General features: G+C 40.6%; 3 protein-coding genes across 5 annotated transcripts; 2 read left to right on the forward strand and 1 right to left on the reverse strand.

Moving 5' to 3' along the window:
- Positions 1 to 3,075: 3,075 nt before the first annotated feature.
- Ptdss1 (phosphatidylserine synthase 1) lies at positions 3,076 to 63,315 on the reverse strand. The gene is made up of 13 exons (XM_026383114.2): positions 63,027 to 63,315; positions 50,767 to 50,858; positions 40,220 to 40,264; positions 37,026 to 37,150; positions 29,877 to 30,035; positions 26,390 to 26,541; positions 23,251 to 23,392; positions 20,987 to 21,099; positions 18,073 to 18,138; positions 13,791 to 13,890; positions 6,846 to 6,914; positions 5,979 to 6,048; positions 3,076 to 4,151 (listed from the first exon to the last, which is right to left on the reverse strand). The coding sequence occupies exons 1-13, from the start codon at positions 63,203 to 63,205 to the stop codon at positions 4,042 to 4,044; spliced, it is 1,422 nt and encodes a 473-aa protein (XP_026238899.1). The 5' UTR covers positions 63,206 to 63,315; the 3' UTR covers positions 3,076 to 4,041.
- Positions 63,316 to 63,629: 314 nt separating this feature from the next.
- On the forward strand, positions 63,630 to 84,546 carry Mterf3 (mitochondrial transcription termination factor 3). 2 transcript variants are annotated; one of them, XM_026383093.2, is made up of 8 exons: positions 63,630 to 63,875; positions 66,368 to 66,716; positions 68,136 to 68,288; positions 73,475 to 73,664; positions 78,636 to 78,783; positions 79,141 to 79,212; positions 80,845 to 81,006; positions 84,281 to 84,546. In XM_026383093.2, the coding sequence occupies exons 2-8, from the start codon at positions 66,383 to 66,385 to the stop codon at positions 84,473 to 84,475; spliced, it is 1,254 nt and encodes a 417-aa protein (XP_026238878.2). In that variant the 5' UTR covers positions 63,630 to 63,875; positions 66,368 to 66,382; the 3' UTR covers positions 84,476 to 84,546. The 2 variants fall into 2 exon arrangements, with proteins under 2 accessions (XP_026238878.2, XP_026238886.1); XM_026383101.2 differs by lacking the exon at positions 63,630 to 63,875 and having other exon boundaries at positions 66,630 to 66,716; positions 68,015 to 68,288.
- A 4,099-nt stretch (positions 84,547 to 88,645) lies between these two features.
- On the forward strand, positions 88,646 to 93,153 carry Uqcrb (ubiquinol-cytochrome c reductase binding protein). Of its 2 annotated transcripts, none has more exons than XM_026384118.2 (4): positions 88,646 to 88,748; positions 90,836 to 90,907; positions 92,037 to 92,203; positions 92,944 to 93,153. In XM_026384118.2, the coding sequence occupies exons 1-4, from the start codon at positions 88,730 to 88,732 to the stop codon at positions 93,019 to 93,021; spliced, it is 336 nt and encodes a 111-aa protein (XP_026239903.1). In that variant the 5' UTR covers positions 88,646 to 88,729; the 3' UTR covers positions 93,022 to 93,153. The 2 variants fall into 2 exon arrangements, with proteins under 2 accessions (XP_026239903.1, XP_026239907.1); XM_026384122.2 differs by having other exon boundaries at positions 88,650 to 88,748; positions 90,795 to 90,907.
- The last annotated feature ends 51,026 nt before the right edge of the window (positions 93,154 to 144,179 follow it).

The following is a 144,179-nucleotide window of genomic DNA, read 5'->3' on the forward strand; positions in this document are numbered from 1 at the left end:
TATTGTCCTGAGCTTTGTGAGAGAGAAATGGATTCACCCACATCCTTCTCTTTACTCTAAGGACAAATAATACTGGGGGCTTAAGAGTTCCTTTCACCAGGACTGTGACAGAAGCTTGCCTGTCTTTGGCCAGCCAGGTGTGCTGAAAATAGAAACTGGTTTTTATCCAGAGAACTAGAGTACCACAGCATCACCAGGTGAAGATCAAGTTTAGCCACGGGAGGCCTCAAAAGAGGGACCTGGACTTGTTGAAAACTTTCGAACAGTGTTAGATGATGGCAACAAATATCATCTCAGAGGATGGGGGCAGCTTCAAAATTCCACCCAAGTTGCAAGAAAGGGTATATCAGGGTAAACAAAGTCATCAATGAAATTTCTGAAGTGGATTAAAGGCATTTTTAGTGAATATCAGAGACAAGATTTTTATGATTCAGCATGCCCATACCCTAAACAAATCATATCCAACTACTTCTCCTCCTTTTGTAGGCAATATTCCTTTAAACTCACAGAAGATAGCAAAATGCATCAAATTCCCATATTGCACACTTTGCCTGTGTTCATCCTATCATAGATTTAGAATAAAATGTGAGGGTAAATGTTTAAAAGTCTAAGAATTATGTGTTAGCAATAAGACTGTAGCCCACTGGTCTGAGCCCTTTCAAAGAACCAGATCTCAAATAAAGCAAATGTGCATGACATACAGATAGAGGTGTTCCCTTAAGTAATGGAATGTGGATAAACAGGGTTCTGGCCCACCATCCATCCTGAGGCCCATCATACAAATGGGAAATATACTGAACACTGCAAGTCACCCTGGGAGATTGCTAGTTATCATAACAATAAAAATGATATAAACAACATCCACCTGGTAAATACTGTGGTAGGCCCAGAATTTCCTAGCAGCCACTGAGCATGATCCAAAGAGCATGGATGTTGTCCCCCCAACACACACATCCCATGTTTAAAGGGCTCACTTGAGTCTGGCTTCTAATGGTTACATTTTTGTCTTTCCCATCTTGTTAAGCCTTCCCCTTTGTGTCCAACATACCTCCTTTCTGGTGACTCTGTGAGGGCCAAAATACTCCAGGAGTCCAATTCCAAAGGGTGAGTCTTGACAAAAACAGTTATCACTCTGGGATGCTACAGAGAGTGGCTTCTGTAGGAAGATCAGTAGGGCTGAACCTGGAGTATTTTGTCACAGGTTTTCTTTCCCCTGGGTGAGATTGGGTTCATGAGCTTACTCTAGAAGCAGTCCTGGGAAATCAGCCTGGCATTTACAGGAGGCCTCATATCGTGAGTTCTTAATGGGGCAATGGAACATCCTAGTGTGGCCATGAGAGCAGTTCAGGCAAGTCTTCTACAAATGGTGCAGAGAGACAGAAGGAAAGCAGGGAGAGGCCCTGGAAAGACCAAGAATGACAAAGGGGGAATGCATCTAACACTCAATATAATGTGACTTACCAAGAAAAGTACATAAAACATTCTTCGTGCTTTCTGCCCTAAGCAAAGGTGTCTTTAAAGACAGCAATTTGCATATAGGGAACATCAGGTCATTTACAATCAATCATTTCTGGCAATGAAGTTAAGGCTTTGAGAAATGTGTTCTCTTTCCATCAATGTGAGATCCATTTCCATAGAGCTGGGTGGAAAAGTAGGCCAAGCCCAGCAGTATGGTTTGGAGGAAGAATGGCAGCCACAGTATTTAGCCTGCCATGGCAAGTACTGGATTTGCAACCACTATGATCAAGAGCTTTTACTTAAAGGTAAAAAAGAAAGTTTGAACTGAGAGAGAGAGAGAGAGAGTGAGAGAGAGAGAGAGAGAGAGAGAGAGAGAGAGAGAAAATAAGGAGAGTATCTGAGACCTTCCCTGCAGAAAATCCGGACTTTTCTCCTTGCATATGCCAAGTCACATTCACCTCATGCTCCACAGGTTCCTCCTCCATGCCAGCTCTAGAGAGGGACACATGCCTCTCAGTGGAACTGGACTATCGGAGGAGTGCTACAGGCCAGGCCCAGATCTCCTGGAAAATTGAACCTAAAAATCCTTGGTGATGAGCCACAGGCACAAGGAAGGAGGGAGAGACACACTAGGTGCACAAGCCTTCCGAGCTCTGAAAAGGAAAATGTAGACAGTGAAATAAAACAAGCTCTCTTATTTGCAAATCAATGTTTACAAAATTGTGCCTATGTTAAAAAAAAAAAAAAAAGACCCTTTGATGGGTTACAAGAGTGCAGGCAGGCTGTGGATGTGGCTCAATGACAGAGCACTTGCCTAGCATGTGCAAAGCCCTGCAAATGTGCATGACATACAGATAGAGGTGTTCCCTTTAGTTGTAAACTGAAAAAGAAAAATACAGGCAGGTTTTATATCTCTTCCCCTCTCTTCATTGCTTCTACGGGCAGGCTGCGGATGCTGCTCAGACAGCGTGGGAAAGCTCAAAGCTGTGGCTACTCCAGCAGGTTCCCTTACTCATCATGTGGGCCAGAGGCTGCTGATGTTCCTCTCCATGTCACATGTGGCTGTGGGAGCAAGTCTGTGGGTGGCTCTGAACCAAGTAGTCGCCCAGAGCATAGGATGTGACCCTGGCTTTGCATGATTCATTTAACCCCTTCACCTTGGAATTCTTTTGCAGACAAAGAAAAACACAACACTCTGGTGGTTGAAAGATTTCCTTAAAGGGAAAAAAGATATTGAAACCCTTGTGCTCTGTGAAATGAGGAAAAGATTGCTTTCAGCGAGTTTATATCTGTAAGCTAATCAACTGGGTACAGGCCACTTATTAGAGGGGAAAAAAAATCCAACTCAGTAACCATGACCATAGTGAAAAACAATGACTGTGCTGTTCATTCCCTAAGGATCACTTAGGAAGGGTAAGAAATAAGACACGTATATCTATAAGCCCTTTAAAGTACACACTTTTTGTCTTTTCTTCTCGCCATATAAAACACACACACACACACGCGCATGCACGATCCTAAAGTCAGCTGAAAAATACAGAGAGTGCTTACAAATGATGAAAATACTAATAAGATGCAAAGAAATGAGCATTCTGCAGAGACAGACCTTTGAGGGGCTTTAATGTGAACTGTTTTATTTCAAACAGGGAACCATCAGAGGTGGTGAACTATGAGGAGAATGTTCTAGAGCATGGCACAGATGAAAGGTAATACTCACCAGCACCTCACTTGGGACTAAAAGACAATGTGGGCAACACACGGTGGAAGGAAACCAAGCACATGTAAAAGGCACCTGGGGGTTGGAGCTTCGGCGTTCACTGCCCCTCTAGCAGGGTCGCTGTTGTGTGCTGTGGATAAGTCTGGACAAAGGACATTTGGAATGGAACAAAAAAGGTTCTGATCTTTACCCAGGTTCCCACTCAGGCAGCTGACCCCTCCTCAGCCTGTAGCTCACCCTCCATGTGGCTGATGGTCTTATAAAGGGGGCTGAGGTTGCTAAACAGGAACACAAAACCCTCCCCCAATTTCAATTTCAGCAGTGGATTCTGAAGGCTTTTAAGCATCCTAACTTGAAAACAACAACAACAACAACAACAAAATAAAAGATGGAGAAGTGACTGAACTTACACAAATCAATCAAATGGAAAGGCAAATTCATGAAAATAAAAATTGGTGACCAGTCCATTAACAGTTCAGTTAAAACCATGTCTGAACAGAGATGTTCATGCTGCATCCACAAAACACACCAGCACAGAGCTGCTCTTGACTGTGGCAAATAGCTACTTTTTCCTTCCAACACACTGTACTGCTACTGGTGACCGCATGCCAAGTGATGAAGTTAGGAGAGACCCCAAGTTGGCAAAGGATCCAGGCAATGGTCTGCCTGGTGTGGGAAAGTCTATGGGAAACAAGACTTACACTCTCAAATGATGACCCCCACCCCAAGTTCCCTCTCCTCTTCCTGTTTGCTCTGTACATTTTGATCTCCTAACAGGGAGGTCCAAATGAGGGAGGTCCAAAGGAGTTCTGTTTCCCTCTCAGTTCTAGGCACTCTCTGAAGCATCTTTGATTAAACAGGGTCTTTCATTTCTTCCCAACTCCGTTGGTGACTTTTGACTTGGAATGCCGGTTCCTTCTCCTGGAAGAATGGCTTTCGCTGTTGCCTGAATGCTTGGGTGGGCTGTCTTCAGAACCTGGCCAAAGGAATCGGAATACACTGTCACCTTGGGCTGTGGAGCTGCCAGGGCTTTACTCCTGTGATTTATAGCTCTGCCTTTCAAGTCCGCCCTGGACCACCAGCTAAGAACAGGCTCTTTCCTGATACTTGCTCTCCCTCTAGTGGCCACAATTTATAAACTAAAGCCAGGCACTGAGACTGGGCACTGAATGAGTTCAGCTGGTGCTTCAGGTGTGTCAGGAAACAGCCCCACAAAATCAGGATGGTTCCTGAGGAATTTTACACCTGTAAGGTAGATTGTGTGATGGGGACCATAAGTGAGACTACAAATGAAATCAAAGCACAAATGAGGGACAATTAAAACTTAAACCACAATCTGTTAAAAATGGCTAAAGGCTAAAGCCTTGCAAAAGGACGGATTTACCTGTTCTATATCCTGAGGGGCTACATTCCAAGGTCTCCAAATGTTAAATTGCAAGGATTTGTGATAATATAAAATGAAAGTTTTCTCTTTTTTTTGACACAGGATCTTATTACATTGGCAACAGGCTGGCCTTGAACTTGTAATCCTCCTGCCTCAGCCTTCCCAGTAGCTGGGATTACAGGTGTACGCCATCACACATGGCTAAATTAAAGCTGATATTGAGATTGACACCTTTATGAGCCAGGTCCCTGCTGCCCATGATGTACAGCCCTGGGATCACAATCATATTGGCTGGTTCTGTCTTCTGATGGCATCTGCAGCCAACCCCTGACCTAGCAGTCAAGCCAAAGGGTTCTCTGTTCCTGGATTCCTGGGTTTGGATCCAACCTTGTGGGAAATCTCTAAGATAGTCATTTAAAAAAAAAAAATGTTCTGAGTTCTGTCTTCAAAGTATCATTGGTCTTAGTCTAAAAGATTATTTTACCATTCTGAAGACTTTGACTGTTTCATTTTTCACTATTCCATGTAATAAATATATTTATCACTGCTCAGTTCTTCCAATGAAGACCAGAAGTTCCCAGGATTATCTGTAGGGGGATGGCTCTTGAGAAGGCAGGTTGGGGAACCCTCTGCCCGCTGACATCAGCATTCCAAGGGGCTGCTGAATGACTCCTTGATCTGGGAGAAATTGTCCTTAAGAGGGTGGCCACCAACTCAGGATGCACACTAGTGTCTGCCCAGGGTCATCTCTAATGAGCTTAATGGCCCTGGAAGGACTTGGGAGGGCAATTGCTCAGGAGAATTGCCTTATTCTCAGGCCCCAATTTCTCTGGGCAATTCTGGGAGCTGTTTTTAGCATTCATAACTCTCTCCCCTTGGCCCTTCCTCCCCATCAGCTCATAACAATGGAACAATGGGACCTCTTTAGTGTCACTATTCCATAAATCTAATTCTTTCACATGTCAAGTGGCCCCATTCTTTCCAAAATGTGCTCTTGAAAGAGGCTAATGGAGGTCCCTAACTACTGAAATCCCTCTTGCTTTCTTGGCTCCTGGAAAAATGTGATTAAACTGATCCACCTCTTCCGAAAGTCCTTTCCTCCCAGCACACAATTCTTCCTAACTCCACTCTTGGGAAAGCCAAGAGGGAGAACATTCCCATTGGGGTGCTGGAGATGGTGTGGGCCTTGTTCCATCTCTTGCCTCAGGAAAGGCTGAGCCACACAAGCCTCTTAAAAGCAAGCATCTCTGCAGATTCTGTGAACGCTTAACAAGCGACAGGTGGTACTCAATGAGCAGGTCTGAGAACCTTTGAGGCCTATGCCACCAACACTCAGGGGATGCCTACTGATCCCAAATCTACTGAGCCTTGCAGGGGCAGAGGACCCATTGTTTTAAACAATGAAAGAAGCAACAATACCTTTTGTACCTTTCCTGTGATGCCAGGAGATGTCTGGACTGTAGGTGCCATCTTCACACTCTGAATAGGTCTAGAGAGAGACACAGTTTAGTGAGGGGGTTCAGGTATGTCTGGGAGGAGCTCAGGGATCCTAGGCTGAGATCACCAGGGAGTCACAAAAACCTCATGACTGTTTCTAGGCTGGAATATCAAGGCTTTTCTGCTAGGACATACAGAATCACCTTCTAGAATGTGCCTTTAGCTCCTGAGACTAAAGATATGAGTAAAGGGTGAAAGCATGATTTTTTTACTTTACAAAAACATTATTAAACCCATTCACACCTGTTCCCTACTTTAATCCTCCTATCTACTAAGAGGAGGACAGGGCAGATGTTTTGCAGATGGGAAGCCTGGGCTGGGACACAGAAGGTCTGCTCAAAGTAGAAGATTCAGGAATAAACCCAGCCTTCCCAGATTGGTCCAGGCCTCTCCCACTTTTTCCTTTTGTTTTTTTTTTTTTTTAAACACATAGTTAAAGGGCTGGGGAAATAGCTCAGTTGGTAGAGTGTTTGCCTCACAGGCACAAGGCCCTGGGTTCAAGCCTCAGCACTACAAAAACAAACAAAAAACAAAAAAGCATATAGTTAAGATTTAAATTCTTTACAAAAGGAAGATTAAAAAAATACTGACCTACTAACAGAGGCCAGCCTCAGCAGGGCCAGCACTGACAAGGCATGAACCCTGACCTAGTCAGGTCCCTACAGGGGTGAGAAGGGGAGAGCTCCCAGGGGGCCACCTAGCCACTTTCTTCCATCAGTAGCTGGGAGGCAACCCTCCAAGAACAGACGGCTATTTCAAACCAAGGCCATCTCTGCTCTCCTTCTGTACCTTTTCTCGGTGTCCGTAGTGCTCCGCGTACCAAACCATGCCGTACAGGCAGAGGAATGTAGTGAAGGCCTGGAAGACAAAACAGCAGGCATGAAGCTGCTCATAAATGATGATGCACAGAAGTTCCCCATTTTCTAGAACTTCAGGGTTTCGGTGCAAATTTACAGAAATTGGCTCAGTGCATTTCTGCCACCCATCTACGGATGCTGCTTACAAAATTGCTGGATATGGCAGAGATGGGATCCCAGGGGATGAGCAGGGCTTGGGAGAGCGGTGAACACTCATAGCTTTTGATAGGAAAGATGATGAGGAGGCCGCAGTAACCCCGTGTGAGGCTGCTCTCAGAACAAGAGGCCACTTCAGACGTGAAAGAGGGTGGAATGTGTTTCCTAGCAGCTCTGCAAGTTCCAAAGAGAGGACCTGTGGCTCTGGGCTTCTGATTTTCATGGCCCATCCTCTTCACCCTTCCCTATCACTGGGGAGAGTGAGAGGGGCTCAGCGTGGGGAAGAGGATCTGTGAATGAAAAGAAAGTTTTACTCAGCCAGGTCACGATGGTGCTTGAGGACATGGAGGACAAACACCCTTGTGTCCTGGCAGAGCTCAGCAGGACAACGCTGCCCTTGCTTTTTATGGCTTTTCTGTGTCAGAGGCCTCACCTTGACCCTGGTTCTTTTGTTTTCTTTTTTTAAGTAGATAGGAAACATAAAGAGGAAACAAATGCTCTGTAAGGCCCTGAGCGTAATGAGAAAGGCTGGTCAGTGGGCACTCAGAGGCAGGGCCAGCCTCCAGCCCTGTTTTGCCTGGCCATTCAACTGGCACCACACCCAAGATGGCGAGGGCCTCGTTCCATCTCCTGCCTCAGGAAAGGCTGAGCCACATAAGCCTCTCAAAAGCAAGCATCTCCGAAGATTCTATGCAAAAGGACACTCCGAGTTAAGCAAAAAAAAAAAAAAGTACATACTCTTAGCCCTTCACATCCATAGGTTCTGCATCTTGGATTCTACCAACCATGGACCAAAAATATTTTTTTAAAAAATTATGTTTGTATTGGACACATGCAGACTTATTTTTCTCATCATCATTCCCTAAATAACTATTTGCATAGCCTTTACGTTGTGTTAGGGATTGTATGTCATCTAGAGATGATTTAAAGAACACAGAAGGAGGAGCCATTGGTTAGGTGTAAATATTACTCCATTTTACATGAGGGACCCAAGCACCAGTAGATTTTGGTTTCTATGGGGTCTCCTGGAACCAGTTTCCCATGGACACCGAGGGATGACTGTACAAGAATCCGAAATTTTAAAATATGTCAAGAAACTGAAAGGAAAGTCTCTGGCTCCCTAGAGCCAGAGGAGAGAAGAAGGGCAGAGAGAGGACCAGCCTTACCTTCCAGGCTGCAAGTGAGGCAACCAAAACAAAGTGACAGCCCGTCCTTCAGAACCCAAGCTTCGGGAGCCACTTACACCAAACCATCCCATTAATCAGCCTCATCTCTCCTGCTGGGTTCCCTGCAGATGCCTGTATACCTGTCATTACCTGTCAGCTCACCCCAACTATGGGAACAACTGTGAAATCATGGTGGGACCCTCTCTTCTTAGGAGAATACTTTAAGTTATTTCCAAGAATCAATCACAGGTTCAGATCTAGAAGGTCACCTCAGAGACCATTAGTTATTCCCCTACATTTTACAGAAGAGGAATTAAGCCTTCAAGAGGTGAATGGGCTCCTAAGAATGCACATCTAGTGCATGGGAAAACATGATCTCTCAATACCCCTGGGTCCAAGTTTTAGAGATGGCTATTGATATAAACAAATATTGATTTTATGTCTACATATCTTTATATCTCTATCCATTCACATAACTTATCCATTACCCAAGAAATAAAAGCATCATGAGAAAATTAAATGCCAACCATATCTGCTCTGCAACCTGTGGTCTGGTGGGTGGAGCCAAGACAGGTAGGGGAGGCCTGGGCTGTGATCTCTCGACCCTGCAGCTTGGAGTCTGGTTCAGCCCAGTTCCTTTAAATGTCAGCAATAATTGCTGAGTGTTTGCTGAGTGCACAGTGTCCTCTTAAGTTCCAAAACAGAAAGGAGGCCCAGTGCTTAGCTGGTGTGCCCCTCCACATCAACAAAGTGGGAATAGTGATGGTGGCAAGAGTGACATGGTGGCAAGAGAACATAAAACACAAGAGCCACTAATTCATTTTATATCAAACCCACTGAGTCTCAAGTTTTCAATTCTGTAAATATTTCAATGAAAATGATAAAGGTGCACTAAAGTGGGTTGGAAATCATAATAAAGAGCTTATATGTCCTTTTTATATATTTTCATGCTTTCTTATATATTCACATATACATATCTTATGTTTTCTTATATATACATACAAATACACACACACAAACACTAATCATTTACCTACTGCTTTTTAAAATAAGAGACCTCTACAAATATAACAATTATTTCAAAGTTACCATAAGTGGTATATTTGTGGCTCAACTTAAGTTTTTCTAGGTATTTCACATCTAGAACAAAATGGGTTAAATCCATATGCAAGCTGGCACACTTCTATAGATTAAAAGAAGCTCATATTCTCCCATCAGAGAGTTGGGCAGTGAGTGACTATATTAAAATTATAAAATGAAAATGACTTCTAACTTCTAGTATATTCTAATACTTGCCAAGATTTCTTACACATGCCAACTTTAAATGTACTGTTTTCATCGCATGAGATGAATGGCAAAGAATAGACTACGTGTGTGATAGGTCCTTTACAAAGAACAAACAGGTCATCCTGGGCTTCATACAGGGGAGAGAGATTAGGTTCCCCATCCAGGCACTGGCTGTGGGGTGGGGTTGGGAGTGGGGTGGCATATCACACCACTAGACTGTCATTGCAAGTTCTGGCCACCAGAGGGCAGGAGCTCAGGGCTCATCCCTTCCTCAGTGCCAGACTTGGGAGGGCAGGTGGCAGCAGTAGGAGCTCTCTCCACCACCAAGCAGCAGACAGAGCTGGGTTTACAGAGGAGCCAGGCAAACACTGACAGGTGGCAGTGGCAGGTGCTTATCATTCATGATGGCCACACAAAGGGCAAGCCATGGCTGCCAGATCTACAACATCACCTGAGTACAAGAAGCCCATTTTATACTTATCCCAGGAGACAAAAGCTTATAATTTATAGGTCTGCAGTCACACCTCTGGAAATCTAGGCATGCACCCACTTAAAATGTCAAGGCCCAGGTTTAAAATAGTAACTGTACAGATTTTGTTTAAAGAGGGGTGAAAATGGGAGGGAGAAAAGAAAACTTTGCAGGGTGAGAGCTGGGCGTTTGACCTTGGGTGTTGGAGGCTATGAGGGTCAAAACTCAGCTTGGCCTCCATGGTGTGGGAATGAGCATGACAATTTATGATGATTGATTGGACAACCGTATCAGCCAGCATACAAGATCTTTGCTTCCTCATTCATCTCAAGCTCTGTGTAGGTTCTTTTGCCAAGCAAGGGGAATGATTGGGGGCTTTTGTTTCTCTGAGTAGTGGGGGAGGGCAGAGTGTAACTTAATGCTCTCTTGTTGAATTATGATGCCCTCACTCCTATGTTAGACATCAATCTTGCTCTTTAACAGAGGCTGTGGATATGAAAAAAAAGCCAGGACCTTGTTTCCATGCTTCTTCAATCAGTAAATGTGCAAGGCAGTGGGGACCTGCTATAGTCTGGACTTTGAATCCCCCCTAAAGACTCATGTGTTAAAGGCTTGATCCCCAGCTTGGGCTACTGGGAGCTGGAGGAAACCTTCAAGTGGTGGGACCTAGTGGGAAGTCTTATGTCACTGCAGGGCTGTCCTTGGAGGGACCCTAGGCCCTCCCTCTTTCCTTTCTTTTATTTCTTGGCCATGAAGTTGCTCCATACGTGTTCCCACCATGACGTGTTGCCTCTCCACAGGCCCAAAAGCAATGGAGCTAGATGATCATGGGTTGAAACCTCCAAAATTGTGAGCCAAATAAACTTTTTCCTTCTTTAAGCTTATTATCTATTTGTTATAATAGTAGAAATAATAAAGGACCCCTGGTCATCTCATCTAGAAGCCTCTTTTTGAGCCACATCCTTCTCCATGTCTCTCATCAAAGATCATGCCAATCTGTTTGTCTTCAAAGGATTCTGCTTGTCTCCAAAGTCCTGCTGTCCTGTGGTTACTCCTTATGTGCCTTCTCACTTCTTAAATGTGTCTGCTCCCTGGAATCTCGTGCTCAGTCAGTTTCTCCTTTTGAGATATGTCTTGTACTTCTTCACCTAATCCCACCCCACAGCCAGTGCCTAGATGGGGATTCTAATCTCTGTAACCCTACACATGGACAGGGCTCCTGAGCCTTCCCAGTGTTACTGGACAGACAGAATTGCCAAAGAAACAGATGCCTTTACCTGTAAATGTGAAAGGTCTCTCCAACCCCAACTCTAAACCAAGTGTGCTCCCCCTTTCATGGCTTCTCCCACATCCCCCAGTCTGTTATTAGCACAAACTGGAAAGCCTGGAGCTGCCCTCAAGTCCCTTCCCAGCTATCACAAGAAAAGCATCCTGTTGACCTTTGACCAACTCTTAAGCCAGACCTTTCTCTGCACTTCAACATCTCTGCCTGGGTCCCATCTCAACTACTCCTTATCTACTTCCCCGTAACACCCTCTGACTGCACCCCCAGGCCCCACCCATCTTCCCTCTAGACCCCCAAACCTGAAAGGTGTTCCTCTGGGACACAAATCAGACCACACTGTTTTCTCAAAAATTTCTGGGGTTCCACCTACAGCCAGCAAAGCCCTTCCTTAGCAGGGGGTCCTCTCCATCTCTTCCTCCAACTCACCCCCTTCACTCTTGCTCCTCCACAGACCACCATCCTCCTAAGCCACTGGCCGCTCTCACTGCCTCTGTCTGAATGTCTCAGTCCACCTGTATGACTGTGTGTTTGTCTCTCCACTCATTCTTCCTTCTCCACCCATTTGCAAAGTGTTACCTACACATCAGCCCCTGTGCTCAAGACAGTGGGGTCACTGGGATTTAAGCAATTAAAACTTATTCTTCGTAATCAAGAAGTGCAAGGTTGAGGAGACAGGTGTGACTAAAATAAACTCCATCACACTGGGGATTTAAGGGGTCAGGACTTAAGGGTTATGTATGACATGCACCTGGGAGGCCCAGGAGGCACTGTGGTGAGAATGACCCTCTACCACTTCCCAGGGACCCTGCAGGCATCACCCTTTCTGTGGATCTTGTGGCTCTCTGGTTCCAGGCAAGGGTAGCAGCCACCTCTGTCCAGGCAGCCAGGCCACATTCCAATCCAAACCTGAGGAGCCTTTGCTGGAGAGAAATCTAAGAACAGCAGAAAATCTCCATGTACATCTGACACACACCCTGATTCCCTACTCTGGTCTCACTAGACAGAAAAATACTTTTGAGCATTAATTCTTTTAAGTAGAAAAGAGATATTGTTCTGTTCCCTGATATTGTTCAAGATGAAACAGGATGCAACAGGTTCAAGTTGCCCAGGCACTGTTAGGACTCATAACAAGTAACTCTAAAAATAGACTCCACAAAAAAAGGCCTGAATCATGATTCAGTCTCTAGATCCAACTGCTGAATAATAGAAAATACAGAGGACAAAAAATTATGTCAAATTACAGGACAAGATGAAATCAGTAAAATTCAGACTGTGGGAAAATCTAAAGGACAAAAGAGCTGGTTTCTTCAACAAGTACGCTGTGAGGAAGAGAGAGACCAAAGGGAAACTTCCTGAACGAGACTGGAGAGGCATGTCAACTACTTGGGAAGGGTGGATACTGGTTCAGAGAAATTGTAAAAAACATGAAATTTAAGTCAAAATTAGTAACTTGAACATGGATCAGATATTTGATAATATTCAAGAAATACTGTTAGTTCTTTTTCAGATGTGACAATACAATGGTGGTTATAAAAAGTGAAAACAAAAAAGGCATTTTTCATTAGGATATATCCTGGAATGTTAAAGTTGGATCTGCTTCAAAAATAGTTTGGGCTGGGGAGAGTGGAAAGGGTACAAACGGACAAAGACTGGCCGTGAGTTTGTTACTGCTGACACTAGATGATAGACACCCAAGGGGACATCTATTCTCTTTACTTGCAAGTATCTCTAAAATATTCTTAAAAAACAAAACAAAACATTTTTTTAGAGCTCAAATGAATTTTATAGAGCAAAGAATAACCCTTAAGCTCAAATGTAAAATGAGAACTCCTCTCTAAAATAATAACTTCAAGCAAACGAAGAAGTGCAGTGACAGAATGTCCAAGCTAGGAAGAACTTATTTCAAGTTTAGAGGAAAGCGTGGGGACAATGGAGCTGGAGCCCTGGGCCAGGTGACAGGCCCTCTGGCCAACTCCCTTTCGGGCAGAGGTTCCTCTCACACAGACTGGTGTCCTCAAGTTGGTCCACAGGGCAGAAATCCCATGATCTGATCACCTTCAAAAGCTCTTATACTGTCTACCAACCATGTCACTTTCATATATGCACATGTATAAAGTGACATAGAGTGACATGCATGTTAAAATGTATAAGCCATGATGATGAGATGAAGGAAGAGGCAGTCATTGTCCTTGTCCCTTCATGGCAGTACTTAAATGCTTAGCATGTGCGGGTAAAGTCCTGTCCATAAAATAAGTGCATGGGTGCTGCCCCAGCTGAGGACACTTATCTGGAACCTGCCAAGGCAAGGTGTCCCAGTTCAGATGCTGGGTGGTCATCGGTGTTTTATTCTTGAACTTCAGATTGATGGTCAATCTGGGGTTATTATAAGAATATCCTCCTCTGAATTTCTAAGGAAACCTGATGCACAAGAGAACTTTATTCCTCTTGCTAACTTCCAAGACACCAGGGAGCTCAGCTAATACACCACCCTCAGGTAAAAACGCAGTGACTTACCACACAGAGAAGCCAAAGCACAACATAAAGTATCTGGGTCTTAGAGAAGAGATCTTGTCCAAATTTTATGCAAACAATAGCTTCCAGGAAACCAATGACCCTAATTAGATAGAAAACAAGAGGTTAAATATTAATTTAATTCAACTTTTCTTTCTTATTTACTTACTTTCGTGGTACTGGGAATTAAATCCAGGAGTGCTCTACCACTGAGCTACATCCCCAGCCCTTTTTATTTTGGGATAGGGTGACACTAAGTTGCCTGGGTGGGCCTTGAACTTGTGATCCTCCTGCCTCAGCCTGAGTTGCTAGGATTATAGACGTGACTTCCTAATTCATCTTACTAGCCACATACATTACCAGAAATGTGTACAATTGAATCAAAATGTTAAGTGTTCACAAGTTTTCTGCCCCAGATGAAGGTGGCAGGTACCCTACCAAATGATACTGTTTTAGCCCACTGTACTTTCTTTAGAATAATATTTTTCATCTTTTTCTTCCTCCCAAACCAAAATCTTGACCCACAGATATGAACAGCTACAGGCACCCAGGATCATGTAATTCAGAGCCTCTCTTACCATCTAGGGTGGCCTCCTGTCTCGATGCCCCTGGGTGCCTTCTCAGGCACAGCGTATCTCGCACCTCTGTAAGGCAGCTCACTATGCAGGGTGAGAGTCTTCTAGCAGAGTCTCTCAATAACTTGAAAGCATTCATCACCTTCACTCCCAGCCTTCTAAGGATTTCCAGATCAAAATCCTTTGTGTTTACTGGTGATACAAACCCTTTAATCTCTCAATTTGGAAATGTTTCTAAATACAAAAGTGGTAAAATACACCCCCCTCCCCCACAACTAAACACTCACACCTCTCTTTGTTTTCCCTTACTTAAAACACTGAAGAACAACAGTAGACCTTTATAAAGACTCAAGAGGTAGAAGGCAGGAACAGAGAAGGTGAGGATAGAGGAATGGCCAGAAGGACATGATTTTCAGGACTCCATTTTTTTTCTTTTCTTTTTAAAAAAACTTTTTGTGTTCCTTGCTTAAGCCAGAATCTGGACATGCAGGAATTGACACACTCACATGGGTATTCCCTAAAAAGGCAAGAGGGAACCAGATGGCCTTGGTCCCTGTTTACTGGCAGACACAAAGGTCACATGTGGCATGCCCTAAACAATGGAATGCCTGGAATCAGAACCACTTTGGTAAAGCACAGAGATTGACATTATTTTTAGAGAGCTGGGGACTGTCTTTTCCCCTAACCCCAAACAGACAAGATTTAAGGAGAGCTGCTTTGGATCTATAAAGACCACTTGACCACTGCCCCCTCTCCCCAATAAAGCAGCCTATGTGTGAGAAAGCCTAATTCTGGTTGAGGAATACACACAGAAGGCTTTTTGCTGTCATCCTGAAGTCTAGTCAGTGATCATTTTAATGCCAGATGGAAGTTAAGACTCCTCTTGCTTCAGCCTGCACTGTGGTAGGAAGTCCGTCTTTGACTGAGACTTCCTGAAGGACTCCTACATTGGGGATTTGGTCTAGGATACGGTGTGACTGTCTACCCTTAAGGCAGAAAGAATGTCCGGGGTTTATTATGCAAGGTATCTGGATATTCAACCAGACTTTTCTAAAACGTGGTGACAGATGACTAGAAAGGGCAGGAAACACATCTTCCACTGTGACCCCTCTGCTCTCGACCCAGGTCAGACCACTAAAACATAAGTTTCTCAAAGTTTTTTGCTTCCTTTGTCAAACAGAAATTTTAGGAAGCCATTGTTTTCAACTAAGCTCCTGCTGAAGGTCCCAACAGCCCAGGCTAAAAATCAAAGTGGAGTCACTCATGCTCGAGTCCCAGGAGAGAGAAAAACCAACCTTCCCCAACAGTCAGTTTTAACTGGCATGATAATGAAGCTCCTTCTGCCTTAATCCTTACACACACAAAAAGAGGCAAATGGAAATAATCTGATGTTAACCAATCAGTTCTTTTCCTATTGCTGTCCTCTTGTCCCCCATTATAAGGAGAGGAACTTTGAAATGACCAATCCACTTTTTCCTCTGTTTCTGCTTTCTTCAGCTCTTTTCTGTCCGTAAAATCAACTTCTACTTTGCTCTTTGAAACACCTGCTCTATTTTATAGAACAAAGTATTACCTGACTCTAAAATAGAAAATAAAGTCAATTAAGAGCTTTAACTGAATTGTTGTTCTTTCCTTTGGCATCTTACTCTGGCATTTTTCTATTCCATTTCTTTTTCTTTCTTTCTTTTTTGGTACTGGGGATTGAACTCAGGGGCACTCCACCACTGAGCCACATCCCAGCCCTATTTTGTATTTTATTTGGAGACAAGGTCTCACTGAGCTGTTTAGCACCTCACTTCTGTTGAGGTTGGCTTTGAACTGGTGATCCTCCTGTCTCAGCCTCCCAAGCTGCTGGGATTACAGGTGTGCACCACTGCACCAGGCTCTATTATTTCATTTTAAAATGCTGGTCAGGACCCACTCAACTGACTTCATAGCCAACTCAAGTGTTTTTAAAGCCCAGTGCTTCCAAGTCCACCACTGCAGGTCTGATCTGCTCCTGGGTGTAGAGGAGTCTTAGCTAAACAGTTCTGTGCTTGTGGACACATCTCTGTGAGGAGGTGACAGCTGAGCCAAAACTAGAAGGAAATGAGAGGCCAGCTATGGGATTATCTGTAGCTGAGGCCCGGGCTATAGGCACAGGCAGGGCTGAGAAGCAGGGGAAGGGGGTCAAAATAGGCTCAGGTAATGTGGGTTTTGAGGGCCACCCTCATGTTTGGCTTTTAGTCTGGGGGGCCCTAAAGGGTTTGGGGCACAGGGTGTAACCCAATAAGATTTACATTTGAATATGACCTTCTGGTGGCAGTTAGGAAAAGGCAAGAGCGGATAGGGAGGCTCTAGTACTAGCCCAAATGAGAGGCCAGGGCAGGATCTGCACAGTGGTAAGAAGTGATGGGAACAAAGATGCACTAAACCCAATAGCACAGGGACTCCCTTAACCACTAGCCACTGCCCCCCATCCACTAGGGGGAGTCCTGATCAACACAACCTTCTGGAAGGTTAACATTTTTTTCATACCAAGACTCAAATGGCAGTTAGTCTGGGCTGAGGCCAGAGGTCCAGGCACAGGGAGCCTGTGTTTAGCCTGCCAGCTGGGATACCACCTACCTTCACCCCCTCCTGCCCTAGGGTGGAGCCTCCCTCTGCACAGCTCTGCCCCTTTACTCAGTTCAAATGTAAATATCTGATTTTTCCAGGACTGAGCAAGGGGGCCAAGTTGTAGGTCCTTGGAATTCAGAGCCCTCCCCTGTCTGGTGCATGCTTGGATCCTTATCTTGGTTTTGCAAGGTTAAAAGGCAAATAAACATGTGGGCTTCCTGAGGAGCAGGCACTAGGGATCCCAACTTGGTACTGGTCTGCTGACCCTCAGCTCAGCCTGGCTTTGGCACCAGCAACACTGAGTGGGGGGAGGGGGGGAAGTGCTGTAACTGGCAAGCCAAGGGTCAGGAGATCCCCCGTGAACAGAGCAGTGCTGGAAGCAGGGTTACCACCGACAATTGGGACACAAAAGCTTCAGGCATGTGAAGTCTGGATCTTGGGAACTCTGGTTGCTAAATGAGATGGTAAATGATTAATGTTTCAGTAGAGAATGACTTTCCTGAAACACTAAAAAGGGGCTCAGTTTAATGGGAGGGGGGCTCAAAATAGATAAGCCACAGTCTCCTTCATACTAAATAACAGCGAATTAAGATAAAGCATTTGTGTATGCAATAAAACAATAAATTACAGCCAAGTGGCTGTGTGAATTCTTTGACTAATACAATTAGAGTTTGGTATATAGCAAGCAGCTGTCTCCAGGGGTCCTCTGCTGTCAAGATAACATGAAGTGTAGGTCGGCCCACATCAGGAGGAGGCCCCAAACTCAAGAGGAAATTCTCTGAGGAAATTCTACTGGTCCATTCTTTTTGAAGTTTATTTCATAAGACAAGGTCTGAGTTCTATGTGGCAAATATTCTCTGACTTCCTAATATTTTTTTTCTAAAAGAGAGCAATTTCTACACCATCTTTTCGATAATTTGCCAAGTAAATCAGGGAAGGAAATGTCAAAAATGAAAGACACATAAGAAACAAAACAAAAAAGAAAATAGCAAACCTTGTTCACCTGGCTTCAAGAGAAATGCACGGGGAGGCACTGAACACAGGCCAAGAAATACCACCTGAAATATAGGGGCTGACAAGGTTTTGACAATTCCTCAATGACAGATACTCACCCAAACACCCAGCACTGCGTTCCTACGCGCTTGCACTGTGTGTCCGTGAGGTAAGCATAGTACTGTCTGAAAGAACAAAGTTGGAATTCATTGAGAGCTTCTGGAAATTCCTAATTAAAATCATTTTGACAGTGAATGTAAAGAAGGTCCCACACCTTACCCCCGTGCTCCACCTGCTTGGTCTAGTTCTTTCTGCCTGGCTAGAACACATTCTTACAGGAGACTGAGAATTCAGAGGAGGGGAGCAGAGTTTAAGAACCATCCTGCTGGCCATGGTGGTCTTGACTCAGCAAGATTTCCTTGGCCCTGAGCCAGAGCAGCCCAAGCAGCCACTTGAGCCTCCCTCTGTGGAGGTGATTCCAGAGGGTCAGCTCCATGGTTCATTTGTCACCTCCTCTGGCACTCCTAGGACAAAGGTTGCTTTGATAACCTTTTGATATTTTGATGATAATCGAGCAAGAAACATTCACATTTTGGGCTCTCAGAAACTTATGGGATCCCAGCTGCATCTGTCACTGAATGCCAGTGACTTTCAATACTGCTGATGAGATCAGAAAAAGGAATTGAAATACTCAGAGCAGCATGGTAACACAACTAGAATATGAGCCACTAATGACATTTTAAATTTGCCAGTTGCCATGTTAAAAAGAGTAAAGAGGACAGATAAAATTCATTTAAATTATGTCACTGAAACCAATATATAAACTGATATTAAAATATTATAATGAGGTGTTTTATATTGCTTTTGTATTAACTCTGAAATCTGGTGTGTAGTTTATGTACGTGGCACAATTCACTGGGGAATTTCTAGCCACATTTCTAGTGCTCAACAGGCACACGTGTTGAGTGGCTGGCTGTCAAATAGCACAGTGCGGCTTGGATTCTCCTAAGTATCCCCAAATCATCCACCCCTTCAGAGGTAGCATCTGAACCACAAGCTCATAATCTTTTTGGGGTAACACGCTTTTGAAGATTTGATGAAAGCTTCATAATAAGTGCACATAAACATGCACATAACCTTCTGCATTACACTGTGGGCTAATGCCTCTTTACCCCAAAGACCCAAGGGAAGGATCCTTGTCATGAAGAATGCAGATTATCTTCTTACTTGACACGTTTTCATTACCTAATTTCCATTTTGGGGTTCAGCTGATTGTTCTGATTGTACCCTTATATTGCACCTTATGTTATCAAATAAAATAATGTTCACTCAGTATCTTCTCAGAGCATATTTGTGTGACAGTTTAATCAAAAAGGAAGAAAATGGTGTATATGATTTATCCTGAATCTGTAAGCTCTCTTTCCTGTGAGGGTCTGGCATTTGCTAAATAGGTTCTGGGTTAAAATTCATTAGACATTGTTCAAGGAACTCATCAAAGCATTTAGTTCCATGAGAACTACCTTAAACAGAAAGTGGCTCATTTTTAGGCAAAAAAAGAACTATATAGAAATTCATAGGATCTGGCAAAAAATTAGAGGGAACTCTTAACAAGTTCAAAGCATTGAATTTTTAGATTCTAGATTTTCTTATAGAATATTTAACAATACTGAGATTTCATAGTAACACAGTTGCAACTTGCTATTTTGTTAAGAGATTTCCATCCCCTCTTATTGACTTTGCTGATTGTTCCAAATTTTATATAATAATTGCTCTAAATCTTTCCTGAAAAGAATTGAGAAGCCTCAAATTAAATTACATTTAAATGAGGAAGGAAGACTCCAAACCATCCAGGGAAAACAACATCTATGAGATAAGGGCTTCAATAGCCACTGGCCTATAAGGTTTCCAAGGGCTGCTGGCTTACCAACTGTCACTTTGCTATCTGTTTCGTTAACAAAAGAGAGAGAGATGGAATTTTTGGTTTTAATTATACAAGACTCAGAAGTGTCTTATTTGGTTTGTTAGGTCCAGGATTTTTTTTTTTTTTTTTTTTAAGATAATGAAGAGGTACTGGCTGGGGGTCTCTTTGACCAAAGTGAAAATCTATTCTTCTTGGCAAGTAAACCCCTCTACTTATGTGGTTTACCCATACATAAAAACGATAAACTAAGCAATTCTACACTTTCTGCTATGCTGGTTTTTTTTTTTTTTTTTTTTTGGTGCTGAGGATTGAATCCAGGACCTTCTGCATGTTAGGCAAGCACTCTACCAACTGAGCTATATCCTAGCCCTCTGGATCTTTTAACTGCTTAATTTATAGCTGTATCTCTGGAAGATCTTTGGTGCTGCTACTGATCAAGGCCTATACTCCATATTGGTTACAAAACCCAAATGCCATTTCTAAGTAGGAAAAATAAAACAAAAATGAAAATGTTTTGCTTTGAACTTTGCTGAGTCAGCATCAGGAAAGAACAGTCTCTGAATAATACCTCTCTTTCCAGGGCCCTACATGAAGGCAGGAGAATAACAGCATGCCCACAGCTGTCCTGGATGACGATAAAAAGCCCATTTTCCAAAAGGAATTTAGTTTAACAGAGCCTAAAAAAGCTAATAAAGTCTCATTATAAAAATAATGTCATTTCTGACTTCTATCATAAAAAATTTTATACTTTCCATTAATTTCATTTTAAGAAACCCGTCACTACTACCAATTTTTGAAAAATAGGTCATGAAAGGATAAAAGAAGAGTATCAGTGAAAGATAGTAAAGGGATTTAAAAATAATGAATAGAACTACTAGTGTGGCATGGATTATTCACTATTTTTTTTTTGTTTTTTTTTTTTTAAATCCCCAATAACATGCTGAGATTTGAGAACAAAACATTTTCTTCATATTCTGGATTCTGGATGTGTAAGTCATCTGAACAGTATTTTCATGGGGAATCTGCTAGTTGGTGTGACTTCCCTGATGCCAGACAGGAGAACTTAAAGCAGGTTAATGTCCTCAAATGACAGTCGGGCTAAACACAATTACCTCACTGTGGGAGCCGTGATGCAGCCGATGAAGAGAATTCTACACCAACTTAATGGATGGCTGGCTTGGAACACAAAGATGTGCTTCAAGAAAAAGGTATTCAACTCAGTCAGCTGAAAAAAAGGAGGTGAGATTTGTCACCCTGGTATGTCATGCTAAGTTATAAGCATATATTCCTTAAACAGACATTCTACAGATAAAAATAAGTGGTATATTCAAAGCATTTTCAGAAAATGTGTGGGGTCTCCCTGGGGTTGCTGTTCAAACCAGAAACCACCAGGACAACAGGACCACTGACCAACTGGGGGCCTGAGGGTGGGGGTGGGGCACATGAGGGCTCAAGGCAATAGCTCTTTGTCGTGTTTCCTACTTTGCATGGTTGTCACTTGGTTCATGTGTGTGACCTATTGGAACAGTAGGAGAAAAATGCTTTAAACACAGCAGAAAACATGATACAGGTGTGTGGAATACTTGCATGGCCTTACAGAAACCAGGCCAAGTCTAAAGCAAGTCCAGCTGTAGATAAGAAAGCTTGTACGGAGAGACAACTGTGTGCTCAGGGAGCACATGCCTGGGATGGGGGAAATCCTTGACCACAGGGTGTGGCAGGTCGTCCAAGTTTCACCCGGGGCAGGGGTACTTTTCCTAGGGTCAGCATCTTAGTGCAGTGCACCATGATGAGCGCTTGGCAGCAGCTCAGAAGATTGTGGCTGAGATGTGGTTATTCTCCTTCCAGAGCTGAGTTCCAGATCTCAAACAAAGGGCAGAGACCACAGAAAGGTCACTGTGCTTTGTGGTCACATCATATGGACTGGCAGGTGCTTTTCAATTACATAAAACACATGCTGTTTTCCCATAGCACTGACTTTGAGGATATAAACTAAAAATAGCATAATAAATCACATCATATATGGGGAACTGATGGTAACACAGGGCTCACAGCCCTGGGGAAGGTGTGCCCCATGGAATGCTGCCAGGGTACTCCATTCTAGAACTACACTCTCTCTCTCTCTCCCTCACAAATCCAATCGCCCTTTTTTAAATTCAACCTTCTGTTACATTTTCCCTGATAAAGCAAAGCTTAATCCCTATGCATCTTACAGTCACATTTTTTATAGAGGTATCCCTCCGTATCCATGGGGGATTGGTTCTGGACACCCATGAATATGGAAACCTGCTATTTAACATATAAGGTATGCTCATCCTCCCATATACTTTAAATCATCTCTAGGTTACTTAAAATAACTCATACAGTGTAAATGCAATATAAATCATTATTGTTTAGGGAACAGTGACAAGAAAAAACTTCTGTACATGTTCAGTATAAACATGTTTTTTTTCCCAAATATTTTCCCTCTGCAGTTGGTTGGATCTACAGATGCGGAACCTACGAATACGGAGGGCTCTCTATATTGACTTCTCCAAACCATGGTGGTTATTAAACCATTCATTATACTTCTGTGCACATAAACTCCATATATTGAGATGGGCACTGCTATTTCCTAGGTATGAAGAAGGAAGATTGCCTTAAAAGTGATTCTACAATAGTTTCTTTTCATTGGGAGTATGTTGTGCTTATATGTCCAAAATATAATTTCTGCTGATGCTGAAAGGTCTTTCAGGCAAAAGCATTCCCTTGATGAGTCTCCAAAAGTTGAGAAACCACCTAGGGACAGGAGGCTCAATAAAGAGGCTATCCCTAGAAATCAGAGATGTCTGAGAATCCTTTGTCAAGATCTCTGGTTATCTGGATTACTTCCATTATATTAATAACAATGCACTGGGAACAATAGTTTCTCACCACTGGGGACATTACTCTGGAAGACTTACCATTAAAAGAGCCCCCACAGGCAGCAGAAAGCTAATTCAGCTCCCTACACATTGTCCAAAGTGGGAACAACCAAGGAACAATTTTGAATATCACTCATGAATTAGGGATGTGAGAAGAGCCTTCTCATTTGTTCCTTTGATACTGAAAATTATCGTATTCTAAAAAGCAATCTGATACCTAATTCATTGGGTGATGGATGCCAAATGTGACCTTTTTCAGGGAATTAATCTGTTTCAAAGACTTTAAAATGTCTTCAGAACCAAGCAAGACTTTAGAAATGACGACATCATGCTGGTTAATTATTCTACATGCTAGCTGCGAACATCATCTTTTTTAAATTTTCTAGCTCATATGCAATGTAAATTAATATCACTTCTAAATTCCTAGAAGGTTAATCTTTGTTCCCTAGTTACGGGCATCTAAAAAAAAATACCTGCCAGATGATCATGAAAAGGTATATTCCAGCCACTCTCTGAAAAGAAGATTTGGGGTCAAACCATCTGACGTAGGTCCAGCTAGCAGGGGTGAACTGCAGCACAGCTCGTTTGATCTTCCCGGTGGTGGTATGGATGTCCCTGTAAAAAGAGAAAATTCAAGTGAAAATTCAAAGAGGAAAGAAAAGGGGGCGGGGCAGGGAGAGGACAAACACCAAGAGAAAAACTGCATTGATGATTTTATAGCAAATGCCAGAATTGAAAGACTCCTTTCTACTTGAATAGCCTCAGACAAAGGTCTGTCTGTTCACAGGTGGGGCAGGTGACCAAAGCACACTGGATGGGGAATTTCAGCAATGACAGGAAGGGCATGGCACGGCAACTGTGGCTGTGGTCAGGGTACTGTGGAGTTAGGAGAGGTCTTAATTCATAAAGTGTGACCAAAGAAGCAAAGAGTTGTTAAAGACAATAATCTGGAACCAGCCCAGGGAGAACTGGGATGCTGGCAAGGACACCATTCCTGCCACCGTTTTGTCTCCCTGGGGTATGTTTTGATACAATGACATATATGACTCTCATAGTCTTGAGACCGCCCACATCATTTCTTTACCCTATTTCTTCTCAAGAGATGTGAACTGTTTGGGTTGTTGAACAGGGTACTTAACGTTTCTTAGTTTTAACTCTAGAAGTCATTCAATTAAAAGTTGCACAGGCCCACGATAAAAATAGTCCCCACATTTTACAAATAAGAACATTTAGGCTGCCAGAGAGAGATAGAGAAGCTGGCTGATGTAAGTTGACCTTATAAACATCAGAATGATGTAGATTCCAGACTAGTACAGGAGAGCCAAAATCCAAGGCAAATATCATCTAATGCCTGGAAGAGAACCTTTAGTTCAACAAATATTGACATCAAGGACCTTTCTGACTCAGACACTGTGCTAAGTGCAAAAGGCACAAGTATCAACAACTCAGGTCTTTTTTCCTGGGGGGAAGGGGACAGGGGAAAGTGGAGGACACCAAGTCTGTCCCTTTACCCATCCACTTATCATCAAGGTCATACTGGGAAAAATATCACAGCATAAGGTTCGCAGCACAAAAGCAACAAAAACAGAGACTGCCTCCAAACTAACAAGAACTGTGGAGGATGTATATTTTAAAAAGGGTGAGAGTGCATGGAAAAACCTAAAAGAAAGGACAGAGATACTGCAGAATCCAGAAGCAGAATATTTAATGTAGTGAAGAGGTTCATTCAATTTAAATTAACCTACATTCATTTATACATTAAATGTTTTATAAGAAAACTCTGAATTTTCTTTTTTTTAATAGTTGGATTTATAAATTTTGGCTTCTTGGCAAAATAATTCTAGAGTTGAATTTGAAGCATAAATGTATAAAAACAGGAAAGCCAGGTGGCTGTGTTTAAAGAATCTGTCTGATACAAATCCAGACTCCACTGTTTCTAGCTGTGTGTCCTTTAGCAAATCACTAAATACCAGCCACAGTATCGCCCCCTCTAAAATGAAGAGAATAACAGTGACTACCCTGATGGAAGGCTCAGCAGAGACACTGCTTATACAGTTTGCCTACAGCAACATCTAGCCCAGCAACTATGTTGTCACATTATTTACTGCCTTCCAACCTTAAAATGTCCAGTCAAAATCAGTGGCCAAAGAGAGAACGATTACTAAAAGAGACAGGAAAACTGGTTAGTCCAAGGCTAAAACATGAAATAAATATGAAATGAGATTTTGTAATGAGATTTTGTAAATTCCTTATAATAAGAAAAAGACAACCATTAAGAAACTAGAAGAAAATAAGGGTTAACATTACATGAACAAAAAGATGAAAAAATTTTTTGACATTAAATAAAAAATCCATGATACACTAGATCATAAAGGGGATAACAAAATGGAAAATAAAGTCACAGTTACAACACAGTGTTAATATCCTTCAACCATAAGAAGCACCAATAAAAGAGAAAACAAAAAAACCTGGAAATCCATTATCCTACAATTTTATGGGGGGCAAAATTGGCATAGGTTTAAAATAAATTTGAAGAAAACAGTGAATATATGTGTGTGTGTTTGTGTGTATATAATATACACATACACAATAGGTGACAGTATGAATTGATTCATATAAGAAAATCAGAGATACACACAAAAATATGCCTAAGAATGTTCACTCTTGCCTTTATGAAAGCAAAAACCTTGAAACAACTAAGGGACTAGGAAAGGGAACTGGCTAATACTTTATGATTATTCTGTCTGACAGGATATGAAGAATCCCTTTAAAATCATGCTTTGAAGAATACTGAATGATATGAAAATAAACAAAATTCTAAACACAATGAAAACAACTACTTTCCTTATCACCACCACAGTTCTTTCTTCCTCATCAATGGCATGGTGCCTGCCATAAACTGAGAAGCCAGTTGCACTAAGCAGAATAAAGTAAGGGTGGTGGCATGCCCTGCCCTCCCCGGAAGCACAGAAGAGGGGCATACAGCTTAACACTAGAATCAGGGACAGCTTCCGGAAGGGGTGGCAAGTGAGCTGAGTCACCAAAGAAAAGGACACAAGCAGCCTGGACCTAGGGAATATGGGTCAAAGGTACAGAGGAAGGAATGTGTTTTGGCCACAGAGCAATCAGGTGCTGGAGAAGGCATAGAGAAGGGTCCTCCCCTCCCAGCCCATGAGGCACAATTTGTCCTTAAAGATCATGAGAAGTCACCATAGGGTCCCGACCCAATAAACCTGACATTCTGAAGTAGTCCACTCAAGCAATGGTGTGAGCAGGGTTTTCGTCAGGGACAGGGGACCAACTAAGGTAGGGATGGGAATCAGACTACAGGCTGAGGCAGTAGGGATCTGCAGGAAGAGATGGATTTAAGAAGCACTTTGAATCTAGAGGCTGCTAGGACCCTCTAAATACAGAAAGTGAAAAAGAGAAAATTGTAAATGATACCATTTTCTGGACAGATGCTTGAAATCAGGTTTATAATCATTTTGAGTTTTAATTGCTGATATGAAATTTTATTCCTTGGCATCAAGGATGACACTAAACATGACTCCTTGTAAAGCAATTAAACACAGATTACAACACTGTGACTAACATCCAAAAAGAAGGACTCACTTGAAGCTTGCCCAGTGGTAAGTCCTCATCTCTAAAAACCGGCAAACCACCATGCCCAGCCAGATGCCGCCTCCATTGCACAACAGGATGTCCAGAATGACTTGGTCCCACCAGCACTCGGCAAAATTGGGCAGAAGATGCATGAAGAAAAGCTGAGGAACACAAGAGATGAAGGTTGGGAAAAAAGCCAAAACTGGGGTGCCATGCAGAATGATACATTTCCTCTTAACAATGCATCGTTTCAGAAAATGTCATTGCATTTTTTCTTAACAATGAGAAAACCACCATAACCAGTCTGTAATCTGGTTCTTGCTTTTTATATTGCACATGGTTTACAAACAACATTTATCAAATAGCTCTCTTTTTTAAAACATTGGGCTTTAAAAGACACAATGGCACCTCTTTAAAAATAGATTACCAATGAATTACCTTGGCTGATGACAACACAACGAGGATCTGAGAAGGGAAGAAGACAGTTTTCATATCTGACAACAAAGTGCTGGTACAGTTCTCAAAATTAGCAGCTTTAGAATTCAAGCTGTGAATTTCAGAAATATTCCATAGGTGTATAGATAAATCAGAGGGAAAAATTACAAATGCTAAAAGATGAGATCTCGACGACATAATGCAGGGAACTGACAGCTCTCCAGACCATCCCACACTGACCAACTCCCAGTGATGACAGTCCTTTTTAGGCACCCATCATGTGCACAGTGGCGAGACAAAGTAAGCCACAGCATCTGCTCTCAGGGGAGGGGTGAGATGTGCATCCAGATTTCCAGACCACAAAGGGAGGTAGACTGAGGTAAGTGTTATAAAGCTGATGTGAATGGAACGCAGTGGGAACACGGCAGATCCACTCTGACTGAGGGCAACTGGGGAAGCCTTCTGGAAGGGAGACATATTGGAGTCACAACATCAGTACATGAATGACTGATTTCAAGAGGTGCAGATGGAGATGGAGATGGTCCAGATGGGGTGAGTAGTAAAGGGTGTTCAAAAGGTGAACAAAAGTCTCCTTAGAAACCGTTTCATTTAAAATAAAGGGTGGATTAGCTGTGCCCAGAGCAGCATGCCCTGCTGTGTGAAGGCCCAACCTAAGAAGGAAGGTGAAATCACAAAGCCCAGGCCAGAGAGTCTCTGGAAAGACACTCCATGCCATCGCAAACCTCTGGAGTAATAGAATAAATAGTGCAAAGTTAAAAGTTTCCACAGAGTATTTTGTAAGCGACAAACAATATACAGACATGAGAAGTTTTTCTTTTTCTTTTTGATGCATCTGTCACTGAGAAGCTACAAGACAGCCATTACATGTGATGGCTTATCACTGCATTCTTACCCTGGTGGGCTTCACACTACCCCTGAAGTGTATTCCCAGGTTCAAGTGCAAGGTGGAACTTGAACACTGGCCTTTGGATAAGGAAGAGAGAAACGGCAGAAGCTGGCAGCGTGTTTGCTGGAATAAAACTATGCACAGAAGTAATGGTGGAGAACACCTTTAGCATAGGGGCTTTCTGGAAGGTACCAGATTCTGGGGCAAGATGGGCCCCAAGGGGCTGAGTCTGAGGAGCTGGCTGTCACCTTCATTCATTCACTATGGAAATATCATGCACCAGCCATGTGTAAGGCAGAGTCCCTGGGTCTGGGAAGACAGAGACATGAGCCTTGCCCCCTGGAGGCTAAAGACACACCTACCATGTATCTAAATGGAGCACAGATAGTGGAGGAGCAGGGAAATTTTTCTTTAGGAGCTGAGCCCTGGCATCAGGAGACTAGGAGGTGAGGGGACCGAGAGGTGGTGAGGATAAGTGAAGGGCTCTAGTGGGAAAAAGCAAATGACTTTTGAAATGGAGGAGCACAGAGGTTGAGGGAAAGAGAGGCTCACTGGGGCTGGGCTGGGAGGCAGTGGTTAGGTCCCCTCTGGGCCTCTCTGCCTGGCTCAGAAGTCTGGATTCTATTTTAAGAGCAAGGGACAAACAATAAAAAGGTCTTAGGAGGAGGGGTCTTGATCTGGTGGAGGGCTGAAAAGGACTTATTTGGCAATAAGTAGTGCGAAGACGAGCACTTCAGACAAGAGACATGGTCGATCAGACAGGAGCGGGAGCAGAGGGATGAGAAGACTCCTTTGGACTGTAGAAATGTTTAAGAAAGAGTCACAGGACCTGAGCACCATAGGACATTGGGGAGCAGGAAAGAAAGATAGAAGTCAAGAGAGCTAGTGAGAGGGGAAAAGGGAGCTGGTAAACCCTGGTGCCTTACACAAAGCCGGGCAGTTGGGTTAGGAAGATGACTGCATTCTGAGGCAAAGACGGGAACATGGTTATGGAATGTATCCTGGCTCAACCAAGGAAGTGAGGCTCAGAACTCCGGATCCTTCTCCATACAATGGGAGTGGATAGATAGCCACTGCCTTTCCCTGTCCATCCTGAGGATTCACGGTGACATATAAGGTGTTGGGCACAGTCATGATGATCTGAATTATGTTCCCTGAAAATCTCTACACTGAAGCCCTAAATGCCAACTCTTCAGAAGGTGAATTTATTTGGAAAAGAAGCTGTTGCTCATGTAGTTAAGATGAGGTTGAACTGGACTGGAGTGAGCCCCCCAATCCATTATAACTGGTGTCCTTATAAAAAGAATAAGAAGGCAGGCTTGGAGACACAGGGGAAATGCCACCTGATTAGGAAGACAGGGTGCATCTACAAGTCAAGGAATGTTGAAGATGGAGAGCAAACTGCGAGAGGGTGGGATAGGCCTCAGAAGATTCTCCACAACAGTCCTCAGAAGAAACCAACCCTGCCCATACCTTGACTTCAGACTTCCAAGTCTCCAAAGATGTGAGAGTTACAGTAATAGAAGTCATATCTAACTGGCACACTTCTCTAGGTTGGGATCGGGTCAACGACAGGCATTGAGGAATACACTGTGCACGTGGTCAAATTCTGTTCTCTGGGAATGATGAATAATAATGTAGAATTGAGCAATAATGAATTAGTTACCCCAATTTTACTAATAGTTTTTAAAGAGTATATCTCTTTCATTAATTAAATGAGACAAATAACTCTATTGGAAATTCATTTTTCAGCTATAAAACCCCTTTGGATGCCCTTGACATTTCTGAACACCTTTTTGTCTCAGACTGGAAAACAGCTGAGTGGGTTAACCAACCTGTTTACTTCTAAGCAGATTTCCCTCATTACCATTTATGTGTCTCACTTGGGAATTTCACTTTATTCTTTCGCTTGATTTCATTTGTTTCTCTTTAAGACTGGTGGGATAGAAATACATTTAATTAAGTGAACAAGGTGGCTTTTGTTTAGTTTTTGTTTTTTTAAACAAAGATCTAAAAGAGTCTCATGGGATGGTGTAAACACATTCCACGATGGGGGCTGGAGAATGGATTGACTGCTACCTGACAACCTTTTTCTTCCTACACATAAAGTGTACACAATGTTTCGTCCTGGGAACCCCCACCCCCACTTCTTACCTCAGTTAGCTCCCAGGTAATACTGATAGTCCAGCAGAGACCATAACTTCGGATCAACAAGGCCTTCATGGCCCAACCCCAAAAATGCCCAAATGCAAATATATCAAAATGGCTAACAATCCTCTCCCAGGTAATCACGTGGCAGTTCACAGCATACTCCTGTTGAACATGAAGGGAAACGATCAATGGAACTCCAGAACCTATAGGCTTTCTGGGTTCAGACAGTGAGTAAGAACTGACCCTGACAAATAATGTAGGTGCTGATCCATTAATAGAAAAGTTTTAACAACAAGATTCTTGGGTAAATCAACAAGTCCTAGAGCTTAAATGAGACCTGCTTTACTCTGAATTGCAAATGCTGGGTTAAAATAGGAAGCAAAATAATTTTTCAAAGGCTTAACACATCTTAAAAAAGTAGCATTGCATAGATCACATCATCTGAGGTCAGAGCAACTAAGTTAAAGCCAGTAATGGAAATGGTAATTAAAGGATTCCAATAGATTTAGAAATTTAAAACACATTTCTAAAAAATCACAGATTGAAGAAATCATAATAGAATTTCTTTAAAAAATTGAATACCAATGATAATAAAAAATACTGCATATCAAAACTGAAAGGATATAGTTAGATAGGATTTTGAGGAAAATGTAAAGCCTTAAATGTTTAGAACTAAACTTTAGAAATGGGAAGAGGAATAAACCCCAGCTCAAAACTATCAGATACTATATAATCTAAATATTAAAAAATTCTTATACTTGTAAGAATTTTGGTTTCATCTTAGCATCTTTTTGTTTTGAACATATTATATATTTATGACAACTAAAGGACAATATAACATTTCTTGGGAACCTATTTCATACCCTTTCTTTCCATATTAATCTAATAGAAAATAGTGAAAGCTATTGCCTGTGACTTATTATCAGTCAACTGGAAAAATTCCTATTAACTATTAATAGGGTTTCAATATTAGATATCTCCTGAAGCTCATGTGTGAGACAATGCAAGAAAGTTTAGAGACAAAATGATTGGATTATGAGAGCCTTGACCTAATATTTCCCAGGGATATAAAAATTCAAGGATGCTCAAGTTCCTCATGTAAAATGGTTCAGAATTTGCATGTAATCTACACAGATCTTCTCATATTCTTTAAATCATCTGTAAATTACTACAAGTACCTAAAATGATGTAATGCCATGAAAATAGTTGTTACACTGTGCTGCTTAGGTAATAATGCCAAGAAAAGAACAATAATTTTCTCTGAATACTTCTGATCTGCAGTTGGTTGAATCCATGGATGTTGACCCACAGACACAGAAGGCTGGCTATAGTGCTGCAGGAGCCCCGAGCAGGTATAAGCATGACAATCAGGATGAACAGGCTCTAACTGAGGACAGCCCAGAGCCAGGGCCTGGAAAGAGGCCAAGTGTCTAGGTGTGTGTGTGACTAAAGACAAATTGAGCTTACCTTGCAAACTGTCTCAGGCTGATCTTGGTGACCCCACCCCTCCTCCCTTGCTTGCCCAACATGTAACTAAATACCAAGTCCCATTCATTTCACCTTTTCAACTTTCTTCCCTTGACCTATCTCATTGTTACTAATATTTCTTGCTCAGACTTCTTCAGTAGTTTTCTAAGTTTGTGAAATATTTCAAGTGTATAAAACGTATATATGATAGTATAATAAGTACCTGGGTCCCCACCTCCACACACTTTCACTCACCTCCAACTCAAGATTAGAAAGATGTTTAACTGGTCACCCTATGTCCACCTGTGCTTCCTATAGCCAGTTCTTTATAAATAAAATGATATTGAATATCATAAATCATATCAATCGCATAACTATGTATACTATGTGCATGTAGTAAAGTGCACGTGTGTACATGTGAGCACACCTACGTGTGTGTGTCAGGGAAGTCGGTGGTTGGATAAGACATCCTTCTGAGTCTAGACAGATCTCACTAATGCATACTGCAGCCTTCCAGTCCTGTTCTCCCTTTGGAGGAAATGGTTTCTTTAAAGAAGAAAAGATTCCAAGTCCTCTTTGGAAATTATTTGCCTTCTGGCAGCACAGGATCTTGTCTGCTCCCTCAACCATGCAGAAATCTTGTGGGACAGGTCCTGCCTTGTGGAAGAAGCTTACAATTGTCCAAAGGGCCAGGGGAGGATAGGCCTGCTTAATCTGTGGGTGGGAGTATTAGCAAGCCCACGTGGTCCAGGTCTACAGCCATCTGCTCCACTTAGCATTTACAGGAAAAAAATCAGCTGATATACTGAACTCTTTCTTCTGTCTCCAAACTCAACTACAGGTCAGGGTATTGACTGAACCTCCAAAATATCAGCACAGATCACGTAATTGCTCTGAATGGCATTTAGAATGACATCCAAATTCTAAATTGCAGCCAGTCTGGTCCTGGCAGCCTCCCAGCCTGAGGCACGGCTCTCTACTTCTGGATTCCCACACTCCTCAGCCCCTGACTGACCCAGCTGCCCAGTCAGGGCCTCCACAGGGGCTGTCTTGCTGAGTAATGCCCGTCCTTGTGTCTGGCTACTCCCACTTACCCTTTAGGGGCCAGCTTGAACATTAGTGCTTGGCATGGTCTCCCTGACATCCCTGGCATGACAGGTCACTGCTCTAAGTGTTAATAGCTCCCACTCCTTTTCCTTTACAGTGCTGCAACCTCGTGGGAGCATCGTGCTTCCTGGATCCCATGGTGTGCCCTATTCACACTGTATTATTTTGAGAATCAGGATGCATATTCAATGTATTAAAATGTATGGTTCTTTAGATATAAGGCTTCTTTATTCCCCTTCCAAAAGCCATACCTATAATTTATGGTTCATCTTAGAATAGATGCTGACCTCCTGAACCCATGATTGATCTTAACCTTATCAGGACAGAACAGCAGACATCCTGTGCCCCCTGACACCTATGAGGCGGTCTACCATAAGAACTGGACTGGAGTCTGGAACCCTCCGGGCCTCTACACTCAATTTTTGGTGTGTAGGAAATGCAGGGATCAGGGAGACACACTTGGGATATCCTGGAAATGCAAGTTGCAAAATCCAGATGTGAGAAACTCTGTGAGGTAAACAATTTGGTTTATTCAACAAAATATACCTTAAGGAAAAACAAAATGTGTCAAAGAATCTACTGATCAAAAAGGATTTAAGAGACACATCAAATTCACTGTGTGGACCTTGTCAAGGTCCTACTCGGAACAAATCAGTTGTAAAAGACATTTATATCTGGCAACTGGAAAAATGTGAACCCTGAATACATATATTGACTATGAAGTGCTTATGTTTAAAAAAAAAAAGAGTCCATATATTTTCAACTTAATATCTGAGAACTGTTTCAAAATAATCCAGAATGGGGGGCTGAAACAAGATTGGGCAATGTTCAAGCTGGATGATGGGTAAATGGGAATTTCTACTCTTCCATGTTTACAGCCTTCCATGATAAAAATTTTAAAAGTCATCAATAGTGTCTTAGGGTTCAACAGACAACAAGTTATTCCTTTAAATGTGCCTACTTGTAGACTCTGAGTTCCAAGGGACAAGGAATTTGCCCACCTGTCCCCGCCCCTCCCATTCCCCCACTCTCACCAGCAGTATGCCAGCAAGAGGGAAAGGCTCAGACAATAGTAACTTGTTTAACAAAAGACTGCTGCTGCAGACAGACTGATTTATAAACAAGTTCTGCTCTCAAAAAGCTTGTCTCAAGTTTTGAACACATATTTAATAAAAATTAGTATTTTATTTTGGTGTTGGGAATTGAAGTCAGAGCCCTGTGCATGTTAAGCATATGTTCTACCACTGAGCTACACCTCCAGACCAGAATCAATATTTTAAAAAGCAGCAAACTGTCCAGAAGAGAAACCGCCTCTAATACAATTTCAATGATCCCTCAGCTCCAATTTATAAAAGAAATTCTAAGGGAAAATGGGAGTCAGGGTTTAAATGAGCCAGAGTCGGCCACGATCAGGACTGGGTACAGGGTAAAAGAATGGAAGAAATGGGGACCAGTGAATCAAAGACATTTGGTTTCACATAAAGGAATTTCTTTCCACAAATCCAGTGAGGTCAGAAGTGTTTGTCTCCTGTCTTTATAATTGTGAACGATTACTTTAAGAAGGAAGAAACTAATGACTGATAAAGAAGATGAGGCACTGCAGCATCAGCCAGAACCACAAGCCACTTCAGCTTTGCTGGGCTTGGCAGGGGAGAATTAGCCAATACGGGACAACTAGGTTTTAAAAGCCACTTGCAGCTATTTTGAAACTGTAGTCGTGACATTCAGATGTCCCTCTGAAGTCAAATTCCTAAGGAAGCTAGATGTCAAGAGCATTATTCAATTAAAATTCCTTCTACTAGCTCTGACAGCTGGGTCAACAGAATGAGGACCACTGCCTGCCTGTCGATTTGTGTTGGAGGCCACAACCAAGTCAAGATGGCGCCTGGCAGTTTGCCAGGAGGAGTGGTTTGTGAGGCAAAGCCACCGAGCCATTAAGATGGTGGGGATTCCTTATTGGCTGACTGCTGTATCTAGATGATGCTAATTGAGTCAAGCTGTGTGTAATCAGTTAGGTATATACCTCTGCTGTTCTGCAATAAAGCAGTTCCCGCTTCAACCTTCAAGTTGCTTGTCACCTCCCGGTTATTTTGCCCAGCTAGACTGTGGCAGATTTGCTTTGTAATGGGACCACTTTTACTCAAAAGCCTAGAAAAGTTGTTTAGGAAAGTATTGAATTGGATAAGTCATTCTCCCAATCTAATTCTTCTGTGAACAAAAAAGGACTTATTCAAACAAACAGTCCCTACTCCATAACTGTTATTATCCTCACTATTACCATCTGTAACCATCATTTTCATTAATGTCATAGTTTGGATCTGGAACGTCCCCCAAAGTCCTTGTGTTAAAGGCTTGGTCCCCAGCTTGGCGCTATGAAGGTGGTTGGACCTTTAAGAGGTGTGGCCTTGTGGGATATTGGAGGTCACTGGAGGCATGCCTAAAAGGGGAATGTGGGATGCCAGTCTCTTCTTCTGTTTCCCACCTGCAAAGTGGTGAGCACCTTCCTCTGCCACATGCTCCTGCCAGGATGTGCTGCCTCACCACAGGCCCAAGCAATAAGGCCAAATGACCACAAACTGAAGCCTCCAAAATCAGGAGGCAAAATAAGCCTTTCTTCCATTTTAATTGATTATCTCAGGTAATTTGCTACAGTAATGGATGACTGACTACCACAATCATCATCATTACAAGCTCCTGAGTTTTGCCATTCTTTCTTTAGGGTGAGAAAACCCCAAACAGACTTCTCTTATTATTTCTGCATTCTTATTTTTGCTTCAACTGTGTCTCTTAAGAAAGTTAAAAATAAAAATTTAGAAATGCCCTTTCAAGATGGGTCTGACCACTGTCAACCATGGTGAAACGATTATTGCTTAGACCTTATTATTAGGTCCCTTATATTACTTCCTGTTTCTCAAAGTCATTATGTCCATGTTCCATGAGCCTATTCTCATTGTCCTAAGCACCACTAGGTTTACGCAATGGAAAGAAAAAAAATAGAGAAAAAAGCACCAAATATTAGGCATTGGAAAGAGAGAAAAAAATAAATTAATTAAAAAAATACCTTTTTTAAAATGAAATGAACCATATAGTATAAAATAATGGGATATTGATTTTGGTCTTGGTCCCTAGATCCTGGCACAGGGCTCTTTCAAAAAAAATCCTTATAATTTTCTGAGGAATAGGGCTGGGAGGTACATCTTTTGCTTGGTCTTTGACCCTAGTTTCTGACACAAAGCTCCTAATCCCTTGGAATTTCCTGAGTAACAGGAACATTTTTGTTCTAATTAGGCAACTCCTAGTGGGCTCCAGAACAGGGACTGGGCACCAGAAAGACCAAGCCACAACCAGAGGCTTAAAGCTTATAGCCCCATCCATCATCTTCTGGGAGAGAAGAGCTGGAGATGTTAATAATCAATCAATAATCAATCGTGTCTATGTGACAAAGCTTAAGTCCCTGAACTGTGGGGTCTGGAGAACTTCTAGGTGGTGAATACGTCCATGTGCTGGGAGTGGCGCACCCCAACCCAGAGGGACAGAAGCTCCTGCCTGAAGACCCTTCCAGATCTCGTCCTGTGTACCTCTTCATGTGGCTGTTCATCTCATTCTCTCACATGCTTCACAGTAAACTATAGAAATGTGTTTTCCTTAGTTCTGTGATCTGTCATAATAAATTAGTATTGGGGCAACCTCCTACTTGAGGCTGCTGGTCAGAAGCACAGGTGACCATGGAGGCTTTCATTTGCATATGAAATATAGATAAGTACTGTGGGACTGAGCCCTTAACTTGTGGGAGCTGACTAACTCCAGGCTGTGTCAGAACAGAACGGAACTGTAAGTCCCCTGACTCATGTCAGGAGAACTGACTGAAGTGGGGGAAACCCGCACATCTGGTTAGAGAAGTGTTCATGAGAGTGTAGAGGAAAAAACAGTTGATTTTCCCCATACACATAGTCTCTTCAGTAAAAGCCAAAATACAGCATGGTCTTAACCAAAAATAAAAGGTTTTCATGTGGGGTTTAATAAAAATAACAAACAAAATGGCCTAGATCATTACAATGGCCCCTTCATGGCCAGCCGGTGGAAAGGATCTTTGCACTGGATGCGGAGGGGCTGAGAGCAGAGAGCTGAGGATGACACTGGTGGAAAGAGCAGCCACCTGAGGGCCTGTGCACCTGAGGTCCCATGCAGGCCTAGGGTGGGCTCATGAGTAAAGTAACTTGGTTTAGTTCATACCAACTCCCCAAAAGAACTATTACTATTTTCAACTTATAAAAGGGGGAACAAGCTGACTAGCACTTTGCCCAAAGTCCATTGGTGGACAAGTGACAGACAGAATTCAGGCCCAAGGCTCTTTGATGACAATCTTTATACTCTTTAGCATACACTTTTGCTTCATGGGAAGATTTCATTACCCTGAATTTCTATAAAACCATGCAACTCAACGGCCTGCCCAGAGTCCTGGATTTTTTTCTGTCTACTCAGGAAATAAGAAAAGGAACAACTTAAAATGTGAAATCTACTATCCCCTATCCCTAAGACTCTACTAACTTCTCTACTGGGTTACTGAAGAGTACATACCATGATATCTGCTTCCCTGGTGGCATACCGAAGATTTGGATCTAGCCAATACATCAGAGATTTAACCTGCTCGAAATTCAGGAACAGGAGAAATACCAGGAACAGGAAGTAGAGCACACTGAGTCCTGACAGAAACAAAAACAGGTTCAAGTTTAGGAGAGATGCACAGTACACATTAGCCTTGAATGGCTATTTGTCAAAACCTGCACTAACATTGTAACACAGACTGTCAAGACGCCTATCACGGTCTGGTATGCTCTTTGGCAAGGAAGTCTTATAGACAGTCCTAACTCATATTAAGAGAGGTCAATAAAACTGTCTCTGAGAAAATGATGCTTTAGCTGAGCCCTGAAGGACTGGCTGCCAAAGGGTGTGTGGAGAGAGCGTGGGGGAGTGTGTGGGATGTTCAGATAGAGCAAAAAATAGGTCCCTGGAGAGAGATGTCGAGGACCCACATGTGGCTGGGTGCTGGCAGAAAGGATCAGAGCCAGCAGCAATGAAGTGAAGGCAGGGCTCTGAGGCTATGGCAAGAATTCCTGATTTTTCTTTTAAGGAAAATGGGAAGAAATGAAATGACTTTGGTAATATTTTCCGAAGCAACTGAGTGGACAGGAAGTGGGTCCGGCTTAAGTGGAATCCCAGGCTGGGGACCACTTTTGTACTCCAGGTGAGGTATGAAGGAGCCCAGGGACACTTCTCTGAGACTTTAGTCCTTGTGGGCATTATCTTACTGTCACATCATAGTCTAACTGCCATTCCAATAACCACAATATGTCGTTTAAAAAAGAAAAGCCAGTAAAACATTTTAAGAAGGCAAAAGCCTATGTATTATACTACATTTTAGAAAGAACTAAAAACCAACCACTGGGACACTGTCTTTTATTTCTGTTGAAACCATTAAAATTAAAACGTTGAAGTAGGACATCTGAACACTGTGATACAAATGACCTTGGGTCACAATGTCCACCTAAACGGGGCTCAGAAATAATCTCCAATGAACCATTTCAAAGAACAGGTCTGAGGCTTATTGAAGAGGCATGGAATCTACTTAAGCACAGCAGCACCAGGCCACCCATCAGACCTTCTCCAGCCCTCGGGGAGCTCACAGAGGCCTGAGGAGCAGGGTGACCCACATGCATACATCCCAGACCCAGGGAACATACATTTTTTAGGCATGTTGTTTTTAGAGCTGTCGTAGGTGTGCACTTACATACCAGACACTTTTACAAATTTTCGCCTTAAATGACCCCCCACTACACCCTTTAAAATAATAATCCCTTCGAAATAATTATTTTAAGACAGGGAGAAATGATCTGTGACACAGGGACTCTTTAAATGGACTTCTTGGTTGGACTTTTGAGTTCTGTGAATCCCCCAACACTGATAAGCAAAATTGTGTATATAAGAATTTGTACTGGGGAAGGGTCAATGATCTCGACAGATTTTCAAGGGCCCCATGTTCCAGAAAAGCTCTTGGGTGAGAAATAAAACTGCTCATTACCTACAATGATTCATTGAAATAGGGAAAACAAAACTCTCAGATGTGCCCAACAATGTGAAAATAACTTAGAATTTAAAGCAGTAATATTAAGTCCACGGAATGTAAGGAAGATTCAGCCAGGAGTGGCTTTTTATTTATTTATTGAACCCAGGGGCACTTAACCACCAAGCCACATCCCCAGCTCTTTTTATTTTTTATTTTGAGGTAGCTAAGTTGCTTAGGGCCTTGATAAGTTACTGAGGCCGAGCTTTGAACTTGCAATCCTCCTGCCTCAGCCTCCTGTGTCGCTGGGATTACAGTCTTGTACCACTGTACCTGGCTCAGGACTGGCTTTTTAAAAATGTAAATATAGCCATGTTGCTCCTCTGGGAAAAGCCTCCTTAGATTTCCCAGTGCCCTTTGCCCCATCCCCTGTACACTGGCCCATGAGCCCTGAATGCATCTATCTGTATCCTACCTTGTGATTTCTCTTACTCTTCCCCCTGGGCCCACTGCACTGGGGCACAGTGGCCTGGAACATACCACCTTTCTAGCTGGTGAGGGGGGGCACTTTGGCAGCCTTTCTCTTTGCCTGGAATGTCTCCCAACCTCAGATGTCTGCAGAGTTAGATCTCTCTTTATATTCGAGAGTCTCAGATTAAGTATCACTCCCTCGGGCCTCCCCTCAGTGCTCAAGCTGAGGAGCCCACCCAGTCACTGTCACCTCACCTGAGACTAACTAACTTTTACTGAGTGACCGCTGATGGTGATTACGGATTTAATAGTTCATTCACTACAGCTGTTCTCCTCCCTGAACTGGAGGGTGAGGCTCCCCAGGGCAGGCTCCTGACTGACTGGTTCTCCTCAGTGGCCTCAGGGCCAGGACAGTGCCTGTCACAAAGCCACACTCCACGAACAGTTGCTGAGTGAAAAGTTCACCATTAAATTCAGAGGATAAAGAATTACCTATGATCTCTGAAGGGTGAAAGAAAAAAATAAACGAAAAAAACAACCTTTAGAAAAATTATCAATTTTCAGAGTGCTTTTACATTTTTACACAAATTACATTTCCTAAACCTAAAAAAAAAAAAAAAAAAAAAAGTTATTTGATGTTTTATTTAGACAACACGAAGTCAAACACCCTAAGTTTTGAAGCTTTATTAAATTCGCTCAGGTGATTTGACTTTTTGAACCACAAAATCAAGTAAATTAAGATACCTAATTTTTAAATGATAATCAATAAGCTTTAGTTCATATCAGGGCTCTCAGTCAGAATACTCCTCCTTTTTCATTTTCTTTCTCACTAATAACATCAAAGACATTGAATTGCCAGGCATCCAATCACTCCTGGATGCAGTCAGGACAAACGTGCTGACAGGATGCACTTCAGCCGGGTAAGAGAGGATGCTCATGCAAAACTAGTGGTGTTTGCTTCAGCCAAATCCCAGGCAAACCAAGAGACAGCAACTCTAGGAGGGGGCATGTGGAGGGGAATGCACTCACCTGTTCAAGAATCTAAGCCACCGTCAGTGCTTTATATTATGTCAAGGATGTTTAAGAAAAAATTTGTACCAGGAACACCAAAAGAGTAAAAATTTTTATAAAGTCTTAACTGTGGAATGGTTAGAAAGTAGAATGTAGAAAGTCAAGTTGCTATAATGATACATGAAAAAAAGATTAGAATATATTTTGACCATTTACTAATAGAACTCACCAAAAACCATTCGCCATAATGCTGGATGAGGTCGGGTAAATGGACCTGCAGAGAGAAGACATGAAGTTAGGGTGAAAAGTGGTTTGAAACAGCAGAAAACTAAAGAAAGAGTTGCATTCTACGTGTAGGTAATAAAAAGCTCTCTACTGTTTTATTTTTTTTCTTTCCTCCACCTACATAAACACTTTAAGGTCAAAGTTTAGGTTGAAATGTTTTTACCCACATTTCATCTATTACCATGGTTGTCCCAGGCACCATTCGTAACAAAGATTTTTTTTAAGCTTTGTCCTTTAGGAGTGAGAACATAATTTCCTGGGAAATGATGTTGTCACAGTGAAGAGGTCACCAGGCTGACATTTGAGTGTGTGTAATACATATTGTACCATCACATCTCCCAACTGCCCCCAAGTCAGGGAAAAAGGTTTTTAGGACAAATCGAGCTCTGTGTGTGTATAACACACACACACTGCACGCTCACAATGTGACCGTATAAGAGAGAGTGGGTAAGTGAGAGAGAATGAAAATGAGAGAAGAAACACTGTGCTTTGAAAACAAACTCTGTGAGCACTATTAGTACAGGGACTTTTGACAATGACCTGTGGCACCAACACACCTCTCGCATGGCAACCCAGTTCAGTTAGATTGCACACTACTGAAACAAATTTCACAAAAGGACAAAACAGCCTTACTCAAATGATACACCAATACTTTCTCTTCTATTGAAGATGAAGTGGTAGGGTGGGGTAGGGAAAGCTGAATAACTATTTGGCTTGTAAGGGTCAGGCGAAGCGTCGGAGGAAGAGACTACACAAGAGACTGGCTTCATGCAATTGGCAAAAGGGATTTATTGATTCAGCATGCTGAGGTTCCAGGCTCACTCAGGAAGATAGAGCAGCCCAGAGCCCAGAGCAGAGGTCAAGCAGAGCTTAAGTACACTTTTTGGGAAGGGCGAGGGGCTTTGCATACATCAGAACAAGTCATCATGAGGTGCGGGAAAATTGAACAACAACTCTGAGACATGATTAGTACATTCACTGGCGGGAACAGGCTGGATGGGGGTGATTGGTCACTTCTAAGTGGGGTACACATTCAAACTGATTGGTTTTAGGGCCTAAAGGACTACGTGACATACTACACAGAATCCCAGGTTATTAAACAACCAGTGGAAACAGTGGGGATATTTACTGGGCAGTTCGGGTATTGTCCTAACAGCTACAGGGATTACAGGTTCTGGGGGTAGCAGAGGAATTTTAACAATACCTAGTCTTTTACTTTTTAACCCAGGCCTTGCAGTTTAGAATCAGCTTAGAAATTTTACCTTTACAGGCCTGGCCCTGATCCACTAAATCGATTCACCACTGCTCTGGTAGGCACTGATCCTGTTTAGGGCTCTCATACCTTTTGAATAGTCTTCCTATTCTTGGAGAACTGCCAATGTTATGATTCCCACATGCCCAGAGAGACACCAGAGCTTGTTTCCCAGACTTCTATAGCTAGGGCTCGTCTTCAGGTGCACCTGGACTGGACTTGGCCTCAGGTGATCATATGGGGGGTGGGGTGTGCAGAGCTCTCCCGTCTCTGACCCTATAAGCAGGGGCAGTAGCAAGGCAGTGCAAGCCCCATGGGGGATACCCTGGGGGCCCTGGCAGTAAATTTCATTAGCGTCCACTGCAGAAATGATAGTGTGGCAGAGTACAGCTAAAGCTGGCTGAGCACTTGTCCTTAGAACAGTTCTGGGTGCAATGCCTATTCCTAGAAGTTTGGCCTGGGGCCTGGTTTCTAAGCACACCTCGCTTTGCGAACCAGTTCATATTTTTTAACTGGTTCTTTAATGAGCAGAGTCAGTACTTTTGCTTACAACCATGAATCTTGTCTAAGGCAAAAACTGCATTGTTATTTTTATTCTGGAATTTCTTCTAAAATCATCTATGAAGATGGAAGGGAAGGAGGCAGAAGTAGTTCAATTATGTTTCAATGCAATTCAATGAAATCTTAAAAAGATTACATTGAAACATAATTGAACTTCTTTCCTTTGAGGAATTCAAGTTCATATGATGAAAATCAGTTACAAGTATACCCCACCATCCTTCCCAAGTTTAGACAGGCACAACTCAGAGGGTGCGTGGGTTCACGACAGACAGAGGTACTTGGTTCTTGGGTTTTGGATTGCAGTAGTGAGCACTTGGATGGTTAGGGATGTATTGAAAAAGTGTCTTCAAATCATTTCTTCTAAGTTCTTGGGGTGAGGGCCCAAATAAGAAGGAATTGCTTTTTAATCAACTGCTTCTTTTTCAGAAAATCACAGGAAAGCATATAAGCCAGAAACCCCTTCCAGCTTTTCATCAGAAGTCATTAGGAAAATGGTGGCTAAAACTGCCTTCATTTAAGCAATTTTCTCGTCCAAATGTTCTTCCTCAATTATGTTGGCTGATGGCTTTTGACTGGTCACCATAAATGGCTTTTATATTATGGTGGCTGCCTGGCTTGCAAATATTACTTCCTCAATACCATTAAAGTGACCTTCTGGATGTAACATGGGGACCATAGCTTTTTCCATGATTTCCTCTTGTAAGATACAACTCAAAATTTTATGACCTGTTATTTGGCTTGCACAGAATTCCATGACTAATCAACATTTAAAGTAAAAAAAAAAAAAAAAAAAAAATGGTGTCAAGTCAGCAGTGCTTTTGTGAGCATGCTCCAAGCACCAGGCTGTGGGATGAAACATTCCCCTCAAGTGATCTCCAAGTTGTCCTGATGAATGCGTGATGAGAGTGCCACCATCACTCCCACTGTGCAGATAAGGACACTGGCATGGGAAACTTGCCCGGGGTCATGCACCTCTCAGCTTTCCACCTGAGCTGCCAGGTTCTACCCTGTTAGCAGGCTGAGTGGTAGGAAGTACCTGTTTGCCCCTAGAAACTCCACAGAACAGATCAGCACAGGAAAAGAGAAAGCAGAAGCCAAGGGTTTGGGCCAGAAAGGTTTCAGAGCCGGGGGAGAAAGGAGAGAAGAGAGCTTTGAGCTGGAGCCCTTAGAGGGAAGGAGGCAGTGGAGGGCTTCACATGTCTTTGCTTTAACAATATGAAATCCATAAGTGATATCAGGGAGAATAGGTAGAACCAGTTAAAGGGCAGGGATGCCTCTAGAAATGTAATCCAGGGACTGTCCTGACAAGGTAGGTGGGAATTACTAGGGATTTTGCTTATAAAGAATAAGCAAAGGCCTTTGGATATAACAAAACCCAGTCCAGGCTTTATTTCAGTCATCGAATCTGCCTTCCCTAAAGATGTGAGGCATATCATAACTGCCCACTGCCTTTAAAAGCACTGAAGTTTTTAAAGTGATAAAATTTTTTATTGCTACTAAATACCACTAATACTAAATAGCAATAATAGTATCATCTTTACCACCAAGACCTTAATAGCACTTAAAAAATGAAGTCCAGGATGAGGCTGGTTGGTCTTCTATATTGTGAACCTTGATACCTAGGCTCAGTATGTCACCCACATTGGATACTTTTATTAAGTCACATCTGAAGATCCTATGAGTGCAGGGTAAATGCACAGGAGGAGCCACGCACTCTGCAGCATTTGCCTGCCCAGGTAGACCAGTACTTCTAGGGCATCTTGTGAACACTGACTTTATCTCAGAGCCTCTGCCACAAACCTGGCTTCCCTACAGTCTTTCCTCAGTGATCTACTGAAGTTTTCTCTTCCTCCCTCTGACTGTTGTTATGGTTTTGAGATTATTAGGAGGTCTCCGCCTCATGATGAGCTTTCAAAGGGGAGTTTGTGCTTTCTTTCTGACTTCATCAAAGCTTTGTGCAAAAGTGAGGACCTTTGGTTAGGTTGCTCATTTTCTCAGCTGTGCAGGAGCAATGGGAAAGGCTTTTTAGGGCAGTGATGCAGAAACAAATTCTGTTTTTTTTTTTTTTTTTCTGGATTGTGTTTTGTTTTCTTTATCAACCTCTCCATCTAGAATATGTAATTTTCAATCAGATAATAAAGGCAAGCTTCATTTCAAAAGAAACCAAGGTCAAATGGCCTTTGTCATAAGAATAACTAGCATTTAAAAATCCAGCTCACAAACTATACAATAGGATCATTGCTTGACTTACCAGAAACAGTTACAGCTATGAATAATTAAATTCAAGGGACTGCACCTCAGGGAAGTTTTAATTCTTTTAATGAAAATCAGAAGTTGCCTGTCTAACAGTGACACATTTGTATCCTCAGGCCAGAGGCCCCCTGGCAAGCCCTCTAAGTCTGCTTCTTCTCTAGATGATTATTAAAGTTTAAATTCTTTTAGAAAAACCTAGCATAGAATGATTTTTAAGCAAGTTTCAAACCTAAGAATTAATAAAAAATGAAAAGGTATTGAAGCAGGAGACAGAATGGTGGAAAGAGGAACTTCTTTTTATTTTTAAAGTAGAAGACAGCAAATCTTCTGGATCACTTTGAAACTGTCAAGATGAGGTTAGCATGAGCTCAGCTTAAAGAAGTCAAATGAGGCAGAGAACACCTGGAATGACAAACTCAGGACAATCAGGAAACACTTGTATTTTATGCTCCTCCAGATACCGTTCAGAAGCATTGAATGATGTTTCTCCTGTAGATGAGAAGAAGCTACTTCTTCGACCTTCTTCCCAAGAGAATTCATTTCCTAATTCAACATATATTTCCTGAGAGAAGCCTGTGAGCCAGGCACTGGGGGTACAGACAAGGTTGGCTGGTTTGGGTGGGCAGGGATGACTGGCCCCAGAGAGCTCTGGGAAGCTGGAAAAGCACACCAGAAGGTCACCAACTGAAAGAAATCTCAGGGCTGACCATGGACTTAAATGGGCTTCTAAGTGTCACTCTAGTGACATGGGGGTAGAGTTAAAATTACACTTGCACTTGAGGGTCATTTCCTATAATGGGATGGAGATAGCATTTGATTTTTAAAGAGCCAAAGGGAGATAAAGGAGAATGGAAGGGGAAAAAAAGGTGGCTGGAGAGAGAAGCCTGAAGCAGGCAATTCTCCTCCCCTCAGGGCATTTCCTGCCAGTCTTCTTTCAGCAATAGGAAGGAACCCTGAAGCCTAATCCTACCATATATTCTGCTGATTGCCTAATGAAATTTTAAGTACCCACTTCTCTTCCACTTAACTCAGGGGTGAATTTTAAGCCAATGGAGGCAATGCTGGTCCTTTGCTATTTTTCAGTCAATAAATATCTATTGAATATGCACTTCTCTGGGCTCTATAAATTCCTGTCCTCAGAATTGGCTGGAGAAGAGGCATGTGGCCCAATCCTAGTCCAAGAGATGTATGAACAAGTGTGCTAGTGGACTTCTAGAAAGGTGTCTTCTCTATTAAATAAAAGACACCCAAGAATTGATGTCTTCTTTTGCTGGACACTGCCCACTGCTATGTCAGCATAAGAACAAGAGAGCAAAGAGGCCCAGGCTAGGACCACCACGTTGCAGATGGCAGAAGAGAAGAGATGAAGACCCTGGGTCTTCCCATGCCACTAAGCTGCTCAACTAGCCAGGCTCAGAGTCTTCCTATCTCAAACTTCTTGTTATATAAGAAAGCGAACATTTTCCTAATTGTTTAAAGAATTGTGAATAGTCTACTACCCAAAGCCAAAAAATATCCTGACTGCTATAAAACCCCACGGAGAAAGCCAAGGGCCTTTTTTGTTATTTAGACTCTACAAAGAGAATCACAGGGCTCCCGTCCAAGTTGACCAGTTCTACATAGATAGCACCCATGAACTCACACGGGCGACCTGAGACACATGGTCATAATCAAATTTAGGCCTAGACGTAAACATGCAGGGCAGCCTTTACTAGGTCAAGGATAAATGCCTTAGAAGTTGCCAAAACACACTCAAACTGGGCATGCTGTCCACTGCAGACACTTCCCCAGAGCAGCCTTTCAAAGAGAAGGCAAATTTTGGGCTCCATTTCCCTCACTAGTTTTCATCACTTAATTTGAAAACATGTGCTAAGAGTGGGGAGAACAGAAAATAAGGTAACATGCCTGAAGCTAGAAGAGGAAGGTATATTCCAATCAGAGCAGTGGTCATTCAGCATGATGGCTCCTGGAAAGGCCACAAAGGTGAAAGCTGGCACTCAGGGGACAGTGGAGCAGCTCAGGAGCAACTCTTCCCTGTGGCCCTGCCAGCTCCCCTCCACCTCCACTGGCACCTCCCAAAGCTATGTCTGATTAATATTCAATAACATTCTTTTATGTAGAAAATGTCTATTCCTACTAATCTTATGTAAAGTGTGAATAAATGGATCTTTAGGAAACAAACTAAACACACGATGTGTGCCTTGATGTCTTCCTTTCCCTGATGCTGTGGTTTGAATGCCACTTGTCCCCTCAAGACTCATGTTGAAATTCCATTGCATTCCATTCCATTTCCATTCCAGTGTTGGGAGGAGGGGCCCTCAAGAGCAGGTGGGGTCATTCATGCCACTTGAGGACTGAGAATGGGTGAGTTTTTGCTCTCACTGGTCTGGATTAGTTACCATGACACAAGAGTTGGTTGTTAGGAAGCCAGGCTGCCCCTTCTATTGTCTCTTCCACTTGTCCCTTCAGGCCCTTCCAACTTCCACCAAGTTATCAAGAAGAATGAGGCCCTCACCAGATGTGGCCATCCAATCTTGGACTTCCAGCCTCCAGAACTGAGAGCCAAAATGAATTTCTTTTTGTTATAAAAGGTATTCCAACATAGCAACATTTAAGGACTAAGACACCTAACTAATGTCCCAATTTCTACTACATGGAATAATGAGCTGCCATTGTTCTTTTCTCAATATATCTGAAAGCTTAGTTAGGCTACAGAGGAGTGGTGGAGGGAAAAGGATAGAAAGATAGGAACAGAGTAGAAAAAGGAGGAAGTAGCAAGACCTGGATCAATATGCTAGCTTTTGCTAGTCATGGACCCCACTCCACCCCTTCGGCAGGATCCAAAACACACTGGGTACAGACCCCAGTCTGGGGTAAAGGAAAAGCCAGAGACTGACAGAAGGAGACAGAAACACATTACATAGGAAGTCAGAGGTAAAACACCTCACAATGGATCTAATATGAGCTAAGACTAGAGAAGCCCTGAAGAAGAAAAACGCTGGGCTAGGCCCCTCATACCAGGCTGACATTGAGCGGCCAGGTTGCTTCCATGGATGAATAACCTGGGTTTCAACTTTCTCATCTGTAATCTGAGCAGGTTGAACTACAAGAGCTCCGTGGGTCCTCCTTCCTTTGTCACACAGCTGGGTTAATAAGCACAGGACAAACAGCATAAGGCAAGCTGACAGTTTGGTCTTTCCACAATCAACACTAAAGCACACCCCACAATGAGAGACTAAACAGGCTCAGGAAACTTTGAAGATGAGAAGCCTTCATCAGGAAATGGAAGACTAAACAGCAAAAATCACATGAAATATTACTTCAAATATAGATTTAAGGCCCTGAACTTCAGTGCCATGGGTGACATGAAAAAAACATCTGTGAATGAAGCCCCGGTACTCAGCTCCTGCTGCAGCTTCATCAAAGGGATGGCTATAAAATTGGGGCTATTGAGATACTATCTTTTATAGTCCTCAAACTTCTAAAATGGCTCTGAATTTAGAAATAGAAAGAAAAAAGGAACCCTCAAGTCACACAGAAATAACCATTGAGAACTAAGCAACAGATAAACTGGATGAGGAAAGCAAAGACTGGAAAACAGAACTGACACCACTGGACTCATGAGTTTCCTGAGGATACATGTATGAATGTGCTCTGCTGGGCCCACATGGAAAAGAGAGATAAGACAGGGACACAGAAATAAGAAAAATATAGGAAAATGGGCACAGACCAATAACAAAGTGCCACAGACCAACAACAGAGAATAGGCAGCAGGCCTTCATGGGACAGAGGGTGGAAAGGCCGAGGGGTCATCGCTACCTGAAGTCAACTGTTCATGCTTCTGAGGCTCCAAAACTTTCTTGGAGGCTCTGGTGCTTAGCCTTATGTCAAAATCTGATCTGAGAGGAGGTCACTATCACCCTGCCTTGAGCTGTACTCTTATGCCACCCTTTGTAGAAAAGGCTGATTCCAGATCTCAGGGAAACCACTTGCAGCTGGCCACATCTGTCACTCTACAACATGGCATTCTTAAGGGAGAGGATGGGCTATGTAATGTCCAAGTTCTCCTTTTAAACCTAAAAGTCTAAGATCTTGTATGTTGGAGACTGGATGGAAAAGAAAGTTGGTAAATCACCAAAACGCTGTTTGACAGTAGAGAATTTTCTTAGCAAATTCTACAGGAAGGTCGACAAGGTTCACCTTATCTTCATGTCCTCCTAATTTAATTGTGCTTTTTCAGAAACATCAATCATCATGGAAAAGTCAAGCTATATTTGTCATATTTGAATAAGATGTAGGTTTCTATGTGGTGAAAGGTTTTCATCTAAAAGAAATTTAATTTAAAAGCTTGAGTGGTTGGAAAGTTAAATTCAGCTCCTAAATACCTTGGCCATCTAGAACAAATCATTCTTTAAGAAATTCAGAGTCATGGTTTTACTGGCTCAATTGCTGTTACCAGCAAAAATTCGCTACGTTCTTATAAACACAGTGCTTCATAAGAGAAGCAAAACAATTAAACAAAATTCCACAGTCACCATCTTGGGAGGCCTGAGGCCTCACCATGAAACATTTCAAGATAGCATTTAGTAACATTCACGATGAGCTTCCCATATTACACATCAATCTACTGAACAGCATAGAAGGCTAGAGACAAAATGCATCCAGAAGCATGACATTTAAAACCCAAACTGGCCCCTGGAACAAAACCCATAAGAAAGACTGAAGTACTTTTAAAATATCAGATACAGGAGTGAGCATTTATAAATGGTTACAAGGAACATGGACAAAATATTCTAGGAACCTCTTTCAGGAATAAGAAAAAAAAGCAACTATAAGGAACAATTCAGAAGAAAGGTATGAATCAATTGGAAACACGACTAAAGAACAAACTTTTTTTTTTTTTTTTTTGGATTTGGGATTGAACCCTGGGTGCTCTACCACTGAGCCACATCTCCAGCCTTATTTTTCACTTTTTATTTTGAGACAGGGTCTCATTAAGTTGCTCAGGCCTTGTTAGTTGCTGAGGCTGGACTTGAATTTGTGATCCTTCTCCCTCAGCCTCCTAAGTTGCTGAGATTACAGGGATGTGCCACTGCACCCAGCAACAAATATTTTTTAAACAAAGTCTTTCCCTCATTCTCTCTATACTCATGATGAGCAGGAAATAAAATTCACCATTAATAATTATCTTTTTTTCTGGGGCTGAAGTCGTGGTTCAATGGTAGAGCGATTGCCTCACACATGTGAAGCACTGGGTTCAACCGTTAGCACCACATATAAATAAATAAATAAATAAATAAATCATGTCCTCCTACAACTAAAAAAATTTTTTTTAAATTATTGTTTTTTCTATGATAAAAATCACACTTCAAATGCATAATCAGCAGAGTTGTGCTTAAGTAATACTCATTACAGCATTGACCCTGTCCTTAGCAAAAAAAGAGTAACTCAATAGGAACTCAGTATTGTATGACTCAGCTGATAATAATAAAAATAATAACAAAAACAATAGCTGACAACTATCAAGGACTTATAATCGTCAGTCACTGTTCAGTGTGCTATGGTTTAATGTGGTTTGTCTCTCAGGGGTTCATGTGCTGGAAGCCTGGTCCCAGTGTGGCAATGTTAAGAGGTGGTGGAACCTTTAAAAGGTGGGGCACAGTGGGAAGTCACTAGGGCACTGCCCTGAGAAAGAATTAATGTAGTTCTCTGGGGTCCTCGAGGTTAGTTCTCTTCAAAGGGTTATTATAAAAGACAAATCGGGCCCCTCCCCAGTCTCTCAAGCTACCTGTCTCACCATATGATCTCTCCCTCTAACAAGTACTCCCACTAGGATGCCATCTGCCATAATGTGAAGTCAAGGGGACCCTGATCAGAGAAAGCACCATGTTGTCTGGACCTTTGACTTCCAAAACTATGCTACATCAAGTCTGTAGCCTCAGATATTTTGTGGTAGCAATGGAAAACAAACTAATACATAGTGTTTAACATGTACTCATTTAGGCTGGGACTGTGCGTGGCTCAGCGGTAGCGCACTTGCCTGTCATGTGTGAGGCACTGGGTTTGATTCTCAGCACCTCATATAAATAAATAAAATAAAGATCTATCAACAACTAAGGAAAAAATTTAAAAATATATATACACTCATTTAGCTCACCCTCACAACAGTTTCTCCCTAGTATCCCCTTTATATAGAAGAGAAACTGAAGCACCCTTAGAGATGAGGGGGTTTCTTTAGGGCCACAGAGCTAGACAGTAGCAAAATGGGCAGTCTGCCTGTGCTCCTAACTACTATACAAAAACCAGATTACTTTTTACTCTGGCGTCTAGTTTCATCTTTTAGATGATCCACATCTCAAAAGAACAAAAAAAGCTAGAAGGACCCAATGCACAGGTGAAATATGATAACATATGACATCACTTACCATTGGGGAAAGCTAATACGCTGATGATAAGAAAGAAGAAAACGACAGAGAGAATGCCTCTCCAGATGTTGTCCTCTGGAACAGAGTCATCCCTGAAAATAGAAAAACAACATTTTCAGATGTAAATAGTAAACCTAAAGGAGTATGCCTCCACATGGTAAACACTGCGAGACTACTTTGTTTTGCCCAGCAAAGTCATTGCACACTCATATAACTATTCACTAGTATTCCCTAAAATCACAAATCTTATAATAAAGTCCAATTCTTACAAGAGAATTGGGATCTGTGGGGTGTAGCTCAGAGGTAGTGTCCATGCATGCACAAAGCCCTGGGGTTCAATCCCCAGCTCAAAAAAAAAAAAAAAAAAAAAACCCAAAAGACAACTGGCAACCTTACAAAGCAACACAATTCTACTCAGACAAGCATTTAAACGTCACTGTTACTAAAAATAATAATAATAATAAAATTCCAAAACCTAAAGTTTATTTTGGTTTTTGGCTTTAAGAGTAGCTAAAGATGATCCTCATGATATAGAATGTGGCAAAGACATTTTTCAGGAATCAGAAAGGAGGCAAAAGATCATAAGAAAGCAATGCAATAAAATGATATATCTATTCTTAAAAATAGATACCTGAGATGCATGAAGAAGGGGAGAAATGCTGGATAATAAGAAAATTTTTAAAAATAACTAAAGGAAAATCAAGAGAAAACAAAACATAAGATTTAAAATCAGATCAGAAGCAGAATTATAAAGAAAGGAGATGAGCATCCCTACACTCCCATGCCTGGTCATCTCTAACATGTTCCTGTGTTCATTGCTCCCATAAGCCCACTGACTGGAATAATCCCATTTGAGTTTTTGTGTGACTTTTCTTTCCTTTGGAAGCAAACTTCTGAGGCACAGGAAATTGTTCACCTGTATTCCAAGAGCCTGGCATATAGTAAGGTATATGGGGACTGATTATTGATTAGAGAGAATATTTATTGTGTAAAACAAAGTAAAATTTCCCAGAGTTTCTTTAATATTGACAATGGAGAATAATTAAGTTTTCACAGTTTACATTAAAAAGAAGAAGAGACCAGTAACATGTTTGGGACTTAAGAAAAGCCAATGGAAAGAGGGAAAACAGATCTAAGAGAAGATTTTCTGAATTATTGATAATAACTGAGAAGCTTGAGAGAAGGCATTTCAGTGTTTCAGTTTTTTAAAATGCAGGATGAATAGGCAGAAAATATGATATGGAACAGAAGGAGACATTTTAGAGACAAGAGACTAGTAGCAATAAATTAAAAATGATATGAAACATGGAGCTTATCAAGGGAAGGACTGCAGTGAAAGTGTTTTCAAAAGACAAATATTAAGATTAAGCATTACTGAAGGAAAAGTAGAGATCAAAAACTTAGGAAAAAAATAATTTTGCATACAAAAACAAATCTAGATCAAAATATATGAAGAGGTGAGGAATGAAACCCTAACAAATTATCTCACAAAAGACTAAGTCCTAGGGTATTGGTTTAAAACAGAAAAACAGAAGTGAATTTAGATATGACCTTCTGTCTTGCCAAGCTAAGTTTCTGCACCCAATTAATTAACTGTAGAGTTATGACAGGATTGGACATAGATTCTGAAATAAGAGATCATACAGAGAGAGAGAGAGAGAGAGAGAGAGAGAGAGAGAGAGAGAGAGAGAGAGATATCACACAATGTTTCTTCATCAACATGCCCCTATGCCCCAATGGCACTAACAAACAAATGCTGACTGTTAACCTCATATATCAGATTACAAAACCTAACTACAGAATCAGACTTCATCTTATATAAAAGTGCAGTTTTACTTTATTGGACACCATAACAATTGACCATCTACCCAGAGTTTCTGATCATGGCACTAAAAATGCCAGCCTAATCCTTCACAGGGTACCTGGGATACTCCTTTGGCTCGAGCAGGGAAGCTCTATATTCACCAGCAGAAACACTAGCTTTGACTAAAGAATGGCTGCACAGGGAAGGACCACAGTGTCCTCATCTAAACCTACATCACATTACTGATATCAATAGTGCTGGTGACAATAATAACAGCTAGTGTTTATCAAGTATCTGCTGTGTGCCAGGCATTTTACAGGCAGTTAATCAACATCATCTCTGTCACAACCAATTGCAAGATGGAGTATTATCAAAATGAAACAACAACAGCCCAGAAAGGTTAAGTTACTTGCCCAAGACTACACAGGTTAAGAAGCTGCAGAGTCAGAATTCAAACCAGGTCTGCTAGTCCCAGAAAATGATGATGTTTCCCCTTGGCCAAGCGACCTTGTGAAAAGACACCCAAAATGAGTCTACATCATATCAGAGGCAAAGGGTTGGTAGGAAAGACTTTGATAAGATATACAATATATCTTATTGTAAGTTACAAATAAAGGCTAAAATGAACTGCTGTGTAGGAAAAGAAAGGAGAGTCCATAATTCACACTTCACAACAAAATATATTCTGGATGATTAGAATTAAAGATTAAAAAAAAGAAAGAAAAGAAAACCAGAAGGACTTATGAGAATCTTAAATAAGCAAACAAACAAATAAAAGGCAACAATCTCAGAGTGGGGGAAACTTTCTGAAGTATGGCATGAAACCCAGAAAGAACCACACAACAAAACAATCATTAACAAATACAAGGAAAGTGATGAATGTGGAAAAAATATGTGCAACTCATAAAGACAAAGGGCTAATTCTTCTAATCTACAAAAAGCAATCCATAGAAAGAATAATGGACATATAAAAACAAACTGAAAAATAAGCAAAGCCCATGAAGTGGTTGTTTACAAGGTGGGAAATCCAATGGCTCTCAGACAAGAGAAAAGATGCTCAACCTCACTCATGGGAAGAGATGGACAAAATAATACTCAGAGATTGTTTCTTATCTACCTCATTGACAAAGGGAAACATTTAATGACTGAGATGGTGAGGATATGAAGAAATGGGTAAATATGCACCCTTATAGGTTGCTGGCTGTAGTATAAATTTAAACCTCTTTTATAGAGGGCAAATTAGGCAATATATTACATTTATAAACTCATATACCCTATGACTAAGCAATTTCACTTCTGGGAATTTATCCTTCAGATATATGTACAAATTACATATGTATCAGCTTGTTCTCTATGAAACCGTATATATTCACAAAAGATGGAAAATAAGCTGAATGCTCGCCAAAAGAACATTGATTAAATTGAGGCTTAGTCTCATGGTGGAAAATTAGGCGGACTGAAATTAAGAGTGAAGACCATATTTTGCGAATTAACCATTTCAGAATAATTTCAAAGATATCATGAAATTTTAAAAATACTGCAGAAAAGTGGGTATAACAAGCAACTATTTGTGCATATGAGGGCACATATATAGGGAATATAAATTACGACCTGTGCTTACAGCTGCATAGACTATCTCTGGAAATCCACCCAAGAAATGGTGACACTGATTTTTCTACAGAGAGGAGAAATAAGAAGAAATAAGGATATAAAACTAATAAAATTGCCATTTTGTAAATCTTGAGCAATTTTAGAAAGAATCAGGTAGTCTAGTTTCAGGTAGAAAAAAGGGTGATGAATCAACTAGCAAGTCTGGAAAGTTGACAGTTTCATATTTATCTAATCAGAAAAAAAAAAGCATCAAAGATGGACAATGAGGCTTTTAGATAAACTGAAAACACACAGTACAGGAAAATAAAACTTCTGCAAAGATTAAGTGGTGAGTTTCCGGAAGAAACTTGAGTCCTATCTGATTAGAGGACCCGCCTTCACACCCTTGTGAGTTTCCTGAGTCCAGAGAGGGTGCATCTGTGGCAGTCAGCACAGCCCTTATAAGTGGTGGGGGGCACAAAATGAAGCCAAATGCATGATGAGGCTGCCCAACACCCCTGCTGGCCTCATGGCAATCTGAGACTTCGTGGCCCTTCTGTAAGGCCTGGTATGAGACCATCTTCTTTAAACTCCAAATAACCCTGAGATGTAACTGTACACCAAAGTATACAGAAATTTTCCATGGTTAATCATAAAAAGGATCTTGGCCATAAAGGCCATATAGTGACCCTAGAAACCCCACACTTGGGGACAAGAACCAGTATTTATGGATATCCACCATATTCTGTGCCCCACTGAGCATGCTAACTGCTTTGCGTGTGAGTTCACTCAATCTTCAGAGCACCCTAAGGGGAGAAATGATCAGACTCTACATTTTATGATGAGGTCTGGCTTCAAAGTACAAGTAGGAAGTCTTGGTATGGTGACAAGGAATATATGCAAGGGCAAGAATGCCAGCTGTGTGTCCTTGGGCAGATTACTTAATCTCTCTGTGCCTGTTTCCTCCACAGTTAATAGAGGGCTGGTAATAGTCCTACCTCACAGGGTCATTGTGAGGATTATCACTTAACACAGGTACTTAGAACAGTGCCTCAAACAGAAGAAGTGTCCTTTATTACTAGTTCACAATATCTGAATATTCTTTGTTTATGGCCACTCATTCCTTCACCTAGTTAGTGTCTATTACTGGGTAGGGACTACATTGGGGGCTGGGATGATCAAACATGACCTTATTCTTAAGAAGATCACAATTTTAAAAAAAGACATATTAGGATGGTCTTTCTATAAAGGAAATGTTTTTATAAGAACTGAAACCTAACAGAAACAAACTAAAGCCCTGCTTGGGATGTTGGCATATGCCTGGCCCTTCTCACGTAGGCTTTGTGAGCAGGCAATGTAGTTTACACATCCCAGGGGAGATGATAAATTGTGGCCCCCATCTTGACTGCTCCTGGCCTCAGGATGACCCCTCCCCCACACGCTTTGCTTTATAGCAACAAGAAGGAGACTTTCAGTCCCCAATTGGGGTACTGTGCCCACTCCCTAATTTCTATTCTGAGTCTGCTGCAGCTACTAATAAGACAGCTCTGCCTGTAGCCTCTGAGCTTCCCAGAGAATTTCCCTTTGAGCTGGGATTTTCTTTACCTGCCCCACAGTTCCAAAGAGAAAGAGAGAGCCAGGAATACCTTTGAAGGATGAAGAAAATGAAGCTTCTGGCTTCACAGCCAATACAGAGGTCAATGCAATTTGGTGCCAGAGGCTGGGGAATGCTAGTTCTAGGTCAAGATTGCTACATTCAACAATAATGATCCAAATTTAAGGCTTCAGGAAACAAAGTCCTCTTCCCTCTCTGCTAAACTTTGGGGGTGCCCTTGACATGTACCAGGACAGCACTGACCACAGATGGTGAAAACATCTGAGATACAGCTTAAAATAAGGCTAAGATTGAAGCTCTGCAGGGCACAGGTCCTCCCTGTTCCAAGGAGATACCTCTCATGCCCAGCACAATGCCTGGCACATGGCGGGCACCCTCAACATAGTGGGTGGCAAGAATGTGCCAGATGATTTGGCAGAATGGGCCAAACAACTCAGAGAATGTGAGAGAGAATCACAGCCAGAGTCTACTGACAGTGATTCCCCTGTTCCCTTGCAGAGGGTTAGCCACAGGGGCCAATAGAGACCACCAGCAAATAGCTACAAGCCCAATCAAATTTTCAAACACCTTGATCCCTGTCAAATACTGCTTCAACTAGTACAGGAAACTACCCAAAGACAGAATGTCCTAAAAGCAGAGGAAATCTCAGGAAAGCCATGAGTTAAAAAAAAAAAAAAAAGAAAAGATGAAATTTTACACTCAGATCCTGTGTGAATTCAGACTCCATGTCAGTATGATGTCTGATGTGTGACTACAGGCAGCAGATATGGAGACTTCAAGAACCCAAGGCCAAATCATTCACTTCACATAATCTTGGGACAATCCTCTCCCTGGCCAGGTAGCTGAAAATGTCTAGCTTTCATGACTCCCAAAGCTTCTAGGCTAATTGTCCCTCCCTGTTCCCATCATCTCCTTCATTACCTTTAATATATATATATATATATATATATATAATTTGTAGTTGGGCACAATATTTTTTATTAATTTTTTATTTATTTTCATGTGGTGCAGAGGATGAACCCAGGCCCTCACATGTGCTAGGCAAGCACTCTACCGCTGAGCCACAATCCCAGCCCTCCTTCATTACCTTTAATGAGAGTCCTTGAAAATACTTAAAAGGGTCAAGTCTAGCAGCCCAGTCATTGGTTTTTTTTTTTTTTTTTGAGAGTGAGAGAGGAGAGAGAAAGAGAATTTTTAATATTTATTTCTTAGTTCTCGGCGGACACAACATTCTTGTTGGTATGTGGTGCTGAGGATCGAACCCGGGCCGCACGCATGCCAGACAAGCGCACTACCGCCTGAGCCACATCCCCAGCCCAAGCCCAGTCATTGTTAAGAACCTCTCTCCCTGTAGAAAATGTAATCCTGGGCAACACAGCAGACCCATGTCAACCAGCTCTGTCAACCATCTTCAATCAATTTTAAAGGAGGTTATGATGTTTGTCAAGAATTACTGCTGAGACATCAGCTAAAGAAGAATGGGGCTTTTTCCCCCAAGTTCTTATTGGATAAATGACTTCTTGTGTTCCATTCACTTAGCATTTATTGGGCATCTATCACAGGATGATTAAGATATTGGGCTTCAAGAAATTATCATAGAAACAAATTAACATAGAAACAAATATTACATTAGGAGAGATACAATAATAAAAGGCATTTAGATGTATAATAACATTCTTCTGTGCTTCTTGGAATATCAAGAAAGATATCTGGGAGGGGAACCATTCAAATGGGTTGTAAAGGGTGCCAAGGGCTTGTGGGTGGGCAGGAAGCACCAGGGGGTGCTTTCCAGGGAGAGAGACAGCAGCACTGGGTGCAGGCCAGGGAACTGCCTGGGCCTGTTGGGTATGCTGTGTGTGTGGCTAATAGAAGAGGGAGCTGCAGAAGCAGATCTACCTTGTAAGGAAAGAGCTCAGAATCAGATTGCACTTCCTATAATGTAGTAGGCTCCAGTGAATGATTATAAGCAGGGACAGATAGAATCCCAATTTTGATTTAACAGATCATGAGGGCAGATGTGGAGGATGGGCTGCAGAGACATGGAGTCAAGGCCTGGGAGCCTGCTATTCCAAAGGGCTGGGAGTTTGCCGAGCTAAGACTTGGGAATGGACAGAGGAGAGCGGCTCCACAAGCTGTGAAGGGCCAAGTAGTCCTTGATGAAGTAAGCCAGATGGTGAACCCCAGGATGGCAGAGACCTGAGCCACATGTAATGGGAACTACAGAATTGAATTAACTGGAATGCCAGCGTTGAGGAAGCAGATCAGATGGACCGGACTAATCCTGGTTTCTGGATTAGCTGAGATTGAAATACTGTAACTTCCCTATAGAAATCTGGAGCAACAGGGATATCATAAGATAAATTGTGTTATATTTGGTAACAGGATTATAGCTGAAGTGTTTAAATACAATTATTCGAAACAGACCAATTTGAATTAAGGCTGTTTACTAAAGAGGGGTCTAAGGGGCAGCAGCTCCTAGAAATATAATCTCTCTGGGATAAGGCACCATCTAATCCAAATAAATACTGGAGTCACCCAGGTGCCTATTCACTACAGATGGCCCCAAAGAAATATATAATATGGACCCCTTTAATAAACTTATAATCTTAATGAGGACAAAAAAAACCAGAAATAAGTTTAAGGAAAAATATTAAAAGATCCTTATTTAAATCCAATTTTTAAAATGTGATTCAAATAGTAACTAGGGAATAAAAATGGTACAGATCAATGTTAACTGGACCTCAAGTGCCACCTACACAGCACTGTGTGTTCACCTCCAGTTTAATCCCAATACATAGTCACTATAGATGATCAATTAATACTGCTGGTGTTAGGGAACAAGGACATCCAGGACTTCTGTTCTTGAGAGAGAAAGAACATGATGTATATAAGGAAACAGGACCAAGACAACTGAATCAGCATTATCAGGAGACATTTTCAAATAGGTTATTTATATGGTCAAAAGGGAAAGAACAGGGAAGGCTGGCAAGGATCCATGAGAGGATCATACAGAAGGTCAAAACATGGCCCAATGATAAAATGGCCAACTGGAGTTCCAAAGCCAATGAAGGAAATTAAGTAAAAACCATTATTAACAAATAACTAAAAACAAAAAAATCAAACATCTGTCCATTTCCCTGTCCTTGTCTGTCTCCTTAGTTCCATATCCAGGAGAAAACTAGCATAAACAAATTGCTAATCATTCATCTGCAGAAAGGCCATCTCCTCTAGGCACGGAATGATTTTTGTTGTGCAAGTGCTAAGAGAAGCTGATTCACTCTGCAATGGCAGGTACCCCTTAGAGGTGGGATTCTACTAATATAATTTAGTAGATTTTTATGTTTTCAAATCTAAACATTGGGTTTTAACAGCTAAGTCCATCTGGTATTTCCAAGTTTCCCCACCTTGAAAAGTGAATATGAGGGTACTCAATAATTATTATGCTCTGAGCTGATGACAAAGGTTTTCCTTGTCTCACTTTTGCTGAACAAACCTATAAACATATACCTAACCATCTACTTTTCAGAAAGACTAATTCTAAAAGGATGGCAAATGGGCTCTTAAGGAAAGGATGAGGGGACATCTGACACTTTTAAATGATGGTGATAGGAACAGGAGATTTAGACACCATGGTATGAGTTGGTTTAGTTTCTATCTGTATTAATCAGCTTTGCATCACTAAAATATAATACCTGACATTATGAAGAGGAGGCTTATTTAGCTAGTTTGGGGCATTCAAAGTCTAAACTGGTGAGGGCTACTCCTTCAGGTTCTATGGTGAGGGCTACTCCTTCACTGAATCCCTTCATGTCACGGTCAGCCATGGTATGTGTGGTCAGCGGGTATGTGTGGTTAAACCTCAAACCAAAGGCAGAAAGACCATGAAGGGACAACTGTGCTCCATTGAAAACTCTCTGATGAGATTTCAGGGGGATGCATAAGAGCAGCTCCCAATGACCTAAGAACCTCCCACTGGGCCTCATCTCCTATAGGTTCCCAATAGCACCACCCTGGGACCAAGCTTCCAGTCACAATGGATCCTTGGGTGAGAGTCAAATCACACCCAAAACATAGCACTATCTAACAAAAGAACTACTGACAAATCCAAACTTGTCTCAGACATCTGTGCAGGGCATCTAATCCTTCACAATCTAAATTCACGCGGGGTCTTTGCAGCATTTGACATTACCCAGGTACTGCTTCTCACATATTAGTAATGACCACCCCCAAAATAGTCTGTTGTTTTAGAAATTAGTCTTTGCCAAACAAACTTTAAGGAATATTTTAAAATTTCTACTGAAAGAATTGCACTGAACAGTTATTTAACTAAAAATCCTTATAAAATAAGGATAAGGTACTATGATCATTACAAATGATCATGTAATGCATAATTTTCCTTTGTCATTACTTTCAATCTTTCTGAAGATAAACCTATCATTATACTGTCCCACTTAAAAAGTGACACAAATTATAAAAAGATACAATGGGTATTAACTCTATTAATGGAGCTTATGATTTTATATAAGGTGAAACTTCATATTAATTATTCTTCATTATGTGATTTGTTTCTTTATGAAATTAAAATAAGAAATTAAATTGTTATCACTTTTAGAAAAGGCCACAATCTGAAGTTCAGACTATGGGTTTTTAAAAATTATTTCTGACAAATGGTTAAAATCCATATTAATTTTTCATACTTTCACTGCTACAATTTGTCAACTGCCTTGGCAGACTAGGCCATAAAAGAGAATTTCCAGAGGAATGTGACTTTCAGTATTGAAGATTTATTTTGAAGGGGTCTACAAAAATATTAAAGATAAAAAGTTGAAACAAATGGTTCATTCTTGCTTCTCATCATTTAAAATAGTATAATTACTTCTCTAATTTCCATCATTAAAAACCCACATATAAAATGAAGTTAAATTGAAGGTAATGTGAAACAAGCATGTATATTATCTAATGTCCATTTTTCTAATCCTTTTTCTCAATTACAGAGCATTCGATATCCTCATTCAGTAACAAATATAATTTAGAAAACACTGGCCTTCAATGAAATCATGTAATAATAATAATAATAATGTCTCTTAAGTACTTAACATTTGCTATCCACTGAGCTAAACACAGATTACCTAAAAAGGAGAATTTAGTTCTCATGACAACAATCCTGTAAGGTATCAGTACTAGGATCTTCATTTTACACACAGATAAGGAAACTGAGGCTTAACAAAATTAAGTGGTTACATAGCTATTAAATGGTAAAATCATGTGAAATGATGAAGTATTTGAGGATAATCATAATTAGAGTTAAGAATAATTTCTCTCTAAAGCTAGAAATACAACTGATTAGATACTGTAGAAAGGTCTGGTCCACATAGCATCAGTCTTTACAGTAACAGTAGCAGTACCCTCAGTTATTAAAGAGTAAGTGTTACTTATGCTTTTTACTCTCAGTTATTAAAGAATAAGTGTTACTTATGTTTTGTACCTTTAGATGATTCATGAAAATAAACACATAGGGAATGAGAGTCAAATGGACTATGGAGGTAAAAAATAAGTATGATGTGGAAGGATATTAGATATTTTATGAAAATCTGAAAAGTTGCAGTTATTCCCAAGAGAGGCACCCCTAACAATTGGGGGGGCAGGGGATGACAATTTAGTTGGTGGTACAAATTTGTCTCATATGTCACTAGACTTCTAGTAGCCTTTACTCTCCCATTCACTAAATACTGGAAGTTTCCTTAGTACATGTGATAAGCTGATATACCCCTAAACATTTTCCCCCAACCCTCATTAAGAAGCATTGATTGTTGGGGGAAAAAAAATCAGGAAAGAACTGATATTAATTGGGCATGGTGAATCAGATACTTTACTCAATGTATTCACACATTTATTTTTAGTCTTCTTAACCCTATATGAAGGTAAATATATATTTTATTAGTTGTATGAGGTAAATACATATTTTATCCCTATTTTATATATGTAGACCCTGGCACTCAGAACAAAATTTAAAAAAAAGAAAAAGATTGGAAAAAAAAAAAAAAACAGTTTTGAAACTAGCAGTCTGGTTCCAAAACACTACTCTGGGTTGAACCTCAGATCTTTAATGGTGTTGCAAGCATGACTTTCCTTTCTTTAAAGAGTTTCACTCAGAAAACAGAAATTGTTTTAAATAGGAACCAGGGTATGTGTGCCATTAGGAACCAGGCACCAATTAGCTCCCTGGTTGGAGCTCAGGGGTCACAGGTGCAGTCTAGAATCACATGGTATGGGTGTTCAAGAGTTGGGGTAGGCAGCTCCTGTGAACAGATATTAGAAGGGCTTTTGAGCATGTGAGTGTGTATGTTTTCAGGGGGAGTTGTGTTATGTTGTGTAAGGCTTATGTGATTTGTTTAACACGTACAGCATTTACATTAAGGCACCAGACATTATTATAACTGCATGACAACATGTCATTTAGGCATGTATGTCAGGTGAGGAATGGGCAGGGTGTGCACTGCATGGTGGGGCTGGTGTGTGTGCAGCAATGTGCATAAAAGATGATAGCTGTGCTGTCTAGAGCAGCAATTTGTGTTGTGATATGGATGGTGCTGGGAGGGGGCGGGGGGGGGAACTGAACACTAGAGGATGTGTGTGCAGTGCATATGTAAGGTGCTGCACCCAAAAGACCATGTGGTGCATTTTTTGGGTATGTGTGCTGGATAGTGCTGAATACTGGAGGAATTACACGGGAAGGGATCTGGGTTGTGTCCCGGCCTGTGTATGGTGCCTGCAGGAGGTGTGCAGTTGGATGTTTTATGAGTATAGTGGTGTGTGCTGAAAGTGGTGCATTCGAGATGATTCATGCGGTGTGCTGAAAACGGACGGGGGCTGGAGGGGCTGCAGAGGAGGACGCCAGTGTCGTGACGTGTGCGGGAGTGATGCTGAATGTGTGTGTGTGGCGGGGTGAACGATTGTGCTAGGTGACCGATTGTGCTAGGTGACCGGCGTGTGTTCTTGGTGTGGCCGGAGGCGCAGTACAGGAGAGGTGGTATTTAGAGGTGGGGTGTGGGGAGTAGGCTGGACGTACAGTGGAGACACCGGGCGGGTGGAGAAGCTGTGTAGGCGGTGGGTCTGCGAGTGTATGTGCGTGAAGCAGCCAGCCCGCTTCCTCACCCCGAGCCACACGGGGCCACCCTCCCGGCGACCGCCTCCCTCTCGCCTCTACCCTTCGCCCTCCGGCGCGCCCCGCCGAGGCCGAGCCCGTCCCACCTGGTGAAGGCGAAGTACATGAGGCTGACGATAGTGAAGCTAAGCAGAGTGATGGTGTGCGGCCGATAGAAGAAGTCGATGGTGATGTCCTCCACTTGCTGCTCGTTGATCATCCGGAAATGCATTTTATAGTTCACATCATCCTTGCTCAGGGTCCGGCTCCCCACGCAGGACGCCATGGCCCGTCTCCCCGTCCTGCCGCTGTCCCGGCGGCCCCGGCCCGCGAAGGCTGGGACCCCGGCAGTGTTGACCAGCCGCAGCGGACAAGCAGCCGGATGGCGGGGCCGGGTCTGGCGCCCAGCAAAGGCTGGGAACAGGGGGAAGGACAGGCGCGGGAGGGCGGGGTCGCGGCGCCGCCGATTCGACCTGGGAAGGGGGGTGCCGCCGGCCGGCCGCCAGCTGGCCTTCGGGCCGTAGCATCTCTAAGCACTCTCTGAGCCTTCAGATTGCCACTGCGAGAGGCTCAGGAAATTAGTGAGCGAGAGAAGCGCAGCTGTGGTCCCCAGCAGGCTCTTTCCCAGGCTCTCAGCGCTCTCTCCCCCCGCGCAGCCTCCAGATGGTCTCGCCCACTCCGACCGCAGCACACGTGGGTCGGGGAGCGCGGCGGCTGGGCCCTTCGGGCCCGGCAGGCGGGCTTGCGGGGCGGCGGCACCGGGTGGGCGGCCTGGCGAGCCCGACACCCACCGCGGGACCCGACAACGCTCAGGTCTCGCCACAGGTGAAGCAGGAACCCCCGTGGGCGTGTTCCCGGCGGGGCTCGGGTCCCGGCCTCCCGCGTCCAGGCGGCGCTCCCCAGCCTCAGGGCCTTTAAGTCTCCGTGGCTCGGTGGAGGGAGATTGGTTCGGTTTGGTACGTATCCCCTGGCCCCAGAGTTGGAAACGCAAAACACGTTTTTTTAGTAGTGGCCCTGGAAGGACGGAGGAGGCCCAGTGTGTGAAGTGGCTTCCTGCGGAAGTTTGGTTTGAGGAACTGAAATCTGGTTTAAAAAGGCCTAGAGAGGGCGACACCATTATTTGAGAGGCCCTTTATTACGAAGCCACCCCTTAGTCCCCCTTTCATCTCCTGAAGTCATTTATTAATTACAGAGTTAGAAATCTGGAACTCTAAAAAAAAAAAAAAAAAACAACTATTTCAGTTCTTATTTCTAAACCTAACTAAGTAGACATCGAGTTGAGAACTAGTGTACGATGTATTAGTGGAGTTAATTTTAAGTAAATTAATTAGTGGAGTTTTTTAGGGTGTTTTCTTCCATCTTCGTGATCAAGGGCCGTGTTAGAAAACTTAATTGTGAAACCTCACAGAGCTTATGTACACATTTGCAAATGCCATACCCGCTTTTGAATACTGTGTAGGCCCTGGAGTTGACAATGCTTGTGGTTGATTCATTTCTGTTCTATAAACAGTGGAGCACTGCAAGACTGGTGGGGATAGTTACTGGGAGGGTGGATCCAGAGTTAAGACCCAACCCTTCTATCCTAAACGAATTGTTAGGATGTATACATAGCAGAGAAGTGGTAATGTAAAGATAATGCTTTTGCAAATAAAAATGGAAGGTTAAAAATTAGTTATATTCACAAAGGTCTTTTGATGGATGTGGATGGAGTTTAAAAGTGAACTTGCCAGATGTGGAAGGGATATTAATTTGATTATAGAGAGACAAGAGTGAATTTGGGATGGGGATGGGTTTGCTTTGAAGCAGGACAACGAGGTTGGACAAACTTAAAATGTCAAACCTGATAGAGACCATAAGATCATTTTATTGTACCCTTAACCTTTACAAATAAATAAATAAATACTATTTTGGCCCTGGGGGTGTAGCTCAGTTGTAAAGTTCTATCTCTACCACCCATAAAAATTGTTATTTGAGTAATCATTTGAGTAATGATAATTGTATACCATCATGGGCTAAACATTTTTTACACCCCTTTAAGAAACTTAATTTTGTCAAGGTAGCATAACTACCTTGGTCTTCTGACTCCCAATTTGGTGCCTTTATGACTGCTGCAGAGACAGATTTGGAGGCTTGTTTCCTACCAAAATTTAACAAAAATTATTGGGAATACTTACTTCCTAAGATCACTTCAGAATGAAACTGAGACTTTCACTTTTATAAATCTCTTCCAACAAACTATAGATCTCCAAGAAATTGGATCTTCAAGTGTTTAGTCTAATGCAGAGCATAAAACAAGCTGAATTCCACAACATAAATGAACAAAGCACAAAGTTGTATGCCGGAATTAATTCACAGAATTAATTATTTTTGATTGACTAGTCAATAATAATAATGGTTAACATTTATAAATCATTTCCCATATGCAGGGCTCCATGCTGTGTGTTATATGGATTATCTTATTTAACATAAAATTTATCTTTCTAATTGGCTGCAAATGTAAAATTATTTCATATTCCTGGAGTTTAAAGTAGCAACAATCTTTCCTGTTAAAAACTACTTTTTCAGTCAAAATATACATTTATGTCTGTCTGCTTGCTTATTTGTTTCTGTCACTTTGTTTTGCTTGCTATTTTGACCTTTTCCTTTTGAAGGCTATTCTTTTTCTTGTTTCCTGCAGAGAAACTGAATTTGACAAAACTAGTTTGGTTCAATTTCCCTTTTAAGAACAGCTTCATCTTTGAAATAATCAAGAGTTCAGCTCTAAGAAGGAAGCAAGAAAGCCTTCACTGTTCAATATTGCAATGATAATGTTGTGATGATTCCTTCAGGACAAGAGTGGTTTCTTTCTGTTTATTTTGTGACTATGTACATAAAATGCATTTGAATAACTCAATGTTATTTTTTTAATTTTTGATGGACCTTAATTTATTTATATGTGGTTCTGAGAATCAAACCCAGTGTCTCACACATGCTAGGCAAGCACTCTATCACTGATCTATGACCCTAGCCCTCAATATTATTTTGATTAGCAATGTTCTTCTTAAATATCCTTCAAACCATATTCCAAGAGCACTTAACTACCTCACTGTCTTCTTAAAAAATGATTAACAGATGATTTGGTTATGTATAATTTGAACATTTACAGATTTTTGTTTTAATGATTTTCTTACACCACTGATTTTACTTTTTACTGTTAAATTGTAAATCTTATCTTTATTATTCCACTTCAGAAAATCCTATTTTTCAGCTTATAACTAAGACTGCCTTGTTTGTGGCTTTTCCTATATATAAGAAACATTTCACTACTTTAGTCTAATCAAATTTAATTAAACACCTTTAATTTAGGAAAAAAAATAATTTCCAGTTTATGTTTTTATTGTTTGAATACAATTTAAAATATTTAAATAAACTGAATTTCTCTTTTGATAGTTATCTTTTTCCTTTGTAGATTACTTTAGGAAAAATGGCCTTGTCAGCCCAACAGATACTCAGATGGTTCAACTCAATTAAGTCGAGCCGCTTCATTAATGCCACACAACTCACAAAACGTTTTCCAAGATCAGGGAAAACATGGTTACAAAGCTCTTCTGCTTGGCCTCAGATGTCCTCTGACAATTGTTTTCTCCAGTGGGGATTTAAGACTTACAGAACTTCCTCCTTATGGAGTAATTCCCAGTCTACCAACTCAAGTAGGCAAGAGAATAATTCTGCCCAAAGCACTCTGCTTCCTTATGTGAATGAGCAGTCAGAGAAGACACAGAAGATGCCCTGCTTTGACTCCGACCTGACTCTAGAAGGTAATTCTCAACTTTTAGAAAAGTCCCACTTTCTCTGCTTTTGGTAGTTTAAAGGAGCTACTTGTTTACATTTTGCTAGGCCATTTCTGTTCATACTTTGTTCCAGGCAGGAAAAGGAACAGCTCTATTTATTTACTGCTCTTTTACTTTGATTTTACTAGTGTGCATAAGAGTATCTTTTATAAATAAAATAGATTATATATATATTTATATAAATAGATTATATATATTACATTTGCTTTCTAAATGCTTCATTACTTAGAGTATTTAAAATTTTTTTCTTTTGGACCAGGTATGATGATACATGCCTGTAATCACACCTTTTCAGGAGGCTAAGTCAAGAGGATCACAAGTTTGAGACCAGCTGGGCAATTCTGAGAGATCCTCTCTCAAAATTTAAAATAAGAGCTAGAGAATATAATTCAATGGAGATCACTTGCCCCACATGCATCAAGCACTAGGTTCAATCCCAGTACTAAAAAAAGCAAAAATAAAACAAGATTAGATTTATTAGGGTATAATTGGTATCAAAATCCATCTATTGGGGTATATGATTCTTTGAATTTTGATGTATACATGTAGTTGTATAACAACTACCAGTCATCAAATAGAACAGTTATATCACTGCTAAAGTTCCCTTGTGTTGTTTTTAGTCAGTCCTTCCTTTCTAGTGCCTCCTGTTCTAGGAATTCAGATTTTACCATATATGGAATAATATTCAATTATGTACAAAATGATAGAGAGCTGGACACAGGGAGGAGAGAGGGTGGCTAAAAAAGTGAGAAACAGAACAAGAGATCACACTCTGGATTCCTTAGCTTAAGGTAAATTACAGTCCCAATTGTCTAACATATTGTTTTATTAAAAATATATATATTTAGATACACACACACAAAACCACACAATGTAGAATCAATGCTAGACCAGAAAGACTGCAGGTGGTAGAGAAAGACATCATCTTAAAGGCACTGGAGAATAACTGGGAGAAGAGGGCACTGCATCAAAGCAGAATTTTCAGAATGTCATGACTAACCTATGAGATTCAGGCTGTTGAATATGTTGTACTTTTGGCCAAGTTAACAAGCTATGGTAGACTGATTCTCTTCCTCAAAATGTACTTGAAGGGCAGTTGATCCTCTTAACACTTTTACCTGTCATTGAAAAGTAGAGGAGAAAAGTTTTGTGCCTTGAAACTTACTAACAAATTTCTTATCTTAGAGAAAAACAGTAGTTGGTCTTTCTAAATAGTCATAACCTTACCTCTTGGTACTTAGAATATTTTTTGATTTCTTGAACAGTTAATTCTGAAATGATCTCAAGATTTAACTAGCAAACGACACAAACCAAGGAAGAAGTGGGCTTTGGAGAAAAAGTCTGAAGCACTAACTTGCTTCTCTTTCTACATGCCTGGCTTCAAAGAACTGGACGATTTGCCTCCCTTGTCTCCATTGCATCCACTTTCCGAAGAAGAGGCTGTTCAGATTGTTGCACACCCTCCACTGCCTCCAGATTCATTCACACTTCGAGACTATGTAGATCATTCTGAGACTCTGCAGAAGTTAGTGCTTTTAGGTAAGTTTGAGTACCCTACAAATACTTTAGTATACTTTTGGGGTTTTGTTGTTGTTGTTTTATTTTTGTTTTTTGTTTTTTTTTTACCTACTCAACATTTAAATCTTTATGAAAGTAGTATATAAACATATGAGCAAAAGTCAAATAGTGTGAAAGGCTCTGTTTCTCTTTACTGACCTTGTATCCCATTTACTGAAGGTATCTGCTTTTATCACTGTACTTAACTTCCACATTTTAAAAGCAGTTGCTTATAATACTATCTCTTTTTTCATCAATTTTAGACAACAGTCGATCTTTTATACATACACAGGTATTTTTTCCATATTCTCTAAAATTCCCTTGGTGTGTTACATTTTAATTTTTAGATATGTCATTAGTCTTGGTGTGTTACATTATAATTTTTAGATATATCATTAGTCATTGTAATCAAATGTATATTTGTTGTTTCCTTCCTGTATAACTTTTCTTTTTCTTGGAGTTAATAATTGCCTTGTTTTTTATTTGATTAATATTGTTTGTCGCTTAGGGTTAAATTTTCCCATACCTTCCAATAACCTTTCAGGATAGTTTTTCCAGTGAGTAATTATCAGATCCATGGCACACCACTGCCTGTTTTCCCTGTCACTCCCTGACCTTTCTCCTGGAGCTCATGTCCTAATTTGGATAATTTCTCTTTTGGCTTATTCTCTAACTACCTTAGCTTGTTGACTAGTTGGACATAGAGTGAAATGGCCAGGGCACCTCACTGAAAACTTCAATTTAATTATTTTTAATCTAGCTTCTTATTGTAACATTTTGATTTTCCCATTACCTCTTCCTGGTTGTCTCCTGCTTACTTTTTCAGCTTTATCCCTTGATACTTCCCTCTTTTGGTTGGCCAGCTCTGACAACTGAAGAACTTAGCTTAAATTGCAATAACTTGAAAATGTTTTCTTTGACCCTGAAGAAGGGTCCTCCTTTAAGCTCCCACCCACTTCCTTCCTTGCTTATTTTTGAACCTAGATTAATGGTAATGTGTGATGATTGTTGACACATCTGTCCCTGTACTCAGTTAGCTGAATGTGACCCAAATATATAAGGAATGGCCTTTGTTCATAAGAAACTTCAAGTGTTCAGAAACATCTAAAGACATATACTTTAAAGTAGCTGGAATACAAGGATGAAAGGTAATGTGTTAAGACTCATATCAGAGATCAGAGATACAAATAAAGTTTTTCATGAATCAACATAAGTGTCCATCAGTAAATGAAGAGATAAAGAAAACATGCTATACACAATGGAATACTATCTTTTTTTTTTTAAGTTGTATATGGACAGCATGTCTTTATTTTATTTATTTTTATGTGATGCTAAGGATCAAACTTAGTGCCTCATATGTACAAGGCAAGCACTCTGCCACTGAGCTCCAGCTCCAGCCCATATTATCCATTCTTAAGAAGGAAATCCATTGGCAACAATGTGGATGAAAAGCATTATTCTAAGTTAAATAAGATAGGCACAGAAAGACAAATACCACATGATCTCACTTACATGTGAGAACTAAAAGAAAAAGCCAAACACATAGTAGCAGAAAAGAATGGTGGTAGAAGGAGGCAATAGAGGAAGGTATAAGGAGATATCTGTCAAAACTTACAAAGTTTCAGTGAAATGGAGGAATAAGTTTTACAGATCCAAAGTGCAGCATGATAACTATAGTTAATGTTCTGTGTACTTGAAAATTGCTGAAAGAGTGGGTTTTAAATGTTTTTGTGTCACATAAAAAATTGGCGAATATTTGTAATGGTGAATATGTTAATAGCTTTAGGTAATTATTCAGTAGCATGTGTATATATATGTGTGTGTGTGTATATGTGATATATGTGTATATATATATACACATATATATATACACATACATATATACGTATATAAGACATCTGTTTTACACCCAAAATATACATAATAAAGTGTCCAGAGAGTTCAAAAGTGAGAGATGACATCTACTATGAGCAAGAAAGCCAGTTACCTTTCTTTTCAAAACAGCTCTTTGCCTATGGCAGCTCTATGGTGATGCAAGACAATCCTGAGATGCAGTCCCTACCTTTACACAATTTACAGTACATCACAGCCTTGGAATATGTTTTAACCATTTCTTCTTCTGTATGCTAATACCCAACAGCATGTCTTAGAATTAATTTAAAGGACACTAACTTAGAAAAACCATGATTGCTTTGCCAAACCATGGTTTTGAATACTAAGTCCTTCTGTTTGCTTTGCAGAGCTGTTTCTGCCTTTTTCTGCTTGTTCTTTATGCCAGGTGGCCAGCCACTGTGTGCTGGAGCTCTATAGCAGGGGGCCAGCTTCACCTGGCGGGAGGCACCTACAGTGTGGAGACTAGAAGGGCCTACTGGGAGTGTTTTCCTCCCTTCTTTGGGTCCAGTTGCTTTCTCCATGACAACAGCTCCTTCTGAGCAGTCCTTCCTTAATAGCTTCTCTCTCTCTCTCTCTGATCTCTGGTGCTGGAAGTGCCCTCCAGTGTTCCCGTCTCCTTGCATCTATGTCACCCTATTTAGTCCTCCTTAAAGTTCTTTTCTTTTGAACTTTATAGGGCACTATCTGTTGCCTGTCAGACCCTGACAACTAAATACGGGTTACTGTACCTAAATGCAATGGTATATTTGTAGTTACTGAACTGATGAGAATAAAGCCCAACTAGACTGACCATCTACAGGTTAGATCATAATACTACCCATTTTTTTTATCCCCAGTGCTTAGCAGAAGTCCTGGCATTCAGTGACTGTTTTTTCAAGTTAATGAAATTTGAGTAAAACCAAGTGATCTGGCTGAGCAGGTACTATCCTGATGAGATTCTTTTCTCCATTGGTATTAAAAAGTAGCTTTTCAGGGGCTGGGGCTTAGAGCACCTACCTTGTACATGTGAGGCACTGAGTTTGATCCTCAGCACCATATAAAAATAAATAAACAAAATACAGATATAAAAAAATAGCTTTTCAGGATTTCTGCTTTAACACAGTCATGGTGTGACAGCTCATGCTGAGCAAGGCACTTCAACACATGAAAGCTCTAATATCTACTTAAATTTGAAGACTAAGCTAAGCCCTTTGTGCTATTTTTAAAGTCCTCCTCCCACAGATATTTGGAACCAGTTTCCATTTTGTTTCTTTATCCATCCAGTAATTGGATTTATTGTCTATTAAAATTATTTTAAAATTATAGAAGAATTACATCTAGTTGTTAAAAATGCATATATTACAAGAAATAGATCTGTCCTCTTTACATCTTCATTTCACTTCCCAAAGGTGATCATTCTTACTGAGATGTTTAAGATGTTTTAAGTTTTCCAGACCGTTTTCCAAACAAACAAATATGTATCACACAGAAAGCCATTCATATATCTTCCATATGTATGTATATATATATATATTTTTTTTTCTTGATACCAGGGATTGAACCCAGGAGCATTTTACCACTGAGCCACATCCCCAGCCCCACCCTACTTTTTTTTATATATTTTATTTTTTAGAGACAGGGTCTTGCTGAGTTGCTAAGGGCCTCACTAAGTTGCTGAGGCTGGCTTTGAACTCATGATCCTCTTGCCTCAGCCTCCCAAGCTGCATCTTATATTTTTTTAAAATTAAACAATACTGTGTTTTGAGTTCTGTGTTTTCTTTCAGTAGTTAATATACTTTTAGATTCTTAACTACATGGAATTAATTTTGCATAAGATACAGAAGAATTTTTAATTTTTTTACAAGATAGTCAGTGGTCCATATTATATATTTTTTAAAAAATATTTTTTTTTAGTTGTCAACAGACCTTTTTTTTTTTTTACTCATTTGTATGTGGTGCTGAGGATCTAATCCAGTCCCTCACATGTGTGAGGCAAGTGCTCTGCCTCTGAGCTATAGCTCCAGCCCTGGTCCCATTATATTTTAATGAATGTTTTTCTTATTGATATAAAATGCCATTATTAGCCTACAATAAATTACTTTAGTTCATCCCATTCTGTTTTCTAGTCTTCATTTTGTGTGTGTGTGTGTGTGTGTTTGTGTGTGTGTATTCTGTTTAAACTGTTTTGCTAATTGTGGTTATGTGTTTAATATTAAGAAATTTGGATTTAGAATTATATTTAGGTCTGCTTTTCTGATCACATTTACCATTAAAGAAAGAATGTTTTTATTTCATTGTTTTTATATGTAATACTGTAAAGTTGCCTCTAGAAATCAGTTCTGGGGTTATTTTTAATCTGAAGGAATATTTTCAATATTATGAAATTTGAGTCTAAACTTAAGGTTTTATGTTATCTAAATGTTTATTTTAAAGATGTGGGAGAGGCTTTCGTTTTCATCTCTTAAAATCAGATAAAAGGAAAAAGAATGAAATCCTCAGTTTTAATGAGAATTTTGAATTACATGTTCTTTGATTCTCTGCCTAAGTTATGCTGAAATCAAACAGTATGAGAAAATGAAGAATGCTTTAAAATATCACCTTGGTTTCTCCCTTTTTTTTTTTTTTTTTACTTTTTCTCATGTTTCTTGTCTTGTTTATTTAGATTATATAAGATAAGAAAGGTACATAAAGGTTAAAGGTTGTGTACTTGCTGCTTTCTGTAGTGCTTGAGGGTTGTATGTGTGCACACATTCTCAGACATTTGTAAGCCCCTTTAAGGTCATTGTCTCTGCCATAAAGACCTGGAGATGCCAGTGATGAGTAAGAAATAAGGTAATTTTTATTCCCCCTGTGAAGGGGATCATGAGCATATTTTTTAAATAGTAATTTTACTTAAGGAAATTATTTAAAAATTTCAAAGTAACAATTTGTTCAAAGAGTTTATACCCTGCAAATTTACCAGTTGAGCAGTTACCAAGGAGATCATTAAGGGATCCCAACTATCTTTCAAACCATATCCCAGAAGCCATAGAAATGATGATGATCCAGTGATTAGTGAATTTGTCTTGGGAGACATTTAGCCTCTATACATGTCTTTGGAATAAATACTATAATTCATTTTAATTTGTTTTATTTCTGTAACCAGTTTAGCTATAGATATTTAGAAGTTTCTATTTTGTTTATTTCAGTTCTCCTTTGAATAGGTTATTCCTCAGTAATTTCTAATGCTTATATGTATGAACTTTAATGGCTAAACTAAGAAGTGGTTTTCAAACAGTATTTATAATTTATTGAAGGAGTGGATTTGTCCAAGATAGAAAAACATCCGGATGCAGCCAACCTTCTTCTAAGACTGGATTTTGAAAAAGACATTAAGCAAATACTCCTGTTTCTCAAGGATTTGGGTTTAGAGGATAACCAGTTGGGAACATTCCTGACTAAAAACTATGCTGTTTTCTCTGAAGACCTTGAAAATCTTAAGATCAGGTAGGGCTTTTAGAATGATTTTTCACATAACCTAAGAAGTGGCTATAGAGGAAATATATGTGTAAGAAATTTTTTAAGTCTCCGTTGTATAGGATCTACTGAGATAATGAGCATGAATGTTATTTTTTTTGTTATGGATTTTCTTTGATTTAAATTATTTATTCAACTGCTTATTGTTATTTCATTGTTTCATCTATTGCTAAGTCAGTACTTAACTATTTCTCTTTAGAAACTGGTATAAGTTGTTTTTTAATGACTATTAACAAATAGCTATATTTTCTGAGAGTACCCTTAGTTCTGAAAACATGATCTTGTGTGGTTTTTCTATATCCAATTTTTAATAGTAGACATTTGACATTCTCTTGGCAAATTATTGTCTAATTTTGTTAATCATGTCATAAGTTAACTATTTTGGTTATTCCTTTCTTCTTTAAATATCATTTTATTTTATTTTTTTTAATTGTTGATAGACTTTTATTTTATTTATTTATATGCGGTGCTAAGAATTGAACCCAGTGCCTCACACATGCCAGGCAAGTACACTATGGCTGAGCCTCAGTCCCAGCTCCTAAATAACACTTTAATAATCAACTTTGTACTTCATTCAACATTCAAAGAATTGTTGACTGAGAGAATCTTTAGTGAGACAGTGTTGATCTGTGAGTGAAGGTCCTGCTAGGCATCAAGAACCACACAGAATAAGATAAGTCCCTGTCCTGAAGTTAACAGTTTGAATTCTCCCCAACTCTTATCTAAATCAGTCCATGTTCCAGGATTCAATAAATGGGGGGCACTATTTACCTTGTTGCTGAGGTCAGAAATGCTGGTATTAACTTTGACTTCTCTTCTTTTGTCATCCACATCTAACAAATTATCAAGGCCCATCGGTTCTACTTTATTTTCTCTCAAATTAGTGTGTTTCTCTTAATCTCCACTTGAAATACTTTGCCTCAGTTCCTAATTATTTCATACCAATAATTTCATGCTCCAGTAGTCTCCTAGTTAGCCTGCATCTAATCTTGACACCCCCCCCCCAATACTATTTTCCACACTGGAAAATAGCCTCCCTACATTTCAGAAAGTTTGCTGTTTCTTATACCTTCTTGAACCTTTTCTCTGAATTAAGAAAAACAAACAAAAGAAAACTATAATCCTTGCACAAAACAACTTGAGCCCTTATATAGTCAAGGCAATCGCCTGGACTCCAGACATAAAACTTGTCCTCTGTCCCATCATGTGGCTTACAGTCTAGTGTGATACAGATTGGCTGTCACAGTAAAGAGGCAGAAAGTGATTCCAGGAAACTCTCACATCCAGTGCTGCTCCCCCTGGCTGCCAGAACACTGATTGCTTCCCCATTAGACAACAAGCTTGCCTTGTTGCTCAAAAGTTACTCCAAAGAAACATCAATACCTCACAATGGGGATCCTTTCAGAGACTATACCATGATTTTTACTGTCATTATTATACATGGTAGGCACAGAGAGGTTCAGTAATTTGCCCAAGATTAAAAGAGTTAATTTTAAGTGACAGAGCTGGGATTCAAACCCACTCAGTACAACACCAGAGAGTTGGCCATTGAGTCATAATGTTTCCCTATGTTTAATTTTGTGAAGGAAATTTAAACTTTAAAGGAACTTAAGTTACCCGTTTAAGATCACACATTCTCATAAGACCTAAGGAATCTTCTCTAATATAGATAGTTTGATCAGTGATTCCTAAACCTGGCTGACTATCAGATGGAACTGTTTAACATTTCTTAATTACTTAGAATTTTTTAAATAGGTAATATATCCCCATATACTCAAAAGGACATATGATGAAAAATAAACTTCTTGACAGCAGTTTTAATAATATTTTAGTCAGACACAACATGGCTGCCCGTCCCCCCTTCCCCAAGGAAGTTATCCTATTTCCCCTCCTTCTTCTGCTCCTTGGCCTTCCAAGACTCAACTAATTTTAATAGATATTGCATTTATCTGAGTTGTTTTCCAGTTTATAATTCCCCCAGTAGTATATAGAAGTGCAATTTCTCTATTACCTTCATTAATAGCTACTACCATCCAGGTTTGTGTCCACCTTCTAGGAATATTCTGTCCTATATAAGAATAAACACACACACACACACACACACACATAACTGGTAGCAATTATACATACTATTTTACACCCCACTTTTCTTAACTATATCTTGGAAATGTTTCTTTCTTACACACTTTCTATTCTTTAATCCAGAATAATCCACACTACAGATCTATTTAGTACCCTACTTATAAACCTCCAGGGTCTTTCTGGTCTTTCCTGTCACAATGCTTTAGCAATTCCTATACACCTCATTTCACCAATATTACCTGTAAGATACATTTCTAAAAGTGGAATTGAGAGGTCAAAGGATATATTCATTTGTAATTTTAATAGATATTGCATTTATTTGAATTGTTTTCCAGTATATATTCCCCCAGTACAGAAGTCCAATTTCTCTGTTATCCTCACTAATAACAGTGTTATCAACTTTATGATTCCATTTTACAAGTAAAAATAATACCTCTTTGTTAACTTTGGAAACATGTGTTTTAAACAACAAATATTGGAGTACTTTTCATGTTACAGATTACTTTGTATGTGTTGAATTCCTATTTAAATTTCCTTTTCTGTAAACTATGTCTTTTGCCATTTTTTTCTTTTTTCTTTTTGGTGCCAGTGATTGAACCCAGAAGTGCTGTACCACTGAGCTACATCCCAGTCCTTTTTATTTTTTCGAAACAGGGTCTTGCTAAATTGCCTAGGCAGGCCACCAATTTATAATCCTACCTCAGCCTCCCAAGTCACTGTGATTTCAGGTGTGTGCCGCCACACTTGGCAATATTATTTAATTGGGCTTTTTTTCTTTCTTGTAAACATTTTTTTATATGTTAGAAACATTGGTTCTTTCTTTAAGGCATTTTGCAAATATTTTTCCCAGTCATTTTTTTGACTTTGTTTTATAGTATTTCTTCATATAATTAAATTTATCAATTGTTTCCTCTCATGCCTCAAAGGAGCTACTTTGAAGGAGTAATATTCAGCTGACTAAAGTAATTAAGTTTAGTGCAGGACCATCATAAGCTTTAGATGTAGGCATGTTACATTCTAATTTGTATTATTAGCATTGATTATTTGATGATCCAAGACAAATTATTTAGCTTCTTTGAATCTATATTTCTTCAAATGTAATGTGGATAATTTATCTGGCTCATAGAATTTTTTATTTTTCTGTAACAAGTAAACAAGATAACATCTTGATATATTTAGGCATATAATAAAACTACCCTTTACTATATTTTTAGATTTTGAAAAGTCAGTTAAACTTTTTATATTATACTACCATATTTGGGTTCCCAGAAACTTGGGAACATTTCTGAGTTGTTAACAAAATACATATTAAAAGACTGTAGTGGGCTGGGGCTGTAGCTTAGTAGCAGAGCAGTTGCCTAGCATGAATGAGGCACTGGGTTCAATCCTCAGCACCACATAAAAATAATCAAATAAAATAAAGGCATTCTGTCCATCTACCACTACAAAAAAAATTTTTTAAAAAAAATTCAATTGCCAAAAAAAAGACTGTAGTAAAATTATTTATGAAAATGTATGTTAAATATGCTAACATTAAAAAAAAAAACTTTTCTCAGTTGCAGCCTTTCTTCAGGGGTCCAGATCTCTTATATTCTTAGTTGGTGTTTTTCTGTTCTTAGTGGGGGCGGGGGGGGGGTGCTAAACAGAAGCTATTTCATTTTTTTCTTACCATGTAATAAATCAAATTAAATGAAAAAGGAATCTACCTATTTGCTGGGTTTCTGTTCTCAAGACTAAAAGGCTCAGGGGTCACTCTAGTTAAACTGGGCTAACTGGGCTACACGAAATAACCACACAAGAGACACAAATACCTTTTTCTTTGGGGTCGCTGTGACGGCTCCTCTGACCTTAAGGGTCCACAGAAAGAGAGAGAGCACGTGCTGACCCCTTTTATTGAGGAGAAGCCATTCAAATGAGGCAAGGGGTCAGGTTTCAGGGGGCTGAGTCTATCTTCATGATGTCCACTGTCAGCAGGTTGACTGACACCTGGGTAGGCCACACCCAAGGGCACAGTAAGAGGAGGGGACACACACAAGGCACTTCCATGGAAGATTCTATCCTAAACAGGGCAAGGGGTTATATTACAAAGGAACAGGTGAGCATAGCTTCATCCATGGGGCTGTAGCAAGACACACCCATTTCTGTGACTGAGCGCCTCAGCACCCAGCTGGGGAGTGTAACTCAGTCACCCGTAAGGTTGGCCTCCCACACCTATTAGTGGATTTCAGAATTATTTTCCGCCCAGCGCACTGGTACACACCTGTAATCCCAGTGGCACCGGAGGCTGAGACAGGAGGATTTCGAGTTCAAAGCCAGCCTCAAAAAGCAAGGTGCTAAGCAACTCAGCAAGACCCTGTGTCTAAATAAAATATAAAAAATAGGGCTGGGAATTTTAATAGATATTGCATTAAAATATCTATTAAAATTGAGATTTTAAAACTCAGTGGTTGAGTACCCTCAGTTTAATCCCTGGTAGTCCCCTCAAAATAAATAAATAAATAAAAATTGTAAAGGATCTGGAGATGAAGTTCAGTGGTAAAGTGCCCCTGCATTCAGTCCCCAGTATGAAAAAATTAAAAGAAAATAAAATTTCCGTATTCCTTCAGCCACACAGGATTATTTTCTATTTTCAATCTAAACGAAAATCATTCTAGAGCCTATGGACAAATGTTTAGTTTTATCCATGTTCACATCATTATTACAGATTTTTTAAATTTTATTGTATTTTTCTATTAAGGAATGTTTTCTATTTTATTTTGTTTTTCTATGATTTATTTATCCTTTATTTTTTCAACTTCTTTATAATTGTGAAGCTAGTAAATGTTTACCATATACATGTATTTTTGTTTACTTTTCTAGGGTGGCTTATCTACAATCAAAAAATTTTAGTAAGACAGATATTGCACAGATGGTCAGAAATGCCCCATTTCTGCTGAATTTTTCAGTGGAAAGACTGGATAACAGATTGGGATTTTTTCAAAAAGAACTTGAACTTAGTGTGAAGAAGGTAAAGAATGAAGAGACTTTGTACATTTTCTTGTTAGGACATTTAGTAACTGTTATACCTCGTGTTTCTAACAAATGCTGGCTCAAGTCTTGGTATTTTTTTAAGAAAATGAATTACCCTGCTAGTTTAAACATAAAGCTTCATCATTTTATAGTATTCCATCAACTTGGAATTTTTAAGGCTTGTTTTCAATATTTGTTTTTTCCTCAAACAGTATTATATTTTTCTGAGGTTCCTATCATTTCTCCAGCTGGCTCATCTTTTAAATTGTAGCTTATTCCCTCTAATGCCTTAGTTTTCCAAACTAGTTAAATGTGCATATATAGTAATAATAAATTGTTTTGTCTCTAATTATAGACTAGAGATCTAGTCGTTCGTCTTCCAAGGCTACTAACTGGAAGTCTGGAACCTGTGAAAGAAAATATGAAGGTAGGACAGTGTAAAGCTTTTGAGAAATCATTTTCTTTCATTATGTGTTTAAGCCCTTCGAAGGGAATACATTTTGCTATTGTCATCTTAAAGAAAATTGGATTTTGAAAGAATTTATTTATAAAAAGACAGAAAATATATAAAATATAATATAAAAATATCTAGCAAGAAATTTGTGTCATTTAATGATATTTTCATATATTGATCAGATGTTACATGTGTAAGTCATCTTGCAGACACTGGTACCTATTGGTAATATCTGGAAACTGCTTCTGTTGCCTGGTATGAGAGGCTATGTCTCTATTTCCTAATCTGTGTTATCAATCTATAAAAATGCTTGTTTGCCCATTGTGACTCTTTCTATGTCTTAGGGCATTTGAGAGGCTGCATCTAAAAGACTTATGAACAGAGCAGTGGGCAGCACATTGCTATCCTTGACACATGTGCCAATTGCCAGCTCTAGTTCTATCACAGAACATATCAGATATTCTTTATTGTCTTTCCTCCAAAAGAAAAGTATGAAGCCAACGGCAAACAAAGAGTTAATACACAAAGCTGTAGAAGTGTCTGAAATTATATAACGCCTATTCTCTGAGGTCCTGAAGTGTTTCATTCTTAGATAAAGAAAATGTAGTATGTACACACAATGGAGTGTTACTGAGTCATAAAGAAGAATGAGTTTATGACATTTGCCAGTAAAGGGTAGATCTGGAGACCATCCTACTAAGTGAAATGAGCAAGTCTCCAAAAGTCAAAGGTTGAATGTTTTCTCTGACTTGTGGGAGCTAATCCACAACAAGAGGTAGGGGGATGGCAGGGGAAGAATAGAAGTTCAGTAGATTAAACAATGAGGAATGTTGAAAAGTGAGGGAGGATAGGAAAAGGAAAGACAATGGAAAGAATCTGACATAATTTTCCTGTGTACGTATATGAAAACATCATAGTGAATCCCACCATCATGTACATACAGAAGAATGGTCCTAACTAGAATAAGATATATATTCCATGCTTGTATAATTATATCAGATGCATTCTACTGTCATGTTTAACTAAAAAGAACCAATAATAAGTAAAGTGTTTTGTTCTCAGTGCTAGGGAGGTAGTCTGTGCTTGTGGAGCTTAGAATCTGGTAGGGGGATAAAGTAAGGAATATTAAGAGTGATGGATTGGTGGGGGAGCATTGGACACTGTGAAAGTACATGGAGAACCTACCCCTGTATGAGTGTTTAGTTTTGTCTTCTGTTTGGAATTTGGACATGTAGTTTTTTTAATAACATGTATATGATTGTGCTTTGGGAATGAAAGCTCAAAAGCACTTTGGAATCTTAATGCTGGTCTATTTGTACCCGGCCCATGCAGCCACCCTGTCCAGGCCTCCCTTGTGCACTGTTATCCCATCTCATAATTATGCTGCTGCTTCTTGATGATCACTCATCATTTTCAGGAGACGGGTTTGAAATTCTGGTTACCCCAGAAGTAGTAAGCACTAATCCCTTGAGGGCATTGACATCTGTCCCCAGATTTTAAAATGTCATTATTTTAAATTTTGAGATAATAATCAATGTGTCCTTTAGTGTAGTACCAAAATAATTATTTCTATTTACATCTTATAACAAATTAATTTTCCTATAGGTTTATCGTCTTGAACTTGGTTTTAAACATAATGAAATTCAGCATATGATCACCAAAATCCCAAAGATGCTAACTGCAAATAAAAGGAAACTTACGGAGACTTTTGATTATGTTCACAATGTGATGAGCATTCCCCACCACATCATTGTCAAGTTCCCACAGGTAATGCATGCAGCTCATGGCTCACTCTGAGAGCTGCCCTTGCGTTGCATTCAGGGCTACTACCATCCAGGTGCATGGTGGCATGTAGCTGTGGGAAGTTCACAGCTGCAGGGCAGAGGTCTGCATCTCCTAAAGAGAATTAGTGATTTGTCTGTGTCTCTTGGGTTGCCACCTACTCCTCATTCCTGTTGGAATCAGGGAGAAGAATGTGTTTTTCTTGTGTTTTTCTCCACTTAAATTCCCTTAAAGATCCTTTTAGTGCTACATGAACTTTTCATTCACAGTCTAAATCTATGAATTAACAAGTGATATCATAGTGCTCTCCTACCAAAGCATAAAATAGTTCTAGTTTGTCATTATGCCAAAGCCATAGTTACATTTTCTGAACTAATCAGACTTGCTTCTTTTTTAACTCCGGAGTGGCATAGACTTGTCTGATTCACACATGGCTGACTCCCCAAATCTAGAACTACACTTGGCACTTAGTAGGCATGCAATAAATATTTGTTGAACAAAAAGTATTGAAAGCTACAGTTGTTGGAATTTGGCTGATGGAGCAATTATAACGTAAGTAATTTTCAACTGAAAAGCAGTCACAATTTGTTTCCCCTGGGTTAGTGGATAATTCAGTGACAATAGATCATGATAAGAGAATCTAACCTTTGTTCCCTCTAAACCCTAGTGGTTTAGTCATTTACTTAGTGCCCACATAGTGGATGCTCATTATTTACTAAGGATATGAAAATAGATTTGGCTTGCATTCTTGTGGAACTTATAATGCAGTGTGGTAGACAGGGTTCTAAGAATATGATTGTTTTACATAATGTTAGGTTCTCAAGCAGAGGACTGGTAGAGCAGTTATTCATTGTAGAAGTAGAAGAATCCTAGTAAGAGCTATTGGGTGCTTACTGTGCCAGCTCCATCTCTACTGCTTTCCTTGTACCAACTCAGTATAATAATTATAACAACCACCATATGAGTGCTATTTTCATCCCTATTTTACAAATGAAGAAAGTAAGCATAAAGGGATTAAGTAACCTGCCCAAAGTTACCAAGTAGGGGCAGGATTAGAACTATGTCAGTGGAGTTTAAATCACACACTTTACCAGGTATGCCACCACTCGAGAAGTGATGTTCCTCAGTCATTATTAATGAGTGGCACTTAACAGAGGGAGAGAAACCTTCCAAGTGGAGGAAACTATAAACTGACAGGTACATCACAATCATTTGTTCAAAGCCCAGTCATGTAACTGTTGCTTCCAAATTGGGATTCTCAGGTTCCTGAGGTCTGGGTGTATTGCTGAAAAGTCAAAAAGTCAAATGGGGAAGTATATTAACTGAGAGGCTATGAGGGACCTGGTAAAACTGTTAAGATTTTGGCAAATGTTTTAAAATTTAGTGGTTTGAAACTAATTTCATACAATAATGGTTGTGGTTGGCATATATACCTTATGATTAATTAAAATGGAAAAAGGATTATAACTTCATAACTGGTTAATTAAGTCATCTTAAAGAAGAGGTCACAGAAGGTAAAGGATAACAAAAGCAGCTTCAGAGTCATGAACATTAAATCACTAAGGAAGAAGGAAGGAGGTTATATATTCAGGATCCCCTTAAACCTGCCTATCCCCTCCCAACTGGGTTTCAGTAATTCTCAGGCTAGAGGACCTTTTTTTTTTTTTTTTTTTTTTAATCCCTAAGACTAATACATCATTAACAAGATGAAATTGGTTGGCATATATACCATAAAATTTTTGTGACAATGGCAAAGTAGTCCTTGGTGGTCAACAGCCCTCCATCCTCAAATTTAGTGATAAAGAAACCTTGAGTTATTGGAAAAGTAAACAATAGCTGATTATGAGCTATATAAATAGTTCAGACTATTATTGATTCAGAATCATTTGTGGTGTTGTCTCTTGTATGATAATTTTTAAAGCCAAGAGTTACTGCCTAGGAGCCATACTTGGGAAAAACTAAAACTAAAGTATCTCACATCATCATTAGCAAAATAATGTAGTAATAGGAAATTAAGTTACCAAAAATGAGGGCAGAACAGGATGTCATTTGTTTTTGCATAGACAGAAAAAAGGACATGTATTGTTCCAAAAGCATACCAGCCCCATGCTGAGTTAGCACCCTGTGCTATTTTTGGTCACTGTTCTCAAAGCAGGGTTTCAACAGTTTTGCACAGTGTCCTATCCAAGTCAACTATTATTATTTTGTTTCCAGTTGAACATTGGGAAAGAGGCCTCGAGGTTATGTGCCATGCCGAGTATTCTCACTGTGTCTGGTACAAGCAAGAGGAGAGCTCCAGAACTCACACTGATAGGTCATCTGGGCCTTTCCAGAAGTCTCCCAGATGTCTTGACCTGTATGGCTCTTGCACTGGTGTGGCCAGACCTCCCATTTCACCTTCCTCTCTTGCAGTGGTCTGTAGGGACCTGGCCTGCTTCTTATTGCTTTTTAAAGTGGGTTCCACACTCCCTACTCATTGGGAGTTTTAACCTGAGGTAGGGAGACATACTTTCCCTAGTTGATCAGATCAGATGAATTTCATTTTGATTGCAGTAATTTTAAAAATAGGGAAGCTTTGCAGATTAGGAGATCTTACTTTTTTATTTTATTTTATTTTTTTGCTAACATAACTCTTGATCACTTATTGGAATTATCTTGAAGCCTTAATAAAACATTTCTAAGCCCTGATCTCAAGGTTTCTGATGAGGTAGTTTGGGGATGAGGCCTGAGGGTTTGCTCTTCTAATAGATTGTCTCTGGAGTAGTCTATGTTCTTTGCCCACTGTGTAGCCCTTAATTTATTATTCTGCTTATTAGCTTTGAGTCCTGTTTTAATTATAATTTCTTCTTTTAAAAATATTTTTTAGTTACACATGGATACAATATCTTTATTTTGCATATTTATTTTTTTAAATGGTGCTGAGGATCAAACCCAGTGCCTCACATGTGTGAGACAAGTGCTCTGCCACTGAGCCACAACCCCAGCCTCTAATTATAATTCCTTATCTAATGATTTTATTGGGGTGCTTGGGATCAAACCCAAGCCTCTCATCTGCTAAACATGTACTCTGAGCTATACCTCTAGTCTATTTAGTCATAATTTCTTAGCAGAAACTACAGAATTTAAGTCTTGTTGCATTAGTCATATTTACTGAATATGTGGTCAGTATATTTGTTAACCTATTAAAATATCTGGCCAAGTAAACTTGAAATTTCAACTTTTATTGTATAATGTTTTTAAAACATTTTTCTTTTTCCAGGTATTTAACACAAGGTTGTTTAAAATCAAAGAAAGACACCTATTTCTTACCTATTTGGGAAGAGCACAGTATGATCCAGCAAAACCTAATTACATCTCTTTGGACAAATTAGTATCTATTCCTGATGAAATATTTTGTAAAGAGATTGCCAAAGCCTCTCTACAGGACTTTGAAAAATTCTTAAAAACTCTTTAGTTTTTGATAAATATTAACATGTAATGTTGTAAAATGAATATATGTATGAGTAAAATATATTTTAAAATAAATGCCTTAGGTCTCAATTTATATTAGAAACAATTTTTTTTATATTATATATTTGGGTACATATACTCTGGTAGAACTTTCTTACAAGTTACTATTGACTTAATTCTTATTTTGCTCAACCATGTCCTCAACTAAAATTAACAAACTTAGAGAAAAGAAGTGAATTGAGAGTACTATATGCTGGTACTTTGCCATTCTGATGAATATGGCAACAGTGGAAGGTTTTCCTGCTCTAACATTCACAAATCTTTTCAAGTGGTTTCATTTCTTTAGGTGGCTTTATTTCCTTTGAAATGTTATGAGTTTCTAGAGCATAATACACCACCCATCTAATAACTACTACTCAATGCTCCAAACATATTCTACTTTGGATTATCTACAATGTTGTCTTGCTGAACACAGATATTCAAAATTGCCTGTAATTGGCTACTAAAATTCAGCAAAGGGAAAGGGACAAGGAGGAAAGTTTGAAGAGGAGGAAAGGCAGTAAGACAGTAACAGCCATAATAAACTAACTTACTACCAGCAAGCAGATCTATAACATGAATACCCTCACCACATGTATTATCCTGGGCAAGTGATTTTATCACTGAGTCTTTGCTTCTATATTTGTAAAATAAGGCACCATGACTATCTGCCTTAGGATCACCAGATTGGGTAGACTTTAACATCGATGTACTCAATGAACCGTACTTGTTATTTTCACTCTTGAGAAATTCCTTCTCTTAACAGCCAATGAGATTTGGCCCATGGGGCATATGGGACATTATCAAGTAGATTCTTTTTTTTTTTTTTAACCTTTTATTTATTTTTATGTGTTGCTGAGGATCAAACCCTGGGCCTCACATGTGCTAGGCAAGCACTCTACCACTGAGCCACAACCCCAGGTCTCAACTAGATTCTTGATAAGCATTTGGATATTGGGGTATGCTTGGAACCCTGTGCTATTATTTAAAGAGGTCTAGTCATTCTACTGGAGAAGCGAGTTGGAAAGAAAAAAGAGATACCTGGCCAAACCCTTTGGTCCACACATGCCAACCAAATGCCAGATGTGTGAGGCAGCTATCTCTGAGTAGAACTATGTAGCTGGATTCAAAATTTGAAGAAATTGATTTAAAGTCACCAACTTTGGGGGTTATGTGCACAAGCATTTTGTAGTGTGCCTGATGTCTTGAAAGAAACTTGAGAAACCTAATTTGTAATTGTTCAGAATCAGGTAAAGATACTTTGTTCATTCACTCAACAAACATTTGAGGTCCTAAAACACAGTGGCAAAGGTGACACAGATGTGTGCTTTCAGAGCATTCTCCAACAGATGAAGTCAATAAACAGGAAAACAATGAAGAACGTACTGCTGGGAAACAACATGGAACTATCTTGCCTGGTCTTCCTGCACCACAGAACTTCATTTTGCCATTTTAAACAATATCAGATTAGGTTAGCTATGCTACAGTAACAAATGCTCCTAAAATCCCGAGTGATTTAAAAATCATACACATTTCTTCTCATACACACTCTTGGGACCACAAGGGCTGTGTTCCATGTTATTTTGGTTATACAGGTCAATGTATCCTGAATGTCTTCTGGCTGTACATGATGTAGACTCACACCAGTCATGTAATCATATATGTACATAGAGTGATTTTATGTCCAGTTCATTCTACAATGCTTCATACTCCTCCCTTCCCTTCACTCCCCTCTGCCTAATGCAAAGTACCTCCAGTTTTCCCTAGCCCTCTTCCCTTATTGTGAAGTAGCACCCACATATCAGAGAAAACATTTGGCCTTTGGTTTTGGAGGACTGGCTTATTTCACTTAGCATGATATTCTCCAGGTTCATCCATTTACTGGCAAATGCCATAATTTTATTCTTCTTTAAGGCTGAGTAATATTCCACATTGCTTTATCCATTCATCTGTTGAAGGGCATCTGTTGGTTCCATAGTTTGGCTATTTTGAATTGAGCTACTATAAACATTGATGTGGCCACATCACTGTAATTTGCTGATTTTAAGTCCTTTGGATATAAACAGGAGTGGGATAGCTGGGTCCAATGGTGGTTCCATTCCAAGTTTTCTAAGGAATCTCCATACTGCTTTTCATAATGGTTGCACCAATGTGCAGTCCCCCCAGCAGTATATGAATGTACATTTTCCCCTACGTCCTTGCCAACATTTGTTGTTGCTTTTATTCTTGATAACTGACATTCTGACAGCAGTGGAATGAAATCTTAGTTTTGATTTACATTCCTCTAATTGCTAGTGATGTTGGACATTTTTTCATATATTTGTTGATCAATTGTTTATCTTCTGTGAAGTGTCTGTTCAGTTCCTTAGCCCAATGCCTAACTTTTAAAAAGACAAAGAAGTGTAATCCCTACCCTATATGAATAGGGAAGAAACCTAAAATACTTTTTGAATTAGCAATAACAACCTACCTGGAAACATACAGGCTCAAGGCTTAATTCCTAGAGGAGCTGAATTGTGCAATCCTGGGTATCTGATCCCTTGACATAGGTCTTCCTTCTCTGGCCATTTGCACCCTGTAACCAGCTGCTGCAACTTAAAGGATACAGAAGAGTTTATGGAATAACTCTTCCTTCAGTCATGCTAATGCTACCAATTGTTTTTTGTCCCTAGATTTTTATGCCTTTGTAAAACAATGTGCCAATGTACAAATGCACTGCATTTCTTCATATCTTTCAAACTTGAACCTTGCTCATGTAGGCTAGAATCAGTCATTCGTAAGTTTTTAGTCCTGCATACAGAACCAAGTCATAACAAGAAATTGTGGTAGCAGAGACAGAAGGAAAAAGAAGGCAATATAACTTTAGGATTGGTTTGTGACTAAGATCATTAAATAACACTTCAGCTTAAAACTGAAAGGGAAAAAAAAGTAAGATATTATCTGGTAATGGTGGAAGCACACCAGTAACTATCAGTCATGCTAATGCTACCAATTGTTTTCTGTCCTAGATTTTTATGCCTCAGACTTTACATGTTGAGGCTAAGAACTTGAAAATGGAAAAATAACTATGTATTTACTCCTCTTTATTTTAAAATTATATGCAAATCCTACTATCTCACTTAGATTTAATATTTTTAAAACTTGTTTTTGAGATGCTGGGGATTGAACCCAGGGGCCCTGTGCCACTTAGCTACATTTCAAGCCCTTTTTTATTTTGAGACAGGGTCTTACCAAGTTTTCCAAGGTGGCCTTAAACTTTCAATCCTCCTCCCTTGGCCTCCAAAGTCGCTGGGATTACAAGTGACCACCACCAGATCTGGTAATAGTTTAACTTTTTTGACCCAACCTGTCAATAAAAATGGTTTGATGTAGAACTTCAGCTGGAGAAACTGAAGACCAGAAAGTTTTATTTCCTTACTTGATTACAGTAGTGTATCTCTTATGGCTCTAAAATTAAAGAGGTTTGGATTTGTATCTGGATTCTCAGATTTTATCTCCGTTCTTCCTAGCAGTGTCAAAGAGGACAAGCTATTCAATCTTTCTGAATCTCACCTTCTTCTCTTAAAAAGAAGATAATCACAGTACTTACATCATAGATTGAGAATTAAATGAGGATTCAATCCTCCATTTCCGAAGGTTTCTCATTTGTGGATTCAGTCCACCACGGATCAAAAATATATGAAAAACATTGCATCTTGTCATTCCCTAAATAACGCAGTACCACAACTATTTACATAGCATTTACATTGTGCTGAGTATTAAAAATAATCAAGAGATGATAAAAAGAACACAGAAGATGCGTGTAGGTTATAAGCAAATACTACACCGCTTTTTATAAAAAAACTTAAAACATCCAGGGAGAGCCTCTGGGCTAATGGATCCAATCCCCCAGCCCATGCCGAGGGGCTGTACACCTGAAAGACGTCACCCAAGTTCTTATAGCTGGTAAGCAGCAGAACCTGCACTAAATCCGGGGTCTCCTAACTCCTTGCCTAGTGTTCTTCTCATCATGTCACAATTCTCGGAAGAGCACGCAAAGCGCCGAGCTTATACCATTGATATCACCGGCTTAATGGGCCACAGCAGCTGCCAATGATGTCCATCAGAACTGCGCCTGCGCGGACTTCTTCCCTGCGGAAAGGAACAAGGCGCCTGCGCACTGCGCCCGGTGTGTCCTCTAGGACGTACCCAGAAGGCAGCGCTTTGCTCCCGGGTCAAAATGGCGTCAAGGCCTGCTGGTAAGTGACTGAGGTCGTTTCTGGTGGGTACCGCGGTTTTCAGCATTATTTTAGCAGCGACTTGTTGTTTTTCTGATCTCTCAAAATGGCCAGGTTTACGACGTAAAGGAAAGTGGCGGCGCCATTCCAGCGAAAGGGACGCGCTTCCCTTTTCCAGGTCCTGCTTGCTTTGGGGTTGGGACAGGACCTGCTTGTTTGAAGGTGCAGAGGCGGCTCTTAAAGCCCTGAGAGGCAGCTGCCGCTGCTCGGCATCCTTCCCCTCAGCCCTTGAAAAGTTTAAGGACTCGAGGAGATAATTAGTGGGTGTCAGCGAAAGTGAACCTAGTGCTTAATGAGCAAAGCCCCGTCAATTGCATAGTCTCGATCAGTCCTACCATTGCTACTTGTTTTACGTCGGTAGAAGACAGCATTTATTGCAAGAAATGATATTGGAGCCCTTCCTTATTCCACCCCTGGCGCTTCTCCCTGGCAATTAGAGGTAGCTGAGCGAGGTTTACAGTTTGACCTTGGTTTATCTGAAACGTGAGTTTGATCTGTAGGTTTGGAGAAGTATATTTATTATAGACACTGAAGCAAACACATTTATTATAGAATATAATGCAGAAATTTTCGGAATATTTAAAGCAACCTCAGATAATGTTTTTTGTTGTTCCTTTTTCTTTTTGCTAATCTCTGCCCTCTGGCGGTATAAATTGGAATAGTTTTTAAAATATTGGTCCTTATCTTCATGTTTCCAGCAATTGTGAAACCATTAATGAAAGAAATTACCAGATAAATCTGTTAACCTAAATGACATTAAGCTTTTAGGGAATGGAGAAGACATATAAGAATTTATTATTTGGGCTGGGGATGTGGCTCAAGCGGTAGCGTGCTCCCCTGGCATGCATGCGGCCCGGGTTCGAACCTCAGCACCACATACCAACAAAGATGTTGTGTCCGCCGAAAACTAAAAAATAAATATTAAAAAAAAAAAATTCTATGTCTCTCAAAAAAATTATTATTTAATTGATATGACATATTTAAGAATCTTACTAAAATTCAGGGCATTCTGCTTCTGTGCTGTGTTTGGGAACCACATGTATCTATTAGTAGCTAACTCTGAGTAAAATCACTTCTGTAGGCCTGCTTCTTTTTATTTTTTCATAGCTCTTAATTACCAAGGAGATTTGTTAAAGCCATGTTATCCATAACATACTAAGGATTCAGGGCCTGGTGCCGTTATAATGAAAGGAGAATTTGCCCTTCTTCCTTGGTAAGGCCTAACCCTAGAAGAAATTTTAAAAGAAAGTTTAAACTTGTTCTAACTTCCTGTCTGTACCATATCTCTCTGATAAATATCAGGCACAGTCGTGTCCTTAGCCCCTACTGGAATACCTCAGTGAGGCTTAGCCTTGTTCTCCATAGAATTTTAACATTACCTATTTCTCCTTATCCATGGTCAAATATTCATTCTCTTTAAGGAAAGTTAACTGCTTGAAAGGAGGAAATGGGTTTATTTTTCTAATCCATATTAATGTCTAAATTACTAACAGTATAAAAATTATTTCAGAAGGACATATATTTTAAAAGAAGGATAGCCAAGTCAGATAATGGTAATGTCGACTAAAAATTTTAGCAGATGGGAATCTTTACACCTGAAATATCACCCTTCTTTTCATACCACTTCTTTTGAAAATAAAATTTTATAGTTATTCATGTAAAGTATTTCTGTAACTGGAAAATGACAGAAATCCTCCAATACCTTTCCTGTATCCGCCCCTTCAATTCTAGTGGTAGGTGGACATAAGGGCACTGCATGTTGGACTTAGACTGGAGTGACAATAATGTACCTATGGATCATTTGTACACTTTTGTTTGAGTTTACCTGTTTCTCCCATGACTTGCTACAAAATTTTTTTACCTGAAGTCACTTCTTATTCATAGATAAAATAAGCAATTCTTATCTAAAATGTATAGAATGTAAACTTTTAAAAGGAAATTTCTTCTTATATTTGTAAGAAAATAACTGTAGGAGTACCAATTGCTTATCTATCACTGTATTCATAGAGTGTAAGTGAATTGGAGCAACTAACTGTGATAATTACCAGTTGCAGCATCAGGCCGGTGGCTGGAAGGGATTCGAAAATGGTATTATAATGCTGCAGGATTCAATAAACTAGGTGAGTATTTGTGCTTTCTTCTGTTTTCTTTTTTCCTTTTTCTGAGAGTAGTGCTTTTGTATGATTTACTATGGTTCCAAAAATACTTTGTTTCTGTGTACATCAAAAAATTTTAAAATTAGACTACACTTTATTGGTTTTTGTTCTTTTTGAGAGAAGAGGGATGAAATGTTTGAGGTGGAAACAGTTTATGGTTGCAGAACGTTTTCCTTATATTTTCCCTCTCCCAATTCTACTTAAATCTAAGTCATGTGAACATTGAATAAAAAGATATTTTTTTCAAAAATTTAGATTGAATCATATTTTACAATGTGACATGACATTTTTTTGAACTTTATAATTTGCTGTGAACTTCATCTTTTGCTATTAAAGCTTAGTGGAAAGCATTATTAAATGTTACTGAGTCTTTAGTTCACTGACATTTTATGATTCTTTAACATCTTTTTAAAAAATATATTTTTAAATTGTAGATGGATACAGTACCTTTATTTATTTATCTTTATGTGGTGCTGAGGATCGAATCCAGTTCCTCACACATGCTAGGTGAGTGCTCTACCACTGAGCCCGAATTCCAGCTCAAGATTCTTTAACATCTTGATCTCAGATTTGAAGTATAAGAAAGTAGAGATGTTGGGCTGGGGATTTGGCTCAAGCGGTAGCGCACTTGCCTGGCATGTGTGCAGCCCGGGTTCGCTCCTCAGCACCACATACAAAAACAAAGATGTTGTGTCCGCTGAGAACTAAAAAATAAATATTAAAATTCTCTCTCTCTCTCTCTGTCTCTCTCTCTCTCTTAAAAAAAAAAAAAAGAAGAAGAAGAAAGTAGAGATGTGGCTTATGGATATGTGTTCAAGGAAAAGCTAAACATATGAAGTATTTTTGGAACTGGATTAGATGAAATATTGTAATTTGTAATGGTTTTTGTAAGAGGCCCATATATTGCTTCAAGAAATAACTCATTATATGGTTGAGATGCTTTAGGTTTCAAAACATCATACCTAGTGATTTAAACTCTTGATATTTCACCTGTCTTAAGATATAAGTCATACAGATATTGTACAGCCCCAAAAAAGAAAAATCCTTACTTTTTGAAATGCGTATTCAATCTCTCTTTTATTCTCTACCATAGGGTTAATGCGAGATGATACAATATATGAGGATGAAGATGTAAAAGAAGCCGTAAGAAGGCTTCCTGAGAACCTTTATAATGACAGGATGTTTCGCATTAAGAGAGCACTGGACCTGACCATGAGGCAACAGATCTTGCCTAAAGAGCAGTGGACAAAATATGAGGAGGTGGAACAGCTATTATGTATCTAACAATGTTGTCCTTTAAGGGTGGAATATTAGAAACAAAAGAAGGACATTCATTTTTGTAGTACTGTAGAATTCTCATCGCTTCTCGGCCTTTTGGCTAAGATCAAGTGTAGAATTCTCAAAGTTGTATCAAAGAAATATCCTTTCAATAGCCTGGGTAGGTTAGCAGGGAAAGTGTTGGCTCCACGTTAGAGAAAAGTACATTGAGACTAGAAGTGAGGTGACTTCCAGAATCACTAAATAGGTCTTAATATAGACAGTTAGGATAGAATCCAAGTCTTTTGCTTCCCAGGCCATTGTTCTGCCTCTATAGTTGGCTTCCTGCTCAGATGAAAACATTTTGGTGTTCATATAAAGCCGGCAGAATGGTCCTCTAATGCCCAGGAATGACTTCTGTAAAGCATATTCTCACCCTTTGATCTGCACTAAAACCAGACAAAAGCCTGTAGACACTGATTTCTTTTTCTTTCCTGGTGGACCCCTCTCTCATACTCTATCAAAGCAATTTATTGCATTGGGGTTTTGCATTTTCAAAAGTAGATAGTTTTTAGTCTGGTTGAGAATAAATTTTCTTAATATAACGATATATATTTTTTGGAAATAAAAGGTAGTTAATTTTAATGTTTAAGACCTATTTGTTTTTTAAGACCTATTGAATATTTGGGATATGTCAGTATGTGATGGTAGAATATAATATTTTTCTTTTGCTTATTCTTTAGGATAAATTCTATCTTGAACCGTATCTCAAAGAGGTTATTCGGGAAAGAAAAGAAAGAGAAGAATGGGGAAAGAAGTGATCGTGTAGTTGAAATCTGTGGAAACAGCTGTCCTCATATTTTTATGAAGTCGGTTAAATCTGAAACATACAATTTAAAAATTATTTCATGTGCATATATGTTACTTTAAATAAATGTCTATCATAATCATTATTGAAGTTTTTGACTTCTAACCTTAGCCTGATAAGTACTGAATTCACTTATCTGACACAATTCTTTCCAGACTTTTAAGATATTTTAAGTCAGTGTTCAACTGCTTCTGGGAGATTAGAGAGGCCACTTGAATCTTTCCCTCATTGTTAGGATAACCTCTTAGTTTTCTGAAGGATATAACATTCTACCAAGCAGAATCGCCTTGTTTAGATGGCCTTTGTCAACTTGAAAGATACTTGAGGGCTGCATCAAGACCTGACTTGGCAGATATGGAAAGGGGCAAGAAACAAGAGTACTCAAGCAGAATGGCTTTCAGCTTCAGAAGAGACTGAAAGAAGGGAGACAGAAACAGCTCTTCAATCACTGCTTTCCAAGTAGATTTATTTTTCATCCTTCTATTAGAAATAGATTATGTGTATACCTTAGTATGAGTATATCTAAGTTACATGTGCTAATAATGTAGGTTAGAAAAGTAGATACTAGAAAAATATACAAATGCAAAGAAATTATATTTAAACGATTGGTGTAAAGCATATTGTAAGTTTTGGGCACTAGTCCATTAAAAGTTTTAAGATTATAGGCTAATTTTAAAAATATACATTAGAATTATTCATTGTCCTCATTTCCACCCCTAAATTCTGAAGTGCTTTCTTCAGAGGTGAGAGCATGGAAACCATAGTGAGCTAGGAAGGAATGGTAGGAACTGTGGTGTCTAGTGTTCCACATCCACTGCTGTGTGAGGGGAGGTATCTGATTGGAATCTTACTGTGAAGGACAAGACAATAGAATGAGAAACAAATTTTGTGTTATGTTTAAAATTCATAAAATGTGCTGTTGGTATTTTGTTTTACAAAAGGAGGTATGTTTGAAAGACATGTTTGACCTTTGCAACATGATCATAAAGAGCATCTTAAAAAGTTGTGCTAAAATATTAGAAAGCCTTGTTAAATTCTATAAGGGAGCTGGGGATGTAGCTCTGTTCTAGAGTATTTGCCTGGCATGAGTGAGGCTTTTGGTAAAAATATTTTTTTCCTTAGGAGCCTCTCAGATATTCAGACTGTATTTTGAATACATAACCTGAAAATTGTTCTTATTGATTCTCTTTATTCTGATTTAGATTCTCATTTGATAATGATTTTGCTCACCATAAAATCTATTCTTTTAAATCATTGATTTTTTAAGTGCTGTTAACATTTAAAGCAAGACTAGGGGAAACACCGGAAGAGAATCAAGCAGCTGACCAAGGTTAAGGTTTACCATGAAGAGGGGCTTCTTGTCTGCTCAAAATGTGACAGAACAGTAGAGCAGCCTCTGACTTTAACCAGAGTTCCTCCTAAAACCAAATTGTGCCTATTCTACATTGCTTGATTACTTTTTTTTTTTTTTTTTTTTTTTTTTTTTTGAGGCACTCAACCACTGAGCCTCATCCCCAGTCCTTTTTACTTTTTATTCTGGAGATAGGGTCTCACCAAATTGCTTAGGGCCTTACTAAATTGCTTAGGGCCTTGCTAAATTGCTGAGGCTGTTTTTGAACTGGAGATCCTCCTTGCCTCAGCCTCCTGAGCTGCTAGGGATTACCTTTGTCTACATGACAAACAACTCAGGAGGCTGAGGCAGGAGGATTGCAAGTTTGAGACAGCCTCAGCAATTTATCAAGGCCCTATGCAACTTAACAAGACCCTGTCTCAAAATTTAAAAATTTTTAATAAGGAAATGGGGGTGTGGCCCAGTGATTAAGCAGTCCTTGGTTCAATTTCTATTTGTCCCCAGGTACCCCCCAAAAAGGCTTTGTGTTATCAAAACTGTCCTGTTTGAAAAATCACTGTAGGAGTGTCTGAAACTGGCCTGTTATCCTGAAGACAGAATAAGGGAGCTTTTTGTGTATCAGACCACTTATCTTCAATTCAATGCATTCACTTAATGTATAACTTTAGGGATGTGATTTAATCTTTATGCTTGTTTCCTCAACTCTAAAATGGGGTTAATGATACAACCTATTTTATAGGGCTTTTGTGAAAATTTATTCACTTCATTTTATGTGAAGCACTTGGAACAGTTTGGCACATTGTAGTTGCTTTGTAAAGGGTTCATTTCTCTTTTTTTAATTTTTTTTTGGTTATAGTTGGGCACAATACCTTTATTTATTTTTATGTGGTGCTGAGGATCGAACCCAGCTCCTTGCATGTGCTAGGCGAGCACTCTACTGCTGAGCCACAACCCCAGCCCAGATTCATTTATTTATATGAAGAGAGGGGAAAATAAAATATTTGAGAAAACAGACTATCATCAAGTCTAATAGTTGACCAGTAGTGAAGGTCCGGGGTACTCTCTTTCATCTTCTATGAGACACTCTCACTTTTCATCCATCTAATCCCCTTGGATGTCTGACCTCCTTGAATGAAATATCTATTAACTGATATGAGAAGAGGAGGTATTGGATCTGTATGACAGCTTCATTTAGATGAAGCCTGCCTAATACTTTATTGTCTCCCTGTTTTGCCTTTTAGATTGACAGTATTTTCAAACTTCTCCTAGTGACACTTCAACTTTCATGTTGCCAAGGTGTAGAAAGCAGAGGCCTGTTGGGGCCTCAGACACCCCCAGTGCTGACCTTGGTCCTAATTCCATGATGCCTGAAAATATTTGATAACATTCCTGAACCGTTTTCATGACCTAAATATTTTATGTGATTCTCTCTGTGTGGTACAAAAATGTTAACTAAAAAACCTTCATTAGCAGCATCTGTGCTTATTTTTAAATTCTAGAATCTTAATAAAATGCAAAGTGTAGATTGTGGTAACAATTTCTTTGTAGCTGTTTAAGGGATCACTTTTATTTTTTAATTTTATTTTTAATTTTTTTGGTATCGCAAAATTGAACCCATGGACATTTAACCACTGAGCAATCCCCTGCCCTTTTAATATTTTATTTATAGACAAGGTCTCACTAAGTTACTTAGGGCCTTGCCAAATTGCTAAAGCTGGTTTCTCCCAATCCTCCTGCCTCAGCCTACAGAGCAGCCACTGGGATTACAGGCAGGTACTACCACACCCAGTGCCTACAGGCTCCCTTTTAAACTTTGCATTACTTCTGGGTTTCTAAAAGATCCAAAAATGAAATAAAAGCCCAGGCAAAGCCCACAACTCCTATAACAATAATAATTCTTCCAAATTCAAATTAGGATAGTGTTTTTAAATGTATAGATATCCTCTGTGCAGCTTTGGAATAATTAACTGAAGTACTTGAAATTTTATTTAAAAGTTAGGTGAATGTAAAAAATGTCATAATCAAATCCTTGACAGCCTGGTGGATGAAAAGCAGATGGGTTTACCTGTATGGGCAGCATGTTTTAGGAACTACAACATCAGAAAGGAATACAGTTACTAGGTGAACAAGGAACCTTGGAATTGGAAAGTCCCTTTATCAGAACAATGACTGAAATTCTGCCACTAGGTGGCGGTGTACTACAACTTTACAACTTGAAGTACACCACATTATAGAAGATTTATCCATTTTGTATCCCACCAACTCCCTCCCCTTCATTTTTCATGATGACAACACCTTAGAGGTTTATGGCCACCAGGAGAATTTACTACTAAGCTATATACTGATGTAATGAAATCTAATATATGCTGTGCAATGAATTATGAGATGTTATTTAGTTTCAGGATTTTACTACTTAAATCAGTTATGACCATATTTTCTTTTATATGATTGCTCACTCTTTAAAAATACCATATGACCGTATAAGGAACACCTAATAAAGTCTGTATATGTTAAAATATAAATTTTTTAATTATTTGCTGTAATTTGTTTAAATTCTGGTTATATGGGTGTTCATATTAAAAACTATAACTTGTTAGACTCTAAGATCTCAGATTCGATGGTGGCTCTAAATTATATTTTCTTAAGAAATTTTATTGTGTGTACTAGCAATTGAACAGGAAGAAGAACTGAATCATTATGAAATAATTAATTTTTAGCCTAAATGTCTGAAAGCCTGTTGATATTCATGTGGTTTAGGACAAACTATTTAAGTAGTCATTCTTAATTCTGACTAAACCTCCTACAGTACATAGAATATATTATTTGTTTAACTTTGTATTTTAATACATCTGCCTATTTTTGCATAAATGCCATAAATGTGATTTAAAAATAAACCCCTGTGTAACTTCTGGTAACTATTCAATTGAATCATTGTTCTTTTAGTATTCTAACTATTTTAAAGAAAGTTTTATACATATCTATGAAAACTAAATTTACAAGCCAAACCCAAAATGATAATTACTTGTTTTAGAAGAGTCAGCTTACACTTCTTTCTTATGTATGCATGTAAATTGTGGTTTCCCACTAAACTGGAAACTCAGATCTGAGGCCAGCAATTTGACAAGGTCGTTAGCCTTTATAGATGGGATTCTTTAGCTATGAAATGGGGAGTTTGACTGCAAAGTCTTTAAGACTCATTTCAGCACCAAACCATTCTGGGATTTAATTCTGTACTTCATCATTAGGATTAACTAATATTGATTAAGTACCAGCTTTGTACCAGGCACTTGTTCCTACATTGTTCCTTTTCATCTTTCCCTGCAACCTTCTGGCATAATTGTTGTTAAACATATTGTGAGGAAGAAGAACTTTTCCTTTAAAAGTTCATTTATCTCCATTTCAGTATATAATTTTATGGGGTTTTTGGGAAGAGGATATATGTTTTTATGTTCCAAGCTAGTCAGAAGCTAGGTATAAAACAGGGCTTCTCAAACTCAGCACTATTGACATTTTGGGCTGGATAACTCTGTCATGGAGAACTGTCCCATACATTGTAGAATATTTAGCAACATCTTTGGCTTCTACACACCAGATAATGGTACCACCTCCTCCCTTCTCCTAGTTGTAAAAACAAAAATGTTTCTGAATATTGCCAAATGTCCACTGGAGGAACAGAATTGCCCTCAATTGAAAACTATCAGTGTAGGGAATATAAAGAGAAAGATGTTGGAGACCGATATGTAATTAAATACATAATTTATATATAATAAATATTTACTGGGTGTTCTGAAAACATGGAGAATGAAACTAATTCAACATAGAGGAAGATCAGGGAAGATCCTCTCACAACTGATTCCAGAAGAGTGACAAAGTTATCTAACAAGGTGGCAAAGGACTTTCCTAAAAGAGAAAGATGAACAGAAAATGCTTTGAGGCACATTAAGTATAAGTTTTGCATTGATGGAGTGACAAATGTCTGCTGAAGATATGTGGGAGATGAAACTTGAAAGATAAATGCCACATTGAGCTGCTTAGACTTCGCTCTTTGAGCAGCAAAGTGAATAGATTCAAGGAAGTGAAGATGTTGGGTCTCAGGAGATGAAAGAAATTTTCTCAATGCTTAACTGTCAATTTCTCTTTTTTTAAGTTTATAATAATTTAGGCTCCTCAAAGCAATTCATGAGAGTGGTTTTCATTGCATCTCTGTCTAAATTGAGTGCTCTCATTAGAAATCTTTGTGAATTTGGTGGAGAAAATTTCTTGTTCATAGTTGCATTTCTTGGATCGAGCAAACATTTTTTTGGTATGCTATTATCAAATTAATTTTCCTCTTTCATCAATCTTGTTCATGCCCTTTGCCTATATGTCAACTTTTATTTTCACAAGTTTTTCCTTGTTTGTTTGGTTTTCCTCTTAGCCCCACATTTCCCTAAAATTTGGGTCAGTTCTTATCTATTTGTGTGAAGCCTTTATATATTTAGACAGTACTCCTTTCATTAAAGTTTGCTGAAATGATAATATTTCGTTATTTGAACTTTGATTATTTTTTGATGTCTTTTCAACTTTGTTCATGGTGGGTTTTGTCAAATGGAAGTTTCCCATTTTTATGTGGTACAAACTATCAATCTTCTCCTCTGTGGTTTTTCCTTAAAGGTCTTGCTTTGTGGAGGCCTTCCTTTACTCTGGGGTTATATAAATATCCAGTGAGATTCATTCATTCCTTTTAGATATAAGAAGTAAAGCCATAAATCTTAATTCTCTGTGGAATTTAAGAATATCGTTATGTGTAAAATATATTTTCTCAATAGATAACAGGAGGCCCAAGGCTAGATGATCAATTAGTCATTCAGGAGAATGGGGTTTACAAAGGGAGGTATGAAAGGAATCTATTAAGGGGTATTAATAATATTAATATTATATATATAATTAATATATACTAATTAAGGGGGCTACAGGTTGGTAATCAGTACCTTCTGTGAGTTTGTCATCCTGTAAGATTTTTTTACTGTACTGGATATTTCAGACCCTGTCTTTCTCCATCCTGCTCCACATCCCAGGAGGCTGCCCCATATGGACTATGTCAATAGACACCCTTTCCCTCTGGCTTTGGCTTGAACTTGGCCATCAGTAGAGTCACCTGCAGGAAAGGGCAGATGAGAGAGGCTGGGGTATTTCTTCGCCAGCCTACTCCCTGCTTGGCCATGAGCTGGCACTGGTCACCCTCCTCTGCAGAAAGTGACAGCTCCTGTCAGACAGCTCTTGGGATCCTACAGTTTGCTTCCTCTTGTGCTCCACCCTCCCTTTGCTATTCCTAGCAAAGTTGGCTCTCCTGGACCTTGCTTGTCCTTTGCTAGTAAGTCCCTTGATGTTCCTTAGTTGCCTGACTGGGTGTGCTGTCTTTTCCTTCCAAGAACTTGGCTCCTGCAGTTAGACCTGTGTCTCCCTAAGAGTAGTTGCTTTGTCCCATGGATGCACCAAATTCTGCCACTTGGAACAAGCATGGGATCTGTCCCTGGGAAAACTTCTACACTTGTTTCTCTAAGCTTGGCTAACTTGGGCCCGAGAGTCAGTCTCCAGGAGACCACACAAGTTCCTACTGGAAGGAGTGGACTTCCAAAACCTGTTTCCTACCACCCCCACCTCTGCCTCTGCCCATGACAGATCTGCTTCCAATCAGAGACTTACTCTCCTACATAATTTAATGCAGGTAAATGGCAGTGCTAAAAAGATGCCATATGATAGAAAACAGAAGTTTCTCCCATCCTGACATATCACTGTGCTCTCTTTCAAAACTGGTTCCTCCTGTTTAACTCCCTCATCCCCGAACACACTGACAAATTCTGCCTCTAACCTTTGTTCGTCCTGTTCTGATCCCCTGAGACACTGCTGAATGGGTGACACTCATAACCCTCACCGTTCTCTCAGCTTTACTTTAAGGAAAACACTAAGTTTTACCTGCTCAGAGAAGCTCTCTCTGATCCCCAAATACCTGATATTTCTATTTTCTTTGACTTTCTGAAGTATGTATTACTTCATACAATCATATTACTCAATAATAATGAATCCTGTTTACCTACTTGTTATGATTTGATTCTGGAATGTCCTCCAAAGGTTCACTTTGTCCCCAATGCAACAATGTTCAGAGGTGGGCTTTGGGGAAGTAATTGGATCATGAGGGCCCTGACCTCACCAGTAGATTGATAATTGGATGAACCTGTAGGTGGTAAGGCCTAGTCAAGGAAGTAGGTCACTTGGAGCAGGCCCTGGAAGACTTTTCCTTGTCCCCATCCCCTCCCTGCCTCTGCTTTCTGGTAGTGATGAGCTGAGAAGCTCTGTTCCACCATGGCTTCTTCTCTGTCACGCTCTGCCTCACCACAGAACCACAGCCATGGAGCCAGCTGAACTTGGACTGAAACCTCTGAAACTGTGAGCCAAAATAAGTCTTTCCTCTTTTAAGTTGTTTTCCTCAGGTATTGTTGCAGCAATGGAAAGCTAACATATTAGGGTTCAGTATGTACCATTCATGGTCTCATGTGTTCCTTCTTTAGATGAGTACCAATATCTTCTTTTTATAGAGGCCCAGAGATGTAAAGTAACTGGTATAAGATCACAGTTAGCAAGCGAGCAAAGCCAATTCTGAATTGTCTGCCTTGCTATTGCTATGCTGTCCTCTATTTAAGGTGTACAACATGATGTTTCGATATACACATAATCTTGAAATTGTACCACAGTTAAGGAAAGTAAAATATCCATCACTACACATAGTTAATTTTTGTACATGTGCTAAGAGCTCCTAAAATCCCTCTTAGCAAATCTTCAGTTTACATGCAGTGTTATTAACCATAGTCCTAATTATATACATCAGATCTCTAGACTGATGCATCCTACCTAACTGCAAGTTTATACCCTTTGACATACTTCTCCTGATTTCCTTCCCTCCACACCTCTGGTAACTACCTTTCAACTCTTCATTCCTTTGTATTTTTAATTTTTTTACATTCCTCAAATAAGTGTGATTATGCAGTATTTTTATTTCTGTATCATCTGGTTTATTTCACTCAGCATAATTTTCTCCAGGTTCATTCTTATTGTTGCAAATGACAGTTATCTTGTTCTACTTAAAGACTGAATAATATTTTGTTGTATTTCTCCATTCACCTGTCACCAGACACTTTAGTTGTTTCTGTAACTAGGCTATGTGAATGAAGCTACAATGAGCATGGAGGTGTAGATATCTTCATGAGGTAATGATTCCATTTCCTTTGGGTGTATACCTGGCAACAGAACTGCTAGGTCATATGGTAGTTCTACTTTTAATTTATTGAGGACCCTCCATAGCATTGTCCATAATGGCTGCACCACTAACAGTGTACAGGGTTCCTTTTCCTCTGCACTTTCACCAACATTTTTTATCTCTTATCTTTTTCATGATAGCCATTCTCACATATATGAGATGCTATCTCATTGTAGTTTTGAGTTGCGCTTTCCTGATAATTAGGAATGTTAAACATCTTTTCATACACTGTTGACCATTGTATGTCTTCTTTGGCAAGATGTCCATTCAGGTTCTTTTCTTGTTTTTTAATTGTTTTTTTTAGGGTTTTTTTTAATGCTATCTTTTCAATATGTGCTATTCACACTTATCGTTACATTTACAAATTCAATTTCAGTTTGTACTCTTCTTTTGCATATACTTTACCTAAACTCTGTCCATTAAATGAAATGTTGAGTTTTAAAAATAGTGTGAATAGTGTATGTTCTCAGAGGAGATGACACTTGAACTATGCCTTGAATGTTGGAGAGAAGCCACCATTGGAAACCACCCTGGTTTTCAAGCAGGTCTGTACAGAGAATCACCTGGGGAGTTTAAAATAAATGAGCAACCAAACCCAAAATAATCTGATGCCTGAGTCCACTCTGAGATTCTGAATTAATTGGTTAGAGATGCAGCCCAGGACGCAGATGGCTTTAATGTGTAATTAAAACTAAGAAACATCCATCTAGGGGAAAACACTCCCAGCTGAGAGAACAGTGAGTGCAAAGGACCTGTGATAGGAATGCCTTTGTGGCTAAGGAAAAGCTTATGGAGAAGGTCGCTGTGCTGAATCCAAATGGTGGAGGGAAGTACAGACCTTGGGGTCAGAAAGGTAGGTGCAATCACTCCATAGAGGACATTTTAGATCAGATGAAGGAGTTTGAATTTTACTCACATGCAACTGGAAGTCTGGAGAGTTTTGAACAGTGAAATATGATTATAAAGCAAGTAGCATTTATAAAACTACCTCATTCTTTTTAAGGAATATATACCCCTCTGGATTATGGATGTACCATAATTTATTCAACCACTTGCCTGTTGATTGACATTTGGCTTGCTTCCAACCCAAAGCTATTACAAATAGAGCTGCTATTACAAATAGAGTGAATATCCGTGTGCACTTGTGCTTTTGAATTTTTGTAGGATAGAATCCAAAGGCTTTAAAAATTTAGATAGGGAACATGGTTAGTGGAAAGGAGAGAAAATCATTTTAAGATTCCCTGTCATTGCAAAGGAGAGGGATCTCTTAAGCTCAAGTATCTTGAATGCACATTTCACATCAGCCTGGGTCAAGCCAGGTTTAGCAGACCATCAAGATTTTGAAACCAGCCACTGGAGTGTCCTACAATAACACCAAAGTGTGAGAAAGATGGCCACACCCACAGTTTCTGAAATGAACATTTCATTTCCCTTTAGGTTTTTAAACTGATCACATTTACTCTGCTTTCAGTTCTATCCAAGTTTAGCTAACATATTGTATGTTTAGTCAGCTGTTTAAAATCCTATCATAAATCAGAAGAGAATTTTCCTTTTAGAGAATGTACTTTTAAAAAATAATTTCCATTGTTTAAAGAAAAGGAGGCTAATACGAATGCTTCTGTATCTAGTCAAAGATTTTTTCCCTTAAGTCATTTCTATTTTTTTGCACATTGGCATATAAATAAGTTTTGATTTGTTCATGAAATTAATATGTATTCATACATGGAACTGAGTGCTGGGATCCCAAGATAAATCACATTCAAGTGCTTGTCCTTACTGAATTATCAGTGCTGGAGAAGAGATAGGCCAATAAGCAGAGAATCACCTCTCAGGGTGGGAGGGCTTCTTGGGAAGCAAAGGAGCCCATAGGATGGCCACCTAACACACACTTGGCTGGAGATTAGAGGTGGGTAACCTCAGGTGCATACTAAACAACTGGCATTGACTTTTTGTTTTCATTTCTTTGTATCTAAGATAGTTGTAACTCTTCAGTTCTCCTTTTCATCATTTTTTACTTCTGAACAGCACACATCATGCTGGAAAGCCCTGTTTTCTCAAACTTGTATCTTGGAAATCTCCTTTAATTAATATAATCCTTACATTTTGTAATTCTTATCATCTATAAAATCATTTGAATTGAACTTGCTGACAGAACACTCCTAAATAAATTTGCCAGCATTATAAACCATTGCTACTTTCTCGAATTTTAAATGATGTTAAATACCTGCCTATCAAAAAGTGTCTTTTGTTTATCCTTCTTGGAAGTTCTGGGAGCAGGTTGTTATCAGTAGAAAGAATACGTTTTAAATTGCTCTACAGAGCAAGGGTCAAGTCTCAATGGCTGTAATTAGAAAATCGCAAGTTTCAGTTACTTAATGATCAAAACTTGGTATAAACCTAGGCAGAGGTTTATAGAGAGTTTATAGACCAGAGACCCTGGACTTACTAGAAGGTAAAGCAGGTCCAACTCTCCATCATGTTAATTTAGGTACTGAGTTGCTTAATGAGACTCCAAAAGCACAAGAAGCAAAATCAAGAATCAATAATTGGGGCAAAAATAAATAAATAAATAAGATAATTCAAACTGAAAAGCTTCTTCGAAGCAAAGGAAACAATCAAGAACATGAAGATAGGGCTGGGGATGTGGCTCAAGCGGTAGCGCGCTCGCCTGGCATGCGTGCGGCCCGGGTTCGATCCTCAGCACCACATACAAACAAAGATGTTGTGTCCACCGAAAACTAAAAAAAAAAAAAAAAAAAAAAAAAGAACACGAAGATAGAGCCTACAGAATGGGAGAAAATCTTTGCCACCTGCACTTTAGATAAAGCATTAATTTCCAGGATATATAGAGAACTCAAAAAACTTAACACCAAAAAAAAAACAAAACAAATAACCCAGTCAATAAATAGACAAAGGAACTGAACAGGCACTTTATAGAAGAAATACAATTGATCAACAAATATATGAAAAAAATGTTCAACATCTCTAGCAATTAGAGAAATACAAATCAAGACTACTCTAATATTTCATCTCACACCAGTCAGAATGGCAGTTACCAAGAATACAAGAATACAAACAACAATAAGTGTAGGCAAGGATGTTGGGGGAAAGACACATACATTATTTGTGGGACTGCGAATTGGTGCAACCACTATGGTAAGCAGTATGGAGATTCCTTAGAAAACTTGGAATGGAACTACCATTTGATCCAGCTATCCTACTCCTTGGTCTGTACCCAAAGGACTTAAAATCAGCACAGCCACATAATGTGTATAGCAGCTCAATTCACAATAGCTAACCTATGGGACCTACCTAGATGCCCTTCAACAGATGAATGAATAAAGACCATGTGGCACATATAAACAAAGGAATATTACTCAGCCATAGAGAAGAATAAAATTATGGCATTTGCCAATAAAAGGGTGGAACTGGAGACTACCATGCTAAGTGAAAGAAGCCAATTCCAAAAAACTAAATGCTGAATGTTCTCTCTGATACGTGGATACAAATGCACAATAAGGTTAGGGAGGGAAGAATAAAATTTCACTGGATTAAACAAAGGGGAATGAAGGGAAAGGAGGAGGGATAGGAATATGAAAGACAGTAGAGTGAATCGTACATAATTTTCCTGTGTTCATATTTATATATATGACCATGTAACTCCACATCTCGTATAATCACGAGAATGGGAAGTTATACTCCATGTATGTATAATATGTCACAATACACTTTACTGTCATGTATATCTAAAAAGAACAAAATAAATTCTTTTTTAAAAACTTGGTATGAAAGCAACACATCAGATGTCTTTTATAAGCTGGAGCACTTCCTACTGCCAATTGAGAAGATGAGGAATATGGGAAACTACTTGCTGGAGCTTGCTTCTGGAGTTAGATGGGAGCTGATGTCTTTCCCCTACTCAAATATTTGCAGCACCAGGTAATAACAAATGGCTGGACCAAAAGAAGGAGCAGTCATTTGGCTGGAAAAGTTTAGTTTTCTTTTTTCTCCCAAATTTCTTTCTAATGCATATTGAAATTTTAATACATGATTTTATTAACCATCTTGACTCCTGAGCCCTAAATACAATGCTGAGCTGTCTGACCCATGTTTAATCTTTTAACTATTGAAACTGTTATCTGAAGATCAGGAAAAAAAGTAAGAAAACAGAATTGCCAGTGAACAACTGTTTCAAATTATGACTTGGTTGATTTAAAAAGCAAAATATCAACATTAGACCTTAACACTTCAACTTGGAACTGGGACTTGGGACTTGATGGAATTTATAACTTCAGTTCCACAGCTCAATTATTCTAAGAGAAAAGGTCAATGGACTTTGGTTCAGAGACATAAGACAGGGGTTTGAAAGTTGAAGGATTGGTGAAAATAGTTATTTAAATATAAAGAGATTTTTTTCAGCTGACAAATTATATATTTCTTAAAGTTTAGGCATTGTGCCTCAGTTAAAAAATAGAAATATAATATTTTTAGGTTCCTCTTGAGTAATTTAGAAAATCTCTAAATTAGTCTCAACCTAGGATTATCTATACTATGGGACCATTTATTTGCAGTACTGGGGTGTAACTCAAGACCTCACAAATGCTAAGCAAGTACTCTACCACTGAGCTATATCTCCAGCCTTTTTAAAATTTTATTTTGAGACAGTTCTCACTAAGTTGCTTAGTACCTTTCTAGTTATCCAGGCTGGCTGCAAACTTTCAATCTTTCTGCTTTAGCCTCCTGAGTTACTGAGATTACTGGGTGCCCCACCAAGCCTGGCTCACTCTGGAACGTTTGCTTTGATAGTAATCACAATCTGTGGTCATCTCTGTTGTGGTTCAACAGAAGTTGCTTCGTCTAATCAGAATCTAAAGACACTTTGAAGTATGGACGTGTTGGACTTTTCAGGAGGAAGATCCAGACAGATTTTGGCTATATATAGGAGTGGGAAGTCTGGACTCCACAATTCTAGCAGAGTACTGCTACCCTTCAGGCAAGGACATGGGAGAGATAGTCATGAACAAAATAACCCATCCATCCTAGTGACACAGGGACATTAGATTAGCTGTTTGGGTATTAATTAAACTTTCTGGTTGCCTGAAGGTTGGAGGTGCTTAGTGGTGAGAGGGAGCACTCTCTGGGCTTGGTACAGACCTGGGAAGTCTCTCCATCTCTGTCTCTCCCTCCCTCTTCTTCTCACTTGGCACATATTTCTTAATAGTGCTGGAAAAAAACCTTATAAAATGGCATCTGCTTTAGACTGAATGTTTATTGACCCCTCAGATTCATATAATAAAACCCTAATGTCCAATGTCAAGGTGTTTGGAGATGGGACCTTGGGAGGTAATTAGGTCCTGGGACCTCATGATAAGATTAGCATTTATGAGAAGAGACACAAAAGACTTGCTTCCTCTCCCTACTCTCTGCCATGTGAAGGAAGAGAAGATAGCTGACTATAAACCAGAAAGAGGGTCCTCACCAACCCCTAGATCTGCTAGCACCTTGGTCTTGGACTTAAGCTCCTCCAGAATAGTGAGAAATACCCATTTTCTGTTTAAGCCTCCCCATAGCATCTATGGTGTTCTGTTATAGTCAGAACAGACGAATCCAGTACCTGATAGAACTTTTGGCTTTGCTGGATCATCAAACTCTTTATTTTAGTCCACAAACTGAATTCAAGCTGCATGTCTTTGGTGGGCCCCTGGATGGACGCACATACTTGACCCAGTACTGGTGTCTCTACCCCCTTGCCCTAAGCCTTTGGGCCTCTCTCCCTTCTCTCTCATCAGAATAGGTATCCCCCAAGGACAGTGCCATGTTAAGGCCCCTCTCGGGCCTCTCTGATGGGTTGGGTGGTTGGCATGCTAGATCATGGAGACCTGTATTCCTGGAAGGACCTGGTCCAAGGAACTAATGAGGCTGATGTCCTCTCCTTGTGTGTGCTCTTCCAGGCAGCTTCTACCTGCTGTCCTTTAACCATGGGAACAGGTGTTGTGGTGGGAGAGGGTGGTGATAAGTGTTGACCAGGCTTGTTGGCCATTCACATATGTTTACTTAGGAAAGGCTGGATCTCTAGGAGGGTGGTTGGGGGACTCTGAAGTCAGATCACCTGGGTTCAAATCCCAGCTCTGCTCTTTATCAGCTATGTGACTTCAGGCCAATTACTTAGTCTCTCTGTGCCTCTGTCTCCTCATCTACAAAAACTAGAATGATAAGAAGATCACTTATTTTCTAAGACGTAGTTGAGCAGGTCACCACCCAGAGCAGGGCCTGGCACTTAGTGAGCACTTCATAACTACTTCCTTTATGATTTCACAGACGGTGACACAAAACTAAACATTCACCTTGATCTTCCAATTTGCAGCACTAAAAGAGATCCCCTTGAGATTTTATTCCTTTTTTTTCTGCATGAAGGGAGCAAGGAAAAAAGCATGGAAGGAAACGGTCTTGTTTTGCCCACTAGGAGACAGGCAGCTACAAGGAAGTACAACTTGGAGGGTAACACTGAGCATGTGGACCTGGGTCCCAGGAAGTCCACTTCTGCCCCCTGGGAGGGACAACAAGGCCCCAGCTCCCTCCCACTTCCCCTAATGTCCCACCCTTCCAGGAGCATGACTGCCCATGAGTAGCTGATGGTCAGAGACGGGAGAGGGGCTAGTGTCCATTTTGTTGCTTGTTAACAGCTACTAAGCACAGAGTGCCCTTCTAGCCTAACATACCACCTGCCTTCTCCTCCCGCACCTGACCACTGACACCCACCGGTCAACAAAGCTTTGCTTGTGTGTTGGATTTTTTAAGGGGGGAAAAGTCCTAGATTTGTGCACGGGTAGAGAAAAAATTATCTGGCCCATATCTTTGCCTCCTGTTGTCAACAGCGGATCAGTGGCTTCCCAAGTTTCCCGACCACAGAAAGCTGAGCTTCCCAGCTGTAGCTTTCTGGGTAAGGTGAGACTGACCTCAGAGTTTTGTATTTATCATTGAATTTTGCCAAACAAACCAGCTTAATGAAAAACATGGAATCGAGACGTCTTCACGGGGCCAAAACCTGAACAGAAACTTGGCATTCGGTCTCCATTTGTTTCTGAAATACCTCTCTTGTCCTCTCCCTGTCTTGTCCCTTGAGTGTTTAAACATTTGAATAAAGATTTCATTCAAAGGGAACCGATTGGCTCTCCCACAAGTGGGGTGGGAGATGCGTCACTGAGCGTCAGCAGCACGCTGAAGGCAAGAAGGTGGTATTGCTGGCACGGATTAGGTCAGGAGATCAGCTTTCTCTTTTGGCTGGAAGGGTTTTGTTATTAGAGTTTGTTTAACACTGGAACCCTGAGAGTCCCTTTCTGAATAGCACCATCAGCATCTTCGCTTTAAGCAGCAAAGACGGTTCTTTCCCCACCTCGGATCTGGCCTTAAAAAACCAGACCATGTCCCTTGGCTTCTTTTGGTCTTCCACACAATGGAGTTTTCAGACTTTCTGAACACTTGGAAATTTTACCCCTCAATGTGAGAACTCCGATTAAGAGACAGGTTTTAAAGATATAAGACAAATGTTGAAAAAGCACCAAATACAATTTTATCAGCAACCATCAGCATGAAAGGGGACTTTACAAATTATCGATTAGACATTAGGTTTGGTGAGGATGGAGTTTTAAGAGGTGTGACAAAACTCTATTCAAGCCAACAAAAATTTGGTGCAGTTATATTGTTGTGCTCTTGTTTAGCATATAGTACCAGGTCAAGGGCAGAAAGGTGAAAATGAATTGGGGATGATGAAGAGAGGAAACTGGTGTGACTTTGAAGATGCAAATTTTAATAGGTGGCAGGATGGTGATATCTTTAATTTAAAAAGAAGGGCTAGGTATGGGGATTAAAAAAAAAAAAAAGGATAGCTCTGTGTTGGATGTGTTGAGTTCGTGTCTTCACCTAATCACAGAATCCATGAAGAGCCCAAGACTTCTCTTGTTCATATCTAGAACACTTACTACCCAAAAATGTCTGATAAGCGTAGGGACTAAGGGGTTCATGGCGCCACATGGAAATGTCCACCACACAGTGGGAAAGTGAATCTGTGCTCCAGAGGTTGGCATCATTCGTTTGGGCAAATCCACAGAGAAATGATCACTGAAGGCCTGGTGGCAGATACTTTAGGGAGTCAGTGTTGAGGGAGAAGCAAAGGGTCCTGTACACAGATATGGGGGATTGCTTATGTTTCATTCATGTCAGTTCCCTGGGGACCACCCCCATCTCCCAGATTGTGGGAGCCCCTATGGCTTGTCACAAATGCCAGACTTTGAGTATAAATCTCAGGATTAGAAGTAAAGGAGAAGTGCGTGATCTTTCTATAAAATATCTCCATCAGGAGGCATGTTACGATGGAAAGAGCAAGTCTCAGAGGAATTATGCCACACGTATTTATTAGCAGGTCCAAGAAGAGACACTTGTCCAATCTTTTCTTGTAAGTTTGGTGACATTCTGGCTATCCAACAACACTTTGTTTGTAATGTTTCTTGACACTGGTGTGACAATGTTCTGGAAATCAGTTCAGCTTCTCTCCCAGGTTAATAGGAATTCTCCTTGAAGTAGGGCAGAGGACCAAATGGAGCCCTGGGCCTCGGGGGCCATGTGGTCTTGAATCACTCACAAATTTTTTGCATTCTTGTAAGTGTGTAGTCCAGAGTATTGCCAGTTGATTTCATCATCTTGGTGTTTGTGGTCCATGTGCCCAGAGTAAATTAGGGACACACAGGGAGGTAAGTATCATGAGTGCTTGGACGTCTCTTTTTTGGGGTGAGGGGGGTACCAGGTATTAAACTCAGGGGCACTTGACCACTGAGTCACATCCCCAGCCCTATTTTGAATTTTATTTAGAGACAAGGTCTCACTGAGTTGCTTAGCACCTCGCTTTTGCTGAGGCTGGCTTTGAACTCGCTGTCCTCCTGCCTTAGCCTCCTGAGCTGCTGGGATTACAGGCATGCACCACCACACCTGGCAAGTGCTTTGACATCTCTTAAGATCAGAAGGGCCTAACTGCAAGGCCCTTTCTACTTTGTCTTTTTTTTTTTTTTAGCAGAGAAGATTGAAGTTGTAAAGGCCCTGTGGCAGGAATGAGCTTGGTCTGTATGAGATATGGAGAGGAAGGAACAGGGTAAAAGAAGCAGGATATGAAGTCAGAGAGGTGATGGAGACAGATCATGTAGGGCCCTTTAGGGGTTGAATAGTAGTTGAATATGTCTATGTCCTAATTCCTGGACCCTGTGAATATGCTCTTACATGATGAAAATACTTTTAAGTATCTTGAGAAAAGGAGCTTGTCTTGGTGGATTCTAAATGCAGTCACATGTATCCTTAAAGACAGACACACTGAGGATAAGGTGATTTAAAGATGGAGCAGAGAGTGTGGCCACAAGCCAAGGAGTGCCAGCAGGCACCAGAAGCTGGAGAAGGCCAGGAATGTGCTTGTCCTTGGAGCTTCCAGAGGGTTCATGACCCTGCAGACACCTTGACTCCAGACTTCCCACCTCCAGAGCTGTGAGGGAATAAGTTTCTGCTTCTTTAAGCCACTGAGGTGGTGGTACTTTGTTAAGGAAGCCATAGAAATGCAGTACAGGAGGTTGCATTATGGAGTTGACTTATCTTCTGAGTGAGATGGGGAAACCACTGGGGGTTTGGAGCAGTGGAACAACATGATCTTACTTTCATTTTTTAAAAGGGTCACTTTTAGAACTGTGCTTGGGTGGGCAACACAAGGGGCAGATCTAGTGGACCAGTTAGGAGATAGTTTCAAGGGTTCAAGCAAGTGATAAAGGGATGCCAACCAGGAAATCGGCAGCTAAAGGTGGTGAGAAGGGGCAGATTCTGGGTATATTTTGAGACTAAAGCCAACATAGATCTGATGTGTGGAGTGAGAGAAGGGAGGCTCAAGAATGGCACAAAGAGCTGGGTGCAGTGGCGCATACCTGTAATCCCAGCGACTTGGGAGGCTGAGGCAGGAGGATTGAGAGTTCAAAGCCAACCTCAGCAACTTATTGAGGCCCTAAGCAACTCAGTGTGACCCTGTCTCTAATAAAATATGAAAAAAAGGCTGGGGCTGAGGATCAGTGGTTAAGTACCCCTGAGTTCAATCCCTGGTACCAAAAAAAAAAAAAAGAATGAGACCAAGATTTTTGGCCTGAGCCAAGACAAGAGTAGAGTGAATTGCCATTGCTGAGATGGGGCAGATGAAGGTAAATCTGGTGTAGGTGGGCAGTTGGGTAGAGCCAGTTACATGCTTAGTGTGGGAAATGTTACATCTGAGATGCCTGCTAGATATCCAAATGGAGATGTTGAGAAGCAACTGATAACGTGTGTCCAGAGTCCATGTGAGAGATTCAAGCCAGAAATGTAAACCAGGAGCCAGTGGCACATAGGTTGTATTTAAAGCTGAGATCTGTCAGCTCTGAAACAAGTGGGGGCAAGTTTTTGTTTTATATTTTGTTTTAATGGACAAGATCACCACACAGCAGAACTGACATGAACTCAACAGTCTAGATTATTGAGTCAAAGGAACACAGACATCTGCCTCTAGATGTCCACACTCACCATGCTTGCCTCGTGAGGTGTCCTTAATTGACTTTGAGCACATGGACCACAACCACCAAGATGATGACGTCAACTGGCAATGGTACTGACTACAGACTTACAAGAGTGCAAAAGACTTGAGAATCAGTAACTTTGTGCAATCAGTCCAAACTCCTCCCCTTGCAAAATATTGCTCAGTCTCCAAACAGACCTCCACAAGCACAGTTTGAACAGGAACTCTGTCTGATGCTGAGTTCTTTCTTACACCCCAAACAGTACTCCTCCAAGAAAGGGAAGTCTTCCATTGAGACCTGGGCAACAGAGTCTATTTCCAATTCCTTAGTTTTTTTAAAAAAGACAAATTTATAAATGGTTCAGGTTAAGTTGAAAGAGTTGCAAGAGCAAGCCAATTTTTCTGAGAAAGATTTGGCCATTTGAAAAGCAATAACAATGCCTTTAGCTTCACAGTTAACTGTGATTTGTATACCTTTTATATTCACAGTTGGTTTCAATGATTCTCATCTTTATAATCACTTCCCTTTCTTGAGAGGGAACCTAAAAATACTGACCAAGAGGCAAAATAAATTAAAAAGTCAAAAGAAAGTAAAACAGCTTATTTAGAAAAATATTCCTACATTTTCTACTTTGATTCACTTCATTAATTATATAACTTTGTATGAATCTAATATTCATTTGTTTAAATGAGTCTGGAATCTCTAGAGGCGCAACAAGGTTTTTAAAATCAGCTTTTTTTTTAATCACTGATAATAAAAGACCTGACAAGAACAATCTAGATAAGGAAATGTTTATTTTGGCTCATGGTTCAGCCCATGGTTGGCTGACTCCATAGCTCTGGGCCTAAGGTGAGGCAGAACATCATGGCAGAAGGGCATTGCAGGGGAAAGCAGCTCAGAACAAGCCAACCAGGGAGAAGAGAAAGCTCTTCTCACCAGAGACAACATATAAACCCCAAAGGCACATTCCCAGTGCTCTATGTCCTCCAGCCACACTGCACCTGCCTACAGTTACTGTCCAGTTAATCTATTTCAGTGGATTAATCCACTTATTAGGTTATACCTCTCTTAATCGAATCTTTTCACCTCTGAAAATTCTTGTACTGTCTCACACATGAGCTTTAGGAGGACACCTCATAGCATTCAGCCCCTGCCTTCCCAAAGCTCATACCCATCTCACAATGCAAAATACACTTATTCCATTTTCAAGAGTCCCTGTTATTTTAACAGTTTCAGCATTGCCCAAAAGTCCAAGTTCAAAATCTTCATTTCTAATTAGGAAAACTCTTAACTATGGAAGTGAAGTTCAAAAGGAAGCTACATATATTCAATATATATGGCTCAGAGTAAATATATCCATTTAAGAATAAATTGGGGCATAGAAAGAAGGGATGGGACCAAAGCAAGACCAAAATCCATGTAGACAAATAACTCCTGTAGCTCCTCGTTGGGCATTCGAAGCACGTGGTATTGTGAAGATCTCTCCAAATGGGCTTATGTAGCTCCATCCACATTTGCTTGCTGGTTGCAACCCTCATGGCCTCTCTCTTGGCTTGCCTCTGCTCAATTCCTCCAGCTTTCCACAGCAGATGTCAAACATTACTGGCAACTCTTAATCTTGGGGGTCTCCAGTACAGCTTTGTCTTCCTTCTCACATCTTCATGGATTACCCTCTCAGAGGCAGACTTCAGGGATTCCAACACTACTACACTTTGCCTAACCTTCCAGGTCTACCTTTGAAATCTTGGTGAAACCTTCCATGACCAGCATCCTGCAATTCATGGTTGCTGCCAAGGTCTGCCATCATTTTGATCATTAGCCAAGCTACAGTAGCCTCTGAATGCCTGGACAACTGAGTACAGTGAAACAACTTCCTGGGCCCTCTTGTTCAAGCAGAGTGCCCCCATGATCTCTTCTCAAAGGAGCTTTCACTTTTCCATCCTTGAGTCTGTGTGAGAGTGATCTTACCAATTCCTGGGATATCCTCAAGCTGTCTTTCCTATTGTCTGTTGTACAAAGTAGTTAGCATATCTTTAATAACTATAATGTCTTTAATAACTACCACTTCCTTAGCCCCAGACTTACTTGCACTTTTCTGGCTAACTACAAGTTTTTCAAATCTTTTTCTTTGCTTTCTGCTCCTGATTATCACAGTAAACTTGGCTAAAAGCTGCCAGCAATATCTATCCATGCCACTCCTGAATACCGTGCTTCCTTGACATTTTCTCATCCAGATTAATTAGCACACCACCTTTAAATCCAATCTCACAAAGCATCTCAGGACATAGGCAAAATGTGGACAACAAATGTAGATAACATGAATGGACTATATTCCAATTTCCAATAGAGTCCTCATCCTCTGGAATCTCATGAGCCCAGTCTTTACTGTTCGCAGTCTTATAAACATACTGATCTTTGGTGGTACATAATAGGTGTTGATGTCAGAACTGGGTTCATATTTCAAGTCTTCCCTTCACCCACCATGGGACCTTAGGCAAGTGGCATTGACTTCCTTGAGAAGAAGCCCAAAGGAAGTGAGGGAGTGAGCTGTATGGCTATGGGGGTAGAGAGCTCTCAGAGAGTATGAAGATCTGAGATCAGAGTATACATACATAAATGATAAAGAAATGAACAGAAATCCAGTGTGACTGAAGCAAAAAAAGACAAGAGGGGTAGTATAGAAGGTTGGGGAGATGACCAGGGGTCAGATGGTAAGTGACAAATTGTCATGTGAGCCTATGTAACACAGAAATTTTGCTGGTGATACAAATGTAGTTCTTAGGGGTGGCAGGGGAGGGCTTTGTTAATTCTACTTGGAGGTGGAGACACAGCAAGTATGTTGGAGCTGGGTAAGGCTTTTCAGACAGGCAGAAATGGATCTTAGCCATTCTAGCTCAGGAACTGCTAAATACTGAGGACAAAGACAATGAGTTTCCAATCTAGTGATCAGTAAACAAAATGTTTTACCTGATTAAAATTTGTAAAGAGTGCAATCCAGTCCCACTGAGGACAAGGCCAATCGTTTGTGCAGCTCATTGGGTCACCTGTCCAGTGTTTGGTATTGGTAGAAATTAATTTCAATTTATGCTTCCTTTAACTTTTCCTAGGAGGTCTTCTTTGCTGACATGCCACAAACACAGACCATACTTCCCTCCTATCACAGGTGTGGATGAGCAGAGGTGTTGGTCTTTCATAATAGGGGCCCAAGTCTTCTGCACTGCATTTATGTTCCCTTATTACTTTGGCCTTCAATTTGAATGGATTTTCCTGTGCACACCAAGAACTAGCAGAAATTATAGACAGACACTTTCTTTTCTGTTGCAGGGGATGACTGTATGTCCTCTTGCACCAGGCCATCCTGTTAAGATGGGAAGTGAGAGAGGGCAACTGTCAGGTGGATATACCCAGAAGCTGAGAGATAGCAGGTATGTAAAGGGGTCTATGAATCATGCAGGTCCAGGCTTAAATTCCAGTTCCACTGTGAGATATCTCACTTTGGGTCAATGACTGATCTTCTTTGGGCTTTATATTACTCATGTAAACTGGGCTAATAATCATATCAATCTCATAGTGTTGTTATAAGGACAAAACAGTTAATGCTCAGAAAACAGTAGCACAATGCCTGGTACAAATTAAGTTTAGCTGTTTCTCTCCTTAGAATACATCTCATCAAAGGGGTAGAAGTGACAAGTTTGAACTGCTTCAACTTGACCTGGCTTACCTATGGGAGCCAGAAAAAGCACTTTGAGCAGTACAGTGGGTGGTGTAGAAGATGAACTGAAAAAGGGAGAAAGTGTGGTAAACAGGTAGACAGCAAACCCAGGTTTCCATTTTATGAAGTTGGTAGCAAAGGGAAGGAAAGACCAGAGCATTACTCAAAGGGAAGTTTTAAGATAAGCTGTCAGAAATGTTGTGAATCTTGGCTGACATAGCTGATGTGAGGTGTCTACCATGGATCCCATTAGTTCCCAGGGAGGTAAGTTTGGTTCTTTGCTCTGGTGCAGGGGTTGGTAGAGACAAAGGATAAAACCTTTCTGAACTGGTACCAGACAGTGGAACAGGACAGAGTCTTTGGTCAGATACCACCTATTGGTCCCTTTGTCAACACCCATGCCATGCAAACCACTTTACCCACAGTCCTGAAATTCATTCCTCGGGTTAGCTCATGTCCCCCACTGAGGAAAAAAACAGCACACCTCACCATGCTTCACCATGCCTGGTACATAGTGCATACCCAATAATTATTTCTGGGTTGATAAATCAATCTATTCCCCCCCCAATCAAATATTAAATTGTAATCCATTACTGGGTAAAATGAAAACTCATCTTGTTGGCTGGGTCTGATGATAAGATTATTTGGCCAATGCATATCCAATTCAAGTTCTCAGGCCTGAACTAGAAATAATTTTGAAAAAGAAACTATTAAAGATTTTTCGCTTCACGTCATTTTTATTGGACCCTGTTGCCAGAGGAGTGACACAGGTGGGACAATAATTGAAGTGAGCCTCAGTAACTTGAAAGTCATTACTTGCTCTGGGCAAAGAAATGGTAGGAAAGTGGTAAGCAGAACCCTTTGCAGTTAAGAACTTGAGGCTTTGAAGACTCATCTGCTGAATTTTACAACTAGAAAAAATGATGGTATAGGAAGGTTAAATGGTTTAGTCAATGAGCCAAGTTTAGGGACATGTGTGTCAGCTAGTATAATTATTATTATTATATTATTATTATTATTATTATTATTATTAGTGACAACTTTCCAGTGGAATTCATTGTCTGCTATTAAGCAAGAGTTATTCCATTGTTCCAGAAGAGAGAGGTGGCAAGAAGAAGATGATTAAGCAGTAAAACTCTTTTAGAGGGAGGTGAAAATGTGTCCAAAGTATATAGACAAGGAGAATATTAGAGTGAGCCAGAAGAGACCCAAGGAGCTACAACTGTTTAAATAAAATTGCCATTTTATATTCACAATGGGCCAGATTTTATCCCTGTACAGCTCTGCAGGAATTCTTTGGAAAGGTTCCTAACTCTAGAATTACTTGGTGGGAGTGGACTGGGGCCCTATGAAAATGATCCTTGGTGATTTTAGGCAACTGCTTTTTAACCACCTATTAGACGTAGAATTACTTTTCTTCTGGTCCCATGTTGGCAAGGCTCTGGGCCAGGTAGAGATGAGCCTTCAATAAATCCCATATACATGAACTCGTCTTTCCTTTCAGTTCGACAGCTTTTGTAGAAAAAAAATCTCCACTGACTTGTGTATTTGTTCAACTACCCAAGCATACATATTCATTTCTCAGAACATGTGTACTATGCACAGTTGGCCCAGCCATAGAAGCTTATAAAAATCCAGCATATGCGGTAAGAATCACTTAAGTAAGGAGGAAAAAAAGCCTAGCAGTGTCTACATACCTAGAGAATCAGATTGCTTCATTATTACCTGTTCCCTTGTGATGGGCAGCCATTTCCAAGGAAAATCCTTCTGTTCCCTCCTGCTTCACCTGTATGTTTTATCTATTGCAATCATGTCCTTTCTTGTGATATTTTAACATTTTATTGACAACTTGGTTTTTCCTTAAGTTGTTTCCCCAATTCTGGGAGTTGCTACCCTCTTCTTTAGGTCTCAGTGTCCCAAACTCACTATCTACAGCCCACTTCTCTCTCCTCCCCTCCCTTTCTTTTCTAAGCTGTTACTGATATGGTGACACAAAGATGAATACATCACAATTTGAGTCCTCAAGAAACTCACAGCCTAGTGGAAGGTGGAAGTGTGGTGATCAGGAGATGTGCAGAAACACTTGATAGAGATGTATCTACTAGTGTGGGGAAAATTCTGGAAGGCTCTGAAAAATACATGGCATCTAAATGAAGTCTTAAGTTACACAAGCAGCTAGAGGTGGATGGGCAGAAGAGAAAGTAGAGAAGAAACCCAGGGCAGAAGGGATAACATAAGCAAAGATAAAGAGGTGGGATATAGGCAAGCGGGTGCTGCAGGGTCAGAGGTGGAGCACTGCTCCTTTGGTACAGAGGTACAAAGGAGGAGGGAGGAATTAGAAGGTGGGTTGATATCATCAGACCTGGTCATGCTTAGAGACTCTCCTAGAGCCCCCTCTATACCAAAACTTTGGAGAATTCTGTTCCCCAAAGAGAGCCTGCTTTTTTGAAGACGTGGGTGCTAGCAATACATAAGCAGGAATGGAAGAATGGATCACTGAGAAGTAGTTTTCATGGCGAGGCTACTAGAGTCCTTAAATAATATACACAAAGATCCTGAATACAGTTCAAAGCAAGGGCTTGGTTTCCATGTAGATGAATTTAGACTCAATCAAGTTGCTCATTGATTTATTCAGGTTTTGTTACTGCTGTGGCTTGGATGTTAGATGTCCCCCTAAAAGTTAATGTGCTGGAAGTTGGGTCCTCAGGGCAGCGGGGTTGAGGTGGTGTGGACCTTTGGGAGGCGGGGCCTACTGGGAGGTCCTCAATGAAAGGAATTAAGGTAGTTCTCATGGGACTTGGTAGTTCTCCCTAAAGGATACAGCAAGTCCGGTTGCTCCTTTCCTGCCTCTGCTTCCTAGGAGGAGATGGAATGCTTCCCACATGTGCTCTGTCATTTGCTGGGGCAGGGGGGGCGGAGCTTCATCCAAATCACTGCCATTTGTGTTTTAGCCTCCAACTTATGCTTAAGTATTGCTAGCATCCAACATTATGAACTAAATAAAATCCTTTGCTTTACAAAAGCAAAGAGGCATCTCAGGCATTTTGTTATGAGGATGAAATGCTGACTAATACAATTCCTCACATTATTACGTACAATGTGCCAAGCCTTGCCAGACACTTGGGACACTAAGATAAATAAGGACCAGCACATCTGGTCCAGGGCATCATTTTCTCCTTTAAAGGTAAGTCCTAAGAGAAGTCCGCTTCCTCATGGGATTCATGTCTGGGTGCAGACTGTCAAGCAAGAACTAGTTAAGTGCCCTAATTGAAGTTTGCATCGAGTAGGGTAGAGGTGAGACCTCTCAAGGACCATGCCTGCATTCTAGAAAGACCTTGGGCTGGGAAGTTCAGACTCACTTTTGTGGACTGTTCTCCCTTGATCACCATCTGTGTGGGATGTTACCCCTTCTGAATTTGTTTTCCTGCCTGTGACATGGAGTCATGACATCGACCTCACAGAGCTGTCCCAGGATCACACGAGTCAAAGATGTGCCTGATGTATCACTGTCAAAATACATTTCATTTCAACAGACATTCTTCCAACACATTTGTGTTCAAGTCATATGCTATTTCTTAATTATTTATAGAAGAAGAAGACAGTTTGAACCTTTAAGGAACTCATCACCAATTGTTAACTCTTTTCCATTAATTACAGATGCAAATTTTTATTTTCATGGCCAGCTTCTCATCTGTGAAATGAGGTTAGCTTTCCTGCCTTTCTCTCCTCTTCCATGGAGGCTCTCAGCACATAATAGTTTCAATAACGGCCAAGTACTGAAAGAAGGAAAAGCTCAAAATATAAAACTTGAGATAAAAAAAAAAAACAGATAAAAAACCAGCAAAACCAGAGAAACAGGAAACCCAGCGTTCTGATGACACTCTGACCCCTGGGGCATGTCTACACCCACTGAATGACCATTTCAGGGACTATTTCTTGAAATGATTTCTCTTTGGAAGGACAGCTGTGCCTCCCTGCAAGCAGTGGCCTATGGAAGGCAGCCCAAGCTTAGAAGTTGTTGAACATTTTACATTGTTCTCAGTGATGTCCCGATGAGTTTGAATGGAGCAGAATCTATCAAATGATGGTTTTTTAAAAGTATTTTTCACCCTCCCTCTTTCCCTCCCTCTTTCCTTCCTCCCTCCCTCCCTTCCTTTCTCTTATTTCCTCTTGTTGGTGGTGTTCTTCTTCTCCTTCTTCCTCCTCCTCCCTTTCTTTCCCCCGATCCTTTTCCTCCTCTTCTCCATTCCTCTTCTTCAAATAAATCTTCCTAGGTGATTTAATTTTTTTTTTTTTTTTTTTTGGTATTGGGAATTGAACTCAGGGGCACTTGACCACTGAGCCACATCCCCAGCCCTATTTTCTATTTTATTTAGAGACAGGGTCTCACTGAGTTGCTTAACCCCTCATCATTGCTGAGGCTGGCTTTGAACCCATGATCCTCCTGCCTCAGCCTCCTGAGCCGCTGGGATCACAGGTGTGTGTCATCAGGCCTGGTGATTTAATTGAGTGTTAACTCATCATAAATCTTGTCCCCCAATCAAGAGAATTCTGTTAAATGTATGATCTGACTGGAACCTTCTGTCATTCCTCTCCAAAAAATGCTGCTTAGGAATCTAGGACATGCCAAATTTGCAAACTATGATGTGGCCAACCTTCAGGTGTAGACCATGGACTGTACCCCCGGGGCTACAGTGTGTATTAAGAGAGTTCATGAGTTTTGTAATGACAAGTTCTGGGTCATTCTAGATCCACTTGGCCAGTCTACTGCCAAAAGTAAACCAAGGAAAGTAGATGCCGTCTCCCCTCCTCTTCTTGTCTATCTCTATGACATACCTAATTTAGTCTTTCATGCTTGCTCCCGGGTTCTGTCAGCATAATTCAGTGGAATATTCAGACAAACAGAATAGAAAATGGAAACTCCTGCTGAACTCAGAAATGGGGATTCCTATGATGGAGAAGACCGAATAAACTGGAATTCCAACACACTGGGTGCAGGAGCAGGCCTTGGGCAGCCAAGCACAGCTCACTGTGGATGGGGGTTTCTGAGTTTCACTCCTCTCATCAGGTTTGGGGGCTTCAGTTCCACACAGATAATCTACCCAGCTCCCTGGCCTGGTCCTTTGACCCACCACTTCCCATATCCTTGTCCTGCAGCTCCTGTGAGCCACCTGCCACCACAGTCTGACCCTACATCTTGCCATCAGCAATGGCTATACCACTTCCTTCCTCTGGATTCCTAGCACCTCGCATCCCTTTGCTCAGTGCTCCCACTCCAAAAATTCGTTGTTATCAGTTCCTTGGAGCCATTGGCCTGAGCCAGGTGGGCAGTGGCGTACCTGGAGTCCCAGCTTCTCTGGAGGCTGGGGCAGGAAGATTACTTGAGCCCAGGAGTTCGAGGCCAGCCTGCACAACATGTCAGGACCCTGAGTCAAAATAAGACCCAAAGTGACCTTGCCGCCTTTTCACTATTGCTCACCAATGCTTCTTCTGCTCCAGCCTCTTCATCCCTGTTTTACCCAGCATGGATCCTGCAGTCCATCGCAGTGTCCCCATTTCTTACATAACCCTCAACTCCCTGGCCCCTCGTTTCCTTGTTATCGTCACCTAGCAACCTCCAATTCTGAAAAAGCCCAACGCTCTGACCACTCTGCCTACACTCAAGCAGCTGCCTCAACCAGGGAAACACACAGCTGTGCTGATTTTTCTTCTTTGAATTTATGACTGTCAGCTGGGCATGGTGGCACAGACTTTTAATCCCAGTGATTTGGGAGGCTGAGGCAGGAGGATCTCAAGTTGAGGGCCAGTCTCAGCAACTCAGCTGGTGACATAGTTCAGTGGTAATGGGCTCCTGGGTTCAATCCCTAGTAACTTCCCCTTTCAAAACAAGACAAAACAAAAACAATCACAAGGAAAACCTTTTGACTGTCAGTCACAAGTGGGCTCTCTGAGCATCATTCACTCCCCCTTTCCCCCAGGACAACTAACACACACACTTTCTCTTCTCTCCTTAAACAATGCCCTTTCCCTTGTCCCCCTCGCTGAGGAACCTCTTTTCTCACTGAGAAAAGGGAAGCACCAGAAGCTACCTTGTTGTTCTGCTACCGGGACACTCCTGTGACTGTAGGGACCCCTCTGCCCCACCTGTCCTGAACCACTGTTTCCTTCTTGGTGTCTGATCTGTAGTGAGCTCCTTCCTCCACTTGAACACTCACCCTGCACTTCTCCCCTCCCCAAGACCTCTGCTGCCATCCCGTCCATCCTTCCCTACTGTAGGCCTACGTTCTCTAGAATCTTCCAGCTCTTAAGAAACTCTCCCTCGACCCACTTCCCCCTCTAATGCAGCCTCGCATCTCTCTTTCCTCCATGGCCAAACGTGGAATTTTATACTCACCGCATCTCCTTGCTCATCTCCCCCACTTTTCTCACTCCTTTGACGCTGAGATCTGTCACCACTGCTCCTCTGAAATCCTGCTCGTGACGTTGAGGTCATCCTGTAGCCACAGATTCTGTCTGACCCTCCACAAGACAGGAGCAGCATCTCTGCTGGCTGTCCCTCCCTGTTCCCACGCTGCCAGGACACCACGACCTTCCTTCCTCTGGCTGCTATGCTCCTCTCCCCGGGCCTTGTCCCTCTTCTCCTCTAGCTGTAACTCCCTAGGTGGCCTCCGTAATGTGGTTTAGCAACAACAACATTTTTGTACTGATGGGTCCCCAAGCCTCTCTTCTGAGTTCCATAATAAATATTCAATGTCCTGCTCTTCTTAGCCAACTGAATGTCTCCAGGTCATCTCTACGTAACATGTCCACCCCAAAGCTTTTATCTCTGCCACCTCCCATCCTGCCACATGTTTCTGATTCTGATGAGTGGTACCATCATGGCCCTAGTAAGCTAGCCAGGCAAGAGGAATTGTTCTGAATTCCTTCCCTTCCCTGGTACCCTTTATCCAATCTGTCAGCCGGTCCTATCAGTTCTAACCTTCCTGGGTCTCAGCATCCTCATCTGTAAAAGGAGAACACTTGTCCATCTTCCTTATCTGAGAGGCTTGGGGCCAGCATATTTTGGGTTTTGAAATATCAGCATATAAACAGATATCTTGGGGATGGGCCCATGTCAACATGAAATTCTCCTGTGTTTCTTAGAACCTGAAGGTCATTATGCAGTATTTTTAGTGGGGCTGCATTTGTCGCGTGAGGTCAGGTGCAGAATTTTCTGCCTGTGGCATTGTGTCTACACCTTAGAAGTTCCTGATTCTAGAGCATTTTGGATTATTAGATGACTCATGATCAACCTGCATTAGGATTTACTTTAAAGTTTGGCTGTGAGGTTGATTTAAATGAGGTAGAGGTGAGAGGTGTCTGCTGAGAACACAGAAGCCTAACAACAAAGGTTAGTCTCTTGGCCTTTTCTGGCAATGGCAGACCTCCTGCTGCCCACTCCATCAGAGCCACACCACCAAGTGGCCCTGGAGGCTGGTCACAGTCTAGCTCACCTTCTATCTCCATATTCAAAGCCCAATAATTATATCACTCAGTGACTTAACAATTTATACAGCTTGTTGACATATTCACTCCTAATAATATCCATATTAGATTGGTGTTATTATTCCTATTTTACACATTAAAAAAGGGAGAAGCTATGTGACTTGCCTAAAATCATAAACTATGTAATGGTAGAACTGAAAATGAGACAGAGCATCTAGTGTGAGCTGTTTCCTCCTGTGCCAAGTTGCCTGTCCAACACGGAACTCGACTGTCTTGGGGCCAGGATTCTCCTCTTGCTCCTGCTCGAGTCCCTCCTTCCTCTGCTTCTTCAGCCAGTGTACGGATAGCCTTAACCTAAGAAGGGCCTTAGCCTAAGTAACTCCATTTGAAAATAAAACTACAGTCCCCACCACGCAAGCCTACGGAGCCCTCCAATATTGTCATCAGGCAGAGCCTGATAAAATAAGTCACTTTCCACAACCTTGATAAAACTCAGAGTGAAGTCACTGTCATTTGCCTTTGCCCTGATAAAGTCAGAGGTGAGAGATCAGGGTGGAAACCACCAGACCAGGTGTCCTGACCCCAGAATGAAAAATGTCACTGAGAATCCCTGTAACGGCTGATCGGGATTGAAAGGGCGAGTAGAAGCCACAAAAATTAGCATAAACAGTAAAGCAAATGAACAGACATTCAGCCAGCCGACACTGATGTCCGCATGCTGGAGAGCCTGAAGAGGACCTGGACTGACATCCCAACTCTTCTCATCATCTGCCTGATGCTCTGCATCGTCCTCACTGCTCTCAAACTCTACAGCCACATCTTGATCCTAGTGAGAACGGCGGCTTCTCTTTATGCCACATCTGGCCATCAGCTCCACCCGAGGAGAAGCCTCCATTGGTTCCTGACCTGATCGCTGTGGTCTGAGCCTAAGACTTGAGACTTCAGATCTGGCACTTGAGCTTACCACGCAGAGGGAACGTCTGCAATGAGTCTGTCATGATTGAGTGTGTTTGCAGAGCTTAGAATTATTTGCTTTGAATTGATTATGTCTTAATGTAGTGCCCAGCATTAAGGATTGCCATTTTCTTGATTAAGAACCTGTAGAGTGGAATTGTGATTTGAGTGATCTGAGTGAATAAAGCATTGAAAAGGGCAGAATCACGTGGACATTCTTTATTTCTCCCCCTCGACTGCACGAGTCGCAACTTGGCCCATTGCCACAGCCAGGACATTTCCTGAATAACTCTTCCTCTGAGTCCTCCAGAGTACAATGGCCTTTCAACTAATGTTTATTATGTTGTTAATTTGCTCCTCATCACCTCCATCTCTCATTCTTTTATTCTTCAGACATTTACAGAGTGCCAACTGTATGTAGTTCATGGAATACAAAGATGAAAACGTCTAGACCTTAGGATGGAGAATCTCACAGGTTAGGATGTGACTCCTAGCAGGGCAATATACCCCTATCATGGGGCAAAAAATTGTTCTTGGGGTGTCAAAAATAATAGCAAAATGTTTTGTGGCCTTCCAAAGCTCAAAATCTTCTTCCTTGGTATTTAATTTCCCTTGTTGGGTTGTCTTGAGTACCACTCCAGCAACATGGATTCTGAGTTCAAGGAAAATGTACAAAATGTATGTGAGATAGTGCTGTGTAAGATCAGGGCTGGGAAACTATGGTGAATTGGCGGTGGTGATTGGAGGTCTTTCTCCCAATTGATTTCCTGGTCTGGAAGTCCTGAAGTGAGAGGTGGCCTGAATGTGCCTACCGCCTGTCCCTGGCTGCTTCGTGAATATTGTTTGTACTCAATCATCAGTGTCCTTGTCTTTGAGAACTAAAAATAGTCAGCATTATCCCATACACTTGCATTAACCTCTTAGTAGCCATCTTAACTTTGCATTGAATTAAAAAAAATAAATAAAAGTTAAGCTTTCTACTTTTTCAATGCACACACATTATCACATACTAAAAATACTATATGTATGTACACAGAACAAATTTACATGCAACACGTGAGTACTCGGTGCATCTGAGTGTTAAAATCCCACATCCTGGCTGTGCACACCCACAGGGTGATCATCACTACCTGCCTGCAAGTTGATCTTGTTCCACATGCAGTGATGGAGCCAGCCCTCCTTATATCATCTATGGATGATATCACAAAGCAGTACTAATGGCTTAAGAAGCTGGAAGTGGCGTCTGGATATTAAATGCAAGAGACAACTGCTTTAGTTAGCTGTTTCTATCAGTTCCTGACTAGAAAGATTTGCTTCCATATTTCTTGCAGATCCCCAATAAACCAAGCACTTTCTACCTTTATGTTTCCCTCTCCTCAAAAAGCTCTTTCTGCCAGAGCATGGCTTACTCACTCACTTGCTTCATGGCTCTGCTAAAAATCCATGTCCATGAGCGCCTGCCTCAAGGCCCCCTGGCCCTCTCAACCCCGTACTCTGCTGCTGATGTGCTTGTTCTACCTCATGGTACCTACACATGCCCGACATTGCCTTATCTATCTTCTTGGTTACTTCGTTTATTTTCTCTTTCCCACATTAGACTGCAAACTTCATAGGACAGGGGCTTTAATTTACTACCATACCTCCAAAACCTTCCGACTAGAGATTGGGTGTTTGCTGAATATGTAAATGAATCCATGAAGAACAATGGAGCCAAGTTTGATTCTTGGCTTTAACGGAGCTGCACCCTGAACAAGTTTTCTCCCCCTTACTTTAGGCAATTTGGCGACCTGATAGTGGAAGCAAAGCACCCAAAGAAAGCAAGCATTTCTTTCTCTCTGGTAATTCCGTCTCCTTTCTCCTCCCTCCTCCCTTGCTGCCTCTCACATGCTTCATATGCACACTGAGGTGTGACCTTAGGAACACAAAGCTGTAGTGAAATGTCCCTGGACATACAGCCTTTGAAGGTGCTTGCTTTCCTCAAAAGGAAGAGAAAGAGGCACCCACCACTTGATCACATACCTGGGATGGATGACTGTGGGACTGTCACCCCGCCTGCCTACCAGGTGTCATTATCAGGCATGAGTGACGGTGTGCCTGCAGGTCTCGTCCAAGTGCGATGACAGCCTTCTCCAGGAAGGTCATGCAAAACGTTTCTCCTGGAATATATCGCTCTAATCAATTTCAGACCTTGCCTTAGATGTCCCCGAAGCTTCCCAGGAACCATCTGAATGTACGTTCCCGTGAGATTCTAGCCCCGGACACCAGAACACTTTGAAATTAAACGGCCTGATGAGTTTAGACATTGCTATGCACATATTTCTAGGGCGATCTAAAAGTACAGTGTAATTTCTATTGTGCAGCTGGGGGTTGTGTTTATCTATCATGTGAAATGGCAGAAAAGGAAACACACATTGATTTTTGCAAATGTATCGTTTTTATGGTCTCTAAAGAAATGAACGAAATCAGAGACTCCATTTGCTATTGCCATATGGAATATAGTGCGAGAAAAATTTACCAGCCAGCGAACCTGCAGTTTCTCATCTTAAATCTTACCTATGAATTGTGTTTTTCTTCTTATATGTGGAAATCCCTTGAACAATAAATGAGGGGCCCACTTGCTTGTCCATTTAATTGTAGTTCTGTGCAGATACCCTTTTCACTGGATTACATTGTTTAAATCTTTCTAGCCATGATTTTTTTTCCCCTTGTCATCCCCATTTCTTTTGGGAAAGTGAGTAGGTCAGGAGGAGAGATGTCAATTTGGTTTAACTTTTGTGTTGATGGCAGGAGAGTATAAAATGTGAGCTTTGAAGTTGGGCAGACCTGGATGAAAATCTTGTATTCCTCTACTAGTTCTGTAATTTGGGGCAAGTTATTGAGGGAGGTGGTATTGAAGAGAGTTTAAGAACACAGGCTTCTTGGTCTGACAGCTTGAGTTTAAATCTCGGCTCTCTTATACTGTGATTTTGGACAATTGACTTTACCTCTCTGAACCTCAGTTTCTACTTCTGTGAACTAATGCTTACTTCACTGGGTGAAGATTAAGTGAAATAATAATGTAGGTAAAGCTTTTAACACAATGTCTGGGACATAGGGTGCAATAAATGTAGCTGTTATCATTATCATCTCCATCATCACTTATATTATTGATTGTGCTATTAGTTGAGATCATGTAGTAAGTTTGCAATGAACTCAAAATGAATCAAAACAAAATAAATCCTGCTAATCTATTCCCAGCCAAAGCGCTTTTCTACTGTGTCAAAATATGTAGTTGTAGGCAATGATAATTCAAGCTGAATGATGGTAAGGTCGGTGATGGTGATCAGTTGAACCACCGGTTTCCTTAGAAGAGTGGGTCTCATCTTTGGCTGCATATAGAAATCATTTGGGTAGCTTTCAAAAATGCCTGGATGTCACCCCCAAAGCTCTGGTTTAAAAGGTTTGCAGTTCAGGTGGGGAATAGGGTTTTAATACATGTCCCTGGGAATTCTAATATGCCACCAAGACTGAGAACTACTGTTTTCTAGGTGCTATCTGTGGCTCTCAGATCCTGAGTGACGGTGGCCAAGCCAAGATCAGGCTCTCATGTCTGAGTGGAGGAAGCCCAGCAGAGAAGTTTCATTCCCTGACCCCAGGATTACCTGTTGCCCCAAGATTGAGAAGGTGTCCCCTGAGCTCTGTCCACCTTGCTGGGTGTCCAAAGAGGAAACAAGTATCTGACAATCTCCCCACTCAGGAGCCACTGACCCTGCATGTCCTGCCTGCTCCTATCAAAGGGCCACTCAGAGGCACATTAGGCCTTCACACATTTGAAAGCATTTGGCTATTCCCAAATGCTGGTGTGTGTGTGTGTGTGTGTGTGTGTGTGTGTGTGTGGTGTGTATGAGAAAATGAATCACAATAATAAATTTCCAGACTCCCCCCTATTTCACCACATTCAACATAAATACTGAATGGTGTCTGGGAAGGGGGCACTGATTCTGAGAGCACCTTGCAGTTGCTTCAAGCCACCAGGTGGCACCATATTGCTAAAGGCCTTTTGTTTGAGGTTAGTGGAGTCCACCTCAGGATCAATGGTCATTATTTGCCAGTGTGTGGTAGCCTTCTACCCTGGTTTGGGCAGAGCTCACAAAGTCAAGCATGTCTGGGAATTGTGACGCGTCAAGCTGGAGAGAAGAGACCTCAGAATTGTGTCCCTGAGGAATGGGGAGTTGAAGCAAGGGAAACCAATCTGAGAACCATGGCGCAGGAGCAGGAACCAAGCAGGAAGCAAGATGTATGTCCAAACAGGGTGTCATGACACCAGGAAGGTATCATGGGTGTCATGATACCAAGATACCAGAGGGGCTTTGGTGAAGTGGCCAATGTGCCTCCATTCTCAGGAGAAATGGGTTGCAGAGTTGAAGCGGACAATTATAATTGTTTATGTGGTAAATCCTTTGCCTTTTGCAATCCTGGATATGTCAGTTAGCTGGAGCCAGTGACTATGAATCCACCAATCTCTTTCCATCTACCATGAGGTCTTGTCCATGGATGCCAGACCCTTCTGAAGTCTTCTTCATCTTTGTTCTAGTTAGGGTTTCCCAAGCCAAGTCTGCCCTTCTTCCTGGGGTGCATCTGCCTTGGAGGAGCCACCTCCACCCTTTCCGGTCAGAGCTCATGACATGGGACTGCTGTGGCCACCTGTTCTGGAAACCTTTGCTCCCCCGCCCCACCCCAACCTTAAATACCAGTAGTTAGTAAACTCCCCTATTGAGAAGGGTGGATCCAGTAATCTACACCGAGATGGGGCAGACTTAGAGAAGCTTCCTGTTTTGCAGTTCTCTTTAGGTTACTTGTATTTTTATAAGGAAAAAAGTTATAAGGACAGAAATTTGTAAATTGAATTGCAGGTGTCTGTCATTAGACCAGTGACAGATGAATCGAGAAATTGATTTCTATTAGGGCCTTGCAGAGGGTGGTGTCTGTTCCAGGTAGCTCAGAAGCCATTTCCTGGGGGGGGGGCAGAGGGTTGTAGGAGAAAGAAGTCTCCAGCAGGTTGGGCTGAGGTGTGGGAAGATCAAGGGAATCAATGAGCATGAACAAGGTTTATTTTAACCTGCAATGGGCAAGGTAAGTGGAGATGGAGGCAGGGCTGGGGACTCTCCTTTGGCTGTGGGGGACCTTGGCAAGAACTGCTGATGAACTGTCTTGTAGGAAGGTGGAGAGGATTGGAGTAGGGCTCCTGCCTCCCTCTGCCTATGTCAGAGGTCTCAGTAGGCTGTGGCAGGCAAGATCATCAGAAAGGACTCCTGTCATTCCCCATGTAGTCTCTTGAGTGGGAAATTTTCTGTATATATATTTCTGTAATAGCTCTATGCAAACCAAGAATAAAGTTGCTGGAGGTAGACTGAATTTAAATCCACTTTCTCAATCACTACTTAACCTCAACCTCCTTTGGCCTCCATTTTTATATCCATGAAATGAAGTTGTTAGTACCTACCACACAGCACAGCTCTGCTGATGAAGTGGGCTATGTGGGAAGCACCAGAATGGTGCCTGGTGCAAAGTGAATGCTCAACGAGAGGTGGCTAATTAAAATCTATAAAATGGTAATTGCACTTATTAAAATTGTATCATCAAAATCTATTGTGAGCGTGAAAGTATTGAGGATAATGTTTAGCAGAGAACGAATCCTCGGTGATGTCATTTGCTACTATTACTGTTCTAACGGATGCCCCAGGACCCAGGGGAAAATCCAGAGAGGGAGAGGTAAAGGTGTGGCCAAGGAAAGATTTTCCTGTATTAATGAATCTACTTGAACATGAGCCTCGTGTCGATTACATTTCTGTTTGAAGTTGACTTTGAGTGTTTACTGGTCATTTTTTTTGTATTCATAGATTCTCTACAATTAGCAGTTTCCACCAATGGGGAGGGAGCTCTTTATCACCCCCATCCTCCTGTCCCCCCTTTCCAGGCCCCATCCCACCAGGTTTTGATCTGCCTGAGCTGTTTGAGTCCACACTGGATGAGACAGCAGCATAGACCCAATGACCTCCTTCTATCTGACTACTCCTTTCAGAAACGGGATACCATCGGGACACTTCCAGAGATCAGGTTTCCAGTGCCGTTTTGTACAGAGTCTTTCATCCTTGACATTGATCTCTTGCTTTTTCAAGATAAGATGAGAGTGGAGGAGGGAAGAGGGAGATACAACATCTTCCTCAGGATCTGCAGAGCAAAACCTCTGGGGAGAAGAGAAGGTGAGCATTCTGTGAAAGAGCAGTGGAAACAAAACATCAGGTCCGTGGAAAGCTGGGGAATGGAGTCATTAGACTTGGTGCTTTCAGCTCTATGCAGAACAGCATGGCTGCTCAAGGGAGAGGTGGCTTCCTCCTTCCAGGACAGAGCAGACTGGGAGCCCAGTCCTGCCTGTTGAGCACTCATCCATGACTACTGACTTAACTCCTCTAGCTTTTGCTCCTCATCTGCAAGATGAGAACCACCACTACCACAGCCATGTGTTAGGAGTGTTTAGAAGTGTTCAGGACATAATAGCTTTCTTTCTATTTCTCAGAGAAGTACTTTGTTGCCACCTCAGAGCCTTTGCACATGCTCTTTCTGCTGCCCAGAGTGCTCTCCCACCAGGCTTCTGCATAGATTTTTTTTTTTTTTTCATCATTCAGGCCTCAGAGCAAATGTCTTCTCCTCTAAGGGGCCTTTCCTGATCACCACATCAAAAACGGCCACCCTTGACACTTACTGCATTTATTTCACTCTATTGTTGACATAACACTCATCACTATTTGAAATTATCTTTACTTGTTTACTTGGTCAGTATCTGTCTTCCCTGCCTGGAATGTAGGTTCTACAGGTTCATATCTATGGAAAGAGGCACCATGCTTGCCATATCTGATGAATGAATAACATAATAAAAACACTTATATATTCAGTACCTAAAACTCAATATCATTTGAGGTGTTATTATTTTACCAGGAAATGTTTATCATTCCCTTGTCTTATTTCCAACAATTCATAGTTCTCTATGAATTGTTAAAAATGTGTTCATTTGTTCTAATTAGTTATACATGACAGTAGAATGCATTTTGACTCAGCATACATAAATGGGGAATAATCTGGTTGTACACAATGTAGAGTTACACAGGTCGTATAATCATATATTCACATAGGGTAATGCTGAGGGCCATTGCCAAGTAGGAATGACGCATGGAAACTTCCTTGCCAGCGTACCCCATGTTGCTTAGAGGAAGGACTCGTGGAAATGGACTTGCCTTGGACATTCGCTGTGACATTGCATGTATGCTTGAGAAAGGTGACCCTGCTCAAGGACCAGGGTGGATCCAGGTTTAGGGTGTATCCTGCAGGTTTTAGGAAGTATCCCGGTTTAAGACAATCTGGGTTTAGGGCGGTTCCAGGTTTAAGGTTATTCCTGCTGGGAATAGGGCATATCCTGCTGCCTGAGTTCCCGTTGAGTTCTCGTGGAATTCAGAAAGTTTTGGGGATTGAAAGCCTGGTGGAGTAGGTGAATTTGGCGGCAGAACTTGGATTTCCCCAGAACGTGTGTAGAGGCCGGTGTGAGTTTGGGAATAAAGAATTGCTGTTTGAATCTACAAAGCTGTGAGTGGCTCGTGATCTTGTGCCCAGCCAGACTGCGGCAGGGTAATAATGTCCAATTCATCCTACTGTCATTCCTACCCCCATACCCACTCATCTCCCTTCACTCCCTTCTGCCTAATACAAATTACCTCTATTCCCCCCTCCTATTGTGAATTAGCATTTGCATATCAGAGAAAACATTTGGACTTTGGTTCTTTGGGATTGACTTATTTCTGCTTAGCATAATGTTCTCCAGCTCCATCCATTTAATGGCAAATGCCATAATTTCATTCTTCTTTAAGGCTAAGTAACATTCTATTGTGTATATGTAGCATATTTTCTTTATCCATTCATCTATTGAAGGACACCTAGGTTGGTTCCATAATTTAGCTATTGTGAATTAAACTGCTGAAAACATTGATGTGGCTACCTCACTGCAGTATGCTGATTTTTAAGCCCTTTGGGTATAGACTGAGGAGTGAGATAACTGGGTCAAATGGTGGTTCCATCCCAAGTTTTCTGAGAAATCTCCATACTGCTTTCCATAGTGGTTGCACGAGTTTGCAGTCCCACCAGCAGTGTATGAGTGTACCTTTTGCCCCACATCCTCACCAACATTTATTATTTCTTGTATCCTTTCTTTCTTTCCTGTGTGCTGGGGATTTTTTTTTTTGTACTAGAGATTGAATTCAGGGGCACTCAACCACTGAGCCACATCCCAAGCCCTATTTTGTATTTTATTTAAAGACAGGGTCTCACTGAATTGCTTAGTGCCTCACAGTTGCTGAGGCTGGCTTTGAACCCGAGATCCTCCTGTCTCAGCCTCTAGAGCCGCTGGGATTACAGGCATGTGACATTGCATCCTGCTTGTGCATTTGAGGCAAGCACTCCTTTCAGAAATGGGATACCATCGTGACACTTCCAGAGATCAGCCTTGTTGCTTGTATTCATGATAATTGCCATTCTGACTGGAGTGAAATGGAATCTCTTTTAATCTGTATTTCTCTAATTGCTAGAGATATTGAACATTTTTTCATATATTTGTTGACTGTATTTTCTTCTGTGAAGTGTCTATTCAGTTTTTTTGCCCATTTATTGATTGGGTTATTTCTTTTTTCAGTGTTTGTTTGTTTGTTTGTTTTTGAGTTCTTTATGTATCCTGGAGATTAATGCTCTATCTGAGATGCAAGTGGCGATGATTTTCTCCCATTCTGTAGGCTCTCTCTTCATGTTCTTGAGTATTTCCTTTGCTGTAAAGAAGCTTTGTAGTTTGATACTATCCCATTTATTGATTCTTCTTGATTTTACTTCTTGTGTTTTAGGAGTCTTGTTAAGGAAGTCAGTTCTTAAGCTGACCTGGTGGAGATTTGGGCATGCTTTTTCTTCTATTGGGTTCAGATGACAATAACTTTAAGTTTCATGCTACTTAACTCTTATAAAACCCATCTTTGATGAAGACAGGTTTCTGTAGAGACATGAAAGTCCCATAATATTTCTAAATATTTCAGATGTTACACCATTAGAAAAACTAGGAACTTGCCCTTTTCAAAGAGTGGCTTAAATTTAAGTTGTTCGTTTTGCTCCCAGCTCTCACTGAAGGATGCTATAAACCCTAACTGAAGAATCATTTGCTGTGCGAGTACCGTTAGGAAGATGGTAAAGATCAGCCTCAGGAGTCATTATGAGAAAATCCAGTGTGAGAAATTCCTTTCAAAATTTAACCTTTGTATTTTTGTCTTTAGACTTTGGGTAACAGCCCATGTTTTCCTTTTCAATTCAGTTAGCAGGAAGCTCAAGGTCAAATATTTAACTCACCTATAGCAACAATGTTTGCTATATTGTTAGCTTGCCTACTTGTCTTTATTCCCCCTTAGTCTTTATTTCATGCTCTGGATTCATCTTCACCATAATTGATCTCTGGGAAGACGATTGGCTCAGAAAAATGGTCAGATACCCATAGAACTGGACAGTGAAAACAACGGTCTAATCACATCCTAGGGATCATTGCCACCACTGCCCCTGGACACAGCGTCTGCCACTGAAGATGCAGAGTCCTCAGTGGGAGTGTCCTCGGCCAGGACCAGGCACACGAAGACCTCACAGCCAAGAGAACAGCGCAGAGCCAGTGTCTGTCCTTCTGGGTGTCTGTTCAGGAGACAGCCCTGCCTTCCCTCCACTAACACAGCAGGAACCATGCTAGAAAGACTCTCAAACATGGAAAAACGGCACAGATCTTAGACCTCAAAATACAAATGTTCCTTAGAGTTTCTTTGCATTTTATAGATTTCTTTATGCATCTAAATCTTTGTGAGATGAAGCGGGGCAGGAGTAAGTCAGCACATATACATAACCATGCCACAGGGCGAAAGAAGCCTCTCGTTTGAATTGAGAACCAGCTCCAGGTCTCGTCCACCAACACTGGAGAGAAGTTCAGTCTAAGTTACTTTTTGGGCTCCCTTTTTAGTCTTTGGACTAACAAAGCTGGAAGTCACAGTTTTTAGGAAAAAAAATAGAGAAGGGGAGCCTTCTCCAGTGCGCACTCCACTGTGGTTGCCTCAGGCAGATATCTCCACTCTCCAGATACCTGCACCCAATCTAAGGCCACACTTCCTCTGTCCGCGAAGGGGCAAGCATTTTAGGTGCCTGGTGATGGGCTGGCTCACTTCTGGCGGAGGAGGCCAGCTGTACAATGAATTCCCCAGCATGCACTCGCACAGAGGCCCCCAAACACCTGGGCGCCTTTCCCCACCCTCCCGTGTTTCCCTGTTATTTATAACCTTACACCCAAGGGCGCTGTGCGTGCAGTGAAAATCCTTTTCGATCTCATCTTAGCGGGGATTCTCCCTAGGGGAAGGAAGCAGGTGACATTCCAGGATTTAAAACATACAAGCTGGTTTGGCCAAACTCTTCACAGCCAGCACATTCCCGCGATGATGCTTGATTGACTACCAGGCTGAATTTCCAGGACAGCAGTCTTGGGTGATCTCAGCCTAAACAAGGATAGAACGTGGAAAGGATGCGGCCGGCTGCTGCCCTCAGGGGGGACGCTGGTCACTCACCCACCCTTGCTCCCTCGCGGGCCGTCCGCGATTAAGACGGTCATGTTGCCATCTGACCGCTAGAGGGCGCCGCTGGCTTGTTTCTGGACGCTTGGCCACCGCTCCAATCAGTGTAAGAACCTAACGGGTGTGACTTCTGAAATAAAACTCAAAGTTGATGGGAACAGAGACTGAATTGTGGGTTAAAAAAAAAAAAAGAAAGAAAGAAAAAGAAATTTTTGTTATGTCAAAAACCATAATTAATTTCTTATAAAACACTGGCTGTGTTGCCACTTTGTCCTATAAGTGCCCCATTGGGAGATGAATTAGATGTGGTCCTTTGCCCAGGTATGTTCATGTTCTTGTGAGAGATAACTACATATAAAAAGGAATTGCTGGACGAGAGAATAAAGAATGGAGCATAAACAGAATCACTAGAACACAAGAAGAGGAACAGTTCAGTCAGTATAGAAGATTAAAGGCACTCTGTCAATTCTGTACCTAGTCACACACTCATTCATTCAGCACATACTTATTACTGACCTCCAGGTATCAGGCAAGGTGAGATCCTGAGCTCTTAGGACAGATAGAAATCCTTCCTGCACATGTGGTATGCACATCAGCTGTCTTCTGCTTGGCCTGAAAGACAGGGGTTCCTTTCTCTCTCCTTGACCATATTCATGGACCCAAATGGGTCTTATGTCTCCTTTCTCTATTTTTCCTAAAAACTGTGACTTCCAGCAGAAACATTTGTTGTTGTTGTTATTGTTGTTCCTAAGGGCTCCTGGTCTGTGAAGAAATGGAGGAAAGAATAGCTGAGTCTAAAAAAGTCCAATAGTAGTTGCCAGAAATCTACCTGGGACAAACTTTAACAGAAATCAGAATTTATTGGAATAACTTGGGTTTGATTTACAGAATAAAAAAAATAACGATGTGACCAGGCCAGCCTTGGGAGTAAAGCTGGGGACCTCAGAAGCTGGAAGCAGCTTTTGTATTGATCAAGAGTCTTTTGGTCATAGGTCATAAAACCCAACTAATACTAGCTTAGGCCAAGAGGGACACAGGCTGAAAGAAATAGAGGGTCCCCGCCACAGTATTTGCCTTCTCTCACCTGAGCCTCTGTGGGAGCTGGCCTCTGTCCTGTCCTGTGGAGTGCCAGCTTTCTCTGAGGGTGGCAACCAAGGTCCTGGCAGCTCTTTGCTGAAATCTTGTCAACTGAGTCATGAGAGAGGAAAGGAAGTCACTTTCCCCAACTCTGTTTAGAAAAATTTTGGCAAATGGTCCTGATAGGCTCAGAACCTGTCTTTTTTTCAACACTAGACAAATTCCAGAGGCTGGAGGGAAGATGGAGAACCCCATCTGGGTCCCATGTTCCTCTGAATGGGAGACTGGTAGGAGTGGAAGAAGATGGATTTCCCCTCAGTGCTACACTATTAAAAGGAAGAAGGAGGAAGAGAAGAGGAAGTAGAGGAAGAGGAGGAGAAGAGGGAGGGAAGGGGAGGGAGGGGGAGGGGAAGATGATCTGTTTGCCAGCAGATGGAATAAAGAATATTGGGCCAATAAAAATATCAGGACTACTGCTGGAGGAAAGATTGGAGAGGAAATTGACAAAACTTCCAAAGCTTTAAGTTTTAGTCATATGCATTGTATCTCAGTCACATTTATATTTGAAACCAAGCTTGATTTTTTTAAAAGAATTTCTCCCCAAAGCTCTAATGTGAGCTTTAGTTCATCTCCCAGGAAGAAAGAGGAGAACAAAAATAAAGACTTTAATAGGGAAATACATTTACAAATATATGGTTTCTTTTTAATGCAGTATACTAAGAGAGAATTTAATTTTGACATTTTGTGATGACTGTGTTTTATGGAGTAAGAGAACTTTTATCTTGATGTCTGTCACCTAGGAGCATATTTCTTTTGCAGGGAAGAGTCACTTAGATAATCTTTAGGATCCTTAGAGAGGTAAATTCAACTAGGCACCCACTGGCCCTGGGTGGTGGGTAAAATAGTACTTTAGTCAAACAAAGAGTGTTTGTTCTTTCTAACACTGCTTAATAAGCTAAGCTGAAATTTGGGATGAGGACAGGAGATAATGCACACAGGTAAAGAACTTTCCTAGGAGGAAAAGAAATCAAGACCTACAGTCTTTCTTTTCTGATAGACTGAGAATGTCTCAGCTGAGACCCACTGATAGAAAGGACCCCAAAGGCCTTTGAAGAGAATTCATGTGAAGAAAGGAGGACAGTTTATACTGGTCAATGTATATTTGGATCTTGGAGTCACTTTTGACCCCGACACCCTGTTAGAAGAGGCAAGGTTGAGATGAATGCGTGAGCTTAAACACAGAAGCAAATGTTCAGCATCCTTGGATGAGAGTGAAATATGGAAGGGCGAGGCAAAGATGGCTCCCTGGGATTCAATGAGTCTCTGAGGCTTTTAACCATTCAATTGGAGGTACAAAGGAGGTAAGAGCAGAGAAGAAGGAAATCAGACAGAGGGGTAACATTGGATAGCCTGTCATTTGGGAAGTCAATTGATTATGTGATTTTTATTTACTTATTTACTCACTTACTTAATTTTGCAGCTCTGGGGATTGAACCCAGGTCCTCATTCATGCTATATAAGTAGTCTAAGATACACACCCAGCCCTGATTACTTGATTACTTAAGAAAAAAATGAGCCAGACATGGTAACACATGAAAATCTCAGCTACTTGGGAAACTGAAGCAGGAGGATTGCAAGTTCAAGGCCAGCCTGGGCCACTTTGTGAGGCCTTGTCTCACAATAAACATAAAAATGACCCAATGTATCTAGTTCAGTGATGGAGCTCCCTTAGGTTCAATCCCCAGTATGAGAGAGAAAGGGGAGGGGGGAGAGAGAGATGAGACTTTACTTAGATTTAGGCTGATGGGGCAGTTCATTCCAGAAATATTGGATTGAGTAAAAATTTGGAAACTAATAATAAAATAAGATGTATACTGTATTAAAGATAGCACAGAATAAGGAATACATCTCATTTAATAATAAAAAGAGATGTATAGACCACCTAAAATTTGGAGTATGAACATGGAAAGCAATTATTTTTCAGGAATAAGATTTTCAGTATGAAATCTAACATATTACCTCTAGGGACTTTTAATGCCATGTTATACTAACACAATTATTGTGGCAAAATTGTGTTACCTGTTAGATTGTCTCCTAATGGACCACATGTAATTAGAGAAAGACTAGCCTTTGAACCAACTCTACTAATCCTCTCCCTAAAATATCTAGTTGGAACAATTCAAGAATAGATCCAGAGTTGGGCCTCATGGTGCACACCTATAATCCCAATGGCTCAGGAGGCTGAGGCAGGAGGATTGAGGGTTCAAAGCCAGACTCAGCAAAAGTGAGGCATTAAGCAACTCAGTGAGACCCTGTTTCTAAATATAATACAAATTAGGGCTGGAGATGTTTCTCAGTGGTTGAATGCACCTGAGTTTAATCTCTAGAACCAAAAACAAAAAGAAAGAAAGAAAGAAAGAAAGAAAGAAAGAAAGAAAGAAAGAAAGAAAGAAAGAAAGAAAGAAAGAAAAAGAATGGATGTAGAGAGCCTAGGGCATCTCTGCCATAGATGTTATATATATATATATATATATATATATATATATATATATATATATATTTATATTTATATTTATATTTATATTCCTATCTGGTTCTCATTTTTTACCTTGAAGGAATTAGGCCAATCACATGTTAAAATGTACCAACACATCTAAGCTGTCGGTTTAAGGGGTTTTCCTCCAGCCATGATGATGTTAACCATGAGATTGACATTTGACTTTATCCCACAGGCGTGGCTGGGCAGGCAAGGCCCTGGCAGGTGCACTGGGCTGGCTACTAAATATCATTAACAACAGTAAGAAATTCTGTGCTGAAGAGTCCTGGAGGTCTGAGCACATATTTCCTTGATCAGAAAATTCTTTCAACATGCTTAGTTTGTACAAACCCTAAATGTCACATATTTTAAAAATCCATTTCTGAGTTAAGAAATTTTATTAAATATCCATAATGGTGAGAAGAAGGAAAATGCTGGGGCTGTAGCTCAGGGGCAGAGCACTTGCCTAGAATGTGTGAGGCACTGGGTTCGATCCTTAGCACCACATAAAAATAAACAAATAAAATAAAGGCATTCTGTCCTTCTACATCTACCAAAAAATAATTTTAAAAAATTTAAAAATAGACTATCTTTTTTTTTTCAACTTTTAAAGATTGGGCAGAATATTTTATATCAGGGTAGGAATTTAACCAAATTCACAGGAAAAGCAAACTCCTGACTTCAATATTTTTGCAGGCTTATATAAACAATTAGTTGATGCTGGCTATGTGTTTGATTCTGTTGTTTTGCAAGGCCTTGTACTGGGCTTTATGTCTTTCGTAGGGGAGAAACAGAGAGTTATTTTGATTTATATAATAAAGAAGCAGGATTTTGAGATTTTTTTTTTTTAAGTAGCAGAAAAGGGTCAGGGTAGAGTAAGGAATAAGAGACAAGATGTGGAGTAGAGTGACCATTGAAGAGGTTGCAAATGTGTCCCAAATGAAGACCCTCTAAGGACAAAGACTCCTAATGTTGCTCTTGATTCATCTGCTGGGACAAATGGCCATCTACCTTCCTGACACCTTCAATTGAATTGAAGTACATAAGGACAGCCTTATGTACTGCAGGGAACCAGAGGTCAGAAGCATGGTAACTGCATTCCAAGCAGATTGCAAAAATAAGGCAGATATAGGGCAGAAAGAGGGAAAACAGGACATTAGAATAAGAAGAAACTCACTCCTCCAAGAATCAACAGAAATACCAGGGATAAGATGGAGGCTGATGTCCCCCATGCGAGATGGAGACTCCAGACATTTTGAGGTTAAATATTAAAGAAAGATGATGACAGTGGTTAAGATTCCCTCGCACGCAGATAGTTGGCCATTGAGAGTCACTCATCTCTGGCATTCACTTAGGACTTCCCATAGGTTTCATTCATTAATTTCTTTATACATGTTCAATTCCTTGGTTCTAATGCATACTAACATACTTGGAGGCTAACTGGTCTGGATTGAGTTCTTCTAGATCAACAAATTTCAAAAACAGTGTTGTAGTGGAAGAGGATAAGGAATAAGCAGGTTGAGTTTGCCATCTATGTATTTGAATTCTAACAGAGTCTCAAAAAAAAAAAAAAAAAAAAAGCCCACGTTGAACAGTTGCCATGAAGATCCCTTCCAGTTCTTTGTGGGGGAGAATGGCAGCTTGAATTAATTGGCCTCAGTTATTGGTTTTCTTTCATCTCTGGCCATGTAGGAAAGATAACCACAGGACTGTAGTAATTATAGTCATCAGGGTGATTTGCTAAAGGTAAACCCATCTGGTGGAGTACAAGGGATTCTGTAAACATTTTGTCAGTTTGCACATTTTGCAGACAACTTTTAAGGAAACATCAGCTTGTTTAACGGGCTTCCTTGGGTGAGTTCTGTCTGCAGAGATACTGACTCTAGCCTTTAATCCCTCTTTCATTTAAGCTGATGCCGCTAATATTTTTTCAGCCATCAATCATGGGGTTGCTGCAACCCTTCCTGGGGGAAATTTTGAAAGCTGTGGTGAGGGCTGAGGGCCTGGCTGGTGGGTGGGATGGTTTTCCAGAAGGTGGTAGCAATGAACAGCCCCTTCCTGTCACTCCCAAATTCCCAATTCTCCTGGAATCGCTGAAGTGGTTGAGATATGTGTGTATGTGGGCAGCGAATGAATAAATACAAAAGGCCTTTGCTGATGTAAACATTTATTCCAAAAAAATCAAGAAGGCTGTTGTTCCTCCCCAATTTCTTATTTTCTTGTTATGTATGTGACTGGAGATGTGGCTCAGTGCTTAAGTGCCTCTGGGTTTAATACCTGGTACTACTACTAATACTACTAAATAAAACGTGCAAGAATCGTTGTAAAGAAGTGCTTTTTTTTAAAAAAAAAAATTAACCACTTCTGTTATAAGAATTTCATAGAGCATCCCACAACACACACAGACACAGACACACACACACACACACACACACACACACACAGAGTTTTCCAAGAGTATATTTGTACTATGCACAAAGCATTCTAATGTTTTCTTTCCTTCACTCTATTCTCCCATCCCTTCCCTTCCTTTACTTCTTTCTCTTTGAAAACTTCAGGTCATTCCTTATTAGTCTAATGTCATTAACCCCACTCCACAACCCACAGTGTGTAAAACACCACAATTTAAGGCATTTGTCCTTGGGCCACAGCTCAATTTGTTTTTAATTCTGATGCCTGGGTGGTGATTAGAAGAGAGCATCAGCTGGGTGTGGAGGTGCACACCTGTAATCCCAGCAACTAGGGAGGCTGAGGCAGCCTGGGCAACTTAGCAAAACCCTGTCTCAAAATAAAAAGGGTTGGGGATATAGCTCCCCCAGGGTTCAATACTCAGTACAGCAAAAAAAAAAAATTTTTTTTTTTAATTTACAAAAAAAGAAAAGAGGGAAAGAGCACATCTGTTAATCTGCTGGAAGCTCTGCTCTAAGATCTGTCTTTCTCCTGGTCTGTTTAGTCATCCTTGAAAAAAATCACTCTGAACTTGAGGAGGAGCATCCAACCCTCTCCAATCAGGTTGACTAGGGGACAGGAGACCTGGTTTCTCATCCCAGCTGTTGTCCCAGCTCTGCCACTGATTGTGAGACCTTGCAGGGCCCAGCTCTGAGACTTCTCTCGTTCATAACGTAACCATCCTAACCATAGCAGTTAGGATGTGTCTGTAGCCAGTCGCTATTTTGAGTGTTTTACATGCATTCTTTCATTTAACCTGTGAGTTAGATGGTATGCTGACCCCCACATCATAGCTGAAGAAGATTGGGCCAGGGAAGATTCTGTAACATGCCCAGTGGTTGAGCTGCAATGGTGGAGCCAGGATTTGGGCCTAGACAGCCTGTCCCATGATCCTGCACTGCCTGTTTGGGTCAATTAAACAGGGTGATCTCCTGGGCTTTCTTACTCTAGGAAGAGGTGTGTGCAGTGTGAACGTGGTCAGAGAACATGTATAGCAGGAAGCTGAGAAATCCACGAAAGGAGGATTTTCTCCATTATCCTCAGATCCACCTGTATCCATCAGTTGCTGTGTCCATTATGGTTCTGTGCAGAGGGGAGAGAGGAGGTAGGCAGGCCAACCATCTTCTATGAGGTACATGTATTTTCAGGAAGTAGTTGATGCGATCTGCAGTACTGTGTGGTTCAATTGCCAGGTGTCTGCTCAGGAGCAGCAGGAGGTGAAGTTAGGAGTGGGCTCTGTAAGCGTGGAGTGCCAGGAGAAGCCAAAACCTTTACTGGAGGGACTTGTAGCATTAAAGTTATAGTTTCAGATGTTATTGTATTACACTCCTAAAGTGATATTCTTGGCAGGTTAGGTACTGTCTGATATTGCTAAAATATGCATCAACTTCTAAGAGAGGGTCAAACAGAATCCATGACAGCCACATGAACCTTCAGAAAGCACAGCAAGAGAATTGTGGTGTTGGTTCCACCTACCATAAAAACGCACCAATACAGGGAAGGAATCAGTCTTTATTTGATGTCATATTTAAAAAAAAAATACCAAATAAAGTCCTTATGGGAGAGATTGGTTTTCCCCACCCGCTTTCAGGGCCACGGTTTGGGAAATAAATCTACCAAAGGCCACATTGAAATAAAAGGAAAAGCAGATTAATTTTAAGTGGGTTCTGGGTTTTTTTGTTTGTTTGTTTGGTTGGTTGGTTGGTTTTCGATGAAAATATCAAGTTCAATTCACTTGGTGTCTAAAATTAGGACCAAGATGAATGTGAAGTTTTAAAAAGTGCTTCTGTCCCAAATGCTAGTGAGTTCTATTCCTATAGAAAAAGATGGATTGAGGAAGAGAAAAAAGGCAGACGAGGGAGAAGAGGTGGGGTGGGAGTAGAGAGAGGAAAAGGAAAAGACCAGGAGGCAGAGCAAAGAGCCACACTGAGCAGAGCAGATGATGGAGGGGCTGGGATGAGAGAGTTGGGCAGCCCAGGGCTGGAGAGAACAAGAGGTGGACTCCAAGCATCATCATTGCTTCATCAGTGGACTCTTGGCATCTTCTTGGCCTGGCCAGTCTCATTAAATTTGTTGGTGGGTGGATTAACCACTGTTTGTGCAATGCCAATGTTAGTGTTCCTGAGTGATTGGAAATATACTGCATTCTGCCTCGGTGACTGTGTTCTCCAGAGAGAAGTGTCAGGGTCCAGAACTGGAAAATTCCAGACGAGGACCAGACTAAGGAATCACATGGCTGCATCTGATGTCTCTCCTGACCTATCTTAATAGAAGGGCTGCACTTTGGCCAAACAGGGTCCTGTTGAAATGCTTGAACCAGCCAGGATTTTTCATCAGGGAAAATGGAAAACCGGTAGGGAGGTCACAGTGGTTTTCCAGTAAGCAAATCATGAGGGATCATGATGCCTGTTTTTGCCCTGCAGGAGGACAAGAGAAAGTGAAGGTCAGTCCATTTCAGAATGGATATTGATACAGAAGACAAAGATTGATAGCTGTGTCATGTGTGCCTGACCCAGTGGGGTGCACCTAAACCAACATAAAACATATAAATATCTATTTGCTAGTGTTTTAGAAAGATCCCCGAACTTGTACATGATCAGGGCGCCTGGGATCTAGACTATCCATTTCCAGAGCTTTTTCATCTTCCCAAATTGGAACTTTGTATGCATTAAGCACTAATTCCCTCTTCCCTTCCTCTCTGTCCCTGGCAATCACTAACCTACTTGCAATCTGTGTACTTAGTTTTAAAGACCAATTTATTACAGCTTGAGTAAGTCTCTTACCATGACTGGCCCAAGCCAGCTATGATTGCAATGTACACATGAGAAAAAATAGCAGGAACTTAAGAATCTTAACTCAGTAGCCACATGGACACAGGCAGCCATTATTGTGTCTGGGTTGCCACCGTTCAAGATTCATGATTTTTTTTAACCTGAATACTTTTTGCTATTTAAGAATGTTTTATTAAAATACATATCCTTCTGGGACCTGAGGCCTGGGGTTAATTTACTCCTAAGTGGATATT

The sequence above is a fragment of the Urocitellus parryii genome, chromosome 7 (assembly GCF_045843805.1).
Source record: "Urocitellus parryii isolate mUroPar1 chromosome 7, mUroPar1.hap1, whole genome shotgun sequence".
Taxonomy (NCBI): domain Eukaryota; kingdom Metazoa; phylum Chordata; class Mammalia; order Rodentia; family Sciuridae; genus Urocitellus; species Urocitellus parryii.

Excerpts from the sequence above, each read along its gene's own strand:
- Ptdss1 (XM_026383114.2), bottom strand. The coding sequence starts at position 63,205 with ATGGCGTCCTGCGTGGGGAGCCGGACCCTGAGCAAGGATGATGTGAAC. Across the intron at positions 26,542-29,876 it reads TTACCTGGGAGCTAACTGAG|CTTTTCTTCATGCATCTTCT; the intron begins GTAAGAAGTGGG and ends TGTGTTCCTCAG. Across the intron at positions 6,049-6,845 it reads ACTACGGACACCGAGAAAAG|ACCTATTCAGAGTGTGAAGA; the intron begins GTACAGAAGGAG and ends GTCTCTCTCTAG.
- Mterf3 (XM_026383093.2), top strand. The coding sequence starts at position 66,383 with ATGGCCTTGTCAGCCCAACAGATACTCAGATGGTTCAACTCAATTAAG. Across the intron at positions 66,717-68,135 it reads CTCCGACCTGACTCTAGAAG|AACTGGACGATTTGCCTCCC; the intron begins GTAATTCTCAAC and ends CTGGCTTCAAAG. Across the intron at positions 68,289-73,474 it reads GCAGAAGTTAGTGCTTTTAG|GAGTGGATTTGTCCAAGATA; the intron begins GTAAGTTTGAGT and ends AATTTATTGAAG.
- Uqcrb (XM_026384118.2), top strand. Across the intron at positions 90,908-92,036 it reads TGCAGGATTCAATAAACTAG|GGTTAATGCGAGATGATACA; the intron begins GTGAGTATTTGT and ends TCTCTACCATAG. Across the intron at positions 92,204-92,943 it reads AGTGGACAAAATATGAGGAG|GATAAATTCTATCTTGAACC; the intron begins GTGGAACAGCTA and ends CTTATTCTTTAG.